The sequence below is a fragment of the Acipenser ruthenus genome, chromosome 28 (assembly GCF_902713425.1).
Source record: "Acipenser ruthenus chromosome 28, fAciRut3.2 maternal haplotype, whole genome shotgun sequence".
Lineage (NCBI taxonomy): Eukaryota > Metazoa > Chordata > Actinopteri > Acipenseriformes > Acipenseridae > Acipenser > Acipenser ruthenus.
Window position 1 is genome coordinate 20,772,028 of NC_081216.1, and position 126,920 is coordinate 20,898,947.

The 126,920-nt window shown below is 37.9% G+C and overlaps 3 protein-coding genes across 5 annotated transcripts; 2 read left to right on the plus strand and 1 right to left on the minus strand.

Moving 5' to 3' along the window:
- Positions 1-7,072: 7,072 nt before the first annotated feature.
- On the plus strand, positions 7,073-21,388 carry LOC117434620 (BTB/POZ domain-containing protein 10). 2 transcript variants are annotated; one of them, XM_034057209.3, is made up of 9 exons: positions 7,073-7,247; positions 8,272-8,421; positions 15,726-15,922; positions 16,706-17,000; positions 17,428-17,530; positions 18,702-18,822; positions 19,279-19,476; positions 19,731-19,841; positions 20,537-21,388. In XM_034057209.3, exons 2-9 carry the CDS (start codon positions 8,321-8,323, stop codon positions 20,845-20,847), a joined length of 1,437 nt encoding a protein of 478 aa, XP_033913100.1. In that variant the 5' UTR covers positions 7,073-7,247; positions 8,272-8,320; the 3' UTR covers positions 20,848-21,388. The 2 variants fall into 2 exon arrangements, with proteins under 2 accessions (XP_033913100.1, XP_033913099.1); XM_034057208.3 differs by lacking the exons at positions 7,073-7,247; positions 8,272-8,421 and adding an exon at positions 12,794-13,080.
- Positions 21,389-23,252: 1,864 nt separating this feature from the next.
- Positions 23,253-40,762, minus strand: LOC117435077 (basic helix-loop-helix ARNT-like protein 1). The gene is made up of 18 exons (XM_034058000.3): positions 40,585-40,762; positions 34,969-35,116; positions 34,385-34,405; positions 32,246-32,284; positions 31,810-31,848; positions 31,521-31,678; positions 31,051-31,130; positions 30,694-30,786; positions 29,946-30,063; positions 29,504-29,653; positions 29,137-29,383; positions 28,586-28,692; positions 27,390-27,540; positions 26,131-26,219; positions 24,961-25,069; positions 24,538-24,631; positions 24,068-24,167; positions 23,253-23,904 (listed from the first exon to the last, which is right to left on the minus strand). Exons 1-18 carry the CDS (start codon positions 40,745-40,747, stop codon positions 23,744-23,746), a joined length of 2,067 nt encoding a protein of 688 aa, XP_033913891.3. The 5' UTR covers positions 40,748-40,762; the 3' UTR covers positions 23,253-23,743.
- Positions 40,763-41,520: 758 nt separating this feature from the next.
- On the plus strand, positions 41,521-115,271 carry LOC117435180 (uncharacterized). Of its 2 annotated transcripts, none has more exons than XM_034058199.3 (15): positions 41,521-41,874; positions 42,424-42,511; positions 42,868-42,975; positions 43,518-43,707; positions 44,356-44,481; positions 45,424-45,547; positions 45,801-45,870; positions 47,866-47,980; positions 51,291-51,408; positions 58,735-58,847; positions 87,789-87,902; positions 90,035-90,216; positions 96,401-96,540; positions 103,346-103,570; positions 114,824-115,271. In XM_034058199.3, the coding sequence occupies exons 1-15, from the start codon at positions 41,726-41,728 to the stop codon at positions 114,900-114,902; spliced, it is 1,941 nt and encodes a 646-aa protein (XP_033914090.3). In that variant the 5' UTR covers positions 41,521-41,725; the 3' UTR covers positions 114,903-115,271. The 2 variants fall into 2 exon arrangements, with proteins under 2 accessions (XP_033914090.3, XP_058859148.1); XM_059003165.1 differs by lacking the exon at positions 114,824-115,271 and adding an exon at positions 111,303-111,389.
- Positions 115,272-126,920: the final 11,649 nt, after the last annotated feature.

A 126,920-nucleotide genomic window follows, 5' to 3' on the forward strand; every position in this document is an offset into this window, starting at 1 on the left:
AAGACATTGTTTTCAGTGTTCACGCTGTGTGAGAATTCTGTTAATAAGACCATTTTTTCTCATAAAAAGGGATCTGACTTTTTGTGAGTAAGCATATTAGGAATGCCAATCCGTTTTACAAACGCGTCAAAGACTGAAATGTTAAACAACTTTTGAATGACTGTACTTCATCTTAGGGTTTGTTAATGGGTCCACTACTGAGTGGGGGGGGGGGATAGATGTCTTGATTCAAGATGCATAGCAGTTGCTTATTAGCCTATTAATGTCATTAGCGCTGGACTAATATGAGATTTAAGGGACAGGAATAATCATGCTAGTCCTAGCAAGAAGTAAGAACATGTTTTTTGAAATTTGGTTAGCACTCCTTTAATCTGTAATGTTAAAGTGACCTCAACATTATCTGAACAATATTGAACACATACCCCTGGCAGCTGCATTGCATACTCTACGGGTATATGGTGCTTGAGCAGCAGCAGGCTGGATCTGAACATCCACAAGCATGCCAGCTATTGAGCTAGAATGGTGAGGCAATGCCTTTGAACATGGCATGTAAGGTGGCATCACTGATAGTCTGTGGCAACCCAAATCCTTCTAGGGAAAAAAAAAGGTTCCATATGATGAGCTCAGCCCAGAGACAGCGCCACGCACAGAAAAACTCATTATTGTTTATATCAATAAACAATAGCAAGTTTTACAGTTTGGAGATGCTTTTTTCTCTGTTCCTTGGTACGCATAGTAGACAGACTTCCTTCAATCTGTTAATATGCCACTAAAACCAGGGATTTAATTCAATATGACAGAGGCATCCACATTCTCACCATAATAGGAGGGTAAGAAAAAAAACAGCAGTGGCGAGGGAGATAAACTGGGTCCCCGCAGTAGAATAAAGATGTTAATGCAAACTCTGTAACGGCTGTTTGACAGAAAGATGTAGTGGTAGCAGATGCACTCTCCACAGGAGTGGTGTCATCTCGGCTCCAGATCAAACTCCGCAGACTTCTCGACAAGCTGTTTGAGCGACTGGACCATTCACTTTGGATGGCACCAAAACAATAGCACACCGGACAACAAATTGTAACAAAACCCTTTATTTGCAACACACAACTGATTAACGCTAACGTATTGTGGACCATTTAAAACAACAGTACCCTTCAATAAATTAAACATTCTTTCAGTGAACATTCCTCCTGACAAATCTAGAATGGCTGGGTTAGCAGTACACTAGCAAGTGAACAACATGCCATTTACTGTATGTTTTAATAGAAAATGACTTAAATACATTCAATGTAATCAAATTGTAGGCATACTGAGGAATTAATATGTAAAGAAAAGGGGCAGTCCTGGATTTCTAAGTGCCTTGGGGTGCTTTCTACAATCTGAAGGGAATGCGCTCACTGCATGTGGTTCTGGAAAGTGGTATGTGTGTTTTTGACAAGGCTAGGCTGCTGTTAAGAACCGAGTCCTCTCTCCGTTAGTCAGCACAGGGTTTTTATCACTGTGGATATCCACTGTGCACCTGGAGGTCAAAATGTTCAAATGCTGCCGTGGAGTCACACTGCATGTGAATATTGGATTGCTTAGCTGTACCGCCAATGGCATCTCCCATTGCAAACAATGTGTTTGGCTTTATTGGAATGTTCTAGTGTTGATAAGGGTAGTTTAAACCACAATAAACCCATGAACCTTTTGTATCACAAATGTAACGTGAACACATAGACTGCACTCTGTGTAGCAGCCTGGATGGGTCCTATTTTCACCACTGATGGATTTAACAGGTTACACAAGTATGACATCATAGCCCCTTTTAATAACTAAAACTGAAACGCATGCTGAATATCAAAATGCAAATACATAACAACAGTGTAACCTACTTTTTCACTGTTTAGACGTGTGATTGGCTGAGGTACCACTTGTACACTTCTATGTCATCCTTTATTAGAGTTTGCCATATAAAAGCATAGCTAAGTGTAATAAAGCATATAAGCATGGTAAAGCATTGGTAAGCATTGTAAGGAATTGTGAGGTATGGTAAACCATGTTACATAACTATGGTAAATGCATAGCATGGGAGAAGCAGGGTCAAACTGCACATATATCGTGGTAAACTTTTAGAAGGGATGCTAAAGTGCTATTTATATTCTTAGAAGGCAATATTTTCCTGTATGTTATTTGTTTTATAGGTGTTTATCCACTCACTATTGCCATCAATTCTCTCTTTCTTTTTCATTCAAAACAATTCAAGTCTTTAAACACCATTTTGCATTTATTATATAGTAAATGAACTCGCAAAAGATAATTGTATGCATTTAGATTTGTTTACACACATGTTAGCATTGTAGCCATTCCTATAGCGCACAATACTATTCCTTCATTGTAGGTACTGCGTATTTACATTAGGTTTAACACATTATTGCAGATAGAATCTGCGTGGTAACATATACCGAATGCTTCTTGAGAAAACAATACTTCACAATAACTAACATATCTGATCGATAACAATGCTCCTGCTCTATTGAATGACGGAATCGCTTGTAAAACCGTTACTCATTCCAAAGCACATTAACATTTGGATCAAAAGCGTGACTGAGACTTTGACGTCATTTCTTTGACGAAACAGCCTTTTTCAGCTCATTCATTGCAGTTCGCGTTTCCCATGTATCGACGAGACAGAGGAGGCTTCGCGGTCACCGGGGAGACAACCCAGCCAGCAGCAGTAAATCTTAATCTCGTCTTGATGAAGATGGCGATCCCTTAAACTATTGCAGATGCGTTAATTAACGACATAATAATACAATATTTATGATTACCAAAGCAGTACAAGTCACTTATCTATTTATGTATTTTACATGTGTTATTATAAGGGATCATAGTTTTATTTAAATTTGTAACACAATTGGAACACAATTGCCTTGCCTTTCTCTTATAAGATATTTCGTTCCTAGGATAGATACAGAATCCCAGATAATAACCGAATATTAATGTTGTCTTCATTGCAATCAAATGTTATATTGCTAAATAATATAACACACGTTAATACAATATGCATATACAGTATAGTCAATTAATGATAACATTGACGGTTTTATGATACCAAAGGATACATAGACATAGACATGGCTCTATTTATATTTGATACATTAATTATGCTATACCGGTACAGTAAATGGGAAATTCCTCCCCACTCCTAGACCAAAGCAGAGATATTCCCACTGAATGTATTGAAAATGACATGACACAGAGTGGCCATCGCAACACAAAGCTTACAGCGCCACTAATCCGTTTTAAACAGCTGTGTAGAGTTAGTTCGTCTTTGTTTTTGGATAGTAGTGTGCGTTAAGCACAAAGGTGCTGAAATCTGAATTGGTGGGAGTGTTGGTCATGATGCAGTCATGCGCATGCCGGTCTACATCGGTGCTTGGGGTGACATCAACACCAATAATGAAGGCGGCTCATCAATGGCCAGATCCACGGTCTATAAAAGGAACTTTGGAGAGTTTCACTAATCTCAACTTCATAGGCTGATCTGCAAACTGTTTTAACAGTGCTGTACAGGCATCTTCTAAGAAGAACTCTAAAGAAATAGTAATACCACTAAGTGGTAAGTACCTTATATAGTATGTACTGTATATAACAGTCGTTCTTTAATTAGCTATATTATACTTATTTTTAGATGTGTGCTTTAATCAACATCGAGGTACACATATACCCAAGGAGAATTATAAATAAGATGGTTTTATTATGGATTTTGCACTGTTGTCCTTTTTCATATACATGATTTTAGGAAAACTAACACACTATAGCACATTCGTCCAATGAACGACTCACAACAATGGACTGATGTGTAAAATATTACAATATTACAATTATTTGTAACTATATAGCTTTATGACTTTTTTGTCAGGAAGAATATATGCTTTATATCGGCATGGGTTTTAATAACAAAATGTGAACAATAGGGAGTTAACATTATTTTCCTTTTTCACAGGTTATACAAAAAATGCTTTCAGTGAGAAGTCTGGTGAAAATATCTTTCTTGATTATTCTTTATGTCCTCTGCTTTTCTTCACAATCTGAAGGACGACCACTCAGGTAAACATCTATCTATCTATCTATCTATCTATCTATCTATCTATCTATCTATCTATCTAAGTTTCTATTTACAAGATAAACGTGTTTATAATATTGATGTTCAATGTATATTGTATTTAAAACTAACATTTAAACTGTACTCAGTATGTATCAATATGTATGATGTATGTTTTGTTATAGCACATGTATTCAAGCCACAATTTTCGCTTTTAATAAGTATAAGAGTGAGCTTTTTCACCTATCTGTAATAACCTATAAATGAATATATAATTTTGCTGTACAGGAAAAGATCGGTGAGTGAAATGCAGCTGATGCACAACCTTGGGGAACACAGACACGTCCAGGAGAGGCAAGATTGGCTCCAAATGAAACTGAAGGATGTCCACACCGCTTCTCTGAGAAACAATGTAGAAAGAGGCAGAACAAGGAGGCTGCTTCCTGAAGAGTTCCCGGAGGAGCTGACAGACGAGGAACGAGAGTATATTCAAAAGCTATTAGAAATGCTTTTAAACCCACAGTAAAAGAGTATTGTCAATTTCGAGATCTCAATGCAACAATTTCGAGATCTCAATGCAATTTTACAATAGATATTTTGGAAAAATGTTAATTTAATTTTACAAACCACCTGGTACTGTATTTATAACCGATCTCAACGATTGCGTCATTATTGAATACTTTTGCATGACAAGACACATTTATTTAAGGTAGTTATTACCTATATTTCTCAAAGAGCACTTTTTAAAACTATTTATTCCATGTAATTTATGTTTTGCATAATGTATTATTATTATTTTTTAAAGAAAGGACTATTTTCTACAAGTTAATGTTATTTATTATAAACAACAAGGTAAACGAGGACCAACCGTTTTGTATTTTAATAAAATATATATTTTTAAAAAGATAGATTTCATCTGTGATACAGTAGAGTGGAATATTGAAATATCCAATTAACATGTGGACACTGTTTTGTATTATCTGGATTATTGTTGGCCGTTTAAACATAGGCTATTGTTTTCTAGTAAAACCATTTTACACTTTGTTCTAGTAACATATGTATATTTAAGCCTAAGAGTATGGGTGTTACGTTTATGGAGAATATACATAATATAAACGGATTTTGTTTTTTTAAGTGAACATTTCCATCGACTTTATAAAGTATTGTTATACAAAATAAATAAAAACATGCTACAGGTGTGAATGTTTTTTTTTGTATTATTATTATTATTATTATTATTATTATTATTATTATTATTATTATTATTATACTAAACACTTGGAAATATGATCCTTGGACTTTCCGTAGAACCATACTGTGTTTTGTTTTTTCTTTGGAATCCTTGTTTTTAAGAAACCTTTTTAACAATAGAGGGTTATAGGCGTTAAATAGTCATATAAAAGATCGAACATTGAACCTCTAAATATGGTTCGATTGGATCTAATGCTTAGAACCCATGATACAGAACCCATGATACAGAACGTTCTGTTCTTCGGTAGGCTCAGACAAAGGGTTCTAGACAAAGTCCATAGGAACCATATAGAACACCCGCACCCTATTTTGTGACAGTACTGTACACATACTGTATAATATATTTTTGGTATAGTAAGAAACATGCACACTACGTTGTTTTGATGATCATTTAGACAATAATTACACACAAATAAAAAGTATATTTTTACTGTTATCGGTATTATTGTATTGTTCATGTTATTGCTCTGTACAGTACAGCATTTGGAACTTAAATGCCCACATATTATGCAAATTTGACCTAATGCGGTAAAGTAGGCTGTGTGTCATCATTATATATATCCAGTTTATATCCATATTGTGGCACATAGTCTATCAGAAAATAACATAATTGATTTCCAGTTCACTGATTCAAGGAACACACATTGTTCAAGAATTAGAAACATATGCTGAGACAATTTATTACTAATTCCATACGCTATATATACATAAATAAAATAAAAACTTTAAGTACAAGTTTTTATTTTTCTTACACATGAAGAATGATATTAAACAGCTTCATATATTGGCCAATTTGGTCATTTATGAACATCCGTCCAATTTTAAATTAACCGCTTAGCTGCCTGTTATGAAAATATACACTAACAAATATATACAATAACAATAATAATAATAAAAAAAGAGTAAAATCATTATTGAAACTTGTAGCTTTGCAAAAAAAAAAAAAAAAAAAAAAAAAGTTATCTCGGATCGTCGATATGGCGCATTTGAGAGCATGGCTATTAAAACTTAAACCAATACAGAGGCAATACTTTTCATGAGGTGGAAAATTCGAAAAAGTTTTTGTTATTGTTTATTTATTATTTTACCACAAGAGGGCACTGGAAAACTGAAACGCGCTCATTTGACCCTTTCTCTTTACCATGCATCTCGCAAATTGTATTTACTTTTTGTTTTTATCTGTTTATGTAATTTGATTTGCATGAAATATACTTAAGATTAAAATACGTTAGTGCTAAGCACCATAAAGACATTCTTAGCCAGGTTTAGGTAACTTAAACTTAAAGCAAGAGGACTACGAATATCTCTTCACGTACAATTGCAAATCGTTTCAATAAAAATAGTATTTGCCAGCAGTGGTAAAGTGTCTGAACACGTGAATTATGGTTCATTCACTGCTACCAAAATATCACATTTTCTTGTTTCATGACCTTGAGGTCAGCAATCCAATTGCACGCCCTTGTTGTACGTGGTGTATGTTTTAATTTCACAACGTAAGACCAAATTAATCAATTGCTCAAAGCGTATGCTTTTTTTTAAGAAACAGCGTGTGCTTCTTCCTCGGCTCACTTAATCTGCGTAGTAGATAAAGCCTAGTAAAGCCTGTATGCTTTATGCCTTAGACACATTTAGATCTGTGAACATCTGTTTTTCAGATCCATTGTTTATGATGAATTGTCACTCGCATTTGTATGGTATCTATGGTAACAGAGAAGCAACTGTCGCGATATTTCCCATCAAGTCTCGCGACAGTTGGAGCGTCGGGCCTGGGGTAGTTTAGGGGTTGTCACTGGGACGGAGATTAGAGGGGAGTACAAGTTTTTGGGGTTTATTTATAAATCAGGATTTTGTCATTTAAAAAACCATAGGGTGTCGATTCATGATACGCCTTATGTACTCTAATCCGGAACTGGTAAGGTCATGTTGTTTACAGAGCTGCTGTACCTATATTATGTACACAGTTCGTATGAATAACCAAGTTACTGTACTTATTAATATTACTACTACTACAGTAAGTAGAATAGGCCATAGTGCATTTAATGTTTTATTAAAGCCTTAGTAACATGTTTTGTATGTATTTGTTTTTTATTGTTTTTGAAAGGTTTAGCTTTTTAACCCGTCCGATGATGTGTACACCCCGAGCACCATAAAACGTCTTGTCGACTTGAGCGTGCACATCGAGTAAATCTAACAATATTATTCTTATGAAATGTTACAATTACTACCTTTTAATCACTTCAAATCATATTTTATGGGAAATATCACTGCGAGCACTTTCAAATTTGGTAAACGATGTTTATTGAGAATAAGTGGCTGTGGCCTATGTCTGCTTTGGCTCCCTTGAGATACTCTCATCGGTGTTTTAATTTGAAAATATGGGACGCCTGGGACCTAATTCTAAATTAGTTATTGAATTGCTAACCTAAGTATGTATATATTTGTGCGGTGCATAACCCTAAATATCTATGACTCTTTTTCAACCTAGCGGTTAATATTGTGGTACAAAAAAAAAAAAAAAAAAATACTTGTTGCATTTTATGACAGCTGTGTTGCTGAGTCTCGACAAAACATAAAAAAGAAACATTCACAAACTGCTATTTTGTTTGTTTAAAGATTAACACTCAAAGACTATACTGCTATAAATGTAACTCAGTTATCACTTGAAGTCATAAGGGGAATGACTCACTGTTATAGTTTCAGTCATGATGTGCAAGATAGCTGAGCTGAAAACAGATAGTAGGTGCTTCGTTGGCAGGTGTTTCTGTATCCAACACTGCACAATCTACTAATGCTGAGGAATGGTCTCTGAAATGATGATTATGGGCCATACTGGAGAACATGCTTTGCTGTTGCCTTGTAAATACTGTCTCTAAATCCTGGTGATTATTTTAATTATTAAATATAATTATTGATATGTCAACCTTTTTTTCTCTCAGGTTATGAGAACTGAGTGATAGGAGGATACACTGTGCGGTACTCTGTGTGATGGCAGGACGACCACATACTTATGACAGCAACTCCAGTGATCCAGAGAATTGGGATTGGAAAACACAGAGCAGACCACGCAAACTCTGCAAGCATTCAAGGTAAGTTAGGAACTCAAAAATGTGTGTCTGTAACTGGAGAAACCAGTTGACCAAAATGTAAAATAAATCTGACTCCTGACCGTTCTAATGCATCATATTAAATGACTGTCAACGCTGTAAGCACACACTGTTAGTCTGGAGGTACACTGCAGTATTTTCAAAATGGAACATTTCATTTGAGTGAACTTTAATGCCTTTGTATAGAATACAGAAAATAGGCTGTATGGCCATTGTTGTCCCCATTTCTCCCATATTCTGTACTACTAAAATCCCATCAAGGTACAAATATTTGCCAACCAGGAAGCTGCTGCTGTTGTATGGTTTTACAGATTAATACATGATAACAACGATTACCTTTCCTTTAATAAACAACTGAAAATATCTCCCTCCATTGTTCTTAGCTGTAATAGCCTTCAGCCTGAGCTCAATATTAATGCTAATTAATACAAGGAAGTAGATAAAAAATTATGGAACCTTGCTACTAGAACATGATTGTAACACAAACATGTAAAATCATATTCTCTGTTCTACTCAGAATCCATCCCCAGAGGTATCTTTCTGGGAGCTCTGGGTTGTTAGTAGCTGACACACTGTAATATTAGTTATTGGCTGGGACAGAGTGTGCAGAAGTGGATGCTGTTAATTTAAGCTTGAAAAGTCAATGGTACGAATTTGTTGTGTCATTCTCAATACAAGGTTGGATTTCTTAGCTATCGTTTGATGGCTTGCTTTTATTTACATGCTACTCAAAGAATGCATTGAAGTGAGTGCTGTAATGTTCTGCATTGTTCATTTTATAATCAAGTGGAAAATGTGTCTAAGTTCATGAAGATATGAAATGTCTAATAGGGCGCTCTAGGCATTTCACTTGTTTCATCTGTGTCATTTAAAAAAAAATGTACTACATAATTCAGTTGCTGAATATAGTCTGGTAATATGGTGGTGTGTGGGTGATAGATTCTTTAAAAAGTTGATCTTCAATGTTTTTCTCTACCAGATATTCTTGTTGCTTTACCTGCAGCTGTGTATTACCGTATTCCTTCAAATTTAAGACGCACTTATTAAACCAATTTTTCCTTCTCAAAAAATGGCCTGTGTCCCGAATTCGAATACAGTATAGTGATGCATGTATTAAAATTGCTATCAAAAGATGTGACTGCCCGAGTACACAAACAGCAACGTGACTGACTGGCAGTTGACGGCTTCCGTAGTGGTTATCCTCCAGAGCGGACGCTCTCCTCCTAGATGTAAACAAAGCAAGCTTTCGCTCCGCGCCCGTCTGTGTAGCTATGGCTGCGGTGCAGTAGCCTCGAACTGCAGCTGCTGCATTAAGCAGGTGTAGGCTGTCCAGGCACGCCCCCCAGCCAATCAGGACCTCCCGATCAGCTCAGCTCCGGTCAAGCCTTCCTGTTCAGTTCTAATCAGACCCCTGCATTTTTCTACTTGCCAAGCAATACCACAGTTCACAAAAAGGGAGAAAAACATGTGCGAGTGATCACAACTCGAAATGAGAAGCAGCACCTAACTGTAATGCTAGGTGTGACAGCTGACAGCTGCAAACTACCTCCATACGTCGTTTTCTTATATGAGTAAATGCATCTTTATTTGATTTTTTAATTTTTTTTTCCTCAAGTTGAGGGTGGGAAATTTGGGCTGCGTCTTAAATTCGAAGGAATGCTGTATTTTATATGTAATGTACAAAAGAGGAATTTTTAAAAGGAAAAATTGACTTCCCACTGCAGTTTTTGTGCTGCCTCCAATTACCTGCTCTGCTGCTGTTTGTATTGGCTTGGGAGCTGCCTTCTACTTGCCCTTGGATTGCAGAGCAGCAGCCCCCGTCAACTTTCCGCAGCTTGTTCTGGCAGTTTATCACAAGCTGCAGTCCTGGTGCCCGTTGGGGGCCCATAATGCAGTCACATTGTCTTCAGCCAGGCTACCTGTTTTTTAATGGTTCGTTTGCAATGGTCTGTCTCTTTGTTCTTTATGTCTTCTTGGCCTATCTTGGGGTCAAACTGGTTTTGTGAGCAGATAAATGGAGTCGGTGCAAGGTGTTTAACTTAACTCTGCTGCATGCAGTAAGCCTGTGGTAGGCAAAATCGTGCTTGCTGTACAGAACGTTCTGTAATGTTTGTTCACCTGCCAGCTTTAAATACATTTCAAGAACAAGAGTAATAGCAATCATTAGCTATACAGTAAGTACCGAAATGTGCAAATAATTTAGACATACTCGGTTTCTTTATGCTTTAACATACAGCTATGGCTGAAAGCATTGACTTTATCTAATAATTTAATTTTACTGAGTTGCACGGAGAAAAAAAGCCCCATAAGTGATTGATTGAGTGTTTGAACCACACCACTTTGGCCTGAATAAAAACGTTTCTAAAGTCTGTCCTTATATCTGTGTCTCGTACTTACATATTTACAGGTGCATACTGTAGATGTGTATTGGATTATACTGAGGACTGGTGTTTGTCTAGTCTTTTAATTAGATTTCAGCACTACTAAAAGTCTTCAGGCCATGTAGAGATATATATCCAATTACATTTTTAGTTGAATGTGTCCCCCCCCCCCCCCCCCCCCAAAAAAGATAATTTGCACTCCCGCACACATCAGAGGATCCATTCTCATGTAATTAGTATTGTTGACGTCTGAGCTGGTAGAAAAGTGATGTAGTCACTACACTGCACACCTTTTGTTTCATAAATATTTTTTCTGTCCGGAGACACACCTCTTGTTAAACTGAGCAAATAACAAGGCAGAATTGGCAAAGAAACAATTGGGAGGATTAATTATGCGTTTACATTAAAAGGGGCGCTATTTAAATTACAATGGGGTACACAGCAGAGAACCTGTGTAGAGCAACGAGTCAGTCAACAGTACAACTTTTTTTTTTTTTTCATATTTTATCCTGGTTATTGTAATAGCAGTAAAACGCTATTTGTGAAGTACTGTACATAGGATACCTCTCACGACATTGCTGGACTTTTACTAAACTGTTTCATATTTTTTATTATTATTCTAATGCCACCAATAAGATAAACGGGTCTTTTCAAACTCTTGGCTTTAATAAAAATAAACAATTGTGGTAATATTTATTAATTTACTTACTTTAACTGTCAACATTATATTTCTATTCAAATGCCATGTTTAATTTATTAATACGTTGTTTAAAAAGTGGGTGAAAAAACTGAATTTACTGTTACCAAAAATGGAAAATCTGTAGCCCTAGAGGTGGTTACAACTGAAGGCAGTGCAGACGCCCGTGTTTTCTACAGTAATATAAAGCAATTCTATGCAGGCCACCAGTTAAGCATGCAGCCTACTGACAGGGCTGCATATATGATAAGATCTCAGACAGGCTTCATAAAGGTAAATATACGCTTCATTAAAAAAATGGTATTTATTTTATATATATAAAAGCAGATGATGATTCAGAATCCGAGGCAGAGCCACAATAAATATCTTATTTTAATTTAAAGCAAATTGTAAAATTGTTGTGGTACTTGTGTTGGAATATTGGTTCAAAATTGTATAATGCAACAAAAATAATATATTAAAGGGTTAATGTGTGGCCAATGTGTTTCTCACTGATAATTTACCCTTTCTCAGTCAAAACAGCAAGTTTCCAGTATCTAAAAAGCTTAGAGGGAATGCTGGTAGTAATTCTTCATATTCCTTTCTTTTGTCATAGTATTTTCTTTTGTTTAGTGTAGAAATAGTAAAGGGTTTTAAAATAATTTTTATTGTAGGCATATATAGGGAAATATATTGGGACATTTACTTCCCAGAATTTACACAGCCTGACAAGTCTTTACATTAAATAGTAATAATAATCCTTCAGCAATTTAAAGATGTTCAAGGTAATTATATTGCCAACGGACACCGTTTTGAAAAGCTGACAAAACCTGCATAAACTATGTACTCCCAGGTCATCCGTGTTTGAAAGTCACTTAGTTTTCAACCTCCTCTGGGCCAGTCCTGATTTTTAAGTGGCAGGAGTCCTGTTTTAATCCCCCTTGATTTTCTGCATGGGTGGAGGAGTGGGCGGCCATCTTTTCAATATTTCATTACGATTTTGATAGAGGCTTCTGCAGACTCACAGCCAAAAGAGTGGCTGCACAGACAGGCCCTGGCAGACCTCCAGAAAAGATTCTTGCTTTCTCTTTTTCTCTTTCCATTTGGATCCCTTTTTCTAAAGCTGGTGCTTCTTGCATCACCCAGCTGCTGCTGCTGTTTGGTGATGTAGTAATTGCAGGCATGAACGCTGCTCGCAGGAGGCTGAGGGGTCAGAAAGACGTCAGCAGCACTGCACTCCGCACGTCCGACTCCATGCCTGTGATTGAAATGATTTGTCTTTATAGTACGAGCCTCCTGCTGTCTGAGCTGAATGACTTTTTTTTCTTCTTGGAGGATTATTCTATTAAATAGCTCTCTAGCTTGCTCTAGCAATGCTGCAGAATGCTTTGGGGTGTTTAAACCTGAGGAACATGCCAGGATGATAATGGGAGTATCTCAAATATGAACTTTGAAAGTAATGCCCAAGGATGCTAAGACAGCTTCCAAAGCTGCTTTGTTCAGAGTAGCGCAGGTCTTTTTTGCTTTCGTCCCTGAGTTCATTTCATGTTGCTTTGTCTTTAACCTGCAGTGCAAGGCAGCCGGGTACGTATTCTAACAATGGAATTGCTTTTGCTTCAGGGAATGTTTAACACAATTTGTAATCTAAAGTAATTTTCTTATATATATATATATATGTGTGTGTGTGTGTGTGTGTGTGTGTGTGTTTTGTGATCTGTAAATACGTTATAGATGTATACTGCCATAAGGGTGTGAGTAATTTTTGTAGTAATTGTTGTTTCTGATTTATTTTATTACAAACAGCAGTCAGTTCTGGTTTACCTCTGTTTAAAATGGTTTGACAAACAGGAGTGAAAACACACTAAAGCCATCGTAGTGCTTGTTAGTTCAGAGAAGAACAAATAATAAATAAATATATATATATATATATATATATATATATATATATATATATATATAGGACAGCTTTTAAAAATTAAGAACGCTGTGCCCTTTATTTTAGGCATAGAGGAATGGACAGTTCGGGTCACTTAGGTAGGTAGACAGATCCTGTATACCTACTTGAATTTTTATTTAAATAGAGAAAATATATTAAACACCTAACAATATAAAAAGTAAACCTCTGTACTAATGTTTATATAACAGCATGTGTAATAGTATGCTTTCTATTTAATTTCTGTTGAATTTAGATTTTTTAGGAAAGCATTAAATGCTGTATATTAGTATTTAAGTTACCGTATTCCGTAGCCTCGAACTGGCGCTGCTGCGTTCTTAAAGACGTAGGCTTCCTGGGCACGCCCCCCAGCCAATCAGGGCCTCCCGATTTAGCTCAGCTCCGGGTAAGACTCCCTGTCATGATACCTGTACTATTCAGGTGAAGCTTTAGCTCATGAAATGGGTAGATTGCTGATGGAGGATTGCTGAAGGTGCATGAGCATGCAGCACCTATCAGTTGTGAATATCTGTATTGACTCCTAAAAATGAATTACAAATCTTTAAAAAAAAAATATTAAGGTTATTTGCTTCGTGGTTACAATTCACCTGCATGTTACAACGTTATCGTAACACAAAGACATGACAAAATACTGATTGCAGCTTAGCAGAGCTATCCTATCTAATTATCTAGAACTACTTTACCCAGTTTTATAATGGGCAAAGTGAATTGCCCCCCAGGGTCAGCCAGTAATTTAGTTTCTCTAAAAATGTATCATTTTATTTTCCAACCACGTAAAGAATAGTAAGCTTCATTTTCAGGTTACCAAACTTGGGGCTTGGAAGCAAAAACAACTTGTTCTATGAATTCTACTTTGTCAATCACAGCAGAGTAGAACTGTATGTAGGCGGCTTGTTTTCTCCTGCTGAGAGGTGGAAGATGCTTACCCAATAGGAGGTAAAAAGTGCCATAATTACCCCCGGCTTCATAGAGGGATTGCATTCTGCCTGACAATTCATAAGAATCATTTGTTGGAAATGTTTACACCTTCCTTTCCTATCTGTTCAGTGGGCTTTCTTGTGCAAAAGGGCGTGCTGTAATTTTGGCATTTGGAGTACACATTGGACCGAGGCCTCATTTACAAGAGTGACCTGGCAAGAGGTCCAGAAACACAGTAGTCATTTCACATCATAAAAAAACAACATCACTCTAAAAAACAATGTAATCCATTTCAATCTTGGATCAAAAACATTTACACTTCAATATTTCTTGGAACCTACTAATTAAAATAAATGTAGGCCTAATCGTAGTCATTGTTCTACGTTTAAATGATCATTTGTTTTGTTTATCTGAGCATATCCACTATCATATACACACAGTACCTGTAAAGTACATTTCTATTCATGTCAATTATTTATGTTGTAAAAGTCAAGTAATGTATTGCATTCATTCTTTCGATAAGCACCTTCATTTGTGCCTTCATGACCGTGCATTTATCTGATTTTCTTTCTTGACACCAAAATGCATTAAATTGTAAAAAACGTACCTCAGCAGAACTGCCAAAGTTATGGATCCAGCAAAATAACAAAGTGTTTTACAGCTCAAGCTAGTTCTGCAGTACCAGCACATTCCCTGTAACAGAATTCTAACTTACCCTTTCAGATTGAATCACTTAACGTACCACTATTAAAGATGGGGTTGTTCTTTAAAGAAAAACTGCAGTATTCTAAAGTGAACCCCTGGGCTTTCAGGACTGGATAATAAATGTAATGGTTTAAAACTCAATTTGAGCGCTGCCATTGACAAAAAAAAAATGTTCAGTGCAGTACCACACAGTTTTAACTACAGATGTGGACACATTTGATCTTAATGGATTTTGTATGAATTTTAACAAAATTCATAAACGCTCTGGTGCACTAGATATAGTAATGTGTTTTCTTAGTGGAGCTGTATCAGTTGAAGATCACTCGTACTAGGGCTGCTGTGATTAAATCAAATCTATTTTCGATTGATTCCATTCCTCATTATATACATTGATTTATAAATACTGTATAATCGATTCAATAATTACATTTTTGTAACACGCATAGTTAATAACATTATTTAAGTTTATCAACGAAGATGCACCGAACGAAAATGTATGTGGGCGGTACGATCATCGATATTTATTCAAACGATTATATTTTGTGTGCCCAATTAATAGATTGCTATTTTGAGGCTTAACTGACAGCCCTACTCCTGACTTGAAGAGCATTTGCAATGCTTTACGACTCAGTTTCTCTTTTAATATTTGCAGTGGCCCATCCCGTGCATCAAAGCTAGAATCTGATCTCACGAAGATGAGTCTGCATGGCGCTAGCGGAGGATATGACAGATCAAGAGATCGGCGGAGGTCAAGTGACCGATCCCGGGACTCTTCACACGAAAGGGGAGAGAGCCAGTTGACCCCATGCATAAGGAACGTCACCTCCCCTACTAGGCAACACCACGGTGGTAGGTGCTTTGAATAAAAACCAGTATCTGAAGTCCACAATAGTTTTTGATGGGTGAAAAGGATATCTATGTTGAAAGCCATTTCCTTTGGAACCAATTCCAGTAATTTCTCATTTCTGTAGGTACCATAAATCAACTGTAATAGGAAAAGCTACTCTGTTGTCTAGACCTAGACGTTTTTAGTCTCAAAATGTTATCTATTTGAATCTGTAGAACAAAAGCACAACTACCTGATTTATAGTCTGCCGGTCTAAAATCTGTCTCCTTTCGCGCCTCAGTGCTACAGTGATGGTGATGCAGTGTGATACTGAATCGGGAGGCGGTGAGCACCATCATTCTGAGGGAACAGGTTCTACATCATAGTTTAAAATGATCTGATTCAGAGTGACCATGACCATGAAAAAAAAAAATATATTGGTGTGTTCAAACCATATGAACAAGTTTATGAACACATGTTTTCATCTCTGGTTGTGAATACACACTGAAACACGGTTTTGAGGTCACTGTCAAACATGTATCCACCGAATGTGCAATATAGAAATGTAGATTCTTTGAAATGCTGATTGTGCAGTTTATGAATCCATTAATCCCATTTCAACTTGCTTTCTTTTAAATAAATGTAACTCTGAAAACTAAAAACAAACATGTCCATGGCTGAGACTTGTACTGCAGTTCAAGTTCAACATAATTATCGCAACAGGACCAAAGAACATCGTTACATTATTATAATATTACAGACTTCAATTATCATCACAGACCTGTCATACTGATTTTGTATTTCAGATCGAGAAAGGGAGCACAACTCTTCATCTCGGCCCACCAGTCCCCGTCCTCAGAAAGCATCGCCTAATGGCTCCACTGGTAGTGGTGTCACCAGCAGTAGAAACAGCAGTCTGTCCAGCACAGAGGGGAACTGTAAGACTGTTGGGGTTGGGGAGATGGTGTTTGTGTATGAAAATGCAAAGGAAGGCGCAAGGAACATGAGAACCTCAGAACGAGTAACACTCATTGTGGATAACACTAGATTTGTAGTAGATCCTGCCATCTTCACCGCACAGCCTAACACTATGCTGGGAAGGTACGTATCGGAAAATAGATATATTTTTTTTTTAACTGAAGGCCATGGTTTTAAATTCCCTATGTCACATTTTTGAGTTTTTCTTGAATCTAGAGAACATCACGTGGGGGTAATGGCGCAGTCTGTCTGTCACACTGACTGTTAGTCTATCACATAGTGTATGTTTTTGCATATATCTAGAGATAAGGACATTACTGAGATTATATAATGTATATAGTGTATCATAATACAGGGGTATATAGCTGTTTTTATAGATAGAAGAATTCGATTTTTGTAATAATAATAATATCATTCTTCTCTACCACATCTTCTCAACCCATCATCATCATTCTTATATCTACCAATATATAATCTGATGGTACTGTACATTGTTGTTAATTTTAAAAAAAAACTTATTTTAAATCAAGGTTTGTTCTCTTTTTGGTAGAATGTTTGGATCTGGCAGGGAACACAATTTCACACGTCCTAATGAAAAGGGAGAGTATGAGGTGGCAGAGGGAATCGGCTCCACTGTGTTTAGAGCTATTCTGGTAAGCATGGTTACAGGTGGATTTTTTTTTTTATTGCCGCTCAGTGTCCAATATATTTGACATTGAAATGGGTATCAGAACATACCCAGAGCAGTAAAGTGCCCCATGTAATTGCTAAATATGAACTTATTCTTCTACTCCCAGTAATTCAGTGGCTGGTTGCGCTGCTTAGAATTATTTTTGAAGATAAATAATAAAGTTTAAAAAACAAACAATCCACCTGGCTACACTTTTATCCACTGTAGTGCCAGTAAAGGACCTAGAATCTCTAACATTAGACTGTAGTCCATGCATCTTCATGGTAAAGAGATTTTTTACAGAGGTTTAACAATTCCAATTAGGGTTCCATTTATGTATTAAAAGAAATATGGTACAGAATACTGCTTAAACTTAATCCCATCCCAGATGATGATGATTATTATTATTATTATTATTATTATTATTATTAATTAATTTATTTCTTAGCAGACACCCTTATCCAGAGTGATTTAGAGTTGTTGCAAAATATCACATTACAGATAAGAGCAGTTATGAAATACAATAAAGTCAGTGGTAAGTAAGAGCAAATTTAAATGAGAGAATAAAAAAACACAGTAATTACATTTGAGAGCGATTTCAACTAAGAGCAGTTAAACTTACAGTAAAACTGTTTGCTTAGAAGAGTAAACTCCATTAAGAGCAAGTAGTAAGTACAGTAAATGGATAAGAACGATTTAAAATAGGAGCAATTACAAAAAATGTGAATACGGTTACCTTTAAGAGCAAAATCAAGTTCAAGATACAGAAAATAGATATAATTGAGAGCAGTAGTAGAATACAGCAAAGTGTAGAGCAGTTAAGTGCAGGTACAAGATGATGCAAGTACTGGTACAGTTGGATGCCATATAGTCCAGTATAGTAGAGGGTTTATATTGTGTGTACTGTACATGGTAGTACATGGTAGTGTCCTTTTTGATTGTGAGGAGGCATGTATTTCTTACTTATTAAACACATTGCAGCTAAACTGGATTCTTCTGCAAGACTCTCTTTCTTGGCTGAACCATTTCTTTCAGGCTGTAAATAGATACCAGCACTCCAAGGGAAAAATAATAATTGGTGCTACTAACATTTGCTTTTAAGTAAAGGACTATGAGAAATGCTTCGATAATGGCTGCATGTTTGTTTTTGGCAGGATTATTATAAATCTGGGATAATCCGCTGCCCTGATGGAATCTCTATTCCAGAGCTGAGAGAGGCGTGTGACTATCTCTGCATCTCCTTCGACTATAGTACTATCAAATGCAGGGACCTGAGTAAGTATGGCTTTTATAATTCACTTCAGAAGAAAGATTTATTATGAGGAAGATCAGAACACCATTGAGTCTAAACAGCAGAATGTGCCTTTACTAACTGTGTTGCTGTTGGAAGGAAGCATTTTAATGTTTTCTGAAAACTGAAAGTAAAAATGGTATGTCTAATGCACAGTCTGAAGCAGTTCTGGTACTTTTCATATATATACTTTTTGATTTATGAGTAGAACTTACACTCCTAAAGATTATGTTTAGACATTTTTCAGTAATTTGCATAGATACTGAAAGTATGTTTTCAGTTTTAACTTACATAGCTACTTTCTAATATACAAAATTAAATAGGCAACATTACTAGCAAAAACAGTTCAATTAGTAACAAACTTTTCCAGCTTATTCTATTATTCTTTATAGAAACAGGCTGTCCGGTGCTGACCTTAATCTCTTATTGTTGGTCTGTAGGCGCACTAATGCACGAGCTCTCCAACGATGGAGCACGTAGGCAGTTTGAGTTTTATCTGGAGGAGATGATCCTGCCGCTGATGGTAGCCAGTGCCCAGAGTGGGGAGAGAGAGTGCCATATTGTAGTGCTGACAGATGATGATGTTGTCGACTGGGATGAAGAATATCCTCCACAGATGGGAGAAGAGTATTCACAGAGTAAGACGTGATGAATTGATATACTTGCCTCAAAAGTGGCACTGAATCTATTTTAAATAACATCAAGCAGTTTTTATACATTTTCTTGCATTCTGTCTGGAAACTTTTTTTGTTGATATAAGCTCTTTTCAGAAAAAAGGGTGCATATTATTATTTTTTTTTTTTTTACCATCACCAACAATCAGTATACATCAGTATAAAATAAGCATAAAAAAGTATGTTCAAGATAATAATTCCTTTTTTTTTTTTTTCAGTAATTTACAGCACAAAGTTGTATCGGTTCTTCAAATATATAGAAAATAGAGATGTTGCCAAATCTGTTCTGAAGGAACGAGGTCTGAAGAAAATCCGATTAGGCATTGAAGGTAACATTAGTAATAAAAATGATAGTTTGGATAGTTTGCAGGTGCAGATGGGAATATATGGTGCTGCTGACACAAACTAGAAGCAATTCTAAGCTTTTCATCCATTCAATAATTTAGTTTGCAAGAAAGTCTAATGATTTATGCAGACTGAGTAACTAGATTAGTTCAGATGAACATTTTTAATTGGGAGATGCCACTTGGGGGTTTCTGCTGTTTCACTGCCTGTTTGCAGAGATAGTTGTTATGCTCCTGTATGGGAGAAGGTGAGCCGTATTTAAACACAAGTGCAAGTTTGCAACATTTACTTTGGTACAAAATTATGCAACAGAAATGTAACAATTACTATTCTGGAATCATGAATGCAACTGAGAACAGTAATATGCAATGTCTTTTGTCTGGGAGAGAGAGTGACCAGTATTGCCATTTTCTTGAGCTTTTCAGTCTTTGGGTTGAGAGCTAGCTCTGTGTCAGACATTTATTAAGTTATACCTTGCTGTCTTCTACATTTACTGTATTTCATTTATTGTCTTAGGGTTTAAAACAGATTTCTGACTGTTTATGTTTAGATATACACTTATTATACAAGTATAAAATTAGTATTATTGGGACTGGCATTTCTTCTAGATAACAGTGGAGGTTTAATACAGATATGTGGAGTTTAGGAAAATGAATAATGATCTATTTTCCATATGCAGGTTACCCCACATACAAAGAAAAAGTGAAAAAGAGGCCAGGTGGCCGCCCAGAGGTGATTTATAATTATGTCCAGAGACCCTTCATCAGAATGTCTTGGGAAAAGGAGGAAGGGAAGAGTCGGCATGTGGATTTCCAGTGTGTGAAGAGCAAATCCATCACTAATTTAGCCGCGGCTGCAGCGGACATTCCCCAAGACCAGCTGGTGGTGATGCACCCCACCCCACAGGTTGATGAGCTGGATATCCTCCCGATTCACCCCCCACCAGGCAACAACGATCCCGATCCTGATGCACCGTCTCCTGCTGTTTGAGGAAGAGCCTTATGTTTAAATCACAGCATGCTGCTGTCGGAGGAAATCGAGTGGCACCGCTGCCTTAATAGCTCGCAGTTCATCCACAGCCTTAGATGTTCAAATAAATGATGTGACACCAAAAAAGCGATGCGTTTTAATTTACCACCTTTTTATTTCCAAAGGCGTAAAATAGTTCATTCTACAAAACTATACAGCAAGTGGGGGGGAAAAAGAGGAAAAATAATGTAGGCTTTCATACTTGATTCTTTTGACAAGCCCACTGTTTTCAATGCAGCCTGGCAGCATTAAGTGTTTACTGGTTGGGGCTGTTACGTCGTTTGGTGCTTTTTGTGTTTTCAGTTGGCTTCCACTTGCAAAGTTTTGAACATTTGCATGTATCTGAGGTGGTGAAGCTGCAGTAATACAAAATGCAAGGAATTTGAGCACTTATTAAAAGAACAGCATTATAGTGATGCGTGTGGTTTAACTGATTGGTTTCAGGGTTTTTTATATATGCTTTTAAAGATATATTCAGCTTTTAATAAAGAATTCAAAAGCATGATGTGTTGGTGTTTTTGCTTTTCTCAACATAAAACTGTTTGTTTACAAACGCATATTCTGTCATTGTTCTACTTATTAGATAAAAGCTGGAATTGCCAGCTGTGCCTTGTAAAATTGGAAATGATGTGAATGAGTACCAAAAAATAGTTGCACTGTAGTTTTTGCATTTAGCTGGTTTTCAGAGAAATTCTTATTTTATTTGTAATGCATTTATAGATGGATACCTGTGCGTTCTTTCCTGGGCTGTGCTTTGATGTCTTTGCAGTTTTAAGCAGCAAGACTGTTTTAGAAGCACTGATATGCAAAATGAGTATTTAAGCAATGCTTTTGAATGGACATCTGTGTTTTTTTTGGGGGGGGGGGGGGCAGGGAGGGGGTTGTGGAGGGGTGGAGTCCCAGTTTAAGATTTTTAACATACAGAACAGTAACGTGGGGTATTTCACATTTTGCTTAGAAAAGTAGCAAGCTTTTAATTTGGTCCCAGGTAACAGCAGTGGTATTCGTTGCCACTGTTCTTTTATTCTATAGGATTAAGTGTTTCTGAAGTGGATACACTGCTTATCTTACAGTTTCATTGCATTGCAAACTGATTTTGCCACTTGATTCAGTAAGTGTTGGTATCCTGTTCTATGTTTTACCTGGGGTTGAGCAAATGACAGCCTGTACAGAGCAGCAGGCCTACGCAGTTGTTTAAAAATGTAATTTATTTAACTTTTTTCTTCTGCAAAGGTTTCCTGAGCAGCTATTCCAACAACTTACATTGACAGTTCACTGGAGCACAGATAGTAAGATTTCAGATGGAAATCTTTAAATGTGAAGGGAAGCACATGGATTGTTACTGACTGACAAGTTCACTGTGAAGCATTCTGAAACCTTCTTTACACAGTGCAACCTCTGAGCTGAAACTCAGTGTTTTGTACTGTACTTACAGTAGGTGGCAGTATTATCAACTGGTTTTAGCTCACTGCAACAGAGATGCCAGTGACTGAATGTTATTTGCTACCAGAGTCCTATTTGGTTGAATTTTATACAATTTTTAATTTACTTGATTTCTGCATACTTACTGCTGAAACAGTGAATTTTATAGCCGATTTACAATATAACAAGTGTACGTTAATGATTCTGTCAAGCTAATCATTTAACCAAATTCAGGGTTTGGGGAAAAAGGACTACATATTGTATATACAGTAGTCATTTGGTCATGTGCCTGGTTTAACATAATGACTGTTACATGTACTCTGATCCAAATAAAAGATATTCAGAGATGTGCAAATCCAGTATTTGTGTAATGGCCAACAACCCTCTACAGATATTTAAATATGGATACCAGTCATGTAACGTGATACCTGGTGATGCTTATATGTAAACGCCCAACATTATAGATTATGCTGAAAAGGAGGTTCTCGGTGTCCACCCTCCACACTTCAATAATAATCACCGCAGACACTAACAGAGGCTTGGCATTGATTAGGCATACTAGAAACCTGTGTTTGTCGAGTATCAGTATATATATCTTTAGTATCAGTTTATATATCTTTTTTTAGTATATTATTTATTTCTTAGCAGACGCCCTTATCCAGGGCGACTTACAATTGTTACAAGATATCACATTATTTTTACATACAGTTACCCATTTATACAGTTAGGTTTTTACTGGAGCAATCTAGGTAAAGTACCTTGCTCAAGGGTACAGCAGCAGTGTTCCCCACCGGGGACTGAACCCACAACCTTCCGGTCAAGAGTCCAGAGCCCTAACCACTACTCCACACTGCTGCCCATATACATAATTAATACACAAATATCCTTTGATTGTTTGGACCAGTGTATGATACAAGTTGATTTTAAATGACCGAATAATAAAGCAAGAGAAACAATAACTTTTATTTAAAAAATATGTCACTGCTAACACAATACACTTTTACCATATATTTATAGTAGAATTATTACATTATAGAACAGCTTTGATACAATTTATATAAGAAATATTCAACATGGAAATCGTTGTAGTGTAAAAACACCAAACACTAAAACAACATAAAAGGCATTCAAAAAGCTTGACAGTGTACTGTATGTTAAAACATTTATAAAACCTGAATAACCAGAACAGCTACAATGGATAACGGAAGCAATTACAACCAGCTTCTCATCAACAAAAAAAATACTGTAGTGATTTCAGTCCCCAGCCTCTTAAACACCGTTTCCAGCTCCCTATCAGTCCAAAAATGAACACAAGGTTGGCTTGCATGTCCAGATATGGCTTCCTTGGATCTTGTGCGTTACAGCAGCTGGGGTTGTCAAAGTCACTTGATAACTTCACCAGTAGTGCTTGGATATCCCATCCATTGCTAAGTGCTCACAAGGGCCATGGCAAGTCACTGAAATCCACTGGACCGCCCAGTCCTGCATCTGCTTCCAAAAGACTCATGATAACAGCCATGGCAGCTTCGTCATTGCTAGGGCTGCTGGAGCCTTGGTCATTGTCCATCATTTCTATACCAATATGGGAGTTATCACCTGTAAAGCAGAAAAAGAACATCCTCAAAACAAGCAAGAACAATGGCATTCTCAAGAAATGTAGTAAAGTCCTTTAGATTTATGTTGAGTTGCCTATGATTCAAGTGGTTTTGAAAAACAGATAGCAATATCCGACAGTATTACAAAACCAAACCATACTTACTAAGCAGCGAGTTGTCTGAATAGGGATAACCTATTGAATCCTGGCCCTGCCCAGGTACAAGGCCAGCTGGCGGAATGTCTGGAGTGCCACCATTGTGAATCTGAAAAAGTGTTAACAAATGTTACTCGTGGCTTAAACAAAACATTCTAAAATGTGATTTACCGCTAGTTCCACAATAACATGAAAAAGTACTATAAATCATGTTGGTAAAATCAGGACAACTATACAGTAAAATCTTTATGTTGTAAATATATACATTTTCCAATACTAGATAAATTTGACACCGCATGCAAAACTAATATATATGACTGTAACAGCACTATAATAGCATACAAACACAAGAAACATGCAATTATGAAAAACTTCTGTTTCTTTCTATTGCTCTAAACTAATTGTTCTTGAAAAGCAAGGTGCGGCCTAATCATCACAATAAGAGCAGACATCCATCACAGTCCTTGCGGTCCTCCTACCTTCTTGCCTCCCGGGGAGGAGGTGTCGGGAGGGGGTGTGCTGGTGAAGTTCAGAGGACTGGAACCACAGCTGGATGGCGAAGACCCTCTAATCCTATCAAACCAAAAGGCCAGCTCATTAAGACAAGTGCAATGCAACACTCAACGCTGTTAACAGGTTTTGTTTAGCAGGTTTTACAAAGCGGTAAAGTTTTACTTTGATATCTAATTTACAGAAATGTATTTAGGTGTGCCTTAAGATAACATGAAAACCAATGCATTTAAAATGACCACGTGCAAACAGTTTTGTTAGTTCATGAAGCCCATGTGTTACCTGTATCAATATAAAAAATTCTATTGAGTTTCTGCAATTCTTCCCACCCCAAAACATTAGCAAGTTTTTCACAAAAAACACACACATTAGCAAGTTTCCTTGGGCCTCACCTTTGCATCTCCATGACTTCCTCAGCGATCATGCGGCCGATTTTACCAGCTCCTGCTCGCGTACCTCCTGGAATGCCAGGGACTGTCGGAAGGGCTCTCTTTACCGCACCTGCAATAGCCACAAAGCCTGATTTTCACTTCTGCTGTTCTGTCATAAGCAGATAACAAAGACATACATTACAGTAATACATATCTGAGCAGAAGTGAGGTGCTTTGTACTATCTGAATTCAATTAAGCAATGAACAAGAGGGCTTTATTGCAATTCTATATTAATATGGATTAAGACTAAAACAGAGGTTATTGGTACTGTTAGTAAAACTTTGATATTCATCCAAGGCTCAATAATTTAAAGTTAAATATCTCATGTAAAATTAAAATAAATGGTGTTCTACATTTTTAACATAAGTACACTGCTGTGCAAAAGTCTTAGACATGTTGCATTTTTTTACTCTGATGCATTATGAGCAGATTCTTGTGCATATTTGAGCCTTTTATTCTTGTTTCCCTTTCTTAACAGAGGTATTCTTACTGCAAAACATCCTTTAAGTCCTGATTTCAAAAGTGACCTTCGTACTGTTGATTTGATGGACAACGACACCTGTGCCTTCTGCCAGTTTGTTGTCAATTCAACGCTTGCCTTCTTTCTATTCCTTAAGGATATTATATTCAAGTATTGCTCATCCTTGTTAGACAGCTTTTTGGGTCTTCCAGTCCTGGGTTTGTCAATTACAGATGATGTTTCTCTGTACTTGTTGATTATGCTTCGGATACCACAGTTTGAAAATCAAGTGATGCAAGCCATTTCACTCAATGTTTTTCCTTCTTTCTGCAAGTCAAGGTTGCTATAATAGTAGAAAACACTGGTGGAGGCTTTGAGTAAATTATGATGCTCATAATGCATCAGAGTAGAAAAATGTAACATGTCTAACAAACATATATTCACATAGTTAGTCCCATACATTTTGGTTAGAATTTAAAATCTGTTGGTACACAGTATATACTGTTAAACACTACAAGGATAAAACATCCATGTTCCACTCCCTTAACCATGTAATAACTATATACATTTCTGTGTGCTTCACTAGGGCATACAATTTCTGTTTAAATAATTGTAAAATTTGAAATTAAAGGCTAATAAATGAATGAAGCGTGCCAATATGTGGTCCTACCATCTCCTGCTTGAAGTACACTGTCCATACTGTGAGGGGACGCAGCGAGCTGGGGAAAGATAGGGTCTGCCCCATCAAGTGTGCTGCCCCTGAAACAGGAGGGTTGTGGCATTAATTCCAGTTACTCCACTGCTACATACAGTCCTGTACTCAAGATTTATATTCACACACACACAAGATCCCAGAAATATTGTACAGATTTCTGAAAGCAGTGACGAATCTGAACACTTTAACTATTATGATTCACAATGCCACATGCACATTGTTTGTGTCAACACCTGCCACAATCAGGATGCAAGAAAGACACTCATGCAACCCTCTCACTTATAAACTGTTTAACAAACAACTTGATGAACATAAATGTACAGTATGATTTATATAATAGAAGGCTTCTATTCAAAGTGAATATGAATAGCTAGCGTGCAAAGTCTCTTTCGGAAACACCCTGTTTTTTATTTTTTTAATTTAGAGTGGCCAATTACTGTAACCTTGATTTTTCTCCTCAATTTAGAATGCCCAGTTATGTTCCGTCATTGCAGCTATTCCCCACACAGCTCAGGAGAACTGAAGGTACAGTGGGTGTCCTCCGATCCCACAACCAAGCCAATTTCCTCTTTTACACCCAGGAACCTGACAGCGGACATCAGCGAGCTAGCGGCCCCTGGAGGATAAAGGCTGGCACTACGGCTGTCGCCTGAGCTCACTAGGTGCCTAGCCAGCACTGTAGCACGATGAGGAAAAACAGTCCCTGATGGCTTTGCCTCCCTAACCTGCCTCCAAAATCCCTAGCGATGCCAGGAACGCGAACCAGCGGTTCTGACTGTACGACTCACCCTGCACACCAGGAGACCATATTTTTACCAGGTGAGCCACTTTGGGACCCCTGACCCTGCTTTTAACAGATAGTGAGTGTGTATCAGTCTTTGAAACTCTCTGCTTAATTGAAGTAGTTCACCAGGACACGAACCCCACCTCATTTTCAGAAGTATCCCAGGAGACACCACGCGCAGACACAAGCAACCTGTTCCATTACTTTCTCAGCCAGCTTCAATTAAAATTATAACCACAGATAACACAGTGACAAGCTTCTTAGCACAGATGCATCACACTTATTTAGTTGGTTAAATGTACAATCTGAACATCCAACAGAATGAGTCAATTTCAGCTTTTTAAAAATTCACTCAAACTCAAAAAAAAGAGTGCTGTTATTATGCCATAAAAAGCTTGACCTAGAAGCTGTAGAAAATGCAATTACTTACGAAACAACTGTGTTAGTAGAAACAATACACTCGACTTCTTTGGTCCAGGGGTTCATGAAACTGAACCAACGGCTTCTCAGTGTGATAAAAGACCCGTCCTTTATTTTAAACTTGTAACAGTTGGTTGTTATTTTTTCTCGTGTCTGTAGAACTGATAATAAAAAAAAGAATAATTAGGGGCTCCCGAGTGGCGCATCCAGTAAAGGCGCTCCGTGCAGGATGTGCCCTATAGCCTGGAGATCGCAAGTTCGAATCCAGGCTATGTCACAGCCGACCGTGACCGGGAGTTCCTAGGGGGCGGCGCACAATTGGCTGAGCGCTGCCCGGGTAGGGAGGGCTTAGGTCGGCAGGGGAATCCACGGCTCACCGCGCACCAGCGACCCCTGTGGCCGATAGGGCGCCTGTGGTTCTGCAGTGGAGCCGCCAGATCTGTGTTGTCCTCCGGCACTATAGGTCTGGTGGCATTGCTGTGGATCTGCAGTGCGAAAAATGACGGCTTGGCAGGAGCACGTTTCGGAGGACGCGTGTTCCAGCCGCCGTTTCCTGAGTCGGCGGGGGGGTTGCGAGCGGTGAGCCGAGGATACAGATAATAATTGGGCATACTAAATTGGGGAGAAAACTGGGGTAAAAAATTGGCGACGACTAAATTTAAAAAAAAAAAAAAAAGAATAATTAATAATACACTGTAATCCAACAATATCGTTTATTCAGAAAGGACAAAGCATTTGAAGCACATGTTTCTTATCCTGCCGTATGCAAGATTAGGATAATGAGGATATATATTTTTTTTTAACCAAAGCAGCATGTTGGGTTTAATACTGCTGACAGCATGGCAGATATCCTGTTCCAGAGCCAACTCAATCTAGTAGTAATCAAAACCTCCATGACCTTCCAATCCAGGCACTGCTTCAAAACTATTAGGCTGTTCTGGTTGTACTCTCAGTGCTATTGCTATGACAGCTAGTGCACCCGAGCACAAATCACAAGGTCATTTATATACTAGGAATTGTACTTAATTATAATGGGTTACAGACCAGTGTGGCTTGTTTGATCGTGATTCAGTCCATGAAAATATATCTTTCATCACTAGATTTTTATTTTGCTTGGTTATTGTAGCACTGTCCAAGTACTCCTTGTGTATTGATACTGAGTTTTAAACAAGTTGCTATAAACGTTGACATATTAGGACAATCTACCTTGTCTGTGACACTCTGCAAGATGTCCAATGTCATCTTGATGAAAATATTCATAAAACGATGTGCCCAGAAGTTCTTGGGGTAAATATGCAAGGATCGCTGTAGCCCTAAAATACACAAAATAAAAAAACAAGAGTAATTGAAATAGAACCAAGTAGTTCTCAGTAACAGAAGTATAGACCTTTAAATTATATATATATATATATATATATATATATATATATATATATATATATATATATAGTTAATTACCCTTCAGTCGCTTCAACACTCAGCTGAGACTTTATTGGATGTGAAACTGCTAAATTGGAGACAGTTTTCTTGGGAGCTCAAAGCTGTAACAGTAATTTGTATTTCTGTCTGTCTCCATGCATATTGGGGCCACAAAGGTGAAAAGCAAAATCGCATTATGGAAGCATGCGCTCCTTGTTAACTCTGCAAAAAGGGTTCTGATGTAATGCATCTTGACTTTTCTAATGAGTTAATAATAGAAATTAAACGTTTTTTAAAAAATCTTTCTGTGACGATTACACAATAAGATGTGCTCTTACCTTTGATCTACGAACACAAACTTCCCATCTATGGCATGGCGCGAGACGTACTCTGTGGGTTTCACCCGGATGTCCCCGTTCATTGGCTGCGGTACTATATGAGGATGCAAACGTCCGATCGCTACAAGGCAGCTGAGGTTGCAGCCTTCATTGTCTGTCTCGTTATCTTCATCCAGTCCCATTTTTGTAGGAGGCCAACTTTTTAAATATCCAGTGCTATGGATTGTACAAAAGCTTTTGCGGTCTGCTGCAAAAAACAAATAAAAAACATGGGGAAAGCTTAAGCATTCACAATTCTAAATGGCAGATTCCACTATAACCGAAGTTCTGTGAAGCACAGTGTTGTCTGGCAGGCGGTGGTTATTACCTTTCTTTTTGGAACACGTGGATGGGAAATCCTTGTCTTCCACTTTTACCGAAGGCCTGTTGCATTTCATCTTGCAGAAAAAGGAGCGCCTTGCTCCGGAACACAGTCTTGAAGGGCCAGGTGCAATATCTGTCTTCACAGGTAGGCCAGCTGTAGAACAGTAACAGAAATATTTTCTTGGACCTATTGATAGTACCTAGTAGTGCCAGCGCAACATTACTTTTTAAACACTCTGTGGCATGTCGTGTTTGCAAGCTAGCTTCAAAAATCTCAAGTTCTAAATGCTTTTCAGGTTGGGTCTTTTCCCAGTTTTGTTTGCCAACAGGGTTAGTGGCTTGTTGCATAAATTAAATACATTAGGCATTTCCTGAGTTCTTCATTGGTAAAATCTTACTTCTTAAAAATGTACTGTATAGTAATCAGAAATCAGAAACACCATTACTTTTGGCATCTATGAGTCTTTCCCGTGGCGCAGTGTCTGAAGAGGAGAGCTGTTCCTTTACTTTGGGAATGTCTTTAGGATGCAGGTAATCAAATAAACTCTGACCGATCAAGTCATTCTGGCGAGGAAATTAAATGTCTATTAGCACAACAAGCACACAAACAAAATCAATATTTATTTTGGCAACTCAAACTCTCTTGGTGTCTGGCATTCCAGGTACATCCTATCATTTTCTGAAACAGTGTCAACAAAGAAAAATAAGTCATTAACAAAGAATGAATTTGTAACAGAACAGCAACCGCTTGCTTGCACTACGTACACATGGCTTTGCACTGTAGATTTTTCCAATCCGCTGTGTGAGCAAAATGGGACACGAGCATGAAATGTAAATCTGATGCAGTGACATTTATATTCCTGTTGCTTTTGCCATCGCTAGCCTTAGAAATGCCAGATGTTAATAGTTGCAGCATGGACAAGACATGGTGATTTATTGTGAAGGTTTGAATATTGTCTTCACTGGGATGGTCCTTCACTGCCTGGATAGGGGTCAGACCCTGGCTACATAAGCCTGAGCCTCCTTTATAATAATGGGACTGAACACACACAACATATTTATTATACAATCACTATGCAACTAGTCTCAATTCAGAGTAGTGTTTGGAATAATTGGTCCAGGTGCACAATTGATTAAAATCGTGATCAAAAAAAGGTTAACAGTACTCAAAGCGTGATTTTTCGGTAAACATACCTGACTGTAGTTAAGAATTTTATACACGGACTCTGATACAAACAGGATCTTCCCTCGATCACAGCCCACAACAAATAGAAAGCCATCTGCTGCCTGTTGGAAACAAACACATCAATACAGTGTAATAATGCTTTATTTAATCCTGTTCAAAAAATGAACTAAAAACCTAAAATGTTAACTTTTCATTATCAGTTACAAATTAAAACAAATAGTTCTAAAACTACAGAAAGGTAATCTGATGTATTGCAGTTGGCAGACTACACTAAAGTTTTTTTTTTTTTTTAAATGCAGCTTTCCAGGTTTAAGGAAATATGCACAGAGAATGATGCGTTTGTGAAGGAACTGCAGTGAATGTACCCTCAGTATAAGATGTTTCAGTTCATCATCTGATAGGAATGCAGGTTTGTAGTTTGCTTCTGTGTATGGATTTGCAGCACCTAAAAAACAGATACATACAGATCTTCATATAATATAAAGATTTGCCCCAGTTGTTTTATGAAACATTTTCTCCTCTCTAATCTGCTCCATTACAAAAGGTAACATGTAATATAAAGGAAAATATATTGCCATTCCTATACCAGCCTTGAAATACAATATCCCTATTGTCATTGTTGTCTCTTGAGCTTCAAGGCTAGCTTTTAAAAGTGCAATAATGTAAATGTAAAGCTTACATTGGGATCCTAATACCTGCTGCATGCATGGTGGCATCTGAACAACAAAATCATAATGACAATGTGTTCTTGCAAATGTTTCTAATATAATGTTTTTTAAATGCCTTGGTTAAGGGTGTGTTGACAATACCCACAGACTCGTTCACTCAGCCTCACCTCTTAGCGTTTTCATATGCTGAACAGCCATTCGTAGCACCGTGAGTTTGTCCAGCTTCCTCGACATGGCATTGCAAGTAGGCACTAAGGAGGCCAACTCATCAATAAAACTGTTCATTTTATCTCGACGTCTCTTTTCAATTTGGCTGTGGGCCTCTCTGTTTAAAACAAACAAAACAAAAAACAATGCTGATAAGACAAGTCAAATTACCATAATAAACTGCAGCACCCAGTGCGACAGAGACAAGAGGGAATTGAAAAACAAACAAAAAAAAAAGCATGTGTATACCTGGCATTCTTGATTCTTCCTTGCTGATCCGAGCACTCCCTAAACCAAAAAAAGAGCATTTGCATTCATTTTAATATACGGCATCACGTTTACTCATTTAGAACATGAAGATAAATATTGTCTGAGGATCACAACATCCTCAGGCTTGGTACACGGAGGCTTGCATCGCTGCACATGTGATAAATGCATAGAAACTACATGATTTTAGCACACCTTAGTTTATTCATTTTTGGTTGCTACAAAGCAGTAAACTGTACTTATGTTGAACATACTGATCAAACAAGGCTAAGATTTGTTTTTTTTAATGTAATGAGCAAAACTAATTTGTGACTACTGTAGTATCAGTTTTAATGCTGCACTTCACAAACCATCTCTGGCTACATGTTAATCACAATTTAACAAATACAAAAAAAAATAGTTGGAATATTTTCTGTACCGTCCAAGTTGTTTATCCTTGTCAGTATCCATGCCATCCCTGTAAAGCAAGGAAAAGAGATCAACGAAAAAAGAACAGTTTTGACAGAAGTGTGGAGTAGTGGTTAGGGCTCTGGACTCTTGACCGGAGGGTCGTGGGTTCAATCCCAGGTGGGGGGACACTGCTGCTGTACCCTTGGGCAAGGTACTTTACCTAAATTGCTCCAGTAAAAACCCAACTGTATAAATGGGTAATTGTATGTAAAAATAATGTGATATCTTGTAACAATTGTAAGTCGCCCTGGATAAGGGCGTCTGCTAAGAAATAAATAATAATAATAATAATATCTGTAATATCTTTTGATTTATTCTTGAAGCACAGACTGTGAAATCATTATAGCATGAAATCATAATCAATGCTGTTAATAAATACAAACCATTACAAGGGTTTAAAGAAACCTCTGTCTGGAAGCAATGCTTTTTGACTGTCTTCGACTTTCTGGTTAATTTTATCTGGGGAGTTAAATTATTCTCACCCCTTTACCAGCTTCTTTCCTGTCAATAACCAATCAACTTCCATTACTGACTGACATGTTTTCAGCCAGTAACATGCTTTGACCCAGAAGACACTGCGGAGGTGAAATGACCTAGGGAGTGTAAGGGCAAATAGACAACCCAAGAACAAGGCACAGACACTGACAGCTCCCTTTAACCTTAAGTACTGTATCACCAGCTATCATGTTTTATAACTAAAATACATGTCTGCTGTAACATGTGTTTCTTTCAGAAATGCACATCTGAGACCCATGCAGCCAATGGAAGTGCAATATGGCAAAGATTTATGGACTCTTTAGCTACAATTACTTTGATAACTGAGCACTATTATATACCGATCCAACATATTTTGTTGTGCTATAAAAAACAGCTTAAGACTTTTGTTAATGATGCAGATGCAAACGCAATGCATTACATTTTAAAATGGTTACAAATTCCACAAGGATTTCATTAAAGTAGATGTTTTATACTCTGCAAAAAAAAAAAAAAAGGATACCACAGTAGGTAATAAAAACAAAATGTCATACTAAATCAGAAGTTAGAATTTTAAGATTTTTTTTTTTTAAAACCTTATGCAGCGATTAGACATAATTTCAGGCTAAGTTAATATGGCTGCACCATACTTAACAGTAATATTAGTTAGTTAATTTTCAATTTAATAAGGGAGAGGTTGAATTTGAGTGATGATTACATTGAGATATTTTTAAATAAATGTATGACTTATTGAGCCTATTTACTATATTTATATTATAGGCAAAATATTGTATTTCACGGTCAAAAGACTTGGAGCCCGAATCATAAAAAAGGTGCATGGTCCAATAGACCAATGGCAATAATAACAATATGAAAAGCTCTTTTTCCTCCCAAACAAAAGCCACACAGCCATGTTCACTAACCTGTCGTTTGTGTAATCTGTGATCCCCTCCCAATCAGCATCCATCAATTTGTCTGTACTCACAAAAGAGTCAGAACTTAACTTGGGCATGTGGTTTTGAGACCACACTGCCTCGCAACCGTATGAATACTCGTCCCCGGGATCTGAGGGAACACAATTTTTTTTCCCCCCTAGGGGTTCAAAGAAGCAGTAGAGAATTTGTAAAATGTTTTTTTATTTCTAAACTGTACTGATTCACCGACATGACTACAAAAGCTGTTTTTGTTACTGTTTTTTTTTTTTTTTAATCCGAAAGACATCTGCATTGGAGATAATAAATGGACCCACTGCCCTAATTGAATTGGCTACTAGACCGTTTTACTTTCTGCACGCTGCATGTGTAATCTAAAGAAAAAAACCCCAAGAATCCTCAGTTTGCTTCTGCACACCCGCAAATAACTCACATGAGCAAATTGAGGACGCACGCATCTCTGCACATCCACAGAGCTTGCAAATCTGGCCCTAAGACCTTTGAATATTTAGGCTTCTGTTTTGGTGGAAATTCTAACAAGTAATTCTTTTTGACGGGGATTTAGATTTTTTTAAGCGTTTTGGTTATTTTTGTAGATAAAAGAAGTGGATTTTTCTTAAAAACAAACAAAAAACCTGTTCCCCTGTATTTGACAATAGTTTAATTGCAACATTTAGTACATTTGTGTTGTTCATACTTACTCAAATGAAAAGCCATCAAGTCTGAAAATAAGGATAAGGACTGTTACATATTTATAATGACAAACTTTTACTTTCTATATTGATTAATAATTACAAACTGTCAACCCATTTGTTTTATTTTAGTTGTATGCTGCTTTGATAAATCCCATGGCAGAACTTAACATGTGGCCACAGTTAAAATGCTCTTTGAGTTAAATAATAAAAAATAAAAAAGGATGTTTTCAGGTATGTAATCAAATCACCAAAATCATATCTAAATCATAGTGGAATTAATATAACCCACTAATAAGGATAACAACTTATTGGGGACCTGAATGGTACCTTGAAGCGAACATTTAAACTACAATACGGTAAATTAATTATACAGTCACTACTAAGCAAAACAAAAGGAGATCAACAGCATTTTGTAACTAGTTTCAAAGCTTAGGAGTCATAATAAGGCAGAGCCAATTTTATTTGAAATAAGTATGTATTGGAAATTAAAGCCATGAATAAAGAGAGTCAGTTTGTGCTGTACGAGAGAAAGATTTGGTGCATAACTGAATGCTAGAAATAGAAATCACGCTTCACTGAAGTTCGCTTACTGGTAGTCTGTGGAGCTTCCCTTTCGCTTGCGACTGTAGTCCAAGCCTGCGGCATTCAAGGAGCTGGAAATCAGATCAGTGGGACCCGGTGACAAGAAGTCATTCATTGTTGAAGAAATGTCCATTCTTTGGTCTGCCATTAGATCATCTAAAACAAGGAGAGCATGTCACTGATTAGTGCAAGAGCACAATGGTTTCCTCTGTCGTTGTATCATTCATTGTCCTTCACCAGGTAAAAAAAAACTGTGTTAAAGCCCACCTCCATAACCAAGGATGGTTATGGCTGCATTCATTTTTTTTTTTTTTACACAATCAAACCTTTTATCCAACAGCAGAAGGTCTGGTTGATGGCCTACTTTAACGTTATGCAACTCCTACAGAAACAACATACCCTGTGCTGCATGGAAGGCAAGCTGTTTACCACTCCAGTCTTGGCTGTTAATTAAGTAGAGCATGAAGGCTCAATGTTTTGTTTTTTTTCTTATCAGAAGTTAGGGGAACATTTTGCTTGCATTATGTAAAAAGACACATGGAAAATAAATGTGATCTGCCCCAGAGTTACAATTACAATTCAGATTTCATACTTTTCCATCACCAGTAAATAGTCTTCAGACATTTATTTTTTCTCTAAACCGGATATCAAGATTTTGTGAAAAAAAACGGATTATTCCTCAGCATGCAATTTTTGTACCTGCTGAAATGCGATTATACGATCATTTCAACAGATTACTGGACAGTAGGTGCATTGTGCAGTAGCTACTGTAGGCTACAGCCAAAAATATATAGTACGTTTTGTATTCTGTACACGATACACAGCCTAGTTGACAATGTTGTAAGCAAAGAGAATGCCTCCTTATACCAGTCATCCTAATGCACTCCATTTTCCTATTTACAACCTAGGACAAATGACAGAAAATGGTATAAATATTTAAATACATGCCGTATATATACACCATCATTTTCACAATGAAGATATATTAGTCCAAGAAAATCACCGTAATACAGGACACTTTAACCCAAGTATACTGCACACCCTTAACATGCAGACATTCAAAAATGTGCAGTGTGCACAACAATATGAAAAATACAGTATCATTTAATATTCTTAGGTCAGTATCTGATTCAATAACGGCTTACTATCAGGGATGTATTATCCAGGAAATTTTGAACTGGCATCATCTGCTGTATTCTTTTACGTAGACAGTACAAGGCAGAGTTGTGTTTTATTTTTTAATAGCTCTTTATTACTCATGAAAGGTTCTTATTTTTTTCACAAATAAGTAATCGAGTGCACTTGAAACTCGTTAAAGTGGAAACCAAGTCACCTCAAATAGGGAAGCATCCACGCATTAGGAAAGGTCACAAAAAAGCGTTTTGTAATTTCAACAAAGCTGGATAATAGAAAACAGCTAGCTCGAAAAAATTCATTAGTTCCTTTTTTCAGTCACAGCAAAAGCCACAGCATCTCCTTTCAAAACCTGTCTGCGTCCTCCTTTAATATATTTTTTACTATGTACAGCTGACCAAGACACACATACTGGTTCCCCAATCATCAAAACACAGTATAGTACTTAGGAAAAAAAAAACATTGACAACATGTTGTCCTTTTTCAAATGTAACAAGAGAACGCAAAAAAAAGTATTAGTTTTGATTTGCGCCAAAATTGATCTCGATAGTTGTTTTCCTTTGTTGTATTCAACTTGGAATGTGAAGTTCTGCGTTTAAATCATGTCCCTTCATTTCAGCGTTGTTGACTCGCAAAACTTTGTTGCTGTTTCTACTTTAGTTTTTCTAAGCTGAATTAAAAATATGTTGGATTTAAAATATTTTTGGTTTCCAGAAAAGACCATAGATTACCTACAGCTCCCTCATAACCCAAGCATGTCAGTAGTGAGCATCAAATCAGCAAATTATTATTATTATTATTATTATTATTATTATTATTATTATTATTATTATTATTTATTTCTTAGCAGACGCCCTTATCCAGGTAAGCAAATACATTTCAAGTGTTACAATACAAGTAATACAATAATACATGTCCCATATCTTGTTGCCAAGTTACCTCAAAGAACTCCTTGAATACGTGCCATCTGGGCCATTTTCATGATTACACTCCTCTAAAACCACACAGCAGACAAGCTGAAATGGTCTACAGAGCGCTCATGATATTGATTCAAATGATTATATCTATGTTTAATAAAGTGAAGTATGTACTGTAAGAAGAGTCCTACATTTGTTCCCAGCCAGCTTAACTTAAATATCAAATGTTATGGACTGGAGAGTGCTTTACTCATCACTCACACCCTCCCCCCTTTAAACCTAATATTTGTATTATAGCCATTTCCTTTTTATAATTAAAATTATTAAAAGGGGAGTGGCTGGCAAGTTTTTTTTTTTTTTTCATACCTTCAACCTGCTGCCCTGATTATCAATGGAAGGAATTGATTAATTAACAGGTTTCTTTTAGAATAAAAAAGAACAATATATTTCACCATTGTTATCAGTATATGGGAAGACATTAAAGATGTCCTTCTATTATTTGATTACTAAATGTGACAGTGAGGCTCGCTATCTGTATCCCTGCAACAAGCTTTTGTCAAAGGAATATACCACTGTAAAGCAACAGGACTACATACAGTATTAATTATGACTGCATAGTACAAAATGCAGATATATTCTTAGCTTTATCTATAGAAATCAAGTGTGTCCCAGGTAGCTTTCTAATGGTTTCAAGGTGTGTGTACCTGAGTATACAATACGAGCCTCCCTTCCTTTGCTACCTACACAATGATCAGGGCTTGGTCACTTAACATTACAAGCCCAAATATTCAACCTACTGGAAAGATCAATTACATTGGCACTGATATGCCAGCATAATGGATGTTGCTTCATCATGACATCACAGCAGGTTGAATTAAGGTAGCCAGGCAACAGGGCTGTTGATGACAATAACTGATGTATGATTAGACATACAGTATCTTAAATCCATTCCAGTGTGAAATCAGTATGTTCCAGATGGGGGAAGCGTAGCAAGAAGATGGTGCAGTCAGGTAATCGGGTCAAAAAGTCTCAAGATATTTCGCCTGCTGCCTTGCTGGGCACCAAAACCTTTTGGCTAATTAGCTTTGATAAAAGCAGTAACTGCTCTTCAGTAAATTCTATCAGCCTACTGTGAATGAAGTTTGTTTGGAGTCTCATTTATGAGGGGCTTTGTCTAAACACTTTCATCTTTAGATCCAGTGCATCAAGATTTCCCAATTGTCATGCACTTTGTTCCTACTGTTAAGCAAGGTACTGAATGCACAAATTAATGCCAAAGAAATCAGGTATAGTATGCCAGACTGTCCCAAGCAAAGCACACCCCTTTCATTCTCCTCACTTAAAGTTTGCAGACATTGAAATCAGATTCATGCGGAATACAAGAGCTGTTATATATCCTGTCGCAATAGAAAAGTGCAACTATAGCATACTAGAAACGTTTCACTGCAATGCCCCTTCATGCGATCATTCAAAATCATTTTTACTGGGCTTGAAAATGTTAAACTACTGTATTCAGTTTTGAACAGCCGATTTACTCAATGTAAAGACTGCACAGTACTGGTTCAGTTGTTCTGGCTTTATAATTCATATTCAAAAATACGGAAAGAAAGATGAAGGTGTACTGATTATTGGGGGATTTATCTGAGTGATTTGCTTGAACCAGTTCTCTAGTATCAGGTAAAAGAACTGGCTCTAACGGAATTAGGTTCTGCACTATTTCCATCTCCGATGGATTGCTCTGCTGCTTCCCTAATCAGACGCCACAGCTGCAAAGACTCTTGTGTGTGCTTTTATCACACCATGGATTGATCACTGTCATTTTCCCAGTTTTATAGGAGCACATGTTTTTTTTTTTTTTTTTGCAGTGGCACTACCTTCCTAAGCATGAGCCTCTGACTATTACTTTTACAATTTAAAGTCTGACTAATGTATTTAATTTTATGAACTATTAACTCACTTAGTCCAGCTTGTAATAGATCAAAATGCTATGCAACACAAGTCTTTTTCATTTCAACTGGCCTTATTTTCATTCAGATGATCAGAAATGTAATCTTTAAATGTAAAGGACATGGTGCATCATTTTTTCTGAACTAGGAAACTAACATTTGCAGAGTAATTATGCAACATTTCTCAGTGTAGTCTCAACCATGCACTCTATCATGTCAGAGGAGGAGTCCCCTTTATAGCGCCTGTGTATTTGCCTCTTTCCATTTAAATATTGCACACTTTTTGTACACTCATTAATGTTGTTTTGTTACAATTAATCAACTGAGCAAGGTTTGTATGCACCTAGACAGCAAATAATTGATGTAACTTTACCCTGCTGTTTCTATGTAAAATATTATTAGCTACACATATCTACAGTATTAGATACAGTATTGTATACAGTTTGGCAGAATTGTATTTGTATCTATCTCTTGAGGATGGCAATACAGAATGCCCTTTCTAGGACAGTTCAGAGTCAGCCATTTTAGTTTTGTTGACAAAACATAATACCTATCTGTTTTATCAATTATGTGTTATCCAGATGCATGCAGGCCTACAAAATATCAGTCTTGCACCTACAAAAAGAGGGTAAAGTGTGCCACATTTAAGTAGGTCACATTTTACAAATCTTTTTGTGTTTGTTTGTTTTTGCCAAACACAAAAAGTGTGTACCTGATGATATCCCTTTTGAGTTCTGGGGTTCTGAAGAGATGCTATTTCTGGCTTTAAACCCACATTAGGGTTTCATAACTCATACCCTGAGTGACCCAGACATTGCATACGGTATCTACATAGTCTCTGCTGTTGTTAGATAACCTGTGGAAACTACATACTGTAGAAGTGGATACCTACAAAGTTGTTCGGGAGTTCTCGCAAGTAGTAAGCCATTTTTAGTGGCCTCGTTTCACTTTTCCCCCCCACATTTGCCTCCATCACACAACCATGGTTACCAGTAAGTAACCCGTTACTGAACTAGAAGAGCGTGTCTGTGTGTAGCGAATATCAAGAACACATCTGGAATAATTTGAAAGATCAGTCCGTTCAAACATTGCCTGTTTTCAGTGCTCATTTTTAGGTGTCACGGCACCATTAGTCAATCTGACGTGAATAGCACACACACGTTTTAAACTGCAACGTAACCAGGTACTGTAATAATATAACTGTAATACAAAACAGTTTTAATAACATACAAAAGCACTTTAACCAACCATACCCCGTCAATGAGTAGGCTAGTCAAACGTAAGTCCAGTAATGCTAGGGTTAACTGGTATGTAACACAAGATCAAAACGGGGACCGGTAATTACAAAATATTTACGATAATGATTACTGAAGAACACTAACGCCGTCAACCTGTTTTAATGAATACAACAATCCTTCTATAACAACATATAACCCTGTAATTCGGAGTACTGTAAAATGGTACACTACGCCTTAAGTTACACATACAAAAGGACTACCCCTCCTCCCGAAATTCACAATATGCTTATTAGAATAACAGAACAGGATATTTCCAATACCACTGCTAAAAGAATACGTATGAGCATTGACAAACAAATGCAATACATTAATTCGAGCAGTATACTTACATGGTAAAAGTTTAGTAAGCTCATTTAAATACAGGAGAAATGTGCAGCGATAAGCAGCAGTAGTCTCTGACCTACTTTCTGCCTTGAGTAAATGTCGCACCACTAACCTACTTTCCAGCCAATGACGTCTTTGGAAGCCTGCATCCACCTTCCAGCCAATCATACCACGTTCTGGAACAATGTAGCCAATAGTTCAGTACCTTATGTAACAAGCATCCAATGGAAGCGTGGCATTTTAATTTTGCAGCACAGCAAGCTCCGTACTGTTCGCTACATAACACATTCGCTTTATGAATGCCGAGAGACCTTATAGCAAATTGAAATAATAGTAATGCAAATGATACACAATGCATACAAAATCTAGAGCAAACTGTGCGGCGCGCAAGCGATTAGCACTGATTAGTTCTTCGTACAAGATAGTAAAATCCCAAAAGAGAATACTGTTCCTAAAATCGCACGGCCTGTGTTAATGGAGCGATTCATTTCACTCAATGCAGGTCACTTATAATGAGCAGATTTTTTTTTTCTTTTGCTAGTGCCACACTAGAACAATAAACGCCACATGCAACATTAAATAATATTTCAGATGATCTGCAAGGTTAATTATCATTATTTATAACGTATTATTTGAACACAAAAAACAAAAATGTGTCATATAATGTTATGACAACAAGCTGGCACATGCTTGAATGTTTTTATAACCTATTGCTGTAGCATAGATTCATATACAGTGTGTGTGTGTGTGTATATATATATATATATATATATATATACATATATATATATACACACTCAATTACAGTACATTTGTACAGTGCATCTGTGTTTTCCAATGCAATGAACATACAGCCAAAGTTCAATTCCATTGCCACGCCAAAATAAAAAAAAACGAGCCCTCTTGGACCTATTGAAGGAAGCTACGCCTTTATCTCAGCTGATTGGAGTTTGTGGTTTGAAGCGCGGCTTTCAATTCGTCCGAGTAGGTGCCAGTTAAGAGAACATTGCAAACCCTTGAATGGCGTCTGGTTTGAAATCAGGCTGTATACGAGTTACTATTAAAGTTGTTGTTTTTTAAATAATACACTTTATGTTAATTCCACATCTCATTTAAAAAGTCAGCGCATCGGTGACTTTTTAAGTCATGTTAAAGAGAAGATACAGTAGTACTGGTAGTGGTGGAAGAGCGTCCCGAAGGAAGAATATTTTTGCAGGATTCGATGAGTTTGGTTTTGCAATTTTTAAAACCAAATCACGGGAAGGGACAGTGCAACACCGATGCCATGAGTACAGGTAATAATATACAGACATGATTTAGACTACTACAGTCACATTTTTATTAACTTTTGTTCATTTAAAAGGAGTACTACAATGTTATCAGAATAATGTTATTTTTCTGCATAATAATAATATTGTCATGCGTGTGTTTTTCGTTTTAAGCAAGCAGCAGATCACAGGTCCAAGCAGCTGTTTCTTCACTTGTTTCAATGATAAATTAGCCCGTTCAGCACCAAAGACCCTCCCTGATTTCTGTGGTGCGCTCAATCCCAATAATGCTACACTATTCTAATTATTTATATTTTTTTGAGATGGTCATGCTGAATCATATTTCCAATGCCCCTGACTCGCGTAAATCACTGTATTTGCTGCTGGTGGATAATATAATTTGTGTCCCTACAGTATAAAGTATTATGAAAAAGTTAATTTGACAAAATAATAGATAGACAGTGCATTGGACCAGCTGACAACTGTTCCTCAATCTAATCTGTTAACAGTGTTAATTTGTTTCAAAAACCAAGAATTTGCGACAAATGCATGGCATTGGTTTCTTGTCTCTGACAGCTACCCTAAAGCAGATGATGGGAAGGTGAAGGGACTTTGTGAACTCCTCAGCAGCTGGGATGATGCTGATGACACCTGCATAGTTAAGGTAACATATGGAGAAAGGCCCATTTTCATTTTCTGATTTCGAGCCATCATTATCAACACGTGGCTCTAGCTTTCCCCTCTTTTTAATTTTGAGGAAACTTTGAAAAAAAAAAAAACCAGTCCAACAGTAACACCAGAGATCTCAGTGATGGTGTGTCCATAATTCATCTGTAACTTAAGAACATTGTATGGCCCTTCCTCAGTGTATATTCTGAATTTTCTGCAGAAATACTGAACAAGATTCATCAAAATCGGAAACCGTTGTGTTGGAAGGAGCTTTGTCATTTTCAATAGAACAGCCCATTTGGGAAATATATTTAGATTCTCACTCTTTTACTATATCTTTTTTATGTTTAGGTCGCTTGTTTTGTCAGAACAGGGATTCCCCCTGAATTGCGTGGCCGTGTATGGAAATGTCTCTTGGGTATTCATACACTTCAGGAAAGCAGCCCTTTCATTTATCAGGTAGGAGAATAAATATTCTGACACTTCAATTTCTTTATACTTGATAAAGCGGGCCTTCAAGAATGCTGATATGTATGTGTGTATAATGTTCAGAGTCCATGGCTCTTCTCTAGGATTCATTCCAGCTCAAGTTGACCTGAAGAAGTCTTTTCTAAACCCCTTTAGAATGTTTCTGTTCACCTTTTGTTGTATGAAGTGAGCTGGAAAGCCTTAGGCATGCTGCTCAGAAGTTTTTAGGCTGAAGCTGGTGAGTGGGCTGTTCCCCCATCTCCTGTAGAGAATCTGCAGTATGTTAAGAGGCAGAGGGATTATAAAATCTGCTGTTGGCTCAGTTTGACTTTGCAGTGGTGTTATGGAAAGTGTTGCCAATCTAATGCCTCCACCTGAGAAGTTCAACGGCTTTACAGAGAGTTTTCACAGCACCACAGCAAGGTGATTGATTTTAATATACCGTTTTACTATCCATATCTTAATCCAACATACAATCTAAAGCAAAAAAAAGGTATGGTCTGGTACTTCACAGTCCTTTTCTTTTTCAATAGGAATGCCTAAAGGGAATAAGAAGGCAGCTTGTTGACCTGGGTGTGAGTGAGTTTGGGATTGGCTCTGCTATTGCTACTCTGAGTGAGGCAGAGAATGAGATGGAGTCCAAGAAGAACACTTCCCAATCTGCAGCCAGCTCTTCAGAGTTCAGCGATGTTGTGCTCTTCAGGCAAATAGCTCTTGATCTTCGTAAGCACCTTCCTGGAATACAGTTTACTACGCTGTCTGCATTTTCATTTACATCATTCTTGCTTGTTTCTTATTGGGTGAATATTTAACCAATCAATAATGCAGAACAATTGGCCTTTTCCCAGCTGTGTCAGATAATTGCACAAGCAGAGTTGAAGTTATGCTGTTTTGATAGATTAAAATGATGGGTCCCATTTTAATCAATTTGCAGTCCCAGGGTTTAAAACACGCACTAGCCCTGCAACCAGTCCGGGCTTTCAGAATTTGCATGGTTTCAATATATTGTTGAAATGACCAGTTGCCAGGAGTTTGAACAATCTGGTCCCTGGTAAATGGGCTCTGAACAGATCACACTTGTTGCTGCATGAATAAAACAGATCTGACTAAGTAGGCTTACTAATAGAAGTTGTTTATGCAGCTGTAAGGGAGCCTCTTTTGCCTAGAATATACTCTTCCTTCACCAGTCTTTGCAGGAGAACACACCCTTATAACCTTTTTTTTTTTTTTTTCTCAGTCATGCCAAAATAGCATAACCTTAAAAAATGTCAATGGCTTGAATAAACAGAAAATGCAGCACAGAGGGAGCATTGCTGAAAGCATTTTTGTGCACACTGTGAGTCAGTGTTAATGAATTCTGTTCTATTGCAGAAAGGTCATTTCCTACTCATCGTTCTTTAATGGGTGACGCACCTGAAGCCATAGAAGGCCAAGCCAAGCTGTTCCGTGTCCTCATAGCGTATGCAATATACAATCCCTGGATAGGCTACAGCCAAGGTTAGTGTTTGATTGATGACTGCTGTGCGATTTAGGGAGTATGCCAAGTAAAACGACATACTGTCTCTCTGCATTTAGATTTGTTTTGATAAAACCACTGAATATATATATATATATATATATATATATATATATATATATATATATATATATATATATATACTGTGGGTATGTGTGTGTGTATATATATATATATATATATATATATATATATATATATATATATGAATTCGTTTTTCTCCTTGCTAATATATTGTGCTCTCCCATAATTGTTTACAGAAGTATGCTAAACACACCCTCCTTATCTTTAGCTTACTAATTTAAAAACTTGCTGATCTAACCATTTCTTTGCTACATATGTTAATAGCAGGTAAATAGAACTGAAGAGCATCTCTAACTCAGATCAAAGAACCTCAGACTTAGGAAACAGACACATATCTATCCTATCTATCTGTCTATCTCTATCTATCTGTCTATCTCTATCTATCTGTCTATCTATATCCGTGGCAGTGGACAAAGATGGTGTGCCTTTGTTTACAGTACTGTAGGGGGCACTGTAGAAAGATGCTCTCTTTGATCTTGAATGGCCAACAGTTTATTAGAGGCCAGTTTCACAATTCTACCAAAAGAGGGCAGCAGTGTATAAATAACAGATGCTGAATTTAGTTGTGAAAGTTGATCATGGGGAAGAATTTAAAATATGGTGCACAGATCATACTCATTTAGAGATGTAAATAATTTCAGTTTTTAAATGTCCACTTATTTTAGCAGAGTGTTATCACAATGTTCCCTTGATAAGACACCCAGAAAACCAGGTTCCTATCATATGCAGTATCCACCCCCCCACCAAATATGTGTGTGTGTGTGTGTATATATGTATATTTTAATCTACTCCTTCCTCCTGGTTGACCTCAATTACATGGGTCAGTTTTCTCTTGCCAGGAATGTCCTACATAGCTGCCATGCTCCTGATGAACCTGTCTGAAGAAGAGGCTTTCTGGGCTCTAGTTGCATTGCTGGAAGGACCAAACTACTTAGCAGGACTGTTTGATCATTCCTTAGATAAGTGAGTAGCCTTGTTACTTTCTCCAACATTGTAACACCTACCCCGTGAATTCCTCGCAATGCAAGCCTGTAAGGCAATGCGAGAACTGGATATTCCTCGCACAGGTGAAGCAGAGAGAAAGTGGAAATGACAGATTCATATTGCTGCTAATCTATAACTGAATGTAATGGTCTGTAGCATTGGGTCCATCCTGGTTTGTGAGATTTTAGATATTTTTTTTAATTTTAATTTAACTTTTTTATTTTTTCTTCAGAATTCAGCACAATGCCAAAGTATTTCAGCAGCTACTTAAACACAGAATGCCTCGACTTTGTCAACATATTGTAAGTACTGTACCTATATTGAAGGAAAAGTGCATTCAGATTATCCTTGAATTCACTCAACATATTGGATTGGTACAATCGCCCGTTTTATCCTAAGCGGACCAAATTGTAACTTCATGTAGTGAATCTCATAGTATTTTTTACAGTAAATGGTGTTGACTCGCATGAAGTCAGGGGTAATTGTTAAACCTAATAAAAACAAAACTACTGTAATATGCTTTTCGGTTCCAGAACTTCTAGGAAATAAACACAGCTTTTTTTAATCATGTTAACTTTTGCATGCACCAGATGGTTTGTGGAACACATCACCAGTTATTGCATTGAACTTGTCCTGAACCTAAAATGTGAGCTTTGTATAGTGAAGCGTAAAGATTGTCTGTGAACCTTTGTTAGCTGCAAGTTATGCTGGGTTTGGAAGTAACCACAATGTCAAATAAGTGTAGCTCTAATTTACTGAATACTGTTAGCGTGAGGGATTTTTCAGATTAGATATAAAATATTTGGCCGACAAGAGCGATACAGTATAAAACATTTCTAATAGAACTTCAAATGAATACTGGTAGCTAGTGTGGTAGCAGTAATGTGCTGTCTCGCTCCACCCAGGTCCTGTCACTTCAAATCCCAACCCAGTCAGTCAGTTTGTAAGTGGAGCTTATCAAAATGATGTTGTGTTTTCCTGGACTTTAGTTGAACACAGCAGGGCAGAAAGAACACAGTGCCTCTTTTAACCCCTTATTGAGCCATTCTGAAGAAACAGTAATCTCTCTCTCTTCTATATACTGAGCATCAAAAGAAACATATCACTTATATTTGAGCATCAAAAGAAAATTCACTAGATGTGATCGAAAAATGACAAACTCTGTTTTAGAACAGGTGTAGTGACTTTTTATTGTGCTGATTAACAATTGACATCACAAAGATGCTGCAAAATGATGTGTCGATGTTGGGCAGATGTTGTGAGTCTTGGTCTCCCAGCTCGTGGCCTGTCATTGACAGAGTGTGTCTGGTGGAACACATCAGCAGTTATTGCATTGAACTTGGTTTGAAATTGCTGGCTGTGAGCACCCAAGACAACGAGCCACAGTACGCTGCCCTAGTCCAGCCTCCAATATGCTGATTGCACGAAGGCACTGCTCTCTTGACAGACGTGGCATATTGTTTTTTTTCCTGTGATTTTCTTTCTTGCTTTTATTCAAGCTTGCAATTCAACAGCTGAAATCACTCCATATCCAGTGTCCAATCAACTGTCTCACTAATTAGGTGATTAAGTGCATATGCTTCAGTCATAGTCACTCAAGCATGTCATGGTCAAGAATGAATGATTTAGTGATTACAAAGAAACCCAAAACATTTCGTCAATGTACATTTATATACCTTATTTTCGAAAATAAATGTGTTAATAGTGATACGTTTCTTTTGATGCACGGTATATAAAGTTTTTGCTCAAAAGAGCCAACTTCCCAAAGTTTCGGTATGTTTACATACCTTTGTCAAGGGAAAGTGTGTTTGAAAACAAACAGTGGAGGTGCTTATAGGCTTTGGATATATACACACACACACACACACACATACACATTGTGTTCTACAAGAAGTCAAAATAGCAGATTCCAGATTATATCAACTGGTTAGAAGAACGCACACGCACCCACACGCGCCCACAAACTACTTCTGTCCGCACCCTAACTGTGACGTGTGAAATAGATATCCAAAAGTGTAAAAAATGTATGGGGGGGAGGGGAGAGAACATTGTTGTGGGTATGCATAAGGTCTTGTGCTATGCTTTCTGACCTCCAAAGTACCAGTAAAATAATCTCATTTCAGAATCCCCTGATTTAATAGTGGATAACATTGGTGCATAAACAAGCACCATCGTTTTATATTAGTTAATTAAATGTATCTCATAGCTTTGTGTTGTTAGTCAATGGTAAGTATTTATTAACACAATTACACCAGTTGCTAATGATGTATTGGTTTTTTTTTTGTTTTAAATACTAGGAAGATCTTGGAGTGACAACATTGCATTTTGTCACTCCGTGGTTCTTAACCCTATTCACCTCCCTACCTTGTTGGGATACGGTGCTGGCTGTATGGGACCACATCATTCTAAATGGTAAGGCAAACAACCAGTTTGTACACATTTCAGGTATCGTGAGAATTTAATTTAAAATTCAGTTGCATTTTTATTGCTAATGCTGTTTCAATCATGCATTGCCTACTGTGTAGACCTTTTGTAGCACTATTATAGGTTCTCTTTATAGGGGGAAAAAAAATCTCAAAGTTACTAATAAGATGTTAAAAACTGTGATGCATCCAAAAAGTAAAAACAAAAATCAGTAGGACGTAGCGTGTGTGAAAGTTCAGCCCTATATGAAGAAGTCACGCAGCCACCTTGCTATTAATCAAATGATTCAACTGAGCTGGAATGCTTAAATATACTGAATTTTATTCAGGCACAAGAACATTTGTCATGCAGTTGCAGTCCAATCTGATCGGTGTAGGCTTGGCTTCACCACTGATAAACTGTGTTGCAGTTCCAGCAGCCTGGATGTTAATTCCTTAAAGGCTTGACCTCTGTGACAGTGAGGCACTGCTTCTCTTGACCCAGGAGAAGTGTAGTATTTTGCAGGTGGGAGAGCGCCTTGCATTTCTGACATAGCACGGGAACGGGGGGGGAGGGGGGTCAATCTCTCAAAGTTCTTGAAATATTTGTGCTTTCAGGCCCCTTTGCCTGCATGATGTCTAGAGCGGATGTGTAAGTGACATTAAGTGGATAATCCACACACTGAGCATGTTCAAATGTGAAATGATGTGGCAGGACCCAGAACAATTGTGCCAGGCTAAAGCTGTTCCACTTCAAAAAGTATCGAAACATTAACTTCAAATCTGTAACATATGTGTTCTTCTACACAAACCAAGAAACTGGGGTTCTAAAGAATATAAGACTTTGAACCTTCATCCACCTGTCAGTCAGTTAGAGTACAGGCACTACCACATGCTAGATTACTAAAAGGAAATATTTTGATTAGGTTACACCAGACAAAGGCAAAACTCCTCGGTGCGTTCCCCTACCACTGTAATGCTGTTGTTTTTCTTTTTATAATGTTGTTTAAGTTATCTGCTATGCTAACTAAAGATCTGAGTTTCTGTATAGGATTTTAAACATTCCTACACATGAAATTGTAACAGGGTTCTCAGTCTGACTCTGGCTGCTCTGTTACTGCTGCTTCGCAGTACCTGTTGGAAGCCCTAGACCTCTAATAAATGCATACCTAAATGCAAATTAGTGGCTACCTTCTAAGGTGATTTATGCTTGGAGACTTGTGAAAAACCTGGAAGAGGGCTGATTTGGGTCAAACTCCACAAAGGGCCTCTAGATTATTTATCTGCACCAGACAATGGAACACAGGCCATGCTTGTCACACATCAGTGACTGAATCATTCTGATAGTGTTTTTCATTTTCTGTCCAGTCATCTATCTCTTATTGATTTTGGGACTGTCAGTGTCTTTGTGTTAGTTAGTTAGTGTGTGTGGGGGAAGGAGCTACATGTTCAGCTTCCCACTCACAATAACCTTGGGAAGCCTAAGAAAAGCTGAAAGGAAGTGGCAAAATCTTTTTTTGTTTTAATTGAAGCAGAAAAAGAGATGGCTTCTTAGGTGTCATTACTTGGATCAATCATTTTAGAATGAGGTCATTTTATTTTTTTATCACTACCAGTTTCTTATGATTTGAGTGTTTAAAGTTATAGATAACATTTATAGAAGCAAACTTCCTATACTGCACCGTTAGACAGGTTTTGCGGGTCAGAGTGGCTCATCTCATCCAGATTATCTAGGTCAGTAGACTCAATGACCATGGTCTAACCATTACTAACTAACTGCATGACGAGTCAGGTGACTCATAAAAAGAAATAAAGAAAATTCTGGAAACTTGCTTAACATTTTTAGGTGTGAGTTTCTGTTAGAGGGGTGAATGCACATAGTAGATGTGTTCTTCAATTAAGGTCTTCTGGTCTAGTCTGTTTATTTGGGTTAAGTCTAAGAACAGTAACATGCCATTTCCTAGGTTTCAACGAGGAAGATGTTATGTTATTAACTCAGGTCTACTATAGGGTAGCTATTGCAACACAGTCTAAACGTTACAGCTGTTTACCAAACTGTGTTTAGTCTGAAATGCCGGACCACTCTGCAAACCTTGCGGTTAATGTTGCAGAAATAGCTAGGCCCCAGGGTTTTCAGTACTCCCTGCAGGCCCAGTGGTCAGGCTGTAACAGCTGAAGAATTGGATTTAAAACCCTTTCTAAGTGCTCTTACTAAACTCCCTTACTACTGGCCTTTGTCCCGTTTAAGGGACAATGGACCCTTTGGTCTGATATATCTGTAATGCCTCACTGGTTTCATACAGACCACTCCTAGGTGGCAAATTTTATAAAGAAAAAAATCCCTGTAAAGTTTTATAAATCTTTTAAAAGCTGAAACGGCTAAGCAAGTGCAGTAAAAACATAAATGTTGTTATCCGAGATAATTCCTCAGAGAAAAAAAAAAAAAACACTGTGACATGGGACTCTAAACTGTTGGGAATGATTGTAGATTAGAAAATGGGCTGGCTTAGTTTCAATGTTATTGAAGGTCGGGGTGGTAGCACATATGCCTAATGTAAAACTTGCTGTACTAGATCAACTGATCATTTTTTCCTGAAAGCATGTTACATGAAAAGCAATGGATTTCCATTAGGGATTTTTGGTGGAGAGGCTGCTTTTTGGTACTAATCGGGAGCTGACACAGATGATTAGTCAGCTGGACACAAACATCTATAGAAAAAATGGGCACCCAGGAGTCTGCAGAGGAACTGGATTCTAGTGTGATTTTTATCACCTTGACAAAAGAGTTTCTAAAGTGTGGCTGTCGCACACATTTTTATATTCTATTGAAACTGTTAATGCAGGGATGGAAATACGACTCCTGTTGCATAGCAGTTTCACCTATTCCGGGTTTTACTACAGACTTGATTAGCCACAGCCTATAGGTAAAAAGCTCAGGTGTGTCTTATTAAACTTGCAATAAAACCAGGAATGGATCATGGTGCTATGCAATGGGAGTCTTATTCCCATTCCTCTAATGAATTGTATTGTAAAGCATTCTTTATTTGAACTATTAATATTCAAGATGTCTTGAAAAATCAGAGGTACAGCAAAGCATACACCTTTAAAGGTGATTTTACAGGATTATGCATGGATTCTCAAATATCAAGGAAACAAATCCAACATTCATAAAGCATGCACTATTCTGAGGATTTCTTGTAGTTTGGTGTTACAATAAAATAACCCACTGCTGTGACATTGATTAACCTTTCATTCACCAAGTGGTTATCGGAAGCAGGTTGCGTAGTTACTTCTGAATGGCATCTCTTTTACTTCCACAGGCATTGTGGTGGTTTTCACTACAGGACTGTGTATTTTACAGCAGCTTGAGTCGCGACTGCTGGAAATGTCGGATGTGTCTCTCCTCCTGCCCACGCTGCTCAGGGTGCCTGTTGATGTGTAAGTCTTCATTTATTTAGCTTCCTGTATACAACGTGCATAATGTATGAAAAAGGCTATTGTCGGGCATATAGCCGTGAAAGTGGCAAGCTGAGGAAGGAGGAGTTGGTGAGCACTGCAGCTGAAATCAGTTGAGTTTGACGAACAAAACCTTAGTTCACCATCAATCAGGTGTGCCCCAGATGTGAACGGAAGACATTGGAACAAAAAACAAGCAAAAAAGTTGTACTACCCCTTAATAGAAGCCCAGTGTTGGTAATGTAGTTGCGCTGCAGTTTATCATGCCTTTTTGCTTGCTGCTGTGTACTGTTATATTTGCAGACCCAATTTGAAAATGATGGTCCATTCTATCGGTTCGCTAATGCATCTGTTTGGTTCCACCATAAAAGTTCTCTGATGGTGCGTAATGCAGTGGAATAATTTATGCAGTACACTCTGAACATATGGGAACCTATCAATCAAATGAAATGGTTTATCTGTCAAATACACAATTATAATAATACATGTTGTCATTTGTTAAATGATGAAAGAACTTTGAACAAGTTGCTATTTTAAGAGGTGTTTAAACTGTTATCATTTTAATTAGGATGCAGTATAAAGGGTTTGGAGTATTCTTCCTGTAAAGTAAGGTGTTGAGTGAATGGACCATTTTACTTTACAATTGAACCCACATTAGTACAGGTACTTTGACACCATCAGACTTGACTGGGTTCATTTTCAGGTGAAAAAGGCTTGTAATGTAAACTGCAGCCTGTAATGAAAAGCTTTGTCTAAACTGAAACTGAATATCATGAACATCAGCTCAATCCACATTAAGCTGGCACAAGATGGCATTTCTTGTTTATTCCCAACTGTTACCTAGGTAGCCTTCCGAACAATGAGGGTTGTGTTGGCACTAAAGTTGTTCTGTACTGAAAATGTATTTGTGTTGGCAATTTCTACAGCCCGTTGTATATTGAATTAGCATTCAAAGATATGACTTTTACTGTATTATATATTTTGCTTTTGTTTAACATGGCATTTGAACAACTTTGCTGCTAATTATTATTGTCTCCTGTGTTATACGTTTCCTGCTATAAATCTCAAAATGTTGGCTTTTCAGCTGAATAAAAGTTGACAGAAGACACGGCTGCAGTGACATGTCCAAGTTACTCAATCTTGTTTGTGTTGAGGGCCTTAATAAACCTGTTGTTTTGGTAGTGGGTGGGGATGTTGCTATGGGAACAGTGCCATCCCTTTTCATAGGCCTTGCCCTTAGATTGCTTATAAAGCTATACATGAGAGGCCACTTTGCTTTCACTGATTAGGCCCCTGTTCACCTTTCTGCTCTGCTGAGCACAACTTCATGACTTCACAGCCCAAGAATTAAGAACTGTGCACAAAAGCAGCTTCTCCACCAAAGAAATGAAACAACTATTTGTGTACAATGACCCACTCGCCTGACTCTTCTGTTCACCACCTATCATTAAACATTTTACAGTCTCCGGTCGCCTGCTTTTTAGACGCAGCATAATTTAGGAAAATTGCATTCACCCTTTCTTAATGACCTGTAATCACAAATTGCTGGGGTTACATGACTGCAATAGCCGTGAGCTACCAGGTTGAGCGGATTGCCAGCTGAAGAACTCAGTGACTCATTCTACAGTTTTTGTAAACGGCTTTGTAACAGTGGTAATTAAGGGGGGGGGGGGGGGGGGGGTCAGACTACTAAAGCAAGGCCTTTAAAGAAAAGAAGAAATTGAGTTTTGCTGTAATCGTGACACAGGTGTTTGAAATTGTTAAACAGTAAATCACTCTTGAATTTCTGTCAATTTTACAGGCACTCAAAGCAGAATGTAAAAAGCTTTTTAGGTTGAGCGTCTCAAAGAGCACAGATAAAAACCCAGTGATGGTGGAATTTTTAAAGTGTTACATAGATTAAGAGCTGTTCAGCGAATACCATTTGGTGTCGTTTTTTGGTAGGAATTAAATAAATAAATCAAATAATCGTATTTGCTTTTTTAACATTATATTGAACTATTTTATTTAGTTGTAAATCATTTGTTTCTACACGTGTTCTTTAGGTAAATTCAGGTTTTTTAAATATATCCAATCTAACCGATATAACACTGTAGAGAAACTGGTGCATCCTGGTACCCTTACTGTAGGTCACATGGTCTGATAGGAGCTTGACCATTGCCGTTGGTTTGAGATGGAACACAAGTACCAGGAAGGAGTTGCAGCTTCATCCTTAGCCTTGTCTTTTAAAATATCAGAATAGTCCAAATTGAAGTATAAACTACAAACCAAGAAACAAACGATACTTGACAGAAGAAAAGGGCGATTGGTGATAATACTACAAGTGCTAAACTCGCTTGTTTCTTTTCCTTTTCAAAATAAGCATAAAGGTCGTTGAGGCTGTTTTTACTCCTCAGTTTAAGTGAACATTAGCAGAAAAGCAGGGGTTTGACTTCATTGTTGGGATATACATTCCTGTAAATGAATCACTGAATGCTTGATAATATAAATGCTTTATAGTGCCGATAGCTTCAGGCAAAGGGGTAGTCAGGTGCACTCAATAAGGGTACTTACCACCTTTTATGTTGTCAGGATTTGATTGAGTCACCAGGCTGGCTAGGTATAGCTATTTGAGTGTGTTCTATATTCCTGTACGTTTATATTGAAGAATAAACCGTATATAATGACACGGAAGAAACTACACAGAAGAATGACTTCATTGCTCCTTTGTGCAACTCGGTTGTTTTTTGCTAGTTTTTATGCCTTTCCACTTGCTTCGAAATACCCTGTGGGCTTTAAAATTGGTACATTTAGTTTTTTGCAGATGTTTAAGGATTCTGAAACATCAAAGTGACTGTTCAGAAGTAGAATAAAGCCTTAATGGGAAGTTAATTTTCCTAATGTTGCTGACCTGTGATTGGTTTAGCAAGGCGGGGGCGGGGGCGGGGGCGGGGGGGGGGGGTGGGGGTGGACCTTGGGCTGTCTGGACTTTGCAAACCTTCAGAGTGTGTTGTGAAACCTTATCCACGAGTAAAGCTATAGTCTGGTTGCATTTCAGTAAAATATTCTACATGACAGTCTGGTTCTGGATAGTGATTTAAGATCTTTTGTGGCAGCTTGCTTTTTATTCCCAATTCAAATCTTAGGATGTATCATCTTTCAGCTTCTATTTATCCCACGTTGAATGTATAACAGTTCATTGTTGTTTATCCACGGTAGCCAAAACATTTGCCAGTCATACCTAAATCAGACATGTTTGCTCACCTTGCATTTTGTTGGGTAACAGAAACTTGGAATATAAGAAGACTCTTAAAGTAGAAGTCTAGTTTTCTCTTCATGCAAGATGAACTGTGCTTTAAGATTAAAAAAATATAAAAGAAAAGAGTCATGCTGCTGAACTCCCTAAGGTGGGGAGAGGATTGAAGATGACTGTAAAAAGAAAGATGTTAAGGTTGCATATTTTGGGACTACAGCGATTTCTAAAAAGAAAAACTAGACTACTGATGTCTCATTCCTTGACTCCCAGCTGGACAACTGAAGATAAAGATAAGCTTCTGGACCCTGCTTTTATTTTTTTTTGTGTGCGTGTTTATGCCTGTCTTTGGATATTGGAATAGAACAATCACCCAAGCAAGTTTGGATGTTTGTAACAATCCCATCCATTGTGAAATGTGATTTGTCATGTATTCTAATGAATTGGTTAGCTATGTTACAATTCCTAATCTCCGTATGATGCACATGGTCTATATGTATCTGGATTAGGAGATATCATTGTAGCCATTCATCCCTGATGGTGTATCAAATATCTTGCTCTCCTGAGCCCCTCAATTGTTTTTTCAGATACAGAAGGGTTAGTGTCAAGGCTTTAGGCGATTGGTGACAGACTAACCACTGTGACAGGTTTCATATCTAATCCAGTATGTGTTGGACAAGTGGAGACGTCAAGCGCTATTGTACAATAAGCTGCTTAAGTACCTTTATTTTTCATCCATATGGTCATTTTTCTGCACACAAGTGTGGCCTTTCAGAGGCTGTCAGTGCCAGCAATTGTTTGGATTTGACAAGTATCCGCGGCTTGACGGGATGATGTGCTGGTCTTCTCACTTCTTTATAAAGCCCTGCACATCGCAGGCCTGCACGCATTTCATCCTGCTTTAACTTCATGCTGTAGCCAGGGCATTCTGGTCACCACACATTCTCTTCATTTTTTAAAAGATGTTTTTTTATCTGCGATCATTTGAACACTAACTAACTATACAGAACTAATAAACAAACTAAATACTTTCAGTATCTTCTACTGAAAATAATGTCATTCTGGTCTGTGTTGAGTGGCGTTATCTTTCCTAGACTGTGATAGCACTCTGCTGTTTTGTGTGGACTTATCTCCACTAGTTTTCTGTATACAGGTCTGCAGTGTTAAGAGTTCAGGACCCTCGCTGTTCTGTCTCTGCCGATGCTTAGCATTACCACAATGTTGCTCTATACATGGTGTACTGCACTTTTTGAAAATATTTCAAATTAGTCTTATTTCAGAGCAAGATTTTTTCTTCTGACTGTTTGAGAGGGAAAAAATCTTGCATGGCTCCCAAGCACCTTTACTTAAATATTTTAACAGTGTGTAATAAACTACATCGACTACAGTGTGTAATAAACTACAGTGTGATAAACTACATGGACAGTATCCCTACATCTGTGAAAGTGTCTTTTAAATGAACTTTACATTCAAATCGAGAAAGTTGTTGTGGATAGATTGTTTTTAACTTTAAAAATGATAGCTTTTATTATTATTTTTTTTTAATCTTTAAGCCCCTGTATACTCTTGTAAATAAGATGATTCATCTCATATTTCTTTTTTTTTTTTTTTTAACCCAAGTTAAATCATTTAAATAACAAAAGTGTAAGTAAAACATGCTGTTTCTTTCTCATTGAATTCAGAACTGTATTCTGCTTTATAAAGTGGAAACTGGAGAAGAATGGATAAGCATTTTATCTGGTCTGTTTTATTTGTTCACCAAGTCAACCTTGGCAATGAAATGAAATGATTCCCAGATAAATATCTACCATAAATGAAAGTGAATGTCAGGAAGTGTTGTAAATCAAGGAGAGCAGCTGGCGAGAACATCATCTGTCCACAACAGTCTGTTTTTAATTAAGAACTTAAAAACATAAACAAAGTGCTTAATATTGTACTAGAAATGGAGTAAGCCATGGTTAAAATTATAAGAAATTACGCCAAGTAGTCAAACATTCTAGTGCCTTCCTTAGTGTTCAGAGCGTTTGGAAGTTAGGGGTGCCATAGTTGCAGGTACAGTACATGGCATGGGATAAGGACTGGTTGTCACAAGTGTTCTTAATCATCTGTTTCAATTGCCTTCCCACTTGTGTCTCCATATGAAATTGTCTTAAAATACAACAGCCGAAGAAAAGGTCCCTGACTATAGACTGCTTGTGCCTGACACTGGGTCCCTGTTGTAAGGCAGATTTAAGGGGCGACTTTTTTGGTCCCGGGTTGAGCTCTTTTGAAGTGTTTTTGAGGCAGCCTGAGTGAATGTGAATGCTCCATGCGCTCGGCCTGTTTGAAACGCTCCCTATGCGATTGGAGGGTGAAGTGGCTGATAAAAGCAATGCAAGTCATGGATCGACTTTCGGAGCTTGGAGCAAATGGCGTCCCTTCGTGCCTGTGCTGGGCCGCACATTTACTGAGCTACAGCTACCCCAGCAGGAGTCAATCATTTCTAAAGGTAAACCGATTCATTCATTGATTAATAGATCAATTGTTCCAATGATATCAAGGAACAATGGAAGGGTCAAATTTATCAAACAAATTTATAAAACCCAGCGGTACTATTGGTTGAAGCTTTAGAGAAGAGTTGTTACGCTCTCATCTTTTAATAATCTTTCTGCACCACAGTGAAGGGGTCACCTCTTGTAAGTGTATGTTGAATATGACGGGACATCTGAATAGATGCATGGTGTGCTCTGGAGCAACAATACAGCCTTTCATTTCAAGTGAAGTGGAGAAGCCTCTATTATTGCACGCATCTTTAGAGATGGTATTTATTTAGAAATGAAAAAGGGATACCCCCTTTATTTTAATATGTGCAGGCTATCGGTTTAACCTGGCTTGGACTATATCTATGCAGATGATACTCGGAGAAGGGAGCCTTTGTGCTGCATTGTGTGGTACAAGTTGAAAAGTTTTATAAGGGAATAGTGCTGGTGGTGAACTGGAGAGGGCTCACCAAGTGGTTCCCAAGTTGCTTCACTGGGAACATTCACCGTTTTGAATAAAGCCTCATTTTAATATGCAGTAGCTTCATGCCGATAAAGCATTTCACATGGTTTTGTAAGTGAAAGAAAATTGTGTTTTACCAGGCTACATTTTTGTTTTTTAGCATGCACTGCATAAAACGTTCATTCTTTTAAGAAGCCTGGTTTTGAAGGGAAGATCACTAACTTGTTTGATATCTTTTAGTAACAATTCGTGACAATGTTAAGAATCTTTTTTTTTTTGTCCTTTTAAATGCATTGAATGCTGTTTATTTAAACTTTTGTTTGATGAAAAATATTGTATGTAAGAATTTTGTTGATCTTTATGTAATCTATTCTAAATCTGTATTATATGCTGTAGGGTATGCAAAATGAATTGAAGATGTGTTAAGTGTCTTTTTGTTTATTTTTTAAAGAAGTAATAAACAACTTTTTTGATTAGAAGTCTATCAATGTCTTTCGTTGTTTAAGAATTCACTGTTTCTTTTATAGTACTTCATATCTTAAGATTGAGTTTAAAGATATGGATGACGATGGTTCTGTTGTCACAGAATTTGTAATCCTTTTGTAAAATGAGACCCTTTTTGTGTAGATTAGAGTAAGGGTGTATGCCCTCTATGATTTGATCAGAGAAGAGGGTTAACTTCAGAAACTATATATCTAGAGAAAGAGGCAGGGATTCAAGTTCAAACATGAAGACTTAAGAAGAAAATATGAATGTTTACAAAGCAAGAGAGATAAACAGTCCAGTTAGAGTTCCTAGAAAAGCAGCTGTAAACATGTCTTTTCATAATGAACATGGCAATGAATGATGGGTTGTGGAAACACCAGCTTATTTAATAGGTTTCAGTTATTAATTTATGTTTAGCAAACAAGAGAGTTTGGTCTCCCATTTCCTTTATTTCTTTGCTCAGGGTGGACTCGGTTTCAAAGTATGCTCTCATATGTTCATTGGATAAGAGATTTGTGGTTTTAATGTGTGTTTACAGCTTCTCTCTCACACAGCTATTCCTTCCCATAATGTGATTTAAAAAAAAAAATCTCTTTTGATCTCTCTAGATCCAGACACAGTGTTTTGGTTCCAGCACTGTGGAGGAGTGAAGTACACAAGTGGGAGATTGATTGCATGCAAAGCCTGGTTCTAGAAGAGGAGGGAGAAGAACCTGTCCCAGGTACAAACTAGAACAAAACCTAGTGCTTCAAGCACACTGCTACTGAACGTCCAATTAGACAAGCTACACACTGATACACGGGCATCGGGGCACAAAACATGGTCTTTACCAGAGGAAGGCCTGGCTTGAGATTTAGACTTGATGGGGAGCTCCAAGTGTCAGGGAGGGAGGAAAGGTCTATGATGGTCTGGTATTAAGAGGCACAGAGGAGACAGTATTAAACGAGAGGCATTTTACTAGTATTAATATTGTAGTTGAAAGGGTACCTTAACATTTTCATTCATTTTCATAATTTAGAAAATACACCAAACTATGACATTATTATTATTATTATTATTATTATTATTATTATTATTATTATTTTTAAACAAACCCCATTAAACCCCCATTATTATATGCAAGTTCGGTTTAAAAAAAATATATATATTTTTATTATTGCCATTGTCAAAACCAAACCTGCTTGTCCTGCTATGTGTTGAGAAAACTTGTCTGCTGTACACACAATGTGAAAACTTCTGTCGATGAGCTTTCAAGAAAATGTAACCAGTGTTTATGCATAAGCTCACAATGTCAGTCAAAAAGTGGGGTAATATCCTGAATAGTGGCATCTGGAGAGTGAGAGAGAGATGAATCGTCTTTTATCATTTGATGTTTTGAATGTAAATCACACTAATAGAAAACACTAACAAAAAAGAATGATGAGAATGACAGTAAAAGATAACCTTGTTATTAATCATTTAGGTTTTTAATTTGAGTATTTATTTATATTTATATTTATATTTATATTAATATATATTTGGGATAAGTTAAGTTGTTGGTAACCAGAGAACAGATTGTTATGTGGGTCAAGTGTATAAGTATGGCAGTTGTAATATAAAGCAGCTGCTCAAGGTTACACCTCAAAGATGGGCTGTGTTACCTTCTCCATACACACCCAGTCCTCACAGGCGATCTGGGCACTGTAAACCCAGTTGCCAATGAGGGTGTCAGTATTGGTTTCTGTCAGGAGCATTTGAACACAGTTCACTTCAGCCTTAACAAAGAAAACTACTTGTTGTCAACCATGTTAAATAATGCTTACTATGCCGAGATCTTTGTGTTGTAGTAACCACTCGTGTTTACTCTGGCCAGTAATAAACCAAAAACTCTTTGCTGAATATGCTTGCCCACTGTAGTGCAGGTTATAATGAAAGATCTATTTTGTTTGGCTCCAGTGTTTTTAACGTGTCTGAACAGGTAGACCATGAGAAGACAATGTGCAGTGTTGGCGTTGCATCATTTCTCTGATGTTACATTGCGAGTTGAATGCCCTATAGACTGAAGCACAACCTCTTTCCTGTGTAAATTAGAAAACATTTTGTCCAGTAAGATATAGACAAGCATTCAATAGACTTGACCCCCTGGTATCTGAGGTACAAAGATACAATTTCACCAATTCTGCTGTTCAGCAGCTGTTTAATGCTGAGTACATACAATGCTGCTTTTCTTATTCAATACCCCAGCGTATTTGGTGCTCGCTGGCTAAGATGCTATCTCAAGCAGTTGTTTGTTCTTTTAGTTGTAAGCTTTCTAACCAACTACAAAGATAATTATAGCCACTGATGTGCGATTTACAAAATAGGCAGAAACATTCAACTGTTTAGAGTCTTTATATCAATACAAAAAAGGCAAAGACCTAAATATTTATCTAGTGTTGGTTATTGAGAAGTTGCATGTCTCATAGATAACTATGACTACCATTTCATTGATTTACTTCACTGTTTTGGCTTTAGGTTATAGTGACGCACGGGTCACGTAAGTTGTAAAAAGTTTGTTTCTTATGGCAACGTGTTTCTATTTTAGCCACACATGAACCAGTAGTCATTACCTTTTGTGTTCTATCACAGGGTTGCCAAGGTATTTTGTGTGTCTTTTACTCACATACCAGAATTGGGGCCTGTAACATTTGTAGCGCTGTGCTTTGTTTAGTGAGACAGGTAATTGAACAGGAATTTGAGATTTTAGCCAGGTATGCACAGTGAATGTGGGGGGCACTCTCACTGTGCCTCATTACTCTGAAAGGTGACCTTGCATGGAATACGGTGGTGCTTATTTTGTAAGACACCTAGCAATCACATTCTAAAAATAAGCTTTGTCTGACATGAGTCACAGGCAGCCGGACAAAGACGGTCCTGCCACCTGGGGGAGGGGCTGCTGGTGTGTGATCTTTGGACACCTCCAACAACATGTTTTACTGCCATCCTTTTTTCTTCTTGCCTGGTGAGTCTGCTGCTAAATTGTCTAGTCTTGCTATTCCCTGACAGGGAAAAAACTCTTCAAGAATAAATCAAAGCCTGCTAAGCGGCCATAGCACAAGCCACCCAGGCTGAGTGACCTGAGCTTGTTAGCAATCCAAGACACCTGGACACCTGCCATAGGGAGTCCTCGCTTAACACTGTTGTGGAGAAAATCACTTGTCACACTTTAGAACTTTTAAGTCTTTAGAGGTCCATATCAAATTGTGAGGAAACTTGGTTCGGGCATTCTTTAGTACAAGTTATTGCGATTATCAAAGTCTGCGCATAAAAAGAGGAACCTGTCCATCTGTTTGTCACACATTTTATGGTGGGTGTGCCTGTAGGTCATGGTAATACTTTTTCATTATACCGATAGCTCTAGTGTTGTTACTAACATACTTGTTTATTTTTTGTGCTCTAGAGGCCATTTATTCTTAGAACAAGGATAGAACAAACTATGTCAATGGGAGCTTCCCTGCTTCTCGCTGTGAACAGGCATGAAGCCTGCCCTTGAGGGCCCAGCCATGCCAATCCAGACCTTAACCTTGGCAGCAGTGTGGAGTAGTGGTTAGGGCTCTGGACCCTTGACTGGAGGGTCGTGGGTTCAATTCCCTGGTTGGGGACACTGTTGCTGTATCCTTGAGCAAGGTACTTTACCTAGATTGCTCCAGTAAAAACCCAACTGTATAAATGGTTAATTGTATGTAAAAATAATGTGTAAAAAATAATGTAATTGTATGTAAAAATAATGTGATATCTTGTAACAATTGTAAGTCGCCCTGGATAAGGGCGTCTGCTAAGAAATAAATAATAATAATAATAATAATAATTAACCCCAGTACCAACTTCACTGCATTGTGGTATTGTGAAATAGATGAACTGAGTGCTGTTTACACCAGCCCCTATAACCCATTTTTCTATGGAATGTTCCTAAGGTAAGAGTCCTGTGTAGTTACTCACTTACTAGTTAGTAAAGTTTGTAAACACTCAGTGACGCACAAAGAGAAGGGATGGCACTCACTATAAAAACAAATAAATAAAAAGACTGCTGAACACTCACTCTTCCAGTAGGTATTAGTGTGAGGCAGTCCCTCCCCTGTGAATTGTAAACTTTAAAGCCATTGGGATCAGAAGGCAGGCAGTGTTTGTCTTTGTGTTTTGTAGCTTCACTGCACATGGGGATGGTATGTGAGCCGCACCTCACTGCCTTGGCTGGGGAGCAGTTTCCAGGAAAGGACAGAGCTGGGACATCGTACTCTAGAGCTCTTACTACACATCTGTCCGCCCATTTGACACTTCCTCTCCACTGGGCCTCATTTGATTGTGGATTGATGGATGGTGAAATTGTCCTCCTTGGGTGGTTGGTTTCCTCCTTGTACCTGTGGAGGAGGATTATTCTAGTGTGGGAGGGCAATGATGTGGCAGGGAGCAATCCCATTGCTCAAAATGGCTCTATTCACATTACAACAGATTGTGTTAATTTTTTTTAGAAATCCTACTGTCTAACTCTAATACCCAGTTTTAATATAAAAACAACAAAGCACTTCCTTGCATCAGAGAATTGGAATTGCCTACTACTGTACTTCATTGTGTTCCATTTACAAAAAGGTTGTTGTAGGTTTCAAGAAATTGTGTTCCAGCTTAAAACACTGAAGTAAATGTGGTCTTATGTTTTGTTCTTTAAAACACTGCAAAGCTCAACACAAGCAAGTTATCGTGTCAGTCGTGAAACGTGGTCGTACATTTGAATAAATATAGTTCAGCATTTAGTTTTGGTGGTGGATGCTCTTATTGCTAAAACATGGAGAAAAGTTCTACACAAAAAACAAAACCGGTGAATTAAATTCAAAGTGCAAATTGAGACGGCTGCGCTGGAGTGGAGTTTAGCAGCACTGTGTCTGTTTTAAGTAAATCAAGTTTTTAGACCGTTGCAGTGCATTGTAAGTGCTGACATCTTTGGAGGTCTGTAGTGTTGAAAGGGTTAATTTCATGCTGCACTTCTAATGTTCTTTGAAGTTGGTCTCTTACAGTAATAATGGGGACTGACGGCACAGGGGCCTAAAGGAATTCTGTGCTGTAAACCGATAGGAAGGTGACACAAAAAAGCTAACAATTATGATCTCCTAATGCGTCAGTAATGCTGTCAGTGTCCGTCATTTAAACGTCAGTCAGTGGTGGCATGTGTATTTAAGGGGTGTATCATGTTGTAAATGCAAGTTCTGCGTTCTTGCACATAAAACTTAAGCATCTTGCTGTATAGCCCACTCCTCTTCTAAGACTAAAGTGATATTTGTAGATGCAGAAGATAAATTGTGAAGCTCGACGCAGCTATTGTAAAGATCAGTCTCTTTTGAAGAAATCTGGTTTAGGAAGCTTGTGAATCCGATGAGTAAGGAAAGACACAACAGCATGTACTCATATGCCAAGTCACCATTTTATTTTGTCTTTTAGCAGGGCAGACAGACTAATTGACTTAGCTGCCTCTATGTGTCCGTGTGATGAACACAGTCTCATGATTGCATCATTTGATCATAAAAAGGATTTAAAATTGCGGTAACGTGCAGTATGCCTTTACAGCCGATTGGCAATTCACACACCTTCTAATTCTACATAACATTTGTGCGAGCGCTCTTACCCAGTATTTATTCTCTTTTGGCGCTTATCTTGTATCCATGAAGAGACATTAAGAATGTTTCTCAACGGAGATGCTCTGGCTGAAGTCTTTCTTTGGTGAAAGGGATGGCGTGTTCTTGTTGAGGTTGGAAACGAGAACTTTAAATTCCATTATACAGGCTTTCAAAATGAGGGGATGGTGCAAACATTGACGATGGGGTACACAATTAACAAACCATGTGTTAAGAGGCTGCACTGTATGCTAAACCTGTTGTAAAGATACGACACTCCCAACATCATACACATGTTCATGTGTGGAGAAGGATTTGCCGCTGTCCTTGTATACAGACTTTTGTTATTTGGTACTTTTTAAAATAAACAACTGTGATAATAACTGAGGGGGTTTGGCATTTCTTTATGCAGTGTTATCATTCAATTCCGACTCACAGTTATAATGTTGTTGTTGTTGTTGTTCAGTAAGTGGTTAGTAGTGAAGGTTATTGGTTGACCCACAGCCCTAGAGAACAGCTAACACCAAGACTCCTAGGGTCGAAGTTTTCACTAAACCCAGCTCTGCTGTGTTTTTTTAATTGTGGTGCAGTATGGGTATCTTGGTTTAAGGATTCTGTGAGCTTCTCTTATGCTTTTTTTTTTAAAAAAAAATCTTGCCTTCTCTTGGTCTTTTTGATTTATTTGATGTTGTTTTCTGATGGTTTTGTGTCCCTTCTTTTAATAGGAACCACAGTGTGACCATCTAACCTCATTAGAACTTTGACCCTTGATAACTGTGAGATCAAAAACTTGGCTTGGAACAGGATCTGATCCATGTTAGAAAGGTTAAATTCCACTACTTTAAAGGTAAAAAAAAACCCTGTCCCATTATGTGTTAAAGCACTTAACTGAGGATTTAAAAACCTCTGCAGGTCTTTTGGGGAAAATCTGTTTGATCCTAATCCTCTTGGGTAGACGTTAAAACCTGTCAAAGTTGTTCTGATGTCTTTTATTATCTTGTACGCGGAATTTGGAACGGCATACTTGAGATGATAAAGTATTCAAATTGTAATTGGAATGTAAAAGTTTCTAGTTTTGCTCCATATCGAGTTGAGAGATGGGAAGCTGGGGTTTGACTGCCCGAATTGAACACAGATAATTGAACATTCAAAGGCAGTGCATGCATAAAACCACTTCATATTTAATTGGAAAGCGTGTTTATGTTTCTGTTTTTTGTTTTGAAGTTCCGATTTTCTGCTCTGGTTTGTTGTCTGCCCACTCACTGTTCCTGTCTAATTATTTTACTCCGGTGTTCCTTCCTCTCACTTTTCCCAGAAGCGGTTTCTTTACCAAGCCTTCGCAGACTACAGTGACGGGTGATTGGAGGTTCCATGTTCTCTGGTGTGGAGCTGCCGTTTAGTCCTATTGGGGTTTATCTAGTAGCCAATTTAAAGACTGAAGGATACCGAATAGAGTACTGTAATTAACAAGACACACAATTGTGGGGGTTCATTTACCCAAGTGTTAAACTACTCTTTTGAGAGTAGTTACTCAACTTTTTGGTGCGCGACTGTGTGTATTACGCCTAATGTCACTCTCCACTTCCTAATACCACATTAAAATGTCACAGAACATTAATCACTTTAGATAATATCACTCACATTTATCAGTCAACTGATTTCCACCCCCTAATTATCACTTTGGGAAAAGCTCTTAAGTTTACATGTACTGTAAGTTTCTTCCTGTACAGTACTGAAATGTTCCTGGTAGCGCAATATAGCATACAGAACAGTACAATGTAGATGTTGATACTCTTTATAATTATTACAATGGCTGGACTGTACATATAAATCAACAAGCACACCAAACAAGCTAAATTCTTATATGCACAAAAGTCGAGATGTTGAAACTCCCAGCACAGAAACCTTGAAACCGCGCAGTGTATTGTATTGTTGTTGGTTTGGCAACTCTGTAAATCAGTTATTTTTGATAGACCTTGAATCTCACACTCGCTGGTAAGTGAGAGTTGGCAGGTTTGTTGATCATTTATCCGAATTCCAGCAGCTGGCAGGCTGGGTCAGAGTTGTTTTTTTCTGATTTTGTGCACAGATGTATTGAAATTTCTCTTTGTCCTGCGAAACAAATCCCTATTGGTCTCAGGCTCTCGATCCAGCGTATGTTTTTAACTTTTATGGTTCACTAGCTTTTAGATCAAATAAAATTGGCATATGTGATGCATTTTGCAGTGGAAGTAAGTGAAATGTTAGGGTTTCTCTCTCTGTTGCATTAGAATCCCTGGCTTGTCTTATTTTCTTAATTTTGTTCTTATTACCCATCCATACATATGTACATACATAATTAGGTTTGGAACAGTAAGTTATCATGATATTATGTTGTCTTAATTATTGTACTGACAATATTATTGATTATCATATTATCTACTGTAATTATTTTATTTTAAAGGGTGGTATCAAAAATGACTATAATTCGCCCTCCCCTCTATTGTGGGACAGAACAGTGCATTGGCTACATTTTAAATTAAAAGTACTGACCGATCAGTGTTTTGTGTTTCACATCAGTAATGAAATGTGGAGTTTTCTTTTAACCCAGAAGAGCAAAGAGTGATGGTGATAAAGTGGTATAATAGTTACAAACCCACTTGGGTGATGTTGATGCAGGTGGATGGTGTTTATTTCAACTATGTGTCAGCAGTGCTTTCTGTAGGTTTTTTTTTTTTTTTGCTTCTGGCAAAACAAATGAAGAAAAGTGAAAAATGTTTAAGCCTGTTTAATTAGGTTAATCCAAGTCCTATGTATATTAGGTCATTAATAGAATTGATAGATTATACAGAGCAGATGTCTTGGATAGAGCTAATTTTTTGAGTTTAAAAAAAAAAAATAATAATAATTTAAAAAGCTGGATGTTGATATTCTATTTGTAAACTATCTGCCTAAACATGGGGCAAAATATTAGGAGCCATGATAGTACTGATTTGATGTTTATACTATATATTGTACAAGTCAATGAGCTTATATGCAGTCACATGAGAGAGACCATTTCTCAGAATGTGGTGCAATAAATTAAGGGAGTCTGTGCCTTAAAGCAATAGCATGCCCTTGATTTCTAGCACAGAAATCCACATCTTGCACCCGCATTGGATTACTCTGTCTAAACTAAATATTTAATGGTTGTTATTCTCAGTAGCATATTTAAATGATCAAACCCCAAGGTCGGCTTGGAAAAGACTCCTTTCTTGTAAGGTTTGTTTTTTAAACAGTATTTACCCAGTACTTCCAAGCTTTGATACCGCTGCTTGTTGCTTTTTCATGATGCCAGTGGCCGAACTGGGCTTTAAAATTGACATCCTCAGCATCCTTGCCCTCCCCTTGAATAAAAGGCCACGGTTTTTGAATATCTGTCCACATTCTCATGCTTTCAATCCTGTGCTGTAGAAACATGAATTTAAATGCCAGGAAAACCATTTATTCTTAAACCTACCCCAATATTTTTACAGTTTTAGCTGTAAAACAAGTTATTGTTGTACTTGGGCAATATTGTTGTTAAGTTAAAGGTAACACGCCCCTGAGAGGAGCAGGTTTCGTTTTCGTGGTTTCTATCAAATATACAGTTCTGGTGTTGGATAAAATATTGCAGCTATATCTAATGATAGTGGCATTACTCTACTCTAAAGACCTTGTGGGGAAAAAACAGAAACGGACAACAGTTCTTGAAAAATCAGCAACAGCTCATGGTGCAGAGTAACTGCTGTATGGCTCACACATTCTCCCTGTCAACACAGAGAGAGCACTGTATGCTATGAATTAGGAAAGTCAGAAAGCCTGCATATTTCATGGTAGTTTGGACTGCTCAGTGGGTCAGTATACAGTGGGGCATTCTTTGACACTGTTGTTTGTGTTCCACCTCATAACAAGAATCTGAGTGCTAGAGAGAAATGTCCAATGGGAAGTGTGAAATAGTATAGCTGGGAAGTTTACGGGCTTGAACAAACATCTGACAAACCAATAAACCAGAAAAAGTGTCTCTCACCACTGTGTCTTTTGGTAAATTGATACTACGTCTTCGATCTTATGGAGTGTTTTTTTTATTTTTATTTTAGCTCTCTTGTTTGGCTTTTGTCCAAAGGACTGACCCTCGGTAGCACTAAAGCTTAGTTAAGACTTCATTTGGATTAAAGGGTTGTAGGCTAGAACAAAGATCAGCATTGGATTGGTCACTGCAGCGCAGTCTCACACAGGGCGCTTCATTGTACGTCTGATATGCTAAGCCTTTAGCCATTCTTGTGCCAATATTGGCCTCTTATATAAAAGAGAAAAAAAAAACATTCAGACAAAGGATTCATATATTTATAAAGGATAGGGATCTCTTGGGGTTTCTTGGCTTTGTGGTTCTAGTTTCTGAAGGAGGAGGCAGGCTCTGCCTTGAATTCATTTTTAATCAGGTGCTCAAATATGACAGAACAGCTTTGTACACAGGATACATGTGATGAGACATTTGCTTATCCAACAGCGACCACTAACAAAAAAGAAAATAACAATTTTTTATATATATATGTATGTAACTCCACTTGATAGTTTGTACAGCACCCTTGTCTTATTTTTTTTTATTTTTTTAGCAGAGAGGTTTTGTGTTTGTCCGTTTCTGTGCATTATTTAAACTAGCTGTCACAAAATGACTGTATGTACAGTCATAAACCTGCAGACACAAACTGGTACGCTTTGTTACACCGGTAGCTCGTTGATAGCAGACTAATGGCGAGTGATTTTAAGATTTTACTGGTCACTTGCCTGATCATCAGAAGGCTGGGCCTTGCCAGTAGTTCGTGAATTTTCTGGATACATTTAATTAATACAATACTAATAGTACAGTGCATGTATACTTACTTTCAAAGAAAGACATTAAAGGCTGCTGCTCAAACTAAGGCTAGTCATTTCCTCTTAATCTGATAACATAAGCTTTTATATTTCCCTGCAACTAGTTGAACCACAGCAATGTCCACCCTCTGTAAACAAGCAAGGGTTGTGACAAATAACAAATGCTGAAATGGAAAAATCCCTGGCCTTGTTAAACTAGTAATATTTTCCACTTTCCTTCATCTAGGCAGAGTCCCTTAATGAAGTTTAATGCTGGGGGCTTGGCTGCACTTGTTTACAGAGTCAATAGCTGCAGACGGTTCCTGTCTCCTCTCTAGTACCTTCTCAAGATTTGAAATGTTATCCCTTTCCAAAAAACAGGCTTAACCCATTCAAGCACTGTAGTTGGTAAGAGACATATTCTGGGTGACTGATTAGAGAATGCAGGCGTCGGGATACTGGGGTTGAGTGACTGGGAGGATCTAGAATGACTGGAAGATATAGGGAAAATATCTGAGATTGTAGATATGCTTTAAAGGAGCCTCCGTCTCTCAATGAATTGTATGATGATTCAGTGAGCTCTGTTTAGCAACGATGCAAAGACAAGAAATAAAACCATTTCAGCAGTATGCTCTTATCTTCAACTCTGTTGTCTTGCTAGTTTTATATCATTGCAATGTTTTTATTCCTATCAGAAAATCCTTTGCACTCCTTGCGAAATGGACCCCAATGAGTCAAGAAAAGAATAAGTCAGTCTGGTACTGTATTTTCTTACTAGATGGAAAACCAAGTGGTTATAAATTAAAAATCTGAATGGAAATGACTGATATTGGACTACAAGATCACAAGTTAATTTATGGTCAAATTAAAGTTAAATATGGATAACATCAACTCTGTGGGAAACTAGTCATTAACATTTCAAGAGGGAAACTAACCTTTCCATGAATAAAACAACAAATAATGGATTTGTAACTCGTCATCTGACTGAATCTAGTCTAAGCAAAGCACTGGTTTTGAAGTTACAGTAAGGACCAGGAGAGCTTCAGGAATACTAATTTGTGTCCCAGAGAGTTCCTTGATATGGCTTTTGAATAGATGTGTCAGGCACCTAATCTGAAGCCTAATGAAGCTGATTTTATCTTTATTTAACACGTTGCAGTCCATTAGCTAGTCATTTAACCAAAATCAATTGTAGTGTTAAACAGCAGTTCTGTGAAACCGATTGACATTCCCAGCAGCACACGTTGGAAGAGAGTTTGGGATTGGTCTACTAATAAATGAAAGAGCGTCTAATCCCTTCAGCTTGGGGTTCATTGAGAATAATTGACATTCCCTGTTTGCATTGGAAGGATTTCATTGACCAGATTTCAATGTCAAAGTTGTCGGTGAACCTCACCATGGTGTCTTTTTCTGCTTGGGATTTGAACAGGTACACTTTCTGTTTCCCTCATTATAACCCTCAACTCGACTCCAACACAGAACTTTTGTTTTCTCGGAAATGGCCAGCTTGTAACATATATATTGGAATAACATTAGCAACACAAAGCCAGAATGGGAATTGAAAAGATGTTGACAAAACCTAAAACCTTCAAGCTCTTAGAGGATAGACTTTATCTAAAAATGCTGTTTTAAAAAAAAAAAAGTAAATCCCTAAAGGTACGATTCTTTTCAAACTGTTAAAAACATATATCGTTCTCTTGCATAACCACACATTTGGTAGGTTATTGCACCTTTTTGTCATGTAATGTGACCATTTATTCAATATCTAATTTTAGTATTAATATGGGATTTGACTGAATGAATCCTACTGAAAGGTAACCGTTCAACTACCAGTGAATAAATATTCAGTGGGAAATCTTCGACAGAGTGATACAGTATATCATTATGGTGGTGGTGGTGTTTGACGGAGTACAAAGAGACTTGGCAGACGGGTATAAACGTGCTTGAAATTGTCGTCCAGCAGCAGTTAAGTGGCAGTGTTCTGCTTATTAAGGAAGAGTAAGGGGAAGGTTCACGCAGATGAAGAAGCCTTTGTAACCGGAAACCAGCGACTGATCTTCCTGGGGAACTGAACAGTTGATAGATAGATAGCTAGCTATCAGGTAGAGATGACCTGGTGTTGATTGATAGAGACTGACAGATAATGACAACCCCAACGATCCAGGGAAATGTTCGGTGCAGGGAAAGGATTTAATTGTTTGATCAGTCTGTTTGAAGTTCAGAGTCCTACACTGCCACCTTCGTTCTCCTCAAAGTAGGTGGACACCACCAACAAGGGGGGGAGCGGAGGTGGGATTAGCAAACAATTCAGCCTATAAGCTAGATATGCCGCTGCACTGGAAAGAGAACAGAAGAATGCAAATATTATTATTATTATTATTATTATTATTATTTGTTTATTTAGCAGACGCCTTTATCCAAGGCGACTTACAGAGACTAGGGTGTGTGAACTGTGCATCAGCTGCAGAGTCACTTACAACTACGTCTCACCCGAAAGACGGAGCACAAATAACTTCAGGGTTTAAATGATGCATTAAAAAAAAACACATCAGGATCAGAGAAACAGAAATTGCCATTCAATGTCGTAAGGGACTTTGCAAATCATCAAATGTGAGACTGCTACAGTTCCACAGACAGGAGTTCCATCTCTCTGGCACTGGCACCATGCAGTGGGCTAGAACAGGGTGGTGACAAGCCCTCCCTCCCTCCCTCCTCGGTTTTTGAGTGATGGAAGACAGGTCTGCAAGGCTGCTTGGGAACATAGGCCGCTCCTGAATATTAAAGTGTTTTAGTTCGTTGTACAGAATGCACCATTTCAGAAAGCCTAGCTTTGCTGTTGTACACAATAATGTGGAACTGAAAAAAAGCTTTCGTAATCAGTGTCCTAGTGTTTCTCTTTCCACAATCAACATATCGAAACCCTTTTTGCAATGAGTGGGGGAAGGATTTGTGGCTATACAGTTACCTCCGTAGTAAATACTGTTAATGTGGCTTCCCTATTTAGAGAGCAGAAGACATAATTGCAGGAATCAGTCCGTGCTTCCAGACTCATTTTAGAGTACCGGTAGATAACTGGTTAAGATATTTAAAGCAGAATGTTTGCATTCATGACACATACTGTAGACCCTGACTTAATTTTGGAGTCAGCCAGAAGAATGTCATTATGATACAGCAAAATGCTTACTGTCCCGTCTAGTAATACAAAGTAATAACTAAAAAAGGCTGTGAGTCTGACCAGATGTCTCATAATTGAAGGTAATATCATAAATGAAATGTAGTTATTGTGACCTAGTGTTCTAATGTTCAATGCTTTGTCTGACCCTTGGTCGTGATTGCAACGAAGCTAACTCTGCAGGTACATGTAGTAAGTGCAATCTATCAAGATCTGGAAGCTTTAGATGTGTACGTTTGGTGCTAGCTGTGTATCGATTCCCTTTGGTTTTTTTTATTATTTTTGATGACAGCAGTGCTTTTGATGTATCTCTGTGTGGTATTTTGCTCCTACGCTGCTCGAGCATGTTGTCTCAGAAATGATCACCGCTTGTGTGGTTTTTGTTTCAGGGTTGCAATTATGACTTAATACACAGGTAAACCAAAACACTCATAAATAATGATTTATTTAGTCTAGCCAGCGTTTTACCTTTGCATGTGTCGTAACGGTAGAAAATAACCAACTGTGAAATTGTAGACATCTGCGAGCTGCCAACATGCATGGGCTTGTTTCAACATCTCATTGTCCTTTCTGTGACTAGGCCTGGGGGGGGTGGGGGGGGTGGGGGGGGGGGTTAGGTCGGCCAGGGTGTCCTCGGCTCACCGTGCACGAGCGACCCCTGTAGTCTGGCCGGGCGCCTGCGGGCCTGCCTGTAAGCTGCCCGACAGCTGCGTTGTCCTCCAACACTGTAGCTCTTGGGTGGCTGCATGGTGAGTCCGCAGTGTGAAAAAAAGCAGTCGGCTGACGGCACACGCTTCGGAGGACAGCGTGTGTTCGTCTTCGCCGCTCCCGAGTCAGCGCAGGGGTGGTAGCGGTGAGCTGAGCCTAAAAATAATTGGCCATTCCAAATTGGGAGAAAATAATAAAAATAATTGGCAACGACTAAATTAAAAAAAAAAACAAAAAAAAAAAACATTGCTTAGATGTCCTTTAACTTTGATACCATAAAGCACGCTGCCTGTGTCCTGCACCTAGAAACCTCTGGAGATGAGACTTTCCTGTGATGATGGCCATATATTGTTAGCAAAGGAAGTAAATATGTTGAGCAATTAATTTAAAGAAATAATTAAATAAATAAATGTTTATCATACGGATTAGCACACACCATGGCTTACTGTACCTTGATTGTGAGAAGCAGCACTAATACTAATTCACAGTATGGTTTACAGAACAGAATCCACCTTCACTCTATTGACCACTGACAAATCATGCACTGGACTATAGCCTCGGTTATCTCTGGACAGCCTAGGTTACTCTCGGTAAAAGATCCATCAGTCTGTGGTTACAAATCTAGAATGTTTGTATTATTAAAAAAATCAGCAGTTATTGCAAGGATCATATTAATACAATGGGTGCATACAGTATCACATTCCTTAGCAAAGAGGCCGCTGTCAAATGTATACGACTTCAGGAGTTGTGCGTGTTGTGTACTTTTGTGGCCTGCACTACCCTGGGAGACTCTCTTATATTCACATCATCAAGTATGAAAAAGATAATTGTAAAAAGCTGGATTTCACATTGTTTAAAAAAAATACAGACCGCGCTCTTACTCTCAAAGGATTCCGTGCAGAATGCATAATTCTTGCTACACTGTGGTCTATCTACACTAGAAACCTTAATTGACATAGATTGTGCGTGCCCAGATGCAGGAACTAGTGGAGCCGCTGGGTTTATTTGTGAACTGATGTCAGTGCTGTTTGTGGTGCCTGGAGGTTCTTAACAACAGGATGCACAAAGGAGTGAAATCAAGTTTAACTGTTCTCTCTTAGCGAAGTAGGTTTTTGTTACAAATTATTATGTTATTGTCGTGCCCCCGCCACCACCCCAGAAAACTCATTATAGCATCTCCAAGAAAATTTAACTCTGGAATTCCCACTGAATTTCACAGCTTTAGTCAGATTATTTGCCGGCTCAGGTTTTGTGCCAAATCATTTTGCTTTGCACCAGTTTCCCCTGAAGGCAAGCAGATCAAGATTTGTGGTCTCCTTGAAACTGTGTGCATCAAGACCAAAGCAATAATTTCATAACTCTGTCTTTGAACCTGATCATTTAGGGAAGAATAAAGCTTGTGAAAGAAATTCAATAAGTGAACCATCTAAACATTTTTGAGCTTCTTTAATCATCCTCACTACTTTTTTTTTAAATGTAAAAAGGTTTCTTTTATCAAATCTTAATGTACCGGTGAACTGTTTTTAAACAATGTAGTCTTTAAAATGAGATGACTATAAAATATTCAAAATGTTATTAATCTTTATGTGCTATACAATAATCTTTAAAGAATGCACCACATTTTTATATATATACCACACACGATTCTGCTCCCAAAAGAGACATTGTTGATGCTAAAGTAAATACATGTTTGAAATGAGACCTAAATTAAAATTCTGACCATATAGAGCAAATGCCTAGTAAATCTATGCCTATTTGTCTTAAGGGACAACCTTTTAATTAAAATAAGTCCTTATGTAAAAGTCACACACTAGTTTGTAAAAAAACTAGCTCACAATGTGTGAGTAAAGACAGGTTTAATCAAACCGATATCCAGACGTCTGTCTTTGGGAGCAATTTTAAGAAGGAAATGGAAATGCTGTCTTCATCTACGTTACTGTATTTTCTTTTCTCAGCTCACTGGTTTATGTTTCATAAAAAAAAAAAAAAAAAAAAAAAAAAACAGTTTACAAGTGCAGCAGTTCACCTAGCCTAGCAAGCTTCCTGCTAGTGATGAATAATTGTTTTTTTTTGTTTTATTTTCATTGTTTAAGAAAATTGCAATAATTATGTCCCTCTGTAAACCCTTGCAGCGTTTGTGTGTGTGTTTTGGTTCATGTTGTTTTTTTCCTGGTTATGTAATTAGATTAGATCGAAACCAGAATTAACATCGGTTTTCTTATCTCTTGACATGAGGTTTATTGATAAGTGGCCGAGACCAGAGCACCCATATCGCACTGTCAGCAGTGCATCGTGTTGAAGCTGCAGGTGAGTTTTGAGGAGTGAAATCCCAACTCTTTGATCGTTTTGTTCAAACAAAAACGGAAAGGTAATCTAGGGATCTTGGGGCTGTTTTTCAGGCAAATCATCCAGAACTTCAATCACGAAGTTAAAACTGTAAGAAAGTAAGTGGTTGAATTGATTTAACCTGTACGCCACAAGCTGCATTTTATTAAAGCATTTTAAAGCTCATTGGTGAATCCTCTTGTATCAGTGAGCTATTATAGGTGGTTAAGGTTGCAATCCAGCATGATTCCCCAATGTTGTAAAATGTTCAAATGCAATCCAGCTGTGCAGGGTATAGGTTGATCAAATTGAAGTCATCAGGCACTCATTTTATAGCTGCTGACTTCACGATTAACAGGAGAATAAAAAAACAACACATTTTAAAAAATATGTATTTAAAAGCATAACTTTGTCTTAAAGTTTAAAGCACTTATTTTCCCATAGCTATACATTTTACTAGCTGTAGCTGCTGTGGAGCACCCAGTAAAGAATATATTTACTGTTACCCTTTGGCGGGTGATACTGTTTTTAGAGGTTTTTAATTAAAAAGCCTGTGCCAGCGAAAAACCACAGAGCGATTTTTGTTCTTTTTCACATGTAGTCCGGATCTTTTAACACGTCAAAGTGTTCAGTTAAGAAGCCCTTTTGGATTGATCGACAGCGTCGATCCTTGTTTACTGTGCAGTTCTGCCATTGTTACTGTGACAGGACCGTGGTAGACCTGGGCTACATTTTGCATTACAGTATATCTAGGACAGTCGTTTGTAATTCTTATGAGGAACTGAATGACGGAAGATACAATAGCTGCAAGTTCACACAGCACCTGCATGTAATTTGTAAACCATGCTGATTGCACTGCACTGTGGTGCAGGTCATGTTACTTTTAGATCATTCAACATCATCTCTTCCCACAGTGTTTATCAGGGCTGCAGGTGGGACTGCTGTTCCCTTTGGCACACGTAACACCATTTTAGATCCAGCTTCTCTTTAGTCTTATCCAGACACCACACAGGCGTATTCACAGGCATACCTTTCAGGCATGCATTGTGCTGCTTTAAAAGTAAAAAAACATATTCACGCATCGTATTACCGTCGTGTATGTTACTGGAATATGAAACCTATCACACTGCGGTAAATGTGTTGGTGTGTGTTACTTAAGGAAGGTCTCGTGTCGTTGGGGGCTCTTATAGTTTGTAGAACCTGGCATGGGTTCTGCGGGTTTTCAGATGTGCCTGAAATATAATCTACTTGGCTTTGTCTCGTAAGGACCTCAAGGTACCAATTTTTTTTTTTTTTTTATTGGGCATTCATTTCCAGTGCTGTTAGAAAAAAAGGTCCACAGGATTTCTTTGGGAAATGGGTTAATTAGAGCTTGAGGAGGGAGTTCTGGTATCGTGATTTATTTTTTTTTTTTTTGTAAATGTGATTGCTACCCCGAAGCAAATCCCACATACTTAGATCAAGCGTTTTCACTCCTGACGAAACCTCTGAAAAAGCCTGTTCCACAATTTTACAATGAGCTAATGGTGGCTTAATTCATGCCTGCAATATTTTTTTTCTTTTAAGAATTCTTCTATTTAATTTGTTTTTTGTTTTGTTTTTTTAGCTTTGTAAAAATACTTTTTTTATACTATTTAATCTCCTATTAGAAAGCTTAGCAAAGTCAAATTAAGTTTATTCTGAGACTTGGCTCGTTCCTTAATGTGATATAAATAAGTGATGGCAAGCCTTGTACTGTTTCAGAACGATGAAAGCATTTTCAAAAATACCGTATTCTTTCCAATTTAAGACGCCCTCGAATTATTTAAGACGGAGCCCAAATTTCCCACCCTCAACTTGAGGAAAAAATCTAATAAATATGCATTTACTCATATAAAAGAATGATGTATGGAGGCAGTTTGCAGCTGTCAGCTGTCACACCTAGCATTACAGTTAGGCGCTGATTCTCATTTTTAGTTGTGATTACTACTACTACTACTACTACTACTAATAATAATAATAATAATAATAATAATAATATGTGTGTTTGTATGCGGGCAGACGGGAGCCGTTCATCATTATTATTTATTGTTTGAGACCGGCGAAATGCTGGTTTTATAAAGTGTAGTTGACGTGGATGGGGTTAAACCCCCATCCTGATAAAATCTCATGGGAATGTGGCTGGAGCCTTGATAAGGTAGTTATTTGATTAATGGGTAATTAAGGCCCCAGCCGCAGAATATAAATGACCCACTCCGGGCTCATTGGAGGGAGAACGTAAGCGAGAGCTAAGCGGAGAATGGTGGAAAGATACTGCGAGTAAGAGAAAGACAAATGATTGCTACCAACTGTGAGACTTTCTAGGTACTTAATTCTGTTTAATTGTATTTCTTTTGCTTTGGCCAATGTGCCCGTTTCTTTTGTGTTTTGTATATCTGTTTTGTTCTGTTATTTAATAGACACGGCTGTGACCGTTTTAGCCCTGTATCATCTGTGTTTACTACTGCTTCCTGAACCTGACGTCACACGCCACTCAAGCCATCTGCGACGGGGGTCTGATTAGAACTGAGCCTAATAAAGAACTGCTGAAATTGTAGAAGCTTCGCTTCAAATTCCTCAGGAAGTTAATGACGCTTGTGACAGGGAGGACCCTGTCGCGGGGTCAGCTGCGCTGCAGCTGTGGTAAACAGGAAGTCTTGACCGGAGCTGAGCTGATAAGGAGGTTCTGATTGGCTGGGGGGCATGCCTGGACAGCCTACACCTGCTTAATGCAGCAGCGGCAGTTCGAGGCTACTGCACCGCAGCCATAGCTACACAGACGGGCGTGGAGCGAAAGCTTGCTTTGTTTACATCTAGGAGGAGAGCGTCCGCTCTGGAGGATAACCACTACGGAAGCCGTCAACTGCCAGTCAGTCACATTGCTGTTTGTGTACTCGGGCAGTCACGTCTTTTGTTAGTAATTTTAATACACGCATCACTATATGGTACTCAAATTTGAGACGCAGGCCATTTTTTAGAAGAAAAAATTTGTTAAAAAAGTGTGAAGCAATACGATAGGTAGATTTAACTTCTCAGAATTGTCTTCAACTCTATTTAGTTGACCTCCTCTATGCATGTACAGTATGCATACTCTACCCTAATAAATATGTTCAAGAAGCAATTTCTACGCACATAATTAATATACCAAGAGCACAGCCAGTCTTCATTTTATTAAAGAAATGTTGTATCGGTGTTGGGGTAAACAAGCCTACAAAGTTAGATTCTTCCCAATAACTACTCCCCCTGAACTCTACCCTCTACCATTGCTGCAATAAATACTTGTACCACAACAAGAACACCACCATGACAGCTTGTGAAAATAACTTTTACTGCTAGAACACTGTGCCATACATTTACCATATGAAGACGAGTGTTTTATATGAAGCATAGTTTAGCCTTACTGCCTAAATAACCTCTATCAACACAATCTTATTAACGCAGTAAACCGGCACATTCACTCAAGCCCCAGCTGTCTACTTTTTATATTGCTAAAGAGCTGCAAAATGAAAGCATCAACATGTCTGCCATAAATGCAGTTCTGCGCTGACAGTAACATGCATGCTTTTGAAATGTTTTTTGTTACCGAACTCAATACTCTGGATTAGGACCTTCCCTCAAAACTTTGGTTACAAAGAAATGTTTTTGTTTCTATTATGGACGGAGAATGACTCAACAGTTGAAGGCTCCTGATCCATCCATTTATCCCGAAATACCAAAGAATTTGAAGCAACAATTCGAGGAAGCCAAAGTCTCTGGGTGTGTGTTGTCAAATTCCACCTCCTAAATTGCAAAACATCTTAAAGTACCCCCTGCCTTGGGGAATCAAAGCTGGGGTCTGGAGCCAGAGCTGGGAATGGAAATCGGAGTGAATAGGTGAAACAAAGAGGCCACTTGGTGTCAAAGGGAGAAACACCCAACATGTGAGTGACTTGGCTCTTCAATATTCCTCCTTGTCCTGCTATTCAAATGAAACAAACTGCTCTCTGTCAGCGGTTAGTGCCAGCCTCGTAGCTCAGGGTGGTCCCTGGGGAGTTTATCTCTTGAGTTTAACTGTTATTGATATATGCACCGGCCGTCTTCTTGTTGTCTTTTGTGTACAGCACGATTGCTTAATTTTTGGATTGTAGTTGTAAACTCTTTGGCATTTAAATGGTGCATTTTAAAAAATTTAAAAAAAAATGCTTTTCAATGTTTAAATACTTTTTTTAAACCTCTCAACTCTGGAAAATACAAAGTGGTTTATTGTGCATTGAAAATCAGAATCTTGGGGGAAAAAAAACAAGTACACAATTTGCAGTCTTGTTGCAACTATAAAACATGCCTGGGTTTACCGTTGTATTTCTGACTCATTCCTTACGCTCAGTATGATTAGACATTGCCAGAACCCCCCCCCCCCTTGTATGTAATTGGACACGTGTGAATAAGAGTTTACAAAATAACACACATTGTACTATTTTAGTGGTCAAGTTTGTCTAGATTTGACCTCAAAGGGATTTGTGCGTGAACAGCAGGCTAATCTCTTTTGAATGACACTCGCCTTTGCCTCTCAAAGTCAGCAATGGGCAGTTATAGTTACCATGGTACAAACCAAACACAAGCTCAGCCCATACTGGTGTATCCAGAATACCTGCACCTGTGTAGAAGAGCATATTCTGTAACAGGTAGTCACCTCTGCCTTGCCCCACTCTTACTGTGTAACTGGTGGAGAAAATAAATGACTTTCCCACGAGCAGCTTGAATTTCATTGTATAAACCTGGTTTATTCGGTCTGTATCTGACAGGTATGACGTTAGATGCTGATGAGGGGTGCCATCCTAAAGCAACTTAGAAAGATGTTAAATGACCTTCACAATTTGAGTAAACAATTTATACCGTAATTCGCTGTGTTTACAGTATATTGTGATCCAGTATATACTAGTAATTTGGAAGATCACAACTCCTTTGCAATCAAGCTAATCCAGTGATTTGGTTTTGCAAATCCCACTCTGTTGGAAAACAGTGGCTGCCCCGCAGATACAACAGAAGTTTGTAGCTGCACGACCGCAAAGAGCTGGGGGGAGGCTGTCCTTCATAGTGCTTTGTAGAGCCGCCAGAGGTCCTGAAAGCTTGATTTGTAGGCTGTCAAGTGTCACCATAATGGATTGCTACTCAGAGTTAAGTGATAAGGGGAAAACCTATTTCCACTTTGTTTTCTTCAGAAACGGCGGTCAAAGCTTTGATTAATTCAACATTTTATATGTGCTACATAGCATGCATTAGCAAGACAAATATGTAAACATACCTCTTTTTATATATATATATATATATATATATATAAACGCCATTGCCCTTCCATTTATACCCTTGCTGGTGTTTAATGGATCAGATAACGGGAGTTGTGAAACATATGGTGACAGCTCTGAGATCGCAAGCTTTATGTAATTGGGCATTGAAACTTGGCATTCTGGTGTTCAAGGCAGTAAATTAAACAACCAGATATCTTAATCCAAATAGTCTAATGTTTTATCAATCGAACAGATGTAAAACTGAACTGTATGTAATCTACTGTAACATTAGGTGGCACAAGTTTACTCTATTAAGAAGCTGATAGTGAAAAAGCATGGCTTGGTGCCATTCTGCTCCTGGTAAATCTCTCTCCTAAAAAGCTGCATTTTCTCAAACCTGTCATGTATACGCCTTGTGTACAGCTTTGCCTTAAGGTTTACCACTGTATTTTTGCAGCATTATTTTACTATGCATTTACCATAGTTTTCCATGGTTTACTATATTTAATATGCTTTACCATACCTGGCTGATCTTTACAATGCTTTACTATGCTTCCACTGTGCTTTATTATGCTTTGCTATGCTTTTACTTGGGGAAACTTGTATACAGGTTTTTACACATTTGAAAACAAAAAGCACAACACACTGTACATGGAACTGATGGTACGATTACTAGCATAAATCATGTGATTGACCAGTAGCTCACTATTGAGATGCACTACAGCATATAGCAATACAGTATATTCGTATATGGCATTTAAACTATGTCGGATATTAATGCCCAGTGCTCCAGTGCACTCATTTAGCCTGGAGCAGAGTAAGATGGATGAAAGAGCAGCATTTTTTATTTATAGGCTGTTTGACATGAAACCTTTACAGTACAACTTTAAAAGTAAAAAGTAAGTTTCTCTGGTTCGTGTTGCACGCACAGCACTGGCAATGTGCAAAAAGGTTTTCTTCCAAGGGATATCATATTGCCCCAATGTTTAACTGTGAAATGCATATGGTTGTATTACTGTAGACCACTAGTTAAGAGTTCCCTGGCTGTTACATTATCATTCTGTAGCTGTAGGCTGTCTCTCATAGTTCTCCTGAACAGGACTAAAAAAAAGATTTTGAAACTCTCCAATCTATCATAATCATCCGCTGTACAAAAAGGTTGACTCCAATGTTTTAGTCCGTGGAATAACCCCAGTAGACAATGAAAACCATTATCAGCTTGTCAAATGATAGTGCTGAGAGAGTCGTGCAATTACATGACAGAGATGCTTTTGGAACTCCTCTTCAATAACTGGGGCCCAGATTTGTCAAGGTTAGTGCATCAAAATGCAATTCGCACCATTTTTTTTTTTTTTTTTTGGTAAATGAGGTTGAAAGACTGAAGTAAAATCCCTTGTTGACTGAAGCTCTTGCTTTACAAAATATCCCGCTCTGAAAGATCGGGCTTGGAAATGAGTGTAATTAAATAAACAATACAATATTAGCTTTTAATATCAGCTGGATAGTCTACCTTTTAAAAATAAGAACAGTCAGCTCTTTGTTAATGACTAACGAAGGGCGTTTTTAGTGCCGTAGGACAGATCCTGACAGGTCATTCGTTTTTATTAATGATTGTGGAGATATTTCCAGAATTTTTTTTTGTCTGTCATCTACCATTTCAAAGCAAAGTTATGCCTCCAAGATACAAATTTACCATAAAAAAAAAAAAATCTGTTTTGTGTCGACAGCTAAAGACTTATTTGCGTTAACTTGAGATGTCAACTGTGTGTAAAAACCCTTGGGCCACTAAGGATATGTAACCTGACCAAAAGATCTGGGTGAACATATAGTACCGTTCAAGTACGCTGGAGTCGTTTTTAATGAATTCACAGTGGCTAGTAGCCTCCCTTTTTTCTTGATGCATTGTGGTCTGAAATGCAGCTTTGGAGTTGTCACGCCCCTGGGTGGGAACATGATCATGTTTCACTGTGGTATTGATGTGAGCCCCTAGCCTTCTCATGCTTGCCTATAACACTTCAAAATAAGGAATTCAAAAAAAAAAACCAGCAACTCAATACCATATATATATATATATATATATATATATATATATATATATATATATATATATATATATATATATATTTTAAATGCTCTATCCTGATTGGTCAAAACAGGTCACATGGGGTGTTGATATTACAACATATCACCATGGGTCGGCACTTCTTTTCTAAAGGGGCCAATCACTGGTAGATATCCTTACGCCACTAGAATTCTGAAGAAGGAAAAAAAAACAGCGGACATATTGTAATTTTTTGCAATAAACATGACCGAGATTTATGTAAATGTTGACCTTTTGGGAAACCGAAGTTCACATGAGATATTGAATGAATCTGAATCAGACACCAATGATTAATTAAAGTATTGGAAAAAAAGCAAATTCAAAACCATTGTGATCGCTAGCCTCTGCTGCTTCTCCATGAACTACTGCTTTTCCCTATGCCATTCTGAAGATCAACAGTTTAAAAAAAATATCTTAAATGTCAGCTTTTTAAAAAAGATTTGGGTCACTCCTTAAGAGCCTTTGGTGGTTAAGTAGATGTTTTGTTGCTGTTGCCCCCGGTCTGTCTGTCCATTCTTCTCCTCTGGTCGGCCTGCCTGCCTGCTGCCACTGGTCCCACCCCCTGTGCAGCAGTGTGGTCTGGTGCATGATATTTATAAATGCATCTCAACAGTTCCTGCTGTACCTTTTCGCTCCACATGCATTTGTCCAGGTACGATGGTATCAACTCTGTGCCCTGCACTGTTTTAAATTGTTTCTTAACACAGGCTCAGTAGTTCTCCACGTTGCCCAGCCATAAAATCCAAAGCGAGTTTGAAAAGTAACCCTGTATTCCATAATGCAAATAACGTCTTTCTCACCACTGTGAACTGGTAGCACAAATCTGGTATGGATACCTCACTACCCTGGATAACAAAGGACGATTTAAAATACAATAACAACCACTGTCACCTGATACTGTTGCAGGTCTTGTGAGGAAGGGTCTGCATGATTTAATGGCCAGTAATATTTTACTTTTTAAAATGTAATGAACAAACCAAGAATTACAAGAAGTATAACGAATCAAATAACGAAAAAACTGAACTTTCAATGACAATGTTCAATTCCACATCTATAAATCTGTGGGGTTTTTTTTGTTTTTTTATTATTAATGTATTTTTGGTTTTGTTTTTAAAGTTATATGGAACTATTTTTTCTAGGCACAGTTTTAGACTGAAGGCGATTTAATAAAAATGACTTTTTTAATTAAACTTTTTTTTTTCCTTTTTTTTTAAAAATCTAATTAGTTTCCAGTAAAGGCGCTCCGCGCAGGATGTGCCCTATAGTCTGGAGATCGCAGGTTCGAATCCAGGCTATGTCACAGCCGACCGTGACCGGGAGTTCCTAGGGGGCGGCGCACAATTGACTGAGCGCTGCCCGGGTAGGGAGGGCTTAGGTCGGCAGGGGAATCCACGGCTCACCGCGCATCAGCGACCCCTGTGGCCGATAGGGCGCCTGTGGTTCTGCAGTGGAGCCGCCAGATCTGTGTTGTCCTCCGGCACTATAGGTCTGGTGGCATTGCTGTGGATCTGCAGTGCGAAAAATGACGGCTTGGCAGGAGCACGTTTCGGAGGACGCGTGTTCCAGCCTCCGTTTCCCGAGTCGGCGGGGGGGTTGCGAGCGGTGAGCCGAGGATACAGATAATAATTGGGCATGCTAAATTGGGGAGAAAACCGGGGTAAAAAAAATAAATAAATAAATAAATTGGCGACGACTAAATTAAAAAAAAAATAAAATAAATAAATAAATTAAATTTAATTAGTTAACCCATTTTATAAGAGCAATAAGGCACTTCATGGTGTGTGTGATATACTGTAATATCACCACGCCTCGTGACTTGCAATGTGTGGTGATATTAGAGTATACCACACAACCTGTCGTGTGTGTGTGTGTATGTATATATATATATATATATATATATATATATATATATATATATATATATATATATATATTAGTGTGTGTAATTTCAGTAAATAAAAAAATAAGGAAAATTCAGGAACAGTTTTTAGGAGCTTTAGAGCTTCAAGAAGCACGGCAACCAAAATGAATAGATATCTGTCTAAATCTTAGCTCACGTCCCTTTACTTTTGTATTGAGAATAGGCCAGTTCTTTTGCAGATCAAAATGCCTGTCTTTTGAACCTTTAACAACGTCGCGTTACTTGAGGTTAAGCAGCATTTGTCCGCTCTTCTGCAGTAATCTGTCTTCGACTACAGTTTTCTATTTAATTCCTATGAAAGCAACTAAGTAGGTTTGTCACAGATGTATCCATGAGCTATGACACAAAGCCATCCAAAATAACTCATTACACCTTTTTTTGTTTTTTGTTTTGTTTTGACAAGGCCGGTCAGCAGAAAATGATTAAAAAGAAAAAAGTAAACACTTATGTGTTGAAAGCATTTGAAAAATGCAGACATGAAAAACACTTTGTGTAAAAAAATAAGGGGAAGGCTGTTTTGGTTGACCTAAAACTGCAACTTTGATTGTTTCAAGCCCTCTGTTTAAATAGCTTCCACGGCCGTTGTTATTAAAACAGAGTGTTTTTATAGTACCGGTATGTGTCATCCGCTTTCAGATGGCACAGTCAGCAGAAGCAGTTTTATGAAGAACACCTAAACTGTAGTTTATGTCTGGTATCAGTCATCCATGGTTAAAAAAAATGTTTTGAAAAGGTTATCTGTTACAGGCTTGTTTTCGGGATTTTGTGGAAAGGTGTTGCCCATCATATTTCTTATGCTTCACTATAACTTGCATGTGTCTGCGTGCCCTCAACAAAACTGAATTTCAAATAAGATGTCTTTCTGCTCTGACAGGCATGTTACATTCCATGTGTTGCTTTGGCATGGCTTCAAAATCTACACTAAGTAGTCGTGAGTGATTTTCAAATTCTTCCAAGTATTTTTCCTCCCCTCGGTGATAAATGACACATACAAGATTGAATTACTAATATTTTTTATGGTATATAGCATTATCTGTATTCTCTAAAAATGAATACCATTTGAAAAGGCAGCTGTAAAAATCAGGCATATGCAGCCATGCTCATGTGAAAAGGGTTAATATAAACCAAAAAGGCGTCCTCTTTGAGTATAATTTGTACCAGGAATAGATTTTTAAGCCCTTTTATTCCCCCATTATTACTTCTCTTTTTCAATCAGTGTTATATGCGGGGTGTCTATCTTATAAATACACATTCCTTGTTTAAATTCTTAATGGATGTTATTGGGGTAATTACGTGCAGTGAGAATTATAGCATCCACCTGTTCACTCCAGTGCTAGCTTCTTTGATCCTTGCTAACTGTTTGTTTATGAATGCAAACCCCAGTGCCCAGAGAAAGCAATGCACAAATGAGAAGAGAAATATAATGTAAGAGACAAAACCATTGTATGTCAAATTCCTCTGATTTGCCTAGCATTTAATATCATGACCAGATGATCTGAAGTTCTGCCATGGCCATGCATCCTGTGGTATCAAAGAGCCAGGGGTGTGTAATATAGTACACCTGTCAGCTCTCTCTTGGAGGGGAGCCACAGTTTACCTTTAGGGTGAGACTTTAAAAAACAGCAGGGCTAAGTGAAGCAGTGTTGCATGAACCTGACCCTATAATTATGTCAAGCAGATCTCTGAAGCTTGCAGAATAAAAACAGCACAGCATGCACAAGCCTCTTTAAGGGTTGTAATGAGGTGATACAGGGAGGTCACAGAACAAGGCATTGGGGGTCTAATTTTTAATGCTCTACACATACTGTTACCACTGACCTAAAAGGTATAAACCTTGTTAACCTCATTCTGCTGTATTTAGTAATGTGAATAATGGGTCACCCCTGTGGGGAAAACACCAGCATATACATAGAGTGAAAGGATGGTGGTAATGAAGCCTTACGTTGTTAAGATCATTAAACTGGAACCCACTTTTATATCTTTTAACCCAACCTCCTTTTTTCTTTTATATAGCTATGCCCAAATGTTTTGCATCACCCTCTATATATAATCAACTCTAATGAAACCAGCTGAATAATGTTACATTAACATATTGAATTACATACCGCTTTGTAGTTTTCTATTTACTTTACAGAAAACTGACAAAAACTAAAAAATGTGACATTTCGAAATCTAACATGAAACACTGTACTACTATTATGGCTTCCGGCAGAGTTTTGCAATATCATTTTGTAGTTTCTTTGATTACATGATGTTAAATAAAAGATTTTGAAATTATGTTCATATAGTTGTTGTTTTGTTTTTTTTAAATGTCTCAATCCTAAATTTCTAGATGATGCAAAACGTTTGGCCCTAGCTGTAGGGTTCTATGAGTTATGGGGCAGGGAGGGATAATTTGGAGGTTGTTTAGCCTATTGTCATGCTGACCTGACTCATTATGTTCACACAGCCAAGATTATACCTGCAGCCTGAGGCTTTCTGAAATCACATGCCATGTGCAATGCATGTAAACAACTCCGTTTAAGTCTCTCTGGGGTGTCCAGATCAGGAAACCTTCATTTCATCTTTTATCTCTAGTTTGGTTCATGGCTGTATTGATAATATTCTGTTTTTAAACTACAGGCTGTTCCTGTTTAAGCTATAATTCATGGCACTGATGATTTCGTTTTCCTTTTTTAACTGACCTAGTAATAAGAGATTTCTGAAAAGTTTGAGTTGTGTTTTTTTTTATTTATTTTTTTAAAACAAACTCTCTAAGCTGTGTGGCACAAAGTTCCACCTCTCAAACTAAGGTAATGCATCTTAAGAGATATGCTAATAATATGCGTCGTGCAACAGTAATGAGATCTGATCAGGGAGTTTTTCAGCAGATGATATTCATGTAGTCATTAACTGTAGGCTCCTTTTATTATAAGTTAATCCATGGTGTGTAGGGTGTCTCTTTAAAAGAGATGTCATGTTGGGCAGTTTAGCGAAAGGACCGCGAAGCGCAGCCGAGTTCAACAGCCATTGGGAAAGCTATTTATGGTCAAAACATGAACACTCTTTTATAGATATATACCTCATTTTACTGTAGCATGAAATGACAAATTTGACATGTTAAATAACCCATTGTTGTCCAAGCAGCACTGCCTAACATCTGCACTTGAAAAGACACTTAACTGAGGTGTCTTGGAAATTTTCTCTGTCAATTCTATTGTTTTTTATAAATGACTGTATGACTGGCAACATGTATCCTAATTCAGTAGCCAGTCATAGCAAAACAACCATGGACAGATGCCCTGCTGCTTGTACTTGTCGATCTGATGTGTGTGAGACTGTGATAATCGCTCCCACGACATTAAGAAAACAACATGGTATTTAATGTGCCGTACTGCCTAGTCATTAAATACAAGTTCCGTACAAGTACATGTTCGTTTATGAATCTTTTAATTCACTCTTGTGTTAAACAACTTTTAATACGTGTTTTTTTTTGTTTTGTTTTTTCCTCAGTATGTCTACTCGTTTTCTTGTAGAAAAATCAGTGCAAGTATAGCACTGGACATTGCATAGTCTGTACTGTATATGGAGATTGTCTGTCTGTATACTGCATGTGTCAAACTGAGACTTTTACAAGTGCATACAGTGGATGCAGGTCATGGGGATCAACTTTTGCACTTCTTTTCACTTTTCTTTTGACAGGGAAGGGTGGGAAGCAGGGATCCCTGAAACGGAAAAAGAGCAAGAAGGAGAAAAGAAACCTGGCAGGGGCTAACGGGTTAGATGCAAAGAAACCAGCACAGTTTACAAACCGAGGTAACTGTCTTATAAGCTGTCACTCCAATTAAGACATCATTTTCAAGTATGCATGCTCTGTAAATCAGGTGAAATATGAATGAGCCATCCTGGCAATGTGGTGAGGTGACGGGAACAGGAGATGATTTTTGCTAAACTAAATAACTGACTTGCTGATCGCTGTGGTGTTGAAGGAGATTGAAGTGTATCATTCAATAAGTGTAATTGAGTTTAAATGAAGGCCTCTGAGAAAGGCCTCTGGTGTAAACAATGAACTGCCAGGATTCAAGTTAAGTTATGGCGGCTCTCTGTCTTTTTTATAGTGAGAGAGGGAAAAAAAGCCACAGCAAAATTAACATTTTATTATCTTAAGGCATGTTCACACAGAAGCAAATTGCCGTGTCTGTGCCAGCACTGATGCGGTATCACTTTCAGTGAAAATGAGAAATGCCGGTAAAAAGCAGTCACACTTTTTTTGTGCCGGCACTGAACCATGTTACGAGGGTGGTTCAGAGACGGCTCTGTGCCGGTACTGAAACATCTTTTTCTCAGTTTAAACTGCAGTGCCGCAACTGGCACCGCATTTTGCGTTCAAGATGGATTTCTTTTTTCCTAGAAAATGCAATTTCCTGTTCCACCACATGTTGATTTGAAGAAATAAATCCAACAAAATGGCTAGTGACCGAGGCAGTAATTGGTCCAAAAAAGAAGTAAGGGAGCTTTTGACGATCAGAGCAGAAGAAGAGATAAACGCACAACTTGATGGAACTGTGGGAGATGCTAATGCGTATTCCACAATAGTAGAAAGGTTAATGACATGCGGTGTTGTGCGTAATAAAAAGCAAGTGATGGCTGAATTCTTTCTCTGTGTCTTCCAGTCTTTTCATTAGTCTATTGTGATATTCAGAAAGTATAGTAAAAAAATATCATGCATACCACGGCAGGTACCATCATTGTTTTGATCATGGTACTGAACACTAGCAAATTATGTTAACGCGAGAATGTCCGCCTTCTGTGTAAATGGAGGTAAGCCACCAAATTGCCGACCTTGAACTAGCAATATTGTTGTGCGTAAATGGTGAATTTAGAAAATGAAATGTGCAGGCACGGACCCTGCATTTTCTGTAGGAATATGGCTTTAGTTTATCAAGCCACTATAAGGCTAGCAACACCATCGTTAAACTGAAATCCCAGAAAGTGTCTGTAATACTACCCTAAAATATGATAAGGGCCAAAGCTATAGTATCACCATAGCCATTCCCAAAGAGGCATCCGTTCTGTATTTAATGGCACTTTAGCGCTCCTATGGGTAAATTGCTATTGAAATGGAGTCCAAGAGGAATGGAATTCTAGACAGAAAAGGGTCACAATTCTGTTTGTTAGGCTACAGATCCACAGTTCTAAATCCATATGGAGTTCTTGTTCTTTGGTCTTAATTCCCACAGCCTCCCCCTACACATGCACATCATAAAAGTTCAAATTAAAATCCACATAGTCTGCAAAACCAAACATTCACATAATCATTCACTTTTACTGTGTGGTGAAAGTCACATAAACAATACTCCCTGTGCTACATCATTGTACAGCAATGTGCTACAACTCGTGTTATATAAACAAAAAATAAATTGTTCACCGTCAATAATTAGAAACCTTTTAAAAACAAGGACTTTGTGGGGAAGATTACCATATCACGTGAGTAGAACTAAAGAAATCGCCTAGTTGGAAAGTTTGTCTAGAAGACTAAGACGTTTCAGTAGTTTTGCTCCTATTTTTTTTTTTTTAAAGGGATTCAAGAACAATGGATATAGGGTTGTAAACCTATTATATAGTACAACCCATGATATTTATTGTCAATGACCCAGTAATGCACTCCTTAATTTGACATCACACAACAACTTGCCAAAGGCAGTTGCTGGCTAGTCATTTCTTATTGTATAGACTTGGCAATAATCCTAATTACCTCTACATATTTTCTGCATTATCAGTGAGTTTCATTGTCTCTTTGTGAACATGTTCTCTTCTCTGGAGTAAGAATTTTACTTTTATACTTGAAGAGCGGTGATTTTTTACATAAGCCCTTGCATACCAATATGCTGGTTTCTACTGAGACTATCCATGTGTTATTTTTTTTTTTACTATTAACCCTGAAACAGGAACAATGGGAGGTGCCACAAAGAACATATTCACAAAAATGTTGAGAGTAGCTCAGCGTTATCTGCAAGATCCAGGCCAAGCAGTGGAAAGCTGTGAGATAAAGCAGCCCCCTCTGAACAGAAGTCCGATTGTTCAAGACCGTTCCATGCGAATTTCAGCTACTTCCTTCAGCAGAGGCCAGGTAGGACATGCAAGCCATGTAATTGGTGGGAGGGCCTGGGATGACAGGAAACTCTATTTATTACTTGCAATCTATTGAATGGATTGTCGAACTAAAGGCAATTCACTCTTTTCTTATCTCTTCTGTTGAAGCTGTGAATGACACTCATCTATAAAGGAACATAGGAATATGGTTTTGAACTGTAGTGTGATATTCTCCTCGGGATTCCCTCTTTACATACATGGTACTTAAGGAACAAATGGGTTTGTTTCCACCAAGGGGATAGTATACAAAGAATGTTGTGTGCATCTTTGAAAACAGTGTTGTACACTGTAAGTGAGAGATGCAAGTGCTGTCTCCCAATAAATGTGAGTCTTGTAGTCATATGATACATAAAGTAATACAGTGTGTATTACTGAACCATTAAACGTTTTCATGAAAATATAGACATTATGCTGAAAAGAAAATGAAAACACATGTTTCCCATGCATTCTATCCTTGTCCAATGTTTTAAAACCCTTACCTCTTATTAACTTTATTGACATTACTAATCTTGTTATTGAAATACAGGTAAACACGAGCAGGTCATGTTGTCATTAACATTGTCTCATCATAGACTTCCTGTCACGTACAGTATTGAAATTATAGCCACTTAGATTCCCTCTAATGTGCTCCAAATCCAAGAGCTCCTGAATAGTTGGTTCAGATCCAAAACTGCTGCCAGGGTTGAATATGAAGGACTGGATGTATTACAGATAGGGGCTGGCTTTGGCTACTTGCTAAGAATTCTGTCGACCGAATATCTGAATAAAGTGCACTCCCAGATCAATTAACCTGATAGACAAGCGTCTACAAGAAGCACAATTTTGCTTAATTAATCTGTGGACTATTTAACAAAGGTGCGTATCCTTCCCAGGTTACAGGTTCTGTTTGCTGTGGTATAATTGAAAAGTTCCTGTGCACTAAATGTACCGCTGTCTCTGAACAGTTATCTGAATACCACCTGTACATGAGTAGCTGCTTAAATGCAGCACCCCACCTAAACAAGGTTTTTCCCTTTCAAACAACCACACTATCAACATCCTTTCTTATTTTGGTTTAAAAAACATTCAGGAGACCCATAAAGTTGCCCTTACTGAATGTTTGTTTCCAATGATGTTCAATTGAAATGTGGACAAACGCATTTTTTATTCACAAAAAATAGCTTTTCATATCCCCCCCCCCCGCCCCCCCACGATAAAAGCTCATGTACAGTCTGGATATAATTAATTCTGTAGCTCAGGGGTGTCCAATGTTGGCCCTTCCTCTCCTGGTCTTTGTTCCAACCCTGTTCTAAATTGTTTAATTAAACCTCCATCCAGATCCCGAAGTTGTAGTTCATTATATCATTTTACCTGTTAAACCTGGAATGGAGTGGCCTTCCAGGACTAGGATTGGACACCCCTGCCGTAGATACTTCTGTAGCCGTGTCATAACCGATTGGTTGGTATCTCCATCAGCACAATTTGAGCCCCCTTCCCCTGAATATATAGTAGGGACTGGGATGATTCTGTTCATGCTACATGATTTTGTGGCTTCCTGCATTTTAACCATATTGTTGCAAATGAGTAGAACTGAGGATGGTTTGGAGCAGCATCTCTAGAATAAGTAACATATGCAGGAGTTTGTTATGAAATTTTGATTTAGTTTTTTTTTTATTGCTTGTACTGAGGCACAAAACAATTCTTAAAGGATAGCTCAGAAAACACTTAAATGTTAGATTATGAAGATCTTATTGTTTATGAATGTATCTAAAAATGAAAAAATGCACTTAATGTATTTATCTATTGGTGTCCCTTTGTGTGGGGTGGCTGCAATTCTTTAAAGCTGTTGATATCAAAATACACTTGGAAATATCTCTGTACAATGTGGGATGAGGACTCAAGTTATCAAATATTGATGCATTAAATCCTTTGGAACATGCAACATATACATAGACGCAATTTGAATCTTTGGTGTTTTTATTATGTTTATTAATCCCTGTAGGAGGAGGTGGGACAGCGGCAGGTGAAAGCGAGAGGTTCCAGTTGCAGGGTTTATAACAGCAGCAGCTCATTAATCTTCCGTCACTCTGATTACAGTATATACAGATTTACATCAGAAGGTGTGGTGAATTTCCCCCTTGACAGTAATCCAAGTCACATACCTAGCGCTTGCCAAAGAGAAGACTATTCACCTGATAATCAGAACGGTGTAATAAAGGCAAACTGTGTGGGATTGTTTAGCGTGAGATTACACTGTTCTCCTGCCCTGCTGGAAAATCTGCTAATGGGTTCAGTTTGAATTCAGGCTGCTTGTGTTACCAGACAGTAGAATGGTCTGGATTCAGACTTATCCTATTGTATTCTGCACCGGTGGTTGCTTCTGAGGTCAAAAGAGATTAGAACCCTGTGAATCTTATACATAGTCCACTCTCTGTCTCTCTCTCTCTCTCTCTGTCTCTCTCTCTCTCTCTCTCTCTCTCTCTCTCTCTCTCTCTGTCTCTCTCTCTGTCTCTCTCTCTCTCTCTCTCTCTCTCTCTCTCTGGGAAGTCTAAAGGATCTAGGAAATACAACACCTACTTCTCAACAGTGTAGACTGTAGAGGGTGACTGTTCCAGTTATTTGACTGGGGTTCTCTGAGAAAGCGAAAGATTAATATGCACTGTACACCAGTAAAGGCCCTAACAAAACCGTCTGTAACCCATGGACGTCTGGAAATTAACTCAATAATGGGGGTACACCCGGGTTAGGAAACATGTTGCTCAAGTGGTTGTAAATCAATACTTTTACTTGGACAGATCTGAAGTGGTCTGATCTGTCTGGTTAGCATTAAAAGCCTTCCCAAGCTTCACTTTTACTGTATCTTCAGTAGACTGCTTTTTAACAAGTTGTAAATTCCTATGCTGCTGATGTAACTTTGTTGAAAAATGTGTTCCTAATTGGCAAACAGTTGTTCATTGTTATCACTTTAGGAGCGAAATGGTTCTCTTTCCCTAAATCCAAGACTCTGAAAACTGCTCTTGTGGGCAAAAGCAGATTTATAGAGATTAATTCAAATCCTTTTAACGATGTAATATATCGGCAAAATATGTTAAAACTATAGTACCATCCAATCTCGTCTATCACTATTGGCTTGTTCATTGAAACCCCATTGATTTAATTTTTATTATTATTATTATTATTATTGTGCACTGGAACTAGACACCATCAATTCTAGCTAGAAGAGAAAAGTTGTTATGTTGCATACAGTACAATACTAGCCAGTTACTGGCACACAGACAGGTGTTTACAGTACTCTCATTCTGAAGCTGACATTTCTCAAATAATGTGAAAACTTGGTTAATAATTACCTGGCACAAAAATACTTTGCTATGTGAATATTATGAATTGCAATAAAGTACATTTTCTACTGAGCTAGAAACAAATCGAGTCCTATAAATAGAATATTTTTTTTCTGTGCAAATATAATCCTGTATTAAAATTTGCATTATAATCCTGTATACAGTATTTACTGGCATTCGGTTATTTGATAACATTCCACACATTCCCAACAACAGCTCCTTACCTACCCTGCATTGTGCGTGTTTATGGATGGCCAGTAAATACATTTTTCTTTAAGTGTCGCCCCGAAAGCAAACCTTGTGGATTATATAATCACTAGTATGCAAACTGCAATTACCAACTTGGTGTCCTCAATTTCCACTCTAATCGGCGAACCTTTTCACACACGCTTCTATTACAGGGTACAGAACAATCCAGGCTTTGCAGACACAGGGGAACAGTAAGGATGTTTCATTTTAGGAGTCCAGGCACAACATGATATATGGGTTTCCTGACACAGCAGTTGGCTCAACAATTGGTGTTAAATATTTGGAATTCAAAAATAATGGATGGTCTGTTTAATTTATACACCTGTGTTTTTTGTTAGTGAATAGCAAGGGAATCTGTGACTGGTCAGTTATTTTGTTTTTCAAAAAAAACAACACGTTTCCACCTCTCACACTAAAGCATAGCGCCACTATACGATCCTTGCAAAGGAGCCGGCTCTTTTGTACAGCGGTATCGGCGCTATGCTTTAGTGTGAGAGGTCCCGGCTTTGTGCCCACCCTCCGCCTGTGTGTGGATTGCCTCGCTGTGTGTGATTGCCTGCCTGCGTTAACTGAGATCACTACTATATGAAATATATATATATACAGTACTGTGCAAAAGTTTTAGGCAGGTGTGAAAAAATGCTGTAAAGTAAGAATTCTTTCAAAAATAGACATGTTAATAGATTATATTTATCAATTAACTAAATGCAAAGTGAAAGAACAGAAGAAAAATCTAAATCAAATCCATATTTGGTGTGACCACCCTTTGCCTTCAAAACAGCATCAATTCTTCTAGGTACACTTGCACAAAGTCAGGGATTTTGTAGGCATATAGTCAGGTGTATGATTAAACAATTATACCAGACAGGTGCTAATGATCATCAATTCAATATGTAGGTTGAAACACAATCATTAACTGAAACAGAAACAGCTGTGTAGGAGGAATAAAACTGGGTGAGGAACAGCCAAACTCAGCGAACAAGGTGCGGTTGCTGAAGACAGTTTACTGTCAAAAGTCTTACACCATGGCAAGACTGAGCACAGCAACAAGACACAAGGTATTTATACTGCATCAGCAAGGTCTCTCCCAGGCAGAAATTTCAAGACAGACAGGGGTTTCCAGATGTGCTGTCCAAGCTCTTTTGAAGAAGCACAAAGAAACGGGCAACGCAGTGGTCGGCCAAGGAAACTTACTGCAGCAGATGAAAGACACATCATGCTTACTTCCCTTCGCAATCGGAAGATGTCCAGCAGTGCCATCAGCTCAGAATTGGCAGAAAACAGTGGGACCCTGGTACACCTATCTACTGTCCGGAGAAGTCTGGTCAGAAGTGGCCTTCATGGAAGACTTGCGGCCAAAAAGCCATACCTCCGACGTGGAAACAAGGCCAAGCGACTCAACTATGCACGAAAACACAGGAACTGGGGTGCAGAAAAATGGCAGCAGGTGCTCTGGACTGATGAGTCAAAATTTGAAATATTTGGCTGTAGCAGAAGGCAGTTTGTTCGCCGAAGGTTGGAGAGCGGTACACGAATGAGTGTCTGCAGGCAACAGTGAAGCATGGTGGAGGTTCCTTGCAAGTTTGGGGCTGCATTTCTGCAAATGGAGTTGGGGATTTGGTCAGAATTAATGGTCTCCTCAATGCTGAGAAGTACAGGCAGATACTTATCCATCATGCAATACCATCAGGGAGGCATCTGATTGGCCCCAAATTTATTCTGCAGCATGACAACGACCCCAAACATACAGCGAAAGTCATTAAGAACTATCTTCAGCGTAAAGAACAAGGAGTCCTGGAAGTGATGGTATGGCCCCCACAGAGCCCTGACCTCAACATCATCGAGTCTGTCTGGGATTACATAAAGAGAGAGAAGCAACTGAGGCTGCCTAAATCCACAGAAGAACTGTGGTTAGTTCTCCAAGATGTTTGGGCCAACCTACCTGCCGAGTTCCTTCAAAAACTGTGTGCAAGTGTACCTAGAAGAATTGATGCTGTTTTGAAGGCAAAGGGTGGTCTCACCAAATATTGATTTGATGTAGATTTTTCTTCTGTTCACTCACTTTTGCATTTTGTTAATTGATAAATATAAACTATTTACATGTCTATTTTTGAAAGCATTCTTACTTTACAGCATTTTTTCACACCTGCCTAAAACTTTTGCACAGTACTGTATATATATATGTGTGTGTGATATGTGTGTGTAACTGGCACGCATGATATATGGGTTGCATGGTTCATTGCTTGCAATAACAGTTGAAAATAGTACATTCTTTGTTAACTCTTCCTTAATTCCTATCTCCTCATCCCTCTTGTTTGCTTTTTCTGCCATGCATCAGTTGCAGATATGTTTCCTGTGCTGAGCACCCCTCTGTACCAGAGAGACATGAGGATAACCAAGCTGAAGAATACCCGATTAGCCTTCGTTATTGTTATGACAGTGCTAACCCTGAACCGCCTTGGGTGTCATTAAATAAAATCAAAACACTCCGATCTGATTGTTAGCACTGTGGTGTGTTTTTTGTTTTTCTTTGCCAGTGATGGGTTTATTTTGTCTCGAGCATTTCCCACAGTTTATTTTTTGCATTTTCTTTAGATAAGAGGAAGAAAAAAACTCCAGAGCAGCTACAAGGAGGATAAACACAGGGATCGCTCCCAGGGTTTGGCAGCAACTCGATCCAGGCAACACTCCATTCAGTCACCCATGGATTTAATGAGAGAAATTGCAGGGGAACGGTATGTAACCACAAAACCCTCAGTTAGACCTGCTGCTCCGAGTATACTGTGTACCACGTTCAATCCAGCCAAGAGAAAACACTATTTAAAGAATTACACTTTGCATTTAAAATGTAAGTTTCCTTTTAGGTGCCATTTTAGATAACTAACTTTTTGTCGTGAACAGCGGCCGAGGCAAAGATTATAGCTTAAACTTAGAACATATAAGGGTTGTGAAAAATAAATGACCTGATATTATTTTATTGTTACCCTGGTATATTTTAAAATACAGCGTCAATATCTTGGCCATGAAGGACGTCAAAATTCACAGAAGCCATTAAGCATAATTTATCCCTCATGCGCCATGATGGTTATAATGACGGTTATTTATGGAAAAAACTGACTTATTCCACCAGTAATTACTTATATATTTGTAACCGTAACATAAAGAAGCCTAAGGGAATTCTAACAAATTCTTTAGTATTTTTTCATTTACCTCACCATGTTTGCCGTAATTGGTCAACACCCAGTAGAAACACACAATTTGTTCATTAATATTTTTTGATTTTTTAAAAAAAAATTCTGCATAGAGTGTATATGCCAACAGCCCAATTGCCTTTTGCTGTTGTGCATGTTTAGCATGATATGGCGTTCTAAGGAGCAGGACTGGAAATACAAGGTCATAAAAATATTAGTGAGGTACAGTGAGTTTGTTATCTGTAATCTAGATAATAAAGCTATTTCAAAACGAACCCACCCATATTTTGGTTGAACATAACTTCAGTTTGGGCATGGACGATGAGCTGCTTCCTCACCAATTTAAGGAATACTGCATCGGGGGAGGGCAATCCCAACTAAACCACCACTAAATAATCCAGTCTGTTATGAAAAAACCTGTAAAAACTGTGCTAGCTCAACAACGCTGTTCCAAGAAATTGCTATATAACATGATGTGTGAAAGAAATGTCAAAGGCAAAATCAAACCATGAATATCTTTTATTTTGTACGACAAATATCATACTATTGTACATTACCATTCCTTCCCACACTCTTTCAGTGGAATTTCTTTTTCATGGGCTCACAAAAGGCTTTCTTTTCATGTTTAATGATGCCCTTAGGAAAACGAATTGAAACAAACAGGTTATATATATACAGTACTGGCAACACCCAAATGTACTGTTTGGTTTCAACTGATACTGAATTTATCCATGTGTGCAGTTGACTGAGTGACATGAAAAAAATACCTATTTCAACTTGTTAGGTTTCAGTTGTGTTTAAAGATCTTGTCAACTAGACGTTTTCTAATTAGGATGTTAGACGGATTTGGTTCTAAACAGTATTTTAAAGGCCTGAAAAACACTGTTAAGTCCACTTACATGACCTGCTGGTCTAGAGCACATTAATGTGTGTGATGTGCCCCTTGCTCGGAATCTTAATATAGTTGTTACGTCTTTTTGTGGTCTTGAAATGGAAGATGCCATTAAAATACAATCAATACTAGTAATTTTAGGCCTTCACAATATTAATTTAACACCCATATAACTTTCCAAGTATAAAGGGCAGCAGTGTGGAGTAGTGGTCAGGGCTCTGGACTCTTGACCGGAGGTTCGTGGGTTCAATCCCAGGTGTGGGACACTGCTGCTGTACCCTTGAGCAAGGTACTTTACCTAGATTGCTCCAGTAAAAACCCAACTGTATAAATGGGTAATTGTATGTAAAAAATAAGGTGATATCTTGTAACAATTGTAAATCGCCCTGGATAAGGGCGTCTGCTAAGAAATAAATAATAATAATAAAGCCTTTTGATGGTTAACTTTGTGTCTGAAGAATGCATGGCCAAAAATCACAAATTAACATGAACCGCGGAGAAGAAAATTACTTTGAACCTAAATCTTAAGAAATAATTGAAGTATTTGTAAGTGTTTTTGTTTGAGTTAAAAAAAGAAAAGAAAAAAAAGAATAAACAGTGAAATACGTCTTAATTTTACAAATATGTTAAACAAGGGACATGTGCATGTTCATTGAGAAGTATTGAATTCAGTGTCGTGTTTTTTTTTTTATGAATTATTGAAAATAGCTGAAACATCTGAAACTAGTTATGGACATATAATAAATATTTTTCATTTAATTTATTTTCAGCTGTTTTCCATTGCGTTTTATAGGGGTTAAAATGGCATCCTTGTATGAATTCATCATGCAACAAAGGTAGCACGCTGGTCGTGTTAAATAAGTGGCTGCTCAGAGCTGCTCAGTGAAAGAACGCACTGAACAGCATGCTCAGTACCGCTCTCCCTGAGCAGCTCTCAGCGCTGCAGAGCGGATTTCATTGGTGATCTGAGTGAGCTGAAAAATTCAAGCTCTGAGCTGCTCACTTACTTAACGCACCAACTATCTACCATGCATTTGCATCTTCCATATGTCCCCATATGAAGATTATTATTATTATTATTATTTTTTAAATCTGTCCCCATGTGAAATTGCCATGCATGAAAGGGTTAAATTTCCAATTATCTGAATAGGCATTTGGAACAATGTTGATTTAGAAATAAAACAAGCATCTGAATAGAAAACAGATCTTTATTGTAGCATAACTCCAGTGTGTTTATTGCCATTAAATTTGCCTGATATTGTTTTGTTAATTGTTATTTTAGTTGTAATGTTACAAATGTACTGTGACTTTTTTTTTTTTTTAAATTGCGTTTTGACACGGTACTCTTTTGTTTGCTAGAGATACATTCAGGCAGCCCATTCCTGCTCAGCATTAGTAATTCCATTGGGACACTCTTTGCTATGTCTTTCCTGCAATCTCCGGTGAGGTTGAAAAAGACATTTACAGGATGTGTTTTTTGCTAAGTAGACTTTTTTTTGTGTGTCTGTTTTAATAAATTAGGTTTAATAAATTAAGCATGAGTGCCAGAGACAAGCTACAGTCAAGGATTATTTTACAAACCTACCGCAATGAAACAAGCATGAAATATGTGTCTAATGAAAAATGAGCAATATGTCAAAAGCTGCCCAAATGTGCCTGAAGAACTTGTTGTAATGTACTTTCACTGTCACCGCAGGCAAGGCTCAGGGTAGGACTGCAGTAAAGCAAATATGGTATGATCAGCATTTTGGGGAAAGCTGGTAGCATGCAGTCACTCTTTATAATTAATAACAAATTACTGCACTTCTATGCTTTTTTTATTATTATTAATTATAAATTACTACTCCCTTCCCTCACGAGTAGCTCCGGTTACTTTCAATAGACCTCAGTCTCTCATTGATTTAATTCAATTGTTGATTACTCTTATAGGAGAAGACACTTATGTCAGTCACTAAGCAGAGGTCTGTTTGCTCAGATGAACACTTCAATTGACAAAGCTGTTTTTAAATGGCAATACAGAGAGGGAGTTTCCTTCATTTTTTATATCCCTGGTGCTTTCCCACATGTTGTGTTGAAATGTCTGGATAGCTGTGGTTCCCTAGCAAAAGGATGGTTCAGGTTCTGCCTTTCTTTATCCCATGTATTTATACCACGGCGTTTCATGCTTACAGAACCCTAGGCTCAGCTAAGCTCTTCCAAACTACCCATACACAGGAGATTTAAAGTAAAGCCCCCCAAATTGAAGTAAAATCCAGCTTGTATGAATCATGACTCTAGGCTGTCATCAAACAAGAAAGAAAAAAAAAAAACCTTCCTCAATAGACTGTCAAAATGTTAATACAACAAGTCTGAATTAGAGCATTAATACAGACAACAGAGACTTCTGTGCACACAGATCAGTAAAGAGAAGTCAGCAGGAGAAATCTCTCTGGGATAGCAAGCACAAGCCACACACTCTCTGAATGGATGGATGCCAGTATCAGAAGGCAGACATTGAAGATGAAGAAGCTGTTGAAGGCTGTGCTATACTTTTGCACAGGCTTGTCAAAGCATGGACTCTGTATGTACTGACTTTATGTAAAGTGGGATTGCAATGCAGTGATTTGTTGAAAGGCATCAGCAAACCTGTTTTCAACTGGCTCCATGTTGCAACTGCCTGATGATTCTCCTCCTTTGACACCTTAAGGCATAGGAACTATCTGATCATCCCTGAAATGGAAACAGGGAATATACTGTCGTGGTTATACCCTGTTCCAGTGCTTCAGTGCTGGGAAAGCATTTTGAAAATCGTTGCAGCTGGAAATTGTAACAAGGAACAAAATAGGCTTGGCTCTTTAGGCAGTTTATGCCTCTGTGTGTGCACAAGCTTTGGTTTGATTGAATACTTTAATACTGCTTCTTTTAAAATATAGTTTAGTACATTTAGTTATGATTGTCACATGATTTGGGCTGCTTTTAACAAAAAAGTGCTAAAGCAAAAAGTATGCGTGTAACCCTTCTTACCCTGAGCTTTTATGACCCAAAGTGGAGATGAATTCTTTATTAATACCAAAAAGATATTATCAGGGGCTTGTACCCATTGACTTCCATTATATGCCTGCCAGGTTTTGTAATGAGGGCCAATAACAGCAGTGAGATTAAGCAGGTTTTACTGTGTTTACAAAAAAACTAAGTGTGGCAGCATAAATATGGAGCTATGTCGAATATATGAAATAAAACCCATTGCCCTGGACCTCGTGAATGCTGTCATTTCTCAATTTAAAAGCACAGTTTGAAAGTACAAGGTTTGAAACCTAGAAATTCTCTTCAGATGTATTTATACAGGTGAGTACATCGAGGCGTATAATATTTTTCACAAGGACTTCCTGTTGACAGTCTGCAGGATTCAGTTAACACAAACATGTCACACAGCGTTAAACAAAGATTAAATACAATTGAGCGACTTCAAAACAGGTACATACCTTACATTCCTAGCACTTCCGATATTAGCCTGAACTGACCTAAATTATGGGGATAAGGGGGCAGGTCGGTTTAGGTCAGTGGCTAGATTATTCAAAGAAAGCACAAAAGATTTGAAAACCTTTTCAAGCTTTAAATACCTTCATCTGACAAATATGGGTTAACAAGTTTTTAAAAAATAAATTCATCATAATCCATAAATTGTAGGACACACCCTTTTTTCTAGTATGGATTGTTTTTCCTGTTTTGCATTTAGTTTGCTAAATGTCACAAAGTAGATGTACTTCAATGGATTGAAACAGTGTTGCTTCTGAAACCGGGTTTTAATACTATGTTTACAAATGGACCACCTTTTAATGTATTAATGGAATGAGTAATTAACAGAAAGGCAAAGGAGATGAGGGGAGGAATGGATTAAAGACCAGCTCCTGATACAAACAGTGCCTCCACAACCCTTGGGGTTTGAAACCTTGGTACAGGTACGTCAGCAGATAGTCAACTGTCTACAGATGTATCAAGTGTTTATCTGTTGATAAGGGAGCTGGTGGCTCCAGAGGCACCCCACTCGAATCTCTTGGATCAGGCAGTTTCTTGTCTGGAAAGGATTTGAATATACATCACAGACTGGCAGCAGCTTGAGTCTAAATGTTTGAGATAAAACAACATAAAGAAAGAGGAGTACGTAGGGAGGGGGTTGGAGTTATTAGCCTTTGGTGCCGTGGACAAACTTCTAATTTTAACCACAAAAAAACACAACAAAAGTGAACATTGTGCAAGTTGCAAGGGGTGGGGGTCACCCCTTGATGACAGTATTGTCTTAAACACCCATTGCAAATCCCAGTACGTTGAGGATATTCTTGTGCAAATAACTGAATTGATCCATGAATCATTGGTTTCTGTGTAAAGTAAAGCAAAAAAAAGTGAAGTAGTACAAGTGACATCTGTGAAACTGACATATCTTCCATGACCGTGATAATGTACATTGTTCTATCAGTGTTGTCAGACACTCTAGTTGATGAGTTTGTGTGGTGTCAATAATGGTGATAAATGTAACTAAAGCTGCAGGAGATTAAACCAGTTTGACTCTGTGCTGTGTGGTTCTAGAACATGCCAAGTGCCAAAGTGAATTAAGCCAGAAACAAATAGTGGTTAGATATAAAAATCCTATCTTTTAATGTTTACAGCATACAGTAGTCTGGCACTGGCAAGCAAATAGACTTGGCTAGGCGTGTGTTCAACGTTTGGCTAATTCTCACTGAAGACATTGGGTGGCATCCAGCTTTGTTGGAAGTGCTGATGTTTCCTTATCTGCCACCCAAGCTCATCCCATCTGTGTTTTCTGGAGCCAAGGTCTGGACTCTGCCCAACCCACAGTGTACAGTAGATTGTATAATACTGTCTATTATTCCTCCTGTTAGCTCTGTGGGTAGGGAGTGTTGTCATTCTGATTAAACCCTACAGGTTTCAGTTGTTTGTCAGAATCTCTTGAACATTTCTTGTTGTGTTTAAGATTAAAATGATACAGTATCTTAATGAAATAAATACATCTCTAAATAAAGTTATCAAATTACATTAATCAGCATCCCCAGTCAGCACCTTTTAACAGGCTGTTTGTTCATAGGAACAGTAAAACATTGTCATAATTCAATATAATCGCACCTTTGAAACATTTAATCGACCTGCCCAGGTGGGCCAATTCCAGCCGGAGCAGCAGTGTGTAGTAAACATGAGCAAGGAAACTTCCAGGGAGATTAAGATGTAATGTGAGAATAAAAGACCTCGGTGCTAGTGCTGTTCAACCCGCGCACACGCAGTAACACATAATGATATCACAATCATTTTTCAAGAGATAATATTATTATTATTATTATTATTATTATTATTATTATTATTATTAATAGTAATAATGTGACATGTTTAAGAGGCAGCAGCAGGCATTGTTTTCGGTTGAACGTTGCTTGTAAATCTAACACACAGCTATCGTTTTCTCTTCCACAGCTGCCAGGGTTCGGTACTGAAGAAGAGACACTCGGGGGCAGCTAAAAGGCAGATGGTCAGGAGAAGCTCAAGCCAGCATAGCCAGGGTAGAGTCCTGCGTCCCCATCGGGACGAGCAGCTGTTCTCTCCTTCGAAAGACCGTCAAGCCGAGGGGATGAGATCCCAGTCTCAGATGGCAGCAGCTGTCTGCGAGTCAAACTTGGGACCTGCACCTTTCCAAGCCAGGTAAATATTAGCTAAAAAGGCCGGAGGGCAAGGTAAATGATTTATGTATTTCAACTGAGCTGTGAAACTTCCTATTGGGCTTAAGGCAACAGCATCCAGCTTTGAAATGGGTAAAATCAAAGCCTTTGAAGAGCTTGTATTGTTTTTGAAGTGTGAAGTTTTGTGCATTGGTATGCATGTTTCTTAATTGGATGAATATTTACCTTTGATAAGTTTGCCAACCTGAAGTTGTGATGGCCATATAACTAAAGTTCAGAAAGTTCAGTAATTCTTAGGCAGGGCATTAGTCATTTTTAATCTAACACTGTTGTTAATACCCATCATCATTCTCATCATAATGTAACGGTTATATCTTATAATTATTACTGGCAATTAAAGATGTCTGTCAGATCATTCTGAAGTTGGATAGCTATTTTTGGCTGGTAAAGATTCATACATACACACTTGTAGTTGTTGCCTTGTGTGCTTTGCATCCTCTCGGAGAAATTTGTGAGATTCTACTATGAAAGATTTTTTTCTTTTCAAATAACGAGCTTCCCCTTATCTCAGCTGCTTGTTTTCCATACCACACAGGCAATCATGGCAACGAAGAGCAGCTAAAATCAAAATGACACATATCAAGATGACTTGAATGGTTATAATTGCAATTAATATAACATGGGCAATAGTGTACATACCTATACCCGCTCCTACACATTTAAGCAGTGTACTCTTAAAAGCTGTGGGCTTGTTTCCATTACCTTTTGTCTCCATGACATGATGGTGCTCCTATGGAGTTGATGAGTTTCCAGAAAAAAAATTAAAATAGCCAAATATTATACCATTACTGTTTCCCCTTGACTTCCTTCAGTATCTGCTGAATAGTTTGATGGGCAGGACTTGCGTCGGTGCTCTTGGATGGGACTGATAAGCAAACCTAGGAAATGGTATAAAGCCAGTCCTTTCAACAAAAAAAAAAAACACTTAAACGCACAACCTGTTTCCCCTGTCCAGTTCAACCATGTCAGCTTGTAGCTCTGGGTTACTTCCTTTGCATCACAATTTGAATGAATGTTTTTTTTTTTCTTTGGGAAAGAGCATCACAAGTTGAGCCTTGCAATGAAAGTGAATCTACAGGCTGACAAGTTGACCTTGTCAGATGGGGTACAATGAGTCTCTCAAACAGAAACCCCTGTTCACAAGACGTTTGCTCACAAACATTCTAATTGGAGTGTTTTTGAACCACAAAAAAATAAAAAACTTTAGCAGCATTTGTGTTCTCTGAAAAATAAATCTGTTCGTCAACCGGTTATGTCTTGCAGCGTTTGATGGTAAATCTGTTTTTACAGCAGGTGTATAGTTACCTGTTATTTATAATTACAGCTAAACAAGTAGCACCAAGTACAAATTTAGTACTTTTATATTGTAGTGGACATAATCATAATTTGCATGGACGTAATCCGTTTGAGGGGTGATAATAATAAGAGTCTGAGGGGTGATAAAGCCTAGGAAACCAGCTGTAGCTGGGTGGTAAACTAATTCAGGACATGCTGCTGCTGCATGGGATCCTACAGCAGAATGGGGTTGTGTGAAGCATGTGGAGATTTAATAATTACACCAAATGAATGAAATACAAAGACTGTGTGTTGTACGTTTCGAAATGCATGTGTTGAATTCCATCCCATTTCAGGCCATAGAGGTGACAAGACTGGGCCTGCTTTTATATCCCTTCCTAATGGCTTGTTTTAAATCTATGATGAAGATGTTACACTAAAGAGTAGCACTGCCCAGTCTTGGTAAGGATGTTGATGACATGTACTGAATTTGGAGCCCCTATTTAAAGTTCTGTTGTAAGTAATGTTCTTTTGTTCAGTAATCAATAACGATACAGAACCTAAACACAAGAATGGTACAAGAGAAACCTCAGGCACACTAAATGTACCTTTAGCTTTAGTATATAATCTTTTCCCCCTAATTTTAATAGTTTTTGCATATTTTTTGTGAAGGTTTTGGTCATCTCCACTCACAGAAGTGTACATTATCATACAAAACTTTCTTCTAAAAAGTAGTAGACTTTTTGCTCAGTTTAACATAAATGTTAGACACTCCATTTGGTCTTGTAAAAGACTTGTTTCGGTGTTTTTAGTACTTTAAGAGTCTATTAATGTCATGTTCTTTGTCCATTCTTAATTTGATCGATGGATTACTGTTAAAAGCGAGCACTTTCAATCAGGTTTTATGACATGCATGAAGAAAAGCAGCAGCAATACACTTTCTTGTACTCTTCCAACAGTAAATTCCATTGTTGGATTTTCTTTCTTATTTGAATTGTGCTTGCATCACTTTTAAAACTTTGTCATGTAAAAGCCACTCTTCTGTTCTATGATGCTGAGGGTGATAAATATTACCTGCCTCCTGAAAATTCATATAGATGTTTTTATGACAGTTTACTCTTTTTATATAATAATAAAATACATTAACATAATAATACATGTTTTCTTAATGTTTTAGCTGGATGAAGGAGCTTTGTAGTGTATCGCGTTCAGCGCTTTCATGGTTTCTTGATTGAAGTCCAGAGAAATGAATGGTCTGTTTCTCGTGTTTGAAGAGAGAATGTGTGCAGTAGTTTCTGTACAAGCCCTAAATATTAAACTATATTTTTAAACACTAAACTATTAGTCCACATCACAAAACTACCACAGCTTGGGAGAGAATCTCAGGACTGAACACTAACCCTGGCGACAGAAATGAGGTGGCCGTGTTTTAATTATATTGAGTACATACATGAATTCAGCTGTGCTAAATGTCAAGGGTTCAGTGTACGTCAGAACTACCATGTTAATCACAAAAACAGGTCAAACAGGTCACATGTCTAAAATACATTTATAAGGTGAAATGTTTTTCTTCCTCAAATATGCAGTGTAAGGCCCTAGGTCCTTATGTGCAAAACAAAAAATCTATTAAAAGCTACTAAAGTGTAGCTCTTTCTTTTTGTAATGTACCTGAGCCTTTAATTAGAAAGTGATATTTCTTTGAAGTCTAATAGGCAGATTACAGCTGTTGCTTCCCTGTTTTGTCATTGTGGATTCTATCATTCCTGGAGGGGAAATCCGATAAATTGATGTGTATTCTGTTCTTTAAAAATAAATGATTCCTTAACATAATTTCTATGCAGCGATATTTCTGGGATGTGCCAGCCATACTTTTAATGTAATTTAAGATGTATTTTGTGTTAAGTGAAATTAAAGGAGACTCCGAAAAAAAAGCCTATTAAGCTCTTTATCTCCTCCCCAATTTATTTATTTTTAAATTTTAGTCTGCCCAATTATTTTACCCCCAATTTTCTCACCAATTTGGAATGTCCAGTTATTTTTTTTTACCCTCACCGCAGCAATTCCCCGCACAGCTAAGGTATAGTGGGCATTCTCTGATCCCACGGCCAAGCCAGCTTCCTCTCTTACAGCCTGGAACTCGAGAGCGGATGGATGTCAGCAAGCTGCCTGCTTCTGGAGGACAAAAGACCAGCCCTGCAGGTGTCCGCTTTTGAGCTCACTGGGCGCCTGGCCAGCAAACCTCCCTATATTTAACTTCACGTACACAGCCTCAGTATTGCCACATTGCATGAAATCCACTTAATGACTGGGTTTTCAATGATCAGTTTAAAGGTTTGGCAAATTGTGGACGCACTTGTTAGATCATGAGCTTCAATAAAAAACAGAAACATCTCCAGCTGAACAGGACCAAAGAATGATCTTACTGTAGCCTCAATTGTGTTGGACTGAATCAAAGACTTGAAAAAGCTTATTAAGTGTCATTTATTTTACTTTTTTTTAAAGCCCAAAATTGTGTTGGAAAATATAGTCTAACCTAAATATATTGGTGCCATACGTATTTGCTAATGGGCCAACAAATCTGAGCATTTCCTTTCAAACAAAGAATATTTTGAATACTAAAGAAGTTCCCAGTTTGTGTTGTCATGTTGTTTCCTGTTTTCTTGACTGCTCTGTTATTGAGAGGTGACACCAGTAAGCAGGGCTAGGCTACAGAATAAGTTCATCAGATGAAAAAAGGATTGTCTTTTTGTTTTTAAACAGTAGAAACCGAAGGCGTGAAAGGTCTCCAGCTCAGGCTTTAGAGAGGACAAAAGCTCGGCAGGGCAGAACTGATCTCTGCCCACCACTCCTGCAATAGACGTCCGCTAAAGAAACAGTGTCACCGAGTTCCTGCCCTTTTGAGTGTGCTCCCTTTGTCTGCCTATTACACGACTTAACAGGACAATAGCAGGTAGAATGGATGAAGGCTGGTGCAGTGCATCTCCGCTGACCTTTCTATTCGGCTTCACGGGCGGATAGACCAGGACCCCCGCTCCCTTTCATTGTGGGGGAGAGCCACCGAGCCCACCACACTGCACTGCTGGAGGGGGATCAGCTTCCTGGAGCTGAGGGGAAGGGATGCTTTTTCATCGTACCACACATTGCGGATAAAAAAAATAAAGAGAGGAAGAAAAAAAAAGGAAGGTGGGAGGTGACAAATGTGTGTCCCTTTAAGGCGTACAGAAATATGTCCTGTTTAATTAGAGTGATGGTACGTGGAATGTCTTCGGAACGTTCTCCTTCTCACACACACACACACACACACCGTCTTGGCCCAGATCTATAAATCTTTTGATGAAGAGAGGCTACAGTTGCGTTCAAGCGAGGCACAGCAGAAATCTAAACTAATGCACAGGCATCATTTTTATTCAGACTTTGTAAAAGAAGTCACATACAGTACTAGACATCCTTGCTATCTCCTTTGCATTGGGATTTTTACATTACACAAATATGCAGTTCCTAAAAGCACCAAACAAGACTGCATACTTTCAGCGAGATGCAGCTTGCCTTAGAGTGGTTAGCTGGTAAAACTAGTGAATTTAAGACATTGAATTGACCACATTATTTCTATGAATGACGTGAGTACTTTGGAAGCAAGCACCTGCTGCTGGAAAGCTTACAGCAAACAAACGCAAGCAACTAATTAGATAGTGTACAGGACGCTAACATGTTAATGATACAATTGTCTCTAATTGAACTGTAATGGACCAAGCACCTGTAACTGAATAATACAATAATACAAAGCAAGACTTTAGTTTTCACCTTCAAATTAGTACAACTAAACAATTGGGCTATTCCCTACACAGGAGGTGTGTAGAATAGCTTTCAAAAATAACACAAATTGGCATTCTGTTTAAAAAACTGCTCTTCTCATTTCATAAAAATTATAGCATGTTGAATCTGCAGTTTTATCTGAGCCCCCCTTGTTTAACAGATAATAACCATTAGTTATAGTTTAGATGTAATAATTGTTTGACTTAAGCAAGTTAGAGAATTGCTTGTTTAGGTGAAACAGGGACTTGCTGTAATATATCTTATCCTTGGAACGTACAGCCAAAACTGTTACAGTATCCAGAAACTCGGCAAATATTTCACAATGGAGGGACCGATTTGAATATCACACCCACATGTTTGTAAAAGACAGGGAGCCACTGAACAAAGTGATATATGACGTGCCAAACCTCAAAGAGAATGTTTTCTGGCATTCAGCAAACACGTCCATATGAAATGCAGCTTCTAGAGAACAATGGCATCAGCAAGCCCACTGTTTGCTAATTAGCTCTGTGCAGTCTGCTTAACCCTCTCACAGTACAGAAACCTCAAGGGATGACAGACAGCTACCAAGGTATTCAAAACAAATCTTCTACCTGGGCAGCTCTCATACCTACGCCTTAACCCCAGCAGATAAACCGATGCTGTGGGAATATCAATGGTTTTAGCACACCTGTAAAAAAAACAACTGAACACTCAGCTTCTTGTGTTTTATCTTCATAGTTTATTCTGTTTTTGAGCATTACAAACTTTATACAAGGATTGTTGTCTGATAAATAAGTGGCATTATAACGTTCTATTCTAGGAAAAGAAAAGTTATTACAGCCAACGAATCTAGATTCCATTGCATAATGATTTTCAATATACAGTCATTTTACAAACTTATAATGGCATGGAGATTCATACATTTGCACTGTGAAAGGGCACATGTCTTTGTCAGAAACCCTATTTCAGATTAGTTGGTGTGTGTTTTTGTCTTTTTTCAATACCAGTACATTAAGGTTAAAAGGATACAGAAATTCCTTTCATTTGTGGAGTTGGAAGAACAGCAAAAAACAGCAAATGTGTGTTTTGTATCACTAGGCAGGGCCTGTATCTCACGAACATTACACTGGTAAGTAAGTCTGTATAACATGTCATAATTGCTTGCTAGTTCAGAAATGCTGTTTAGTCATCAGAAAGTTGGTTTGAAAAGCTTTTGGCTCTAGAGCAAGTCTGAAACTTTCTCATGTTTTACATTTCTCTGTGGTTTCACTGCAATTAAAATCTAATTGCCTTCACCTTGTCTAGCTGGGCAGTGGAGAGTTACGTTTACTTATTGGTCTGCTAGGCCCCTAGTTATAAACAGAACCTCTGAGTTAATGTCAGTTAAGATTATTCTTTTACTGCATGAAATTATTAGGAGTATTTTTAGATTCTTGATAGTTCCCTTGTTGTTTTTAATGAAATGAAGAGGGAGAGTAAACCAATATTGCATCACAGTTCAAAGTCAGTTTGTTCACGGACAGGTGGTAACCCCCACTACCTGTCAGCTTGCAGCTTTCGCAAAGCTTGAAAAGCATATTGTTAGCAACCAGAATCTCCCTCACACAGCTGTCTGTTCTGTGCCCTGCCCATGGCCGTGCTTCAGAAATGAAAATTGTTTGACCGACAGTTTGTGCTTGATTGCACCATGGAGGTGCAGGAAGTCTGTGTTTTTGTTCAGTCAACTCTTTGGCTCTGGCTCTGGGAAACATTAATACCAAGAGCACATGCAGAATGTAATTATAGGAAACCACTAATATAGCCTGGATTCATTATTGTGAGAGAGTAGAAGAATACGTTAACAGAGTAATAATGCCCTATGACTCGCTCTCCTTGAGATTCTTGTGAGAAATGCTATCTAGCACGGCTCTTTTTACTTTCACAGTTTAACAAATGAACCTCTGGTTTTGTGGAAGTGCTAATGTATTTTACTGAATTGTGGTAAAAGATGATCTCACACATAGAAAATCGCCATTTGCACAATTTTGAAAAAAAATAAAAAACCACCAGGTACACTATTCAAAAATAAATAAGAAATGCATAGGTTGTGTATGTCTGGTCTGGTAACCAGAATCTAGCCTATTGTGTTTATTGACGTAAATTCACCTACTATTATGTAGTTTTTGATGTGGGTAATTTAGCAAACTCTTTAATGATATGTTAACCTATTTTATGTTTTACTAAAAAAAAAAAAAAAAAAATTACAAATCAAAAGCTAATTGCTGTGTAAATCTCTGTGGAGTCTTGTTTTGTTCAACGCGAGTGTGCCAGGAGCCTTGGTTTCCTAGAATGAACACTGGGTTGAAAAACATGGGTAGCTCGCAAAGAGCCTCATTACAGTAAGCTGTGCTTTAATATGAGGGAGACGAGTTCATGAAACCAACACTACTGTTTTTTAACTGGGAGCCAATTGTTTTTTGTTCCATTCCTGCCTTTCATTCCCAGCGGTTTCTGGGATCTAGAGTCGAGTTGGTGTCTGACAAAAACAGTGAGCTTTTCTCAAAGCATCTGTACCTATTTTTCAGAAATATATTCTGGGCATGGCTGTCTCATTTAATTACCTCTCACTCTCTGCCTATTCACAGCCCTGCTGTCTCTGTGCCATGAGGGCTGGTCAGATTACTAATGAACACTACATTTTTTAAGGCGAATAAGAAAAGGTTAGTAGGAAACTTATGGGCAGCTACAGAGCCAAGGTACAATGCAGTGTCTGTTTTCTTTTAAAAGGGTTTTTAGCTGTCAGAAGGTATTAGGATTCTGTGATCTACTTTCTTTTCTGTCCCCTGATAATCTTTTTCTTTTAACTTCGAATGAACGCCAGCTTTTCCTTGGCTTTGTTGTGGGCTATGCAAAGCAAGCAGATGTAGGGTTGCTAAAAGGCAGCAGTTTGTTGAAAGCTTTAGGCTCTCATTGCACATTTAGCATGTCGAAGACCCTGCTAAAGCCAGTCTATGTGTGTTTTTGATATATTCCGAGGTGCACATGTGCTGCATCAAAAGACGGCAGCGTCTTATTTCATAGCCATACTGCAAATCCGGTGTGGCCAAAATCTTTAGGGAAATCTGCTGTGCATAAAAGGATACATTGATAACAGAAATGCACAGCTGCTGAGCTGTGGCAAACAATGTAGACTAAACTTCAAAACATTAACGGAGAACGTTTGAAGAATTGTATGCTAGTGTCTGTATTGCAAAAAGACAAAACTGAATAGATCCGAGCCTAATTGAGACAGAGTAAAGCGTTATATTATTGTGCAATATTTTTTATTTTTTTTATATAATTTTTTTTCACTACTGATGAAGTTATTCTAAGTGAAACACCCATAATGCTGAAGTTTCATAGATATGAAAAATAAATAAACTGCTTATCTGGTTTACTGGTTTATTAATTGTTGTTATTTCATTTGTCGAACCTGTAATTTGACTTCCTTTTGTAAATGTACACAATTTGATGGTGGCAGGACTTGCACATGTACAGAATGTTGTCTCGGTGTCAGAGTACTGCTTCTACACTTACAGTAAACTCAAAGGTAGCATTAAACCATAAGAACACCTGCCTTATTAGGTTTCTATTTAATCAGACCAAGATCTGCCTGAAGAGAATGATGTATCCAATAGAGCAGCTGCTTTGTGATGTCACAGAGTTCCAGACTGTACAACGAGCTTGTCGGTCCTCATTGACCTTATTTGCAGATTAGAAGCAAAGGCGCTCTCTGGACATCATTTCATCAGTATCCCTTACTTTTATCTGTCATTCCTGTTGCCCCGAGAGCCTCCTTTCTGATTAGCTGATACACTATGAGCAGGTACTCAGGTTACATTGACTTGGTATCAGTGTTGTTTTGAGTCACTATCTCTTTCAGATGCCTTAAAGGGCTGTTGGCCAAGGTAAGGAGACAGACACTGAGCGTTTGTCTTTATCTGGGGCATTTTAGAGGATTGGCTGTTTCAGAGGTGGAATTTCTTGCGAGTGTTGTGTAGCTCTGCAGTGTGTGTTAAGGATTTTAGATTTTGAAAGAGAGAATGCTTAAATTAGCTAAAAGTAAAATGCAGAATAATATTATAATTTATTTAGTTTTTATACGGCGTATAGTTTTATGGTACACAAAGATGTGCCTAAATAAAGAATGGCCATGTAAACAATATATATTTCATATGAAGGTTAAACCCACACCCACATGGAATACTACTTAAGACCATATGTAATTATTTTTATGTATGTTATATAACCATACATAAGCACCTAAAAGCAAGCAAATATATAGCACGTAGTGTATTGATGTGCATTATTACAAGCAGTACTGTGTTTACTCCACAGGAGAGGAAATGCTAGTTTTATTATTTAGTGAACACGTAACCCTCTGCAAAAAACAAAATGTGTCTTTGTTTAAAGAAGCTTTGGGCAAAATAGAAAGATTGATATTTTACAGTATGACTAGTTTGATATTGTATTGAGAGTACCCAAAATAACCCAAATTGCCTGTGAAAGGTAAAACGGCTTTTCTGTTTTTATGCATCATAACTGTTCCCCAAGTACCACACATCTGCATTACTCACGTCATGGGACATAGGGGGGGTATGTCTATCTCATCAGTCTACCTTTTTGTGTGACATTTAAAAATCAGTGTTTAAACAGCATGGTGCTAATGAATGTCTAAGCAGTATTTTCATAGATTACAATCAATGGGCTAAGCCTTATGTCTATACTCTGTTTTCTGTCGCATTTCAAAACCAAGAAGCAACAATTACTGCGCTTACAAGTGCTGAAAGCAAAATGAGGACTCTTCATGTGAAATTGAGCAGAAAACTGTTTACTGTACTTCACATGAAACATGCTCTGTTTTAATAGTGAGGTTTGTTAATTATATGTTTAGATTTCCTCAAAGTAGCCATGTTATTTATTCTTGTTTTATAGCATTTAATACCAAAATTATGGATTTGAATCTAATGTTGATTTTTTTTTAAAATATATATAAGTAATTACTGTTTTGAGAGGGTGTCGTGTCTTTTCTCATTCTTGGCCGATTGGGTATCTCCGTGGGGAAAAGTGGCTTTAGCAGGGGGTGGAAACTAGAAGTGTTTACCTGCACTGTAACCATTCCATCCAGTTAACATCTCATTATGTCATGACTGGTGAGAGATAATGAAAGGTGGATACAAACAGCCTAGCCTAGAGGGCAAGAATTCAAGGCACTGAGTTAAATCAATGAAAGGATGAGGAGTGTGGCTAAACAAACCAGCGCACTGTGGAGGCTCGGCAATTGAGGGTCATTCCCCTTTTACACTACAACAAAAACATCATCTTACCCTAGTTGTATATCTAAATACTGCCACTGAGGTCATTTTAAATTTGAGATCCAAGATTATGAAAATCAATCTGACAGTGCATGCGAGTGCCTTGCTTGTCTGTTTGTACAAATATGTAAACGCCAGAGAGGAACCTGTTTAGCGATTTTAAAGCATGTTCGTGTTTAGATCAGGGCTCCTCAACCCTGGTCCTGGAGGGCCGCTGTCCCTCCTGGGTTTTGTTCTAACTGTACACTAAATTGATTAAGCTTCTAATAAGCACTTAATCGGTCCAGTTAAGTAATTTGGGGTACAGTTGGAACAAAAACCAGGAGGGACACCGGCCCTCCAGGACCAGGGTTGAGTAGCCCTGGCTTAGATCAATTGAACAGGCCCCAGTAATTCTTGGTGGGAGTCGCTGGGTTTTCAATTTTGGTTGTGCTAAATAGGATATTTAAATTCCTATTAATGCTGACTTTTTCTGCCAACTGAGCAAGAAATATCTCGTTGTTGTGTATTTTTATGTACTGTATGCTGACTGTCGGTGTGTTCTACTTTGTTTGTAAGAGATGGCTCTTGTAAAGAGACATAACTTTATGAAAGCAACCCCTTAAAATATACTGTTTAACACAATTGCCTTAATTTGCAATGGTATGTATTTAAAAAAACAAAATCTACTGGTGCCACATAAAACACATCCATTCATAGGCCTGTTTGTTCACTGAGATTTCTGTATAGATATACTGGCATTGTCACTGCTTCCTTTCTTTGAACCCAACGTTCCTGCAGACTAATCAGTTTCTTTTCTTGTTTGGTTAAAGGGAGTCGTCACCAGGAAATCGCACATTGAACAAGAGAGAGAGTCCCTTGGAGAATACTCGAGAGTCTCGACTTATCTAATATCATCGATCTAACAAACTCCACATATAAATTAGCCTTGTAGAAGGCACCCGTAACTGGGTCGATTTTTTGTTTGTTAATAACAGCACTTGAAAGAAAACTTGCACTGCTGCTTCTGCTTTTAAAGGGCAGATTACGTGTGATTGGAAATTGAAGAAACTACCAACAGGATCACGGTTGGTTCACTTTAATTTAACATTTTAAGTTTCTATTAATAGCCTGGCTACTGATGGTAGTTCTGTAAAAGGTATTGTAGCCAAGCAGAGGCCTGTTCTAAATGGCCAAACCAACCCATCCTGAAATTGTAGAACCAGGTAATGATTTGTTAGTATTATCTTGTTTTATAGAATAAATTGTTATTTAAAGTTGTTACTGTTTGGTATTTATTTGACACTATTAATGAACTATATTAATCACTTGGAAGTCTGCTGCACTGCATTACACACGATTAACCACAGGTATGATTGCACTGCGTATGAATGTGGAATGGGGGTGAAGGGATTAATAACTACAGTATGTAAAATAATAGTTTTGACATCACAGAATTTATGGGATTAGTTGTTTTTTTTTGTTTTTGTTTTTTTTCGTTTCGTTGTCACCTTTACTGCATTGATTTTATAAAATGTTTTCTGTCAAGCTGGTTTTACACAGTCTGGGCTGGCAAATACAGTAAAAAAAAAAGTGAGCACCATACTTTTGAAAACATTGAAAGACTACTTTGTCCGAAGTTTTGAATGCTTTGTTTCTATTCACCTGAATGAAAATGAATCCCTCACTTAGTACTTCAGCGCCTGAGACATTATCACCACCCTGCTGTGTTATCCAGCATCTTTACTAGTCTATTATTTATGTTTGTATACAGTCGTGTGCAAATGTATTAGAACACCTCAAGATGTGTCATTTATATCCTTTATTTACCTGCCTGCATGAAAACCTGAGAATTTCTCCAATCCCAGTGCTTTTACAAGGTGAGCCACTGGGGACCTTGTTTTTTAAGGATCTGTTGTTAACAATTAATTTTCTGTAATTGTGCTATAAAATAAGGTTGCGATGTAAATCTGATGGTTGTTAATAATCACCATTTATATATATATAAATTGTGATTCCCAAACGCTTGGTTTGGGAATTACCAATGAATATGAAATAACCAAGTGCCCTTCCTATTGGTAACCTCTTCAAAATCAGTTAACATTTTATAATTTACAGTCAGACCTGTAGGACCTACTATAGTGGCTACAGTCAATCCTGCTCATAATGACCGCTCAAAGGTAACAATCCAACAAGCTGTCTTCCACATGGGAGATTCATACAAACTGGGATTCATCAAAGGGGTCTCTGTGGATCGCCTTACATTAAATCACTGTGTAAAGACCATTTTCCTTCCAAGTGTTTGTCTAACTTTAAAACTACCGGTAAGTTTCTGTTTTGGTGTCTCTGAAGACCACTTTGAGACAGTCCCTTGAGTGAGTCTTATGTTTGACTGAATATATTAATTTAGAATGATAACGTATGTCCACAACCTGCTGGAGCATGTTAGACTGTCAGAAAGTAAACACATAAATTCATTTGAATGAAACTTGTGAGACTAAGGTGTGTCCCCTCAGTTTCACATGAGATAATAATGGCAGAAATCCCCTGTAGCTAATAGAATAATTGTCGTAATTAGATTTATGATCTCAAATTCTAACTGATAAACACTTGATAGTCTCCTGTATGTAGAGAATACAGCAGTGAAAGAGAATGCAGGTTGAGACCTTTTTTTTACTTAAGTATTGCAATTCTGAAGCTCCAAGCACTGGAGTGTGATGCAGATTGTAATGTAACCCTAGTTCACCCAGTTATGGTGAGTAACCTGCTTCAAAATGAGGGCTGTCTAAACAGATTGGACATGACAGGGGTCACATCAACACCTTGACTAGTCAAGCTAAGGAAACAAGAACCTCTAATCCCCTAGACCTGTGAACCTGCATCAGCTCAGAAAAAGCTGTTGACTGAATAGACTGTGGTTTTAAAGAGTCAACCACAGAGAGAGACACCCCATGCTTCTTATTGCAGGTCTTTGAAAGTACCTTGCAGACTATATATAATACCTGTGTGTGTGTGTGTGTGTGTGTATAGATAGATAGATAGATAGATAGATAGATAGATATAAACAGATATATAAATAACTTTGCTTTAATGTTTAAGTGAAAGCTGATGCACATGCGTCAGGTTATTAGACTGGTAAACCACATTAATAACTTTACTTGCTGTCAGCAGAGATTTTAATGCAGTTTTATAGGTAGACTGTACAGTTTGTAAAGCTGTACAGAAATATGATAAATGATTCCTAATCCTCAAGTATATTTAGAATGCATGGTCTAGGCTTTGCGATAACAAAACAAGTCTTGGTTGTGTTTAATGTTATGCTCTCTGGATTCATAATTGAGTCACTTATACATATTTATTACTGTGCTACTTGGTAGTCAGAGTGGTTGCTGTACGAAATGCAGAATTTAATGCAGCCATTAGCAGGTAACTTTGTATTTGAGAACCATTTACATGAGAGCTTTAATTAGAACGCTTTAATTTTCTTGGCCCCATACTGTTAAATTGTTTTTCCACTGTGTTCGTGAGTAGTTTGCATATTGAGGGATTACATCTTTTAAGATCCTTATACAGTAGCAAGAACCTCTGAAATTCAGATGTGTATTTTTACAGTGCACTCCTGGTTAGAATTCACTTGTTCTGATTTATTGATTTATTCTGATTTCATTTTTATATCTCTCTCTCTTTTTTTTTTTTTTTTTTTTAAAAGACTATAGGAACCTGTTTTTGTTTTGAAAGATTCAGTAGTGGCTAAGTACTTAACGACTCTCTCAGCCATTTACAAATACAAATAATACCTGACCCTGTATGGCCCCTGGCTAATTCACACACTACAAGGAAAGGCATGGCACACACATCCTTAAGATAAAAATGAAAGAAAAGAATGCAGATGAGCTCAATCCCAGACTGGATTATTTCTATCAAGACTTTTGAAAACAGGTAGAACAAAGAGAAACACCTGTTGCATCACTGACAGCTAGTTCATTGTCCGTGTTGCAACTCAAAAATTAGAAATGCTGCATTGACATGTATTCAGCTTGAGGGGCTGGTGCTAAGGATGGTAGGCAGGACAGGGTGAAACAGACCTTGTATAACTGATGAACTTTGAACAGTCAGGGAGTGCATGTGTTGATCAAGACCATGCAAAGTGAAGTTTTACAACCCAGCAGATCTTCTTCAAGCCTGTTCCTCCCTGTCATTAACCTTTAGTGGGATTTATGAGCTTTGTCTCTAGTGAACATGCTCATATTCGTCCCACTTGCTTTAAACCTTAGAACCTTTGCACATTAATCTAATTGCCAACTCAAGGGATAGAATGGACCTGAAAATACAGTGAAAGTAATTTACTGTAATTGCCAATCTATTATCAGCTATTTATGAGCAGATGTTGATGTTTATGCATCAATATAGAACTGGAAGAAAGCCCTGTGCCCGCTGCAGATTCAGGTCTTAATTTACCTTGCTGCACTTCCAAGACATTAATCCCACAACACAAGGTCTCACACACCCTGTATCAAATTCAGTTCTTCAGTCCTGTTTTCACCAAACTCATTTTGTGAAACATAAATGCATCCTTCCAGTGTCATCCATACTTTATTACCCCCCCCCAACACAGAAAAGATAAACACACAATTAATTTGTATTTAAACTACAGTATGCATAAAACTGTTATGTTTAATATAACTTTTTTTAATTTGTTGCTTTGGTCACGGTTTAGAGAAATTATCATAGCTGTACGGCGGTTTCAATTTTTTTTTTTTTTTCCTTTTAGTAAAAGCCATTGTCACGCAGGTCGTTCTAGTCTGCCTGTTCGTGTAGAGGCAGTTCAGACACCTGCTGAAATGCTGTTTTACCTTAATGAGGAGCAGAAACCTACAGGCTATTGTTCTCCTTCAAAAAAGCATGAAATCTAGAAATGCACAGTTTGTCAGAGCTGTTCGTGGTGAAGTGAGGACTGACACCTGCTCTTTATAACTTAGCATTAAGTAAATGTGAAATCTGCGTGATCAGGGAGAGTTTGCGTTTTGAATTCATGTCAGGTTCAGCCTATGCAATTTCTGTTTTGAGTGACAGGTAGATCCAGCTGCTCAATGGGAGTCTGGCTTTCAACATGAATAGCTAACATTAGAACAGTTCTGTAAAACAATGCATCAAAGGGTGTGTCTCTCTCATCGTTGTGCGCAGATATATTTAACAGGTGGATTATAGTTTTGAGAACTTCTTTTTTTTTTAATATATATTGGTAAACCATATACAATTTTTCTTGCGATATTCGTAAGGTCTGAACTGTCAATCTCTTTCACCAGCATGCACAAAGCATATTAGCCCCAGGCTCAAAGTCCAGTTCAGTTGTGGAGTCACCTTTCATTATTTCATGATAATCACTTCCAGGAAACAGCATCTGCATCTGCATCCCCAGGTCTTTATGCAGTAGTTAAGATATGAAATGTATTTCCTGAACTGCTGACACAGTATTTCCACAGTGCTAAGGATCTAGTTCTGACAGGGGTCTGACAGTTAGTTTCCCTGTCCAGAACGCAGCACTCTTTCTCATTATACAGAGCTGAAACACTGGCCATTGCTTGTCCTTGTCACTTATACAGTAGATCATTGTATTCAAATGAGAAACTATGGACATGCTGATATTTCCACAAAAGCAAGGCTTTGGTTACAGTACAAGATTACTGCTAATGGCTTAGAACTGCCTTAAGGATACTGTAATATATCTAGAATCAAGAATGGAACTTTCTAGTTATGTTAAGTTTTGCTGCTTTAAGTTTGAAGACGACAGGAGATGGTTTCTTGATGCATATTGGTTTACTGAGTGGTGAAGACTTCCCGTTTTGTGTTTAGCCTTCTCTGTCCTTATGTAATTCTGCATGCCAAACAGCTATGCTTCATCTACAACTGCAGCCTTAAGAGTTTATCTACCTTATTGTATCACATTGACCCTTCATTCACTGAAGTTATCGTCCAGACTTACACAACTGTCCTATATTCTTCTACAGGTACTGTGAATTGACTAACATTTTTAAACATGTACAGTTGATTAAAAATCAGTCATAATTATAAAAAACAGCTTTCATGGAAAACGTTCCTTGATACTTTTACCCTCTTTTATCTGCCTTGCTTCATTGCAGATGGCACTGCGCTAGCCGTTATAAGATAACACATTCTGGTACCAAAGCCATACGTTAAAGGTTATAGCATACATTATTGTTTTACAATGCAGTCATGATTGTGGGTTTCATCATTCAAAGGCTAGGCTCTGAAGTTTTGAATATCCATGCATGATAAGCCATTACGTGCTGATGACCCAGCTCGCTCAGCAGGTTTGAGATAAGGTTCTGCATTGACGTCTGTGTACCTCAGAGTTGCTCTTCATGTTTTGGAATGGAAGTTGTTATGGATATAAAATATTAAAACTTGGAAGTCTAACCTTGAAGTCTGTCTAGTAATACACCTCACGTCCTCTAGGGGCAGAGTGTTGCAGGGGGGCAGGTTAATGGTTACACTCTGATGTTCCAGGTGTACCTGCAGGTCCAATGTGATTTTGAGAGTTCTGTCTGGGCCGCTATCTAGATGCTTTGAACCTGCTGAGTTTTTCAACAGGATTGCTATTACAGAATATCGCAGACATGCTAAGAAGCTTTTTAACGGTGACCAATACAAACATGGCTTGGGTAAAAGGTCATAGATCATAGGATCCCATATAAAAGTTTAGCATAGTAAAAGCATAGCAAAGCATAGTAAAAACATGCTTTATTAATCTGAGAGAACTGCTAAATTACAGTTGTAAACTTTTATAAGGCATACAGTAGCTAAAAGCAGAGTTTTGAGCAACATGTGTAAATGCTTTGTAAACCATAGACTTGCCATCTGAAATTCCTCAACATAACTAACACATGGCAAATCAGTTCAGGACCAGTCCCCTAAGAGTATGCAGTCCTGTGCCTTGCATCAATCACCCAGTGCCAGTGGTGACAATAGCCTCGTCACCGCAGCTAGAACATCACTGCAACTAGATATAATCCCTTGCAGACTAACCTCATCATTCTCGAGGACACATAATTCATACGCTCTATTGAAGATCTTTTTTTAACTAAGTATTTTTTTTAAAGCTTAATAAATGCAGACTTGAAGTCTTGGTTTTATCTCTAAAGATTGATAGAAAAGTGATTGTGAAACTCAGAAGTTACTAAAATTGTATTTTTTTTTTTAATGTCATTTATGTAATTATGCAACAGAATGCAGTACACATGCATTTAATTCTTTCATATGTTTAGCTATACGATTAGCAAAATTACAGTATAAACTGGCCCATCAAAAAAATGTTTTACTGGGTGTGTTTTAAAAGTCGCCTTCTAGTTGCGTTTTGTAAAAACAAAATATATTTGTATACTTAATTTTGCCCCCCATCAAAAGTGCTTGCCATATCTTAAACAGTGAATTGGTGTGTGTTGTCTTACTCTGGGTAACCCTTTATGGTAATATCATACATATAATATGCCAGTACATTTCAACTGGTTCAGATCATATTCATCACTGATACAATCACCCTGTCAACTGTTTAGAACTGCTGTTGTAGTGTGTATTGTAAACTACAAAACCCTGTCCATTGTGCTATCACTATGTATAGCGATATGAACTGAAAGCTAACTGTCCTTAAAATAAGTCTTTCATCACGGCTAATAACAGACAGCTGGGATACAACCGTTGGAGATTATGAGTCTTTTGTTACTGAAGAGTGCGTGTCTGATATTGGAGACGCAATGTAGATTTTGAATCAGTCAAGGTGAAGAATCAACACAATAATACCTCAGGTTATTTATTCAGTGTTGCAAAAGGTAGGTTCTTGTTTTTGGAACAGGCTTTTCTTTTAAGACACCACCTTTACAATCTGCACAAGCTGACCCAATACTGATTACATGAGACGGATTTCCTCTCTGCACAAAGGTTTCTAAAACAAATAGCGATATTCTTTAGACACTTTCATAACTTTCCATTGAGTATATCAGGGTTACAGAAAGTATAGCTACTTGGAAATCTCCCAAAATATAAATGCGTGCAAGTGCCTGCCAGCTTTCCAATAGATTTGAATGCCTTTTAAAATGAAGACCGAGAAAGAATGTGCTTTATTGATTAATTCTGGGAATGTTGTCTTAGGATGCAGATACTACTTAATCCTATGAGTGTAGAATAATCATACAGTATTAATGTGCAAATTCATTCTCAATGTTGTAAAGTCATTCTAAATGATATACTGCAAAAAATACTGTTCTTTTTGCCACATCTTGTTAACAAGAGGGTCCCGAGAGACACAAGCAAATGCATCCATGTGTTACACCATTCATGCTTTAAATATAGATACTTAACAGACATAATTAGCAACCCCCAATTTTTAAAGCCACCCTCTGTTGTATAGCATGTATGTCAGGATCAGATGACTACTTGGACTTTTAAACCCATAGCATGTGAATCCTCTGCCTTCTGGGATTGAATTTCCGATCTTGAGAGATTCAAAATGCAACTGGAAACATCCTTTCTGACCCTGAATATTGCCGTTCTGCTGTAGAATAGCAACTCTGATTTACTGTCATTGCTGCAGTTATGTTAAGTGCTGATTGGTCAAACCAGTGAGCTGTTCTTACCTGTGGGTGATTGAAAAAGCAGCAGTCATTTATAATAAATCCCCAGCTGTTAAAAATGCTTTATTATTTTATTCAAGCTAGTCTTTGATGTTCTTGAAAGTGATGCTTTTGGCAATTAAATACCAATGGGATTACCGTTCTGTACAGAATAAAAAGTAGACCCAAGGGTTATTTGCTGTTACTATAAAGAAAACTAATGTTACTTTCTTGTTACCAATTACACAACTATGTCATTCAACTCACAAATTAAGTAATGATGACTCTCAACCACAGGGGTCTTGCATAAACTGATCTGTTTGCTGGATCAAAAGGAAGCATCAGTCAGGCATTCAAAGCATAGCTTGAGTGGGAAAAAGACCTGCTACAGAACATGGGTGAAGATCAGAATGTACTAGTACAGCATCTCATTTGCCTTTTAGTACAGGGTCACACAGTGCTCACATATGCATCTTCCCTAGTAAATATTTAATCAACGTGTTACTTTGAAATGAGATCGCTACATGACATGTGCACTTTGAATTCCCTGTGCTGCTCATACTGTAGAACATGTTTGTCTGCAGAGTGTTATAAAAAGCTGGGCATAATATCTGAACTAGGGGCTCAAAGTGCTGTCGGTCAGTGATTAAAGGGAGTTGGAATTGGAGGAGAACCTGTAGATCCAAATACAGTGAATGAAAGAAAAATAAATAAGGAGTGATAACCATTTATGATTGCATGTTTAGTGGTCATGTCGTTGGGGAGTTTTACACATTCTCACGCACAGTATTGTCAGTTGAGGTGTGCTGTTGTTTTTAATATTATTCTGATATTTGATTGTGTATCATTTACTGGGTCATTGTTTCCTCTGGCATTTACTTCTGCAAGGAATCTGCAGACTGTGATCATTTCCCAACACTGATGTTGGATAGTTGTCATTTTTAGGGTCACTGACTTGTTACTTATTCAGACTACAAATATTTAACTAATGATAACAACTGAACTATTTTGTGCATTGCTTGAGTTGAGGGATAATCACAGAGTAAAAGTTCTTCACCATTCTTTGTTACCTTGTCCGATGTAGAAGTTATGCAAAACCATTTGTTTCTGTGCTGTGTTCTTAAACCAGAGAAACAGGTATACTATTCAAAGCTGTTCCTTGTTTAGGTAATGCATAAACACCTAAATGGGTTCAGACAGGTATCAATTGTGCATTTCAGCTAAGCTGGAAACATTACACCCATGTGTTTTAATATCTACTTGAGCAGACAATGTGTGGTTTTTTTCCCCTCGCTCATGGCAGTCATTTTAAAATCAAATATTTTCTCTCTGATCTCAAAGTACTATAAGCACTAATGACTGGTGGTTGCTGGTTTTTATTTTTATGTCACTGAACATGAATTATGTCTTATCAGAAGGAAAATTAAGTATTTAGCATTGGAATATGGAATTACAAATTACAACCCAGGTTGTAGTAATAGCTAGTCATTATGATTGTATTAAGGTTCTTGTGCATGATGAAAACACAAGGGTAGAGACTCATAATTAAAGACTGCACACGCGTTTAATAGAGTATGCAAGCGGAGAAAACTTCCAAGATTAAACAAGCGTTAGTGTGCCAGCAAATGCTTTGCAGTCCTATGTATTTAACTGCTAGATGTGGCCCATCGTGCCTTGCAATGCAAATCTGACAAGTGTGCACTTGAATATGCTGTATAACAGTTGGAAGACTATAATGCAGATGAGACAAATGCATTTATTGAAGCTATTCAGCCTGAAGTCTAAACACTGGCTTCAGTATTAGAGACAGTAGATAAGGTAATGTTTGACTGAGGCGCTTCCCTGAAGATACGTAGAACTGAGCTGCTGCCTTGAAGTCCATTGGGGATGCTGTACAAATAATGATGTAACCTTGGGAAAGGTTCAAGGAGAAAGACATTGAACCTTCTGCTCTGGAAACCAACACGTTTGCTTTATTTTACAGTCTCGAGGGATATTTCTTCATAACAGCTTCAGGATTCATTACCATCATTTATTAATGGATAGTTATTTATGGTTCTAACTCATTCTCCTAAGGATGTACAACTTTTTTTTCTGTGTCCGAGTAAAGCCGATTGATTTCAAGTCATTTAATTACACAAAGTATGGGTGACTTTCAGTAATTTAAAGCAAAACTAATTTCACAGTAGACAAGAATGCAGGAAACAACACCACAGACCACAGAAAATGTTCGAATCACTTTTAAAATGTTTACTTGAGTATTGCATGTGAAGGAGCCAATTGTTTTGTTTACTGGCATTCTGGTACAATTATGAAAGAGACTGGTAAATCTCTTTTGTCTTCTGTGTTGCCATCTTGAATCGTGCACAGTAGCAAGGAACGGTTCAGACTGGCTCCAGGGGATTACTTCCAAAAAATACAACTTGTCAATGTGCGTGTTCTGCTACAATTGTGGAGTATTGTGACTCAAACAGAACGTGCCGTTTTTCATTGTTGTATTTTACTGCAGGTTACCCAGATGAGATAATAAAACAGGAAGCTTGCGATAAAACAGAGCCACATGTCTGCACTGGATTTTGATTTAAGTATCTTTTGTTGGTGGCGTTACATGGAAGACTTTTCAAGAGTCGCTTCATTCTATTTCCAGGTGCCCTTTTAGTTTCTGAACAGCTATGAAATGTACCGGTAACCACCGATTCAGCACCTGTCCTATTGAACTATGACAAATAATAGCACATATGTGCACAGTGATAATGGGCTGCTTTCCTGGGTACAGACGGACTGCATCTGATTCATGTACCAAGCAGTATGGTTGTGGTGTTAACCCTCAACATCCAAAAAACCTTGGCAGTACAAAGATATTCCTACAAGGATGGCAATAAGACTCCTATGACATAGCAGTTTCACCCGTTCCAGGTTTCAATACAAGCTGGATTAGCCACAGCTACAGTGTATAGGTAACAAGCTCAGGTGTGTCGTTTTAAACTCCAAGTGAAAGTGGATCCAACTGTTGTGCAATGGAACCCTTATTTCCATCCTTGTCTAAAAGAAGAATTCAAGCCTCACTATTTGTTTGGGATCTACCAATAGAGATAAGAAGCTGCAATGTAGGTTGGAAGGCAGAATTTGGCAAGGCTCTGGGCTGTCAAAAGGTTAAGTGCTTTGCTTTTCTTAATTTAGTATACACTTCAGGTGGCTAATTTTGTGAGCTGTTCCAGATGTAAGCAGCAGGTGTAAACTGAAGCCTCTCTAGTCTAGATAAGCATGACAGGTTTATTCCTCCCTTAGTTTCATTTAAGTTTGTACTAAAACATCCAAAGGTTTAATGAGAACATTTTGCTTTCTTACGAAATGAATTGTTGTATATGTAGCATGACACCTCTTTTGCAACCGTTTGGTATGCCATTGTTGTACCAGCGAGTAAAGAAACTTTAGCAAAACTATTAGCAATACCCACAATAGACTGGGAAGAAATATTTCACGTTGATATTGATATGACATTGAATTGGCAGTGCAAATCATAGCATATAATGGATTAGAAATCCGTGTGTATTGTTCATCTTTTCTAACATAATCACAATGATATAATGTTGGAAATTACGAGTTTTAAAAAGCGGAAACAAAACGAGAATGATGCAGTCATTTAAGCTGAAACCGCATATTAAGCATCTGTAGGCAAACACAAAACCTAGTCCCCGGCATTGCTTTAATTAAAGCTGTTGAGGATTTTTCTATCTGGAAATCTATCTTATTTCATGTATTGTAAGTAAACTAAACCGGGTTTTCTGTTTTAATCCACCATTTCTCCATCACTAGTTTTGTGTCAGTTAAGATTATAACGGCAAGAGAAAATGCAGAATATCCTTAATATCATGTGAGATTATTATGTTGTGTCTTGTACGTGTTATTTACAAGCACTGTTATACAAATCTAGTCTACCAGACGGTTGTTATCTCTGTATAAGCAGGTGCAGCTCTGCATGGGTCAATGGTGACTGGGATCACTTCACAATCAGAGCAACGTGGTACTTGTTTTTGTGAAAATGCCAGATGTGCCTGTTTTCACTAAATACCAGTAATGTGAACTTGAACTGCTCAGATTTGATTTTTTATCATGAATATGTTTTGTTGTTCAGCTCGCTTAGTTCTTTATGCTGTATGTTGTTTTATTGACCTTGCGGCTGTGTTCGTGAATAGCAAAACAGTAACAAAGCTATGTAAACAACACTGTTAATATTCCAAGGTAAAGCTTGCAAGAAGCCAACACATGGTTGCCCTTGACTTTGTTTCTTGTGTGATTTGAG

Coding starts and splice junctions, on each gene's coding strand:
- LOC117434620 (XM_034057208.3), top strand. CDS start 12,956: ATGCCCAAGGATGCTAAGACAGCTTCCAAAGCTGCTTTGTTCAGAGTA. Junction 13,081..15,725: donor CTGCAGTGCAAGGCAGCCGG/GTACGTATTCTA, acceptor TAATATTTGCAG/TGGCCCATCCCGTGCATCAA. Junction 17,001..17,427: donor CCTAACACTATGCTGGGAAG/GTACGTATCGGA, acceptor TCTTTTTGGTAG/AATGTTTGGATCTGGCAGGG.
- LOC117435077 (XM_034058000.3), bottom strand. CDS start 40,747: ATGATTGGCTGGAAGGTGGATGCAGGCTTCCAAAGACGTCATTGGCTG. Junction 35,117..40,584: donor GCTTACTAAACTTTTACCAT/GTAAGTATACTG, acceptor TCCTTGTTTTAG/ATGATCTAATGGCAGACCAA. Junction 29,654..29,945: donor AAGACTCATAGATGCCAAAA/GTAATGGTGTTT, acceptor ACTGTTCTACAG/CTGGCCTACCTGTGAAGACA.
- LOC117435180 (XM_034058199.3), top strand. CDS start 41,726: ATGTTAAAGAGAAGATACAGTAGTACTGGTAGTGGTGGAAGAGCGTCC. Junction 45,548..45,800: donor TTTGATCATTCCTTAGATAA/GTGAGTAGCCTT, acceptor TTTTTTCTTCAG/AATTCAGCACAATGCCAAAG. Junction 45,871..47,865: donor CTCGACTTTGTCAACATATT/GTAAGTACTGTA, acceptor TTTAAATACTAG/GAAGATCTTGGAGTGACAAC.